General features: G+C 43.0%; 3 long non-coding RNA genes and 1 other non-coding gene across 7 annotated transcripts; all 4 read right to left on the bottom strand.

Annotated features, from left to right (window-relative positions):
* Window positions 1–45,937: 45,937 nt before the first annotated feature.
* On the bottom strand, window positions 45,938–68,686 carry LOC142063521 (uncharacterized). The gene is made up of 5 exons (XR_012662800.1): window positions 68,464–68,686; window positions 68,167–68,265; window positions 66,909–66,966; window positions 54,257–54,455; window positions 45,938–47,756 (listed from the first exon to the last, which is right to left on the bottom strand). It is a non-coding gene; the product is annotated as an uncharacterized LOC142063521 (long non-coding RNA).
* Window positions 68,687–69,356: 670 nt separating this feature from the next.
* On the bottom strand, window positions 69,357–116,707 carry LOC142063708 (uncharacterized). Of its 4 annotated transcripts, XR_012662840.1 has the most exons (10): window positions 116,582–116,707; window positions 114,202–114,365; window positions 111,499–111,663; window positions 110,114–111,403; window positions 100,742–100,929; window positions 98,450–98,618; window positions 92,142–95,448; window positions 75,839–79,923; window positions 74,801–75,031; window positions 69,357–69,598 (listed from the first exon to the last, which is right to left on the bottom strand). It is a non-coding gene; the product is annotated as an uncharacterized LOC142063708 (long non-coding RNA). The 4 variants fall into 4 exon arrangements; XR_012662839.1 differs by lacking the exons at window positions 69,357–69,598; window positions 74,801–75,031; window positions 75,839–79,923; window positions 110,114–111,403 and having other exon boundaries at window positions 87,334–95,448; XR_012662838.1 differs by lacking the exons at window positions 69,357–69,598; window positions 74,801–75,031; window positions 75,839–79,923; window positions 100,742–100,929; window positions 110,114–111,403 and having other exon boundaries at window positions 87,334–95,448.
* LOC142063915 (U5 spliceosomal RNA) lies at window positions 107,795–107,862 on the bottom strand. The gene has a single exon (XR_012662927.1). It is a non-coding gene; the product is annotated as a U5 spliceosomal RNA (small nuclear RNA).
* A 15,540-nt stretch (window positions 116,708–132,247) lies between the features above and the next one.
* LOC142063555 (uncharacterized) lies at window positions 132,248–136,656 on the bottom strand. The gene is made up of 3 exons (XR_012662808.1): window positions 136,431–136,656; window positions 136,162–136,302; window positions 132,248–135,450 (listed from the first exon to the last, which is right to left on the bottom strand). It is a non-coding gene; the product is annotated as an uncharacterized LOC142063555 (long non-coding RNA).
* Between the last annotated feature and the right edge of the window lie 7,523 nt (window positions 136,657–144,179).

Below are 144,179 nucleotides of genomic sequence, written 5' to 3'. Positions count from 1 at the left end.
TTTCATGTATCAGACGCCATGGTTGACTGCTGAACTGTGAGATCTGCTGTTTTTAGACTGTGCTAAGTTCTCCCCTTTCACCCCTGAAGATTCGAGACTAAAGGATGAATCTTGAATCACATGCTTCAAATGTTTTTCTTATCACACAGCTCAGTCAACACTTGTTCACATCCTCCGACCTTTCCCTACAGTGAGCGGCATCTTTCTTCTACCTTTCAAGGCCACTTATTAAAACGGTAGCTGGTGTAACTGGAAACAGATGAAGTGACCATCACAAACCACGTGCCTCCCCAGCGTATTAATGGAAGGGGCAGTTAAGAAGTCGCTAAGCCCTGAAAGAAAGAGTTGGGGAAAGATAAGTAGTATGGAGCTTTTAGTATTTCTGTTTTCTGATGTTCTCATTAAGACAAGACATCTGTCTTGCAAATAAGAGAAATTAAACATGGAGAGTCCAAATGCAGGAAGGAGCACGAGGCTTAAAAGAAAGCGCCAGGTCTATAACACAATGGCCTGTGTAATTGGTTCTTTTGATGTTTCTAATCACTTTTAGGAAGATCAAGTGGAAGTGACAAGTGAGGCTATCGGAACAGTGACTCCGTACAATGGTGGCACATGGGACTCGAACCGGTTTGTGTGGTAATCGTTAATTGTTTGGGGGTTTCCTTTCAGTGCAAAACATTGCCAAAGAGTTACTATTAAAAAAAAATAAAAAAATCCTCCTGGCATAAATTATGTGGTCAGTATTTCAGATCTCATACAAATCATTTGCCTGTGAAAATGTTATCAAAATATGAGCTATCCCTTTCAAATATATTTTAAACAATGTTAATGTATTTTCACATGTCATCAGTTGACAGCTCCACCATCGTCGCTCGTCAGCCACCAGGGAAATTTACATGCATTTGAATTCACCCTGCCAAGCACAGGCAGCCCAGACTGACAGCCCATTTAACTAGGTGATAAGTTAATCTGTACAACATTTGATAGATTTCTGTCTTTTACCTAAGCCATAGTTTGTGAAAATGATTCAGCGACAGGATTTGCAAACCGGTCGTGTCTCTGTGTTCAGTCTCAGTGGGAGGCGTTATATTTCTTCATGTATAATGCTGATCTCCACCCAAGCTGGCCACATCCAGCCAAACTAAATACCATCCCAAACCCACCAGGATTCATGGTTTCCACTCTTTTCCTTCCACAAATGCAACTTTTTGGCTAAAGCTCAGGTTAATTGTGGAATTGGAGGCAATTTTACAAGGGTGGGCAATGATGTCAATCTACCACCTCTTCACACCTGCCCACGCCTGCCCTCCCAGAGGGCTGCCCTGTTTTCTGGGGTCCTCATGCAGCATGGCACGTGCATCGGTTCCTTTCAGAGCCCTGGCCAAGTTCACCCTGTCGCATGGCTCAACACAACATGACGTGGTCATTGCACCTCGCAGCGTTTAAAATTCAAGCAGAAGATAATGTTTGCCAGAAGTCATCCACAGACCCCCAAATACACATGTCCCTCTGATGCTCCCAAAAACATAAATTATCACGAAGGAAACAGACATCACTAGGTTTTAAACACATCCCTTGCAGCGCCAGAATTTTTCATTAAAAAAATCCCCTACCTCCAACAACCATTTGTGTTTCCTTGCACTAACTATGATTACTGCGATATCTGTGATATTCATCTGCAAGGCCATCTAAACAGGGGTCTCAAGGCTTCTGATGGGGTTGTATATTTAACCACAACAAAACGCAGAGGGCATTTTGATGTTTGGAAATGCCCAGAAGGAGATTTCTATTTACTTTCTCTTACACAGTACATTACCAAAGCCAGGAGACTCAGCAAGCCATTATTTATTTATTCAAAACATCTTTCATTTCCTGAGATGCCGTATGTTATTTACAGGGCACATACTGTCGTTACATGAAGTAAATATCAACAGGCAGATTAAAATCAGGATACTTCACCCATAATGATAAATTCTGATAGTGACCATTTTCAAAGAGTTGTTAAAATGTAAGTAAATAACCCACTGGTTGCAGCAGCGAGTGCTCTGAAAGGGTAGTCGGGGCATCGGAGATGCTACCATAGGCAGACGGGGTTGGTGAATTAATTTTCACGTACAGAGGCTCTATGCCAAAGTTGCTGAAGACTGAGAGCTACAAAAAGAAAAAAAGCTTTGGAAACAGAAGACATTAATGTGTGCTGAGCTGCTGAGCCATTTGTTCAGATGCAATTTCAAATAAAAGTAACATATTTGCAGCATTTGGAAAGGATTGTTTTCTCGTCAAGACAGAGGCACAGGCTTAAAATATTAATTAAATAGAACTCAAGTCTATGTAAACCTTGAAAGCAGATGCTAAGAAACTAAATATATTGAACCTAAAGGTAGGCTAAAGTGGAAATACCCATGGGCAAGTTCCAGTGAGGAAATGTAGGTCAGGAGCCTACTTCTCAAAATGCACCATCCTTAACGCTCCCTACTCAATGTATGGAGTATTAGTTTAAGAGACGATGGGATTTTATGCATCTTTTATATATATAAATAAACCTCAACGTGAGCAACCAAACTTTATCCCCTCCCCAGTATTGTCACGAGCCCTTCCTGATCTTTGCCCATGACATAAAGGCTGATCTGATAAAATCCCTCTAGAAACTCTACTAATGGCTTGAAGAGTTAATAGTTTCACCAGTTCAACTCAAGACAAATGCATTATGGACATTGTACTGTCATCACACTCCTCAAAAATCACATTTTTTTCTGCTTTTGTGGTGCACACCTGTAGCTTGCTCACAGGGCAGAAAGCAGACATTGGAAGGGCACGGGAACAACCTGCAAATTCAGGTAGTACAACAGCAAAGGAGGTATTAGCACAGGTGTGGCTGTAATTGTGATAAATTTAGAACATTCTCCACGTACAGAGGCACTTCAAAATCACAGCTTTGCGAGCACCATGAGCAAAGCTGGGCAGAGGCAGGTCTCAGGTTGTAAGAACACCTTAACTGCACACTAGGAGAGACAAATGTGTTAAAGAAACCCAACTCCTCTTTACTGGATATTTACAAGCAGATAGCAGGAAAAGGAAACCTACATCACTGTTATTATTATTATTATTATTATTATTACCACTACTAGCAGTCTAGGAGCAATAAGCAGGTGCTGGGCTGTGCCCTAAGAGCAGCGTGTGGGTCTACCAGGATGTCACTGGTGCTGCTGGCCTGAAGCACTGCAGATCTGAGCCTTCCTAGACTGCAAGAGTGACACCAGGCAACCAGATTCATGTGCCTGAGCCTTAGTTTCCTCTCCTTAAAACAGAGATTGGAAGCCTTCCTTTCTCCTACTTCTGCATCTTTTAGCTCCGAAGGGTCATACGGATATGCAGGACCTAGTACAAGGGGACCCAGATGCTGCTTTAATAAAAACAATTTAACAAGGAATAAATAGCCATGATTTAGGGCTGTGAAAAGCCAAGAGAAGAGTTAATAGGAAGATAGGAGGAGGTGTGATGGGTAATGAGGTACCTACAGGGGAGGGAATAGGAGCAGGGGCCGAGGACAAAGGGTTTCTGCCCGGAGCAGGGCTCGGCACTTAGGAGGGAGGCAGAGGGTGCAGCACGGCTACGGCCGAGGGCTGGGGGCAACGGGGAGGTGCTGGCTTAATTCTGAGCTGCTTTTCAGGGGTTAGGATTCGCTGGGATGTTTCATTAACATTTCTTTGTCCTGGGAAAACCCTTGGCACTGGATGCACATACCATTAACGGCACGAATAGCAGCAGGACCAGGCGCGTTGAGCTGCTCCCCCATTCACTCCCATGTACGCTTCAGACAATAGAGTCAGCTGAGGACAAAGCAGAGCGCCTTCGGACCCGCGCTGGCAGTGTAGGCTGCCACTTGCCCTTTATTCTTCACTGCATATGACGCAGAGTGAGAAATCAAAATCACAACCCTTCAAAGAAACCCACAGGTCATTTTATTCAACATAAGATTTTATTACTGCCAACTACAAATCAAGAATGAGGATTTTTACTAGTTTTCTTATTTAACAAATTATTTCTTTAAGATAACGATCAATTTATCAGCTCTTTGGTCCCACGGTATGCACTTGCACTGGAGACTGTATGGAGATAGTCCATGTTTTCTACACCTGGTACACCACCCTGAGGCACACATTTGTCCATTCTGCAGCAACCATTGCAATATTAAACACCATAACTGTAATCTCCTGGCCACAACACCAGACTTTCCCCTTCTGTGTTGACCAGGGGTCAATACTGATGTGCAACACTTCATCCAAAGTGTTTGGCAGCAACTACCGCAGGCAAAAAAATATTCCACTCTGAAGGATTTTCAGCCAGGACAGAAAAAAAAAAAAAAAGGAGAGGAAAAAAAAAAAAAAAAGCCACTTTGCATGAAAAATATGAAGGCTGTTTTTAGAGAATTAAGATTTCTCTCAGTTCTTTGAAAGAAAGCAAAATAGTTTCTGAATCCTTTCTTATGTCTCTAACCCTATTAAAAGCAACCATAATGTAAATCTAACATGTGTAAATGCACTCACAATTGATATTGAGAATATTTCTCAAATTAATATCTTGAAATTCAGAGAAAAAGAAGGAAAGAACAAAAGAAAGAGTGAGACAATCATGGACCCTCCTCTTTCCCACCAAACAAAACTCTAAATCAAGCAGCTTTCTTCTGAAAGCTGGAGAATACGTGTAACGCGCTCATGCGTGGATACCAAGAGCTGGCTTCCCCCTGAATGGTAACTATGTGCAAGCACTCCGGGTCCCTCTCCCATATGGCACGGCAGCCCCCAGCCAGCACAGGTAGCAGAAGGGGACACGAAGAATACAGCCTGACTTTAAAGCACATGAAGCATGGAAGGGTCGAACCGTGCCTCATCTGCTCCTGTAGCAAATCGTACAAAACCAGAAGTGCTGGCATCTGCAATCCAGAACATCATTTGGCACAGTTTAAAATTTTAAAGTAATTTTCAAATTTCCCACATACCCCGCCCCCCTCCCCAGTACCACATGGTGATTTTTGTCCTTCGGAGAGCCAAAGGCAAATACAGGCATGCTCAACATACATTGTCAAAGGGAGAGGTTTCCTAGCAACAATGCCGATACGAATGGAGCCGAAGTTTCCTTTCCAATCCCTTACGTGACATTAGAGCAATTTGTAACATACAGGGAACGGGAAAAGTATCTAAGAAATCTAGCTGTGCATCGTTACCCAAAGAGGTAAGCAAATCAGTGTGTCAAGTTTTGCTAGCACCACAATTATCAAGTGCTTTTAAGTGTAAGATGCAGCCAGAAAAGAAAGAAATCCTGGACCCGATTCCCCGTCCTCTCTCGGCACCACGTGCTGCCTCACTCGCCTCCCCAAGAGCCCACGTGCCCGCGCCCAAACGCAAGGCGCAGGCGCAAGGCAGCTGTCCCCAGCGAGGAGAGCAGCCATCACCTCTGCCGCTGCGTTCCGCTTCTCAAATAACCATAAGAAACCTCTGCTTTAACCAGGTTAAACTTCAGGCAATTGCCTTTCCTCCAAGCCCGGCAAGACACTTGGTACGGCTTAGCAATAGGGCAGCGGAACGGGTGGCTCAGCGTCACCCAACTGCAAACCACGCACCTTGCTGTTTGCTATACAGCACATGCCAAATGGGAAGGTGTTGGAAACAAGAAAAACCCATTAGAGCAGAAGAGCAGCTCCACTGGGGTTTGCTTCTGTGGTCGAGTCGCTAATGCTCTGCGACCGAGGCCGGCAGAGGAAAATCAACATTAGCTCCTGTGTGCTTCCCACCAGCAGCCGCTCCAGCAGGGCCGTTTCACCTTACTCCCTTCCTGCACAAAACCATCCATGCTGCAAGGCAACGTGGCAAACTATTGGTTTCCATCTTTGATGCCATGAAACACGGCTTCTTTTTCCTTTTCCCTTTTTTTCCCTCCCAATCAGCCTCCCCAGAAAGACAAAGATGGTCTTTCCCTGTAAAGGAGCTCTAATGGAAATGCCCACAGGTGTCCCTGCTGCCCCCAATCTCTGTTTTTAATCAAGTGGTGCATGATGGGTTCCTAAATTAATCCTCTCCTGTAACAAACCAGGAGCCAAAGTGCTTAACTCAGATACCTATTTCAAATGCCTAAAGTTACAGCGTTTGAACACTGCATATTATGCCTGACAAGGGAACAATGACCCCTCTTATCTATAGTAGGCCCAAGTTTCCCATATCCCAAATCTAATTGTGTGATACCGGCTATAACTCAAGGAGGGAACACCCTGCATTAGTCATATCTAGAAACAGCTTTTGGAGTTTGCAGCTTATTGTGAGCTACCCGAGCTACAGGATGCTTATTTACAGGGCACCATGCAAGACATCTGTTCGGTCTGGCTTTTTAACTAAAAGGGGATTTATCTTTGGCAAACCAGTTTTGTGAGTCAGGAACCGGTTTCATTACAGCCCAAGTGTTCGGCCATTTAGTTTGATTTTTGTACCTTCTCCCAAGCACTCTGTGACAGAGAAGCTACGATCAATCATCCAAGGAGATGCACTGCTAGAAGCGATCAAATAAAATTAAAACAGTTATCCGAGCAGTGTTGATGCTTTTGACAGCTGAGTTTTGAAATGCTTTCTATGAATTTAGCAGGGAGTAAGAAATTATCAGAAATATTGCAGGACTGAGACCTGGCCAAACGCATCCTGCACTTGGCAGGGTGGGTTGCTGCTGAGAACACCACCCTTCGCTGTATATCACCACGACACAGCAGGGCAGGCCAGCTGGGCACAGCACAAGAGGAGACCACAATAAAAATGCTGCTAAACCAGATGGAAATCTTGAAAAAGAGTCAGAAATAAATCTGGAGGATTTGCATTTTATCTTGTCCGTGCAAGATATGGCCATATTCCTCTTTGTGCCTATTTTCTGCATACATCTGCAAAGAAAGGGGCAACAGCCTTGCTAACTGACACACCACTGGGCACCAAGTCTTCCTCGCTGTGGCACGTTACCAAACCCAGCCAGATGTGAGCCAATATCACGTGGAAGAACATGGCACCAGAATCCCAATAAAGGAAATCTTCATGCATCGAGGCGTATTTTTTAAAAAGTGAAAAATAAAAAAAAAAATTCTAAATGTATTCAAGAAATCTAAACATTTACTTTAATAAAACACTCACATTTATTACCAGACGAGATATTGCAAACAACTCTAAGTGAATTTAGCTGAACTTCTGAGCTGCGCAGGCTAATGACTATGCTGACCAGCTTCAAAACCGTATTAAGACTACTGATTATTTATTATAAAATGCCTGCACAGAGGGAGAGACCTAATTGTCTGATGAAGATCCCAACCCCTGTGGGTATCACAGCGTACTATACCTGTAAGAGTCAGGGCTCATTAGCCTAATCACAAAGAATAATACTGGGAGCAGAGCTCTGCAAAGCTACTGATTTTTTACTTCCTACGAGTTACACAGAAGCACCCTCTTTTGTTCACTTTGGTGGGGTTCTTTTTCTTGCTATTTCTATCTGGCAGCAGATAGCCTTCTCCCCCCAGTCCTCACCACAGACACCAGCAACGCCAGGCTCCGCAGGGCCACAAATGTTCAGCGCCTCCTACGGTACCTGATTAATCATAGCCACCCTCTCACCGCGCAGCCTGCTGAAGCCGGAGCAGATGAGGGTGGTCAGCAGATGTGTGGGTGGTGGGGCTAGAGAGTGATCTTTTACTTTGCATTAATCTTGCGCGTATAGGCACTGATGCAGCAGGGATTTTTCAGTCCCTGTAATATGTATCACTGATGAGAAGCTTCCCCGTTATGCTGCTTTGGAATACAGATACAAATTCATTCACTCTGCATCCCTCTGCCCCTCGCTATTGCTTTACGAGTTTCAAGTGCAGATGCAGCCAGGATAGGATTCATACCCGCATGTCTGATTTTCCTGCTACCCTTCTGTGCTGTTCCCTTTCCCCTTTTTCTCAGCCCTGTCCCCTCTCCTCCACGAGGCGATGCTGAACAAAGGTGACAGTGACCTTTCACGGGGAGAAATATTGCAAAGCTTGTCCAGTCAGGCTGGTTGTACATATCTGTGCAGAAAGCATCACAAGATTACATATTGCATCCCTTCCCTCCACCGATTCATACCTTGTACATAAGAAAATGCTTATTTGTTCATCAAAACCACTTAACCATCAGTGAAAGATCCCATCCTTTCAGTAGATTTGAACCTTGCTTCATCTGCTCTTGCTTTATAAATGGGGCAAAACTGGAGGCTTAGTTTTACATGGCGCAAATGGTAGAGTCCCTTAAGAAACTACAACTTTTAAAAGATTAGACTGTCAGGAATGACTTGCTGACAGCATACCTAGGATCCCTCTGTTCTTGATCTCCTCATATTGCTTTCAAGGACGGCCACTTCTCTAATGACTATTTTCTTTGCGACTGCACCTCTCAGGTATCGCCCAACTACTTTCACATCTCTCCTCACTGCACTCAGTACTCTCATCTCTCTTCTCAGGATTCCAGCCCCTCCCTTGCAAAATGCTTCTTTATTTGTTAGAATTTTCCTGCTTACTAAAGCACCACAAGTAAGTACATCCCAACTCCATGACCTTACGCACCTGTACACGCCTTACACCTTCTCGGTGCCGGGGGGGTTTTGGCTGCCATGCTGCACTGGAGCTGCTCTGCACTGTTTACACAAAACCCTGGACTTAATTGCTTTCCTGGCTGTTTTCTGAAGAGCTTGTAGCCGAACCTGTCCAAGCTTCAGGCTCAGCTTCTAGCCAATTTTTTAAAAACTTGCTCACTTGGACTATTTGCATTTGCCTTTCATTCCTTCTTCTTTTATATATTAAACTCATGAAATCTGCAAGAAGATTCCTAGCTACAGAGGCTAAGCAAGCCCATCAAACTGGAACAAACCTCTGCACGTTCTCTGTTTCCACTCAGAATGCAGCAAGAAGAGGTTAGGTTAGAAATGAACCACAAAAATGGGCACCTGGTCCCTGGGAGGACTCAGTTCTTCGCTCCATCTGCCGCAAGCCCAAAATTGCACACACAGCTCTGACCTGCCAGCCGACGCCGCAGCGCTAGCCAGGTCCCTCACATCAAAAGGCGGCTGCAGATTTCATCATCTGATTTTGCCAGCTTCAGAGGCTTCCTATCAAACTTTTGTCCCATCCCAAAAAACCTGAGAAACCTGAATCAGCCAAGGATCCCATAAGGCACACACATACCCACCAAGGGGTTCCTGAGCCTCTCCTCACACTCACACCACATTCAGCTCATGGGAGCAGAGGTGAAGTCTTCATTGCCCAAATGAGGCCACAGCTGGCAAAGTATTGTTCTTTAAAAATTTGTCTAAAATAGACTCCCTTAAAATGAGGTACTTGGCTTTAGCAGCAGTGAATTAATTTTACACAGAGCCCAAATGGATGTTATGAATGTCAACAAATGTCCAAAGGCTTGAAAATTAGTAAACGCGGATTGAAAAATCTTAGAAAAAACAATTGAGTATTACAAGACTAAGGAACGTATTTGGCCTGCTTTTAGGATGATGTATTTTTTCCACAGCTTCCTGGAATTCATGGTATAGGGACATGTGAAACGTTTATTCTCCTTGCCACAAAGAGGAGGTTAGAAGAGATGCAGATGGCATGAAAACTCAATCCCTGTCCTTTTAATAATATTTGAGGATTCCCATCAGCTTGGTGGGGTCCATTTGGACTGACCTCAGAGTGTGAAAAGCAGTAAACGGTCAGTATAATGACTCTAAGAGCAACCTTTTCCTCAGCTGTTTCCCAGAAATTCTTTAGGAATACAGGAGATGCAGTTACAGTAGGTGTGCCTCTCAGCGGGCGCTAACCTGCCTGGCTCAGGCAGGATACCAGACCGTTGATGCACCAGGCTTCAGAGGGGACCCAGGACCAGCCTTGGGCACAACCTGAGCAGGGAGAGCAGATCCCTGGACACGGGGTGGCTCCTCCGTGACAGCCCAGCACCACCCCATCCTCCCAGCATGGAGGAGGTCAGCCCAGAGCCCCATTTTCTGGGAGAGCTACTCTAAAACTCCTGGATTACAGGTCCTGCTATTTCTTAAATACTCCCTTCCAAGGACCGTTAGATGTCCAAAGCAAGGGGAGGAGGTGATGTGCAGTTTTTCTGGAATCTGGTGCTGTCATCTCTCTCCCAGCACACATACGTATGTCAGGACTGCAAGGGCAGGCTGTTAACCCAGCCCTCGGAGACACGGGGAGTATTTCATGCTATATCCTTTTAGCAGAAGGGGGACCGCATAAATGCCTTTTTAACTCCCAGTTAATCCACAACAACGCTGCTGGTCCAGTTAAATCCACAAAAATGAAGACGTGTAAAACTATAAAACTGAAGTTCCTTGGCTGGTGGCAGGCTTGGATGGGGTTCAGAGAGACCATGTGCTTTTTAAGTTATATGTTTTCTGACCGTGGACTCGGTGTTCCCCAGCTAACGGTGCTCCTCTGAGGGGACGGCCAGCCTGACCTCCCTGGAAGCTTTTGTGCAGACACAGTGTGCTCTTGCCCTTCCACAGAGAGCGGTTTGGCACTGAAAACCTGACACCCAGTGAGCCAAATGGATCCCTAGCTATATGCACAGCCACTATTATTTCCTTTGACTTGCTCCAAAGGTGTCCCAGGGGCCCCATACTCTTGCCAAGAACCCATGACATCACTTATATTATTAATAATTACAATATATTCACAGATGGATGGACAGATGGACTCTCATATGACAGAGTTGTGCTTAAAGTCAATACCTCTCCTTTCTCATCCCTCCTTCCCACACCCCCAGTTTTCCCATTTGTTTATCTATTCCCTCGCAGGGAGGAAAGGCCAAAGCTGGTAGTAGAACGAGTTAGGAGTATTTTTCCTCTTAAATAAACAAAAAACACATTACTCAAATGACTCTTCATTTTTCACTCCAAGCTCACATTTGCTCACTGCTTGGCCCTTACTGAGATCGCATATTTTTTAGTTCTTGAAGGAAGAAATCACAAATCTTTGCTCCTTGTCCTATTACACCACTTACGGAAGAAAGATTCTCCGATGAAAGCTTTGCAAGGGGAAATGCAGAGCAATAGCCACACAGAGTCAGCTCCAGCCACCCTCCTCGCTGGTCTGAGTTATTTCACAGTGGCCGAAAGCACGCTCAGTCTCTGCAGAGCAAACAAGCAGAAAGACCCGGCTCCCGCTGGGTCGTAAAGAGCCTGGCTCCTATTTTTACGGCATGGAAAAACACAGGGAGGGTTAGAAGAAACAGGGGGTGATGGAGACAAAGTCATACCGTGATTCAGTGTAAGGGTACATGCTCGCTTAGAAAGTTACGCTCTTTTGTTTCCCACTTCTCAGGGGCCTCCAGGAAAACACTGAATTTTGGGATAACAGTGGTGCAGCATGTGGTTTCACACCTAGCTCAGAGTTTCTTTGCTGGATGTAATGGAGGAACTAGCACACTTGAATCTGGAGACTGTCACCTTCAGATGCATAAAGGCAGTCAGTTAACAAAGAACAGGGCATCTTCTGCCCCAGAGAGGACTGAATCCATCTCGCGCTGTGGCGTGCCCCAAGCACAGGCTGGCCACAACCTGGCTCCAGCTCAGAGGGCATTGGAACCGAGCTGTGCTCCCCTGAGCGCCCAAGGCAACACAAGCTCCATTCGTAGCAGCGAAGAAGCCGTACAAATTGCCATTGTGCCCCCAGGGGTGTAGGGGTGAGCCGAAACAAGGCCCTGCCCTCAGCAAAGACTCACTCACTAAATGTGCCCTGAGAAACCTCAGGTTTAGTATGCAACGTCACTCTAAGGAATTTATGTAATTTCTAACAAAAAATATTTAACAGATACATAGCTACATACACTTTTTTTTTTTTGCACATCAGTTTTAGGCTTTCTCCTTCTCAGACAGTATTAACACACACACCCCCCTCCTTAAGGTATGGATTAACATCCATAGCCTATTTACAGAGCATCTCTCCGTGGCTTTGCCTATTAAAATTACAGTGTATGTGTCAAAGAAGAGCAGAAAATATACAGCATTAACAGAGCCTTTACACAGAACCATACCAAGACAACACTGGCTGTGCAAATATCTCCAGCAACCTCATTTCTGACCTAGACTATGCATTCACCCACTCCTTGGGTGCTTTGAAGAAAATACCTCTACACAAATACATAACAACTGTAGGTGGCTTTGGGCATACATGCACACCTTGTTGTGGCCAAATATTTGTTCCAAAGCCAGGTTCCCAGCTCCCAAAGCTGCCCAACCACCAGTCAAGTCCCGCTAGGTCTTGTACTGGCTCCTGTGCTTGCAGTGGAAAGCTCCATCTCAGGGAGATGATTAGAGAAAGCAGGCGGTGAAGTAGATTACATCTTTACTCATTAAAGCAAGGAAATTCCTGTAAACCTGCATGAGCTTATCATAAAGGAAGTATTTTCCTTCCCTTGACAGCTTTTGTTCTGAAAAGAATAATTTTTTGCATACCTCAAAAGCAAACAAACAAACATCTGAGTCACCTTGGGTTTTGGGGTGGTTGGGGTTTTTGTTTTTGTTTTTTGCCTCTTTTGTCTACTGCTAGCAGCCTTACAATTTTCTGAGAGCATGAAAATCAAAATAATATTTTTTATTAAAGAAGGAGACAACTTCAGATTTGACAAAGCTCTTTTTCTTAGTATCGACAAGCAATCATCATCTATCTTACAAATGGGTACTTGCCTCAGAGCACATTTGTGCGATCACTGGATTTCTAGTCCTTCGAGAACCAAGATAACAAACGAATCTTCACCGGCTTCAATGATTTCAAAGCTAATCAGAAGATAAAAAGGCTGGCAGGACAGCTGACAATACATTACTAACCAACAACAGATCTTTGCAGGACATTTATGTATTTAAATTCCAAGCGTAGGGAAGCTTGGACGCATGTTTATGAATACGAGTTGGCCAGGGGGAAGTAAAGCCAAGCAAGTAATAGCACAGCGTGGGCACCGCGAAGGCATCTGGGTGCTTTGCCTGGATCCCGCGCAGCTGCACAAGGCTGTACGGCCAGGACGGGACCTGGAGAGTGGTGCTGCGTGTCCCAGGGGAGGTCACAGCTGCACCCGTACGGGGTGGGGGGGGTCCCTAAAGGCAGCTCACTCCACACTGATTTCTTCAGGAAGGCAAGACAAGTAACGGAGACGGCAAATCCCAGTGGCCCCTTCCAAGAGCTCTCTGTTTGACATGGAGGCCCCAGGTTTGTCCGCGCTAAGGTCAACAGCCAATTTCCCATCAAACCAGCTCGGCAAAAGGCAACGTGCTGAATCTCAACCATTCTGCCGCTGCCTGCATTTGGGTCTCAGACCAGTTTTTAATGACAAAAAGATCAGTTTAGGTATTCCTAACAGAGTATTGTGGACTATGATCCGAGTCGTTACAACCTCTGCAGAATCTGGTGATCTTGTGCCCTGCTCAGGACCCATCACAGCAACGGGTCAACACACTGATCAAGGATGCCGATAGGAAATGTAAATGCTCCTTCAAGCTTTTACCAGGAACACTCTTAAACCTACCGATAGTTCTCTCTTCAAAAGGGTTTGCTCTCCATACCAAGTGCCCACATATGGCTGACCTGAAATATGAACGTCTCTATATAGATACCAGTAATCAGAAGTAATCACTCAAGTCTCCATCCAGTCGAGGCGCTGCAAAAGGAACAGTCTGTATTCCCCAGCGGCAGTGTCAGGGGGCTGATGATAATCCTTGAGACTTGGAAGGGGAGCCCAGTGAGAGGTGGTTAGGGCATTTGACTCTGCCTTTGATGAGGGAACAGCTAGTGAAGAGCAGCTACGATAACCTCCTGACTCTAGAAAAATGTTAAAATGTGGCTCAGCAAGAATTTCTGATTGTTTTACTTTACCTTCTGACTCTCGAGTTCAAAGCGGCGAAGCTGTTTCAAAGACAGACGAATATATTTAGATTTTGGTGACTGATCACAAGTTTCCCAAAAGCTTACATATTCATCCCAATGGGGAAGGGATCACTGAGGGCAGCTGTAATTGGTCCAGGGGCATTTTGATTATCTGCAGATTACCTGTTTCTTGATGCAAAGAAATAGCTGTCAATTTGCTCAGTGGGGCTCAGGAGGAGTTTCAGTGGGAGACCAGATATCATGATGAGGCCCTTCTGACACCGGTCCTCCCCCACCACGTCCACTTAGAGCCACTCCAAGGGGCTGTCACAGGGCTTCTCTCCCCTGACTAAATCTCAGCTACTGAAAATAAAATAAATGGCATACGAGCCAAGTATTACCCACTGCCGCAGCCCGGTGGGTCTCCTTGCAAGTGTTGGCGCTGAGGGCCAGCCAAAAAGGCATCTTGAGAAGTACCACAGCTGCAAGGGGAAAGGGGCTGACGGGCCGGGGGAAGCAGCCCGGTCCCCCACCTAACGGCACCTCCAGTCTATCACATTTTAGTCTTCGGTCAACTCTGGGAAAATGACTGAAGAGTGAGTTTCCCTTACAACATACATCATTTTATCAACCTTATTTTTTGTGATATTTTGTAAATTACAATAAATTTGCTTTCTTCTGAATATTCAGATGCTTCAAAAGGTACCCAAAGGATGCAATTAGACCCTAGGGAAATATGCTATTATGTGCACATATCATGTTTTGCATAGGCTTCCCAGCATCTACATAATTTATGTTTTTCTGCATAATTTCCCCTTTTTATGTTTCCTATGTGTTTGCGAGATAATGCAGAAGTCAGTTCTCTACTACCAAAAATACAGAAAGAACTTAAGTCTGTTTTCTTACTTCACCCAATCTGCTTTACTTCCCACAAAACCCTTGGAAAAAACCCTGGAGAAATCCTTTCATATGCACCAAACATCAATGCCTGAGGAAAAACCCAGAAGGTCGAGGCAGCTCTCTGAAAGGAACCAGAACCTTGTCCACTCCCGTATTCATCTGGGCATTCGGGGGGGTCTCTGATGGATAACGTTGAAATGGTAAAGCTTTTAAACTGTTTATAATCCTTGCTTCACGTTTGAAACGTACAAAAATAATTCTCCAAATCTTTCAAGTTGCTTTTTAGCTTTCCATGCCTGTCACTTGTATCCGAGCTGGCTTTTAATAAAAAAAAAAAAAAAAAAGGAATAATAATAAGAAGGAGAGTTTTCAATCAGGATGCAGTTAAAGTTGATGCCTACTCTTCCTTTTTAACTCTGTTGGCTGGAGTTTTTTGTTTGTGGATTTTAAATTTATTTAAAAAAAAAAAAAACCCAAACAAAAAGCAAGGAAATAGAAGTGGGGGAAAGACTTTTGCAGGTGACCCCACAGCCCCGTGGCCTCAAGTACCTGAGCGTGGATCCTCCTTTTCTCCGGGATGCAATAAATGACATATGGGCTGGAAGAAATTGCTTAATGCCTTCAGCTGGGCTTTTGCTGCCATCTCTCAGGTACCACCCAGGGACTCATCTTCCCCAGGAGTGATGGACAAGAAACAGGGACCTTTCTTGGGCCCAACCCGAGCCTCGCTGCACCCCTCAGCCACGGTGGCTGCTCTGTATCTCCCAGCTCCCAGAGTCACGGAGAGCATGAGAAAACTTCCTTCAAAGTAAATTAATAATAATAATAATATCTCCCCCTCATCTTTGCACTCATATTTTCAAGTGTTCAGAAGAGTGAGCCATTCAGGCTCAAAAACAAAAACTGTGGAACACCAAAACACAAAACTCACCCATTCTCCTCAAAAAAATCCCAGGCCAAAGCAGAACAGCCCAACACAAATGACCGCTCCCAAACACGCTCCCTGAAAGTGAAATTGGGAGGATAAAACACGCTTCTCTGTACCTTACCCAGAATATTATGGGGTAAATCCACTTATTTAAAACTTGCTCCTGAGCCCATGTAAAATCAGTCATGGACCAGCAAGGATGTTTTCTTCGCCACAAACCACGACAGCCTTCAAATTGCCAACAGAAAAATACCAAAAGTGTCTCACGTGAATAAAAGAAAATATTTATGTTGTGAAACCCACAGCGTGAAACAGCAGGAATAAAATAATCTGGTAAAATTTAAAGGAGAAGATTCTTTGTAGAATACATAAGAGAACACCTGCTGATTTCCTTATTTTTTATTTATTATAATTAATATGTTCAAACTAAGCAGTATGCAGATGTATAAAAACAAACAGAAAAAAAATAATTAATATTTTTCATTAAAACATTCATTTGAAGTCGAGAAAATGTGTGATTAATTAATCACAACAGAATCTGCTTACTTAAAAGCCTATTGACATATGTTTTAAAGTCATTTGTGTAATTCGAGATAACTAGCAGCGAGGACCACGCACACCCAGGCTCTCTCCCTGCGCCGGGATGTTCTCCTGGAGCAGCCAGCGCCTGCGAGCACGAGCGAGGACACACGACGGTCGCTTGGTGGAATACAGCTTATTTTAAGATTAAAAATACAGAAGAACAGAAAAACACCTTTATGAGATGATCTGAGCATGCTTCAGCACCTCTATCCATTAACCAAGTGCGGCGCAAGCTCACCCATCCTCTCCCTCTTCTCTGTTTATGACTAAGCACACGAGTCAGCGCGCAGGGTCTCGCACACCGCAGCAAGCGTACGTGCGTAGCCAGAGATTGATTCCACATAACCTACCTGTACTGATAACAACTTTCCCGAATGAGACGAAGGAGGACTTGGCAAAAGCTGAAGGTTTGCGTTGGGTAAAAGCCACTGAAGAGGAATGGATTTATTCTAATGAAAACTTAAATACAGTAAGTCAAGTCTGGGTTTGGCGTGGTTACATGAAAGGCGAGGAAGATAAAATAGACAAAAAGGAATTTCTTGAGGAAGAAAAGGAAGGACAGCAACAGGGGTGAAAGCAGGGTTCAGGCGTGGGTTCGCAGACCCACGCTCATGGTGTGCCCTCGGCTCCTACCTTTACACCCTCACCAAGCGTTGTCTAAGCTATGACTGGGGCAATTTTTAAAAATGCCTCTCTTCACATGATATGTAAGAAATATCTTACTTTTCAGGCGTGCCTGGTATCTCAGGAGAGCATAGAGCTGTTTATACTAAAACGGTTGGCCTCACCTTTGTACCTCTGTAAGATGCGGAGGCTGTTCATGAAAGCATTGATCCCCTCTTGTTCCTATGATATTGCTCTAATCTAGAAATACAAAGAGGCTCGTGTCATACATATATTGTATTGGGTTTCCCGGTGGAATAAGAAAATTAAAACAAAGCCATGAGAACTCGGTGGGATAAAGAGCGTCTTGCTCTCCACGGGCAGAGCAGAGGTGGCTGCTCAACACAGGGATCAGCGGCTCGGGGAGTTCCCAGGACACCCCCCAGCACCCTGAGCAGTGTGGGGTGCCCCACCTGCGCCAGGGCTTGCTGACAGTCCCAGAGAAAAGCCGAGACAATCACCAGCTGACCCTGAAGGTGCATAAAGGAACATTAATCTTTCTCAAGATGGGGAGAAAAATAGAAAGTACAAAGGAGAAGCTGGAAGGGATGCACTTTCTTCCACCCCTCCCCTTCCCAAAGCACTTCATTTCTGCTCCTCCTACCACAGCATCAGCATCCAAGCCAGACCTCAGCTGAAACATTGTCATGCAAGAAAATAAAAATCCCTTACAAATCCCTTTACACAAAGTAAAACAAATTTCAAAACAAACTCCTTCGAGCAGCAGCTGCCACGGAGCTTACTGGATGTAAAACCTCCATAGGGGGAAAAAAAACCAAAACAACCAAAAAAAACCAAAAAAAACCCCAAAATAAACAACACGGTCAACACAGACAAAACAAGATATTACAACTGAGTTCTTCAAGCTTCCTTCTATTCAATCACCAACTTCTTGGCTATTTGAAATAGCTTAATTTTCAAAATATCTCAGATCTGACACTTCCCACCGTACCCCTTTTCAGCCTCTTCCAGCACTGCCAGCATGTTAAAGCACTTTCCCTTCTGAGGCATTGGAGAAACAAAGCAGATGAGCAGAATTATCTCAAAAATCAGAGTGATATGAAGCAAGAAAGAAGAAAGGAAGGTTTCTGCTGCCACCAACCAGGAGAAGGGGAAGGCAGACACGGCTCCTGCTGGTCCTCCTGTTACCTCCATGAGCCTTTCTTTGGGAAGACAGAGCATCCCTCTCCTCCTGCCACCTCTGAGGCCAGTCCCATCCTGCTCCGTACACAGACTTATAGAATGCCCTGAACTGGAAGGGACCCACAAGGATCATCGATTCCAACTCCCACCCCTGCACAGGACAACCCCAAATTCACACCGTGTCTCTGAGGGCCTTGTCCAAGTGCCTCTGGAATATCGCCAGGCTGGTGCCGTGATGCCTCCCTGGGGGGCCTGTGCCAGGGCTCCACCACCCTCGGGGGAAGAGCCTTCTCCTAATGCCCAGCCTAACCCTCCCCTGGCACATCTCCCTGCCATTCCCTCGGGTCATGGGAAATGGGTTGAGCAGTTGGTCCTGTTGAGCAGCCACCTCTGCTCTGCCTGTGGAGAACAAGACGCTGTTTATCCCGCTCTGTTCTCATGGTTTTGTTTTAATTTTCCTATTCCATTGGGAATTTAGTTTTCCTATTCCTATTACACCAGGAAACCCAATCCAAGATATGTATGACATGAGCCTCTCTGTATTTCTAGATTAAGGCAATATTTCTATACAAAAGCAGAGCTGAAGCACCTATGAAGGCCTTGATAATACTTTGGTAGTGCTGTTTTGGTTTGGGTTTTTTTCAGCATAACTTCATTTCACCTGGTTTTGCTTTCCTCTTGTAACTACTGGTGAAGTCCCTCAGCGTCCGGGAGGCCAGTGTCACGTACACATCAGTTGCCATCGCACCTCACCACCAAGCTCGAGGGGCACGCTCCACACACTCGCACAGCTGTCCCCTCTCCCTGCCATAAAAACCTCTTTGCTAAGTTTCGCTTAGACCATTACTGAGTCCTTTCGTTTATTATGATCTAAGATGGCAGTATTACATCCCACCATCCGAACTGTGCTCTTAAATAACAGCTTGTACAATAATTAAACGTAGTAGCGAGAACATTGTTAAAATCAATGACCCAGTGCATTAGCAGTTTAAATGCATTTTAAGTTAACTTGATTATACCAACTGCAGTTTGGGAGAAGTTAAATAAGTGCAAATGGAATGGACGAGCTTCCAGAAGCTGCGTCTCTGCAGGGCTCAGAGGTCCTCCAGGAATCACAGAATCCCAGGGGGGAAGGGACCTCAGGGATCATTGAGTCCAACCTTTCTGGGAAGAGCCCAGCCTAGACAAGATGGCCCAGCACCCTGTCCAGCCGACTCCTGAAGGTGCCCAACGTGGCTAAGCCAACCCCTTCCCTGGGGGGATTATTCCAGTGGTGACTGTCCTCACTGTGAAAAATTTTCCTCTCGTGTCCAGTTGGAATCTCCCCAAGAGCAACTTGTGTCCATCCCCCTTGTCCTCTCCATGGGACTCCTCTAAAAAGGGAGTCTCCATCTTCTTTGTAGCTACTGGTACGTGATGATGAGATCCCCTCTGAGCCTCCTTTTCTCAAGGCCGAACAAACCCAGCTCTCCCAGCCTGTCCTCGTATGGCAGCTGCCCAGTCCTTGGATCATCTTGGCGGCCCTTCTCTGGACCCCTTCCAGCCTGGCCACATCGTTTTTGTACAGCGGGGGCCAGAACTGTGCACAGCACTCCAGGTGTGGCCTGACAAGCGCTGAGTAGAGCGGGATGATGACTTCTTTATCTCTGCTGGCGATGCCTTTTTTGACACAACCCAGGAAACCCTTCATCGCCTGCATTTCGGTGGGATGTGTCGGTTCTCTACCCATCTCCTGTGTGACTGCTCACAGGCTGGTATCAATACCTTGAATACACATTATCATCACCATGATGTTGTACATGTACCGAATATTGTTACCGTTAACACCAACATTTTAAAAGAAAATACAAAGGAGCAGCTCCTCTTCTCCTTCTGATGATAGCGATGCTCTGAGCATCTAAAATGAAAGACACAGGTACGCGAGGGCCCTGGAGGTAGGAAGTTAGGACAATATTTTTTCTGCAAGCTTTTTTCCCTATTCACATGGTATGACCACACTCTGTTCAGTTTTTGCCTCCTGAAATCACTGGAGCGAGAGGGGGTTTGGCACAGCGAGGCGGGACACCTCACCGGCCCGCAATTTATCATGATGCTGCATCTCAGGAGGGGACCTGAGAAAATTCTCCTGAGTGAAACAGAAAGAGGAAAACTGAGCGATGTACGGGGTAACTGGTGGGCTACGTGGCCAAATTAAAATAGCAGAGAAATACAAAATCACATATGACTTCAAATCAAAACTGTGTGGAACTTACAACAAAAGGAAACTCATTTAAAGAAAGTTAGGGATACTTTTTTCAGGTTAAAAAGTGAATAAACTCAAAAAGTTCCTAAGTCTTTCAAATAAGTATAAAGGCTGAAGAAGCAAGGACCAATTCTTCCCTACCCCTGTATCCTGTAGCACTGTTTCCTGTGCTTACTGTGAAATTAAGAAAATAACAGAGGAAGAGTCTACAAAGGGGAAAAAAAAAAATCTAATTTATTTTAATCCAGGACTCTCTTTTTTTCATTTTTGTTTAATATTGTTAATTTGTAGAAAAAGTTGGGTTTTAATCCAAAATTCTATTGAAACCAAAAAAAGGACCTTTGGACAACTTAAACTCTGGCTTTAAGGGGGAAGATTTCTCAAAATTGACCTCTTCTCATGAAAAGCCCACTTCAGTAAGCTGTAGAGGTTTGGTCCAGAAGTGTTCATCAGAAAATTCCCAGGCCAAAATACTTAACCTTAAAGCACATATAGCTATAAGTCAACATTAAGAAACAATAGCCAAGGTGTTTAATAGATAGATTTTTTTCCCCCTGAATTTTTTTGGCATCTGCTCGGCATATCGTACTCAGTAAGATTTATGATACATGGAGAAATACCTATATATGTTTTATTTAATGTACACATAAAAATGTATCTCTGCGTTTCAGGCGGGTGCTGGAGAGATCCCAAGCAGTTTTGAACTCTGCTATTTACAGAGACTTTTGCTGGCAGAGGCTGTGCTCCCAAGTACAGCAAAAAGATTATTTTCTCACTCAACTTTTTATTTATAATATTATAAAAATAAATGTGACATATTTAGGGGATGCGTCATATTCTAAAAAGCTCAAACACACATTTTGGACTTCTTATTTTTAAGGTTTGCCCTTTATAAAACAATTTCCTGAATAGTTTTCTATGTAGAAAAATCTATCACAATGCTCAGTTTTTATAGTTAATATCTTCAAAAAGCAAATACATAGATGCCCTTATGAATCTTACTGGAACTAAGAACAGTACTAAAACTCCCCTTCACAGCAAAGAGTCACGCAGCATCACTGAAACTTAAGCCAATACAAAAAGGAGCTGAATTAACAGGTATAATTTTTTTCAGCAGGTTCCTATGCACTGCCCCCATCCTAATCAGGCACCAAAAAAAAACCAAACCTGTTTTTAAGTCCAACTGAGCTGCAATTAGTTCCTATGCTTTATCAGAAAAGGTATCCCACTTAGGTCTAAGGCACAGCTTTGGCTCTGCTGGGATGCACCAGCTCTTAAAGTGCTCGACAGCTATTACATTTGTATTTCAGCAACCGCTGAAGAACTCCAACGTTGCTCTGCCAGGGCAAAGGAGCAAATAGGATATAGATTTTGGAAATTGAATTTCCAAAGATCACTGGGGTAAATTCCTCACAAGCTGACAAGAAAAGCCTTCTCTCACAAATAGGCTGGACTAGGGCTGTCCTTTTATCTCAAAGCACGCTTCCAGTAGTGCCTTTTAACTAATGGCATATAAAAGGGATGACTGTTTTTTAAATATTCATGTAAGAGGGGTCTATGATCACGCTGTACTAAACCCCATGAGTGTAAGTGTCTGCTCCACTCCCCTCCCTGCCCTTTCTGCTCTGCTCCTGCCTTTAAAAGCCACCAATGCTGACATTTTCAATTTTCTCCCTGGAAACAAGGGTGATTTAACAGCTCCTTGTGTCGATGCTGGCACAAACACATGAGGCAAATTAGGGCACACAGGAGTACTGCAGGGGTTCAGGCTAAAGCCCTCTTGATGCATCCCTACATCAGGTCTTAAAAATCATCAGTACAGACACATAGAAGAGGTGCTCAAAGTGTAATGGTAACTATCGGCCCAAGTCACGCAGGCAGCATTGGCACATCACATAGGCACAATATCTGCCATACCCAGAATTTTTGAAGAAAAAAAACCCAAAATTATTACATTCCTTCCACTTTAAAGTGCAGTTGTTTTCTAAGATGAACCTAGGAAATGTAGCATCATGGTCTTTGTTCACTGTCTTTCAGCAATTCTTGACCAAATTTGCTCAGCGTCCACCAAGACAACGTTTCCCTCTTGGCTTTTCCCACCTGTCAGCCACAAAACTTGAGCTGGTGCATCCAAGTCAGGATGGGTCCTTGCCTGGCTCATCACTGCTGGGAATGAGGATCTGCAAACATACACATTGTGTATTACCAACGTCCAGTGTTCCAAGAGAGACCGTTTTGATTGCAACAGAAAGTTGCAAAGTCTTACACATCTGCTTGTTGAGTAAATTCTCACCGACAGATGTGGGGTCATCCGTTGTTAATGACACACTGGTGGAGAGCAGCTCCATGCAGTCGGGTGTACGGGGCTCCACACTGACCGCTGCTGTGCTCAAAAGGCCTGCACAGGGCAAAGTTACCCACGCCACCTCGCCGGCATTTTCAAAAATCACTAACGAGAGCCAATTGTAATAAATGAGTGTGTACGGAGGGAAAAAACCCCAGAATATTGTAATTGATTATTTAGCGCAAAAAAAAAAAGAAAGATTATCATCACAGGTGGCGATGGCAGATGTGACAGCCCAGGATACCTGGCAAAATATGGAGTATATTTAATTACTGATATGGATGCTTCTATGGTATTGACGGTTCAACTTCTAAGCTCTTTCAATCGTAAGGAGTTACATAGAACAATGAAAGTTAGAAGGGTTTTTTTCCCCCCTCTTTTTTCTAAATACCTAAATCATGGTGATCAATAGCAGCTGCTGTGAGATATTAGCTGGCTAAGCAAGGCTATAAAATTCTTTCAGTAAAACAATGGCAGCAATTAAATGTTTAAAAACTGATCATCACTGTCAGGTCTCAAAATGGATGTGTGGCCGCACGAAAGACAGCGGCCATACATGTCATATCGTGGCACAGGGCCAAAGCTGCTATATTTCCAGGGAGTGATCCTAAGTTGTGTTATTACAGTTAATTAATAAAAATTAATTAGCATAATTTTTTTTTTCCTTTTCCCTAATATTTTAAGATTTTTGCCTGGTGGAGTTTTAGGGAGAAGCTGGTGGTCTCCTGGGTGTGAAACCCCCCAGGGAAAGAGCCTTTGCCCTGACAGTGCAACCAGCCCAGCTGTCCCAGTTTCAGATGGGTCAAGAGAGGAGATGGTCACGATGGCTTTGCTAACTCCATCCTAGGACCTGAGGAAGACCCGCTGCTGTGTCGGGTTGTGAATTGCCATCCAGTCTCGTGCAGAGGGAAGGTGCACAGTGGCATGCGCTTGCAGAGAGGTGATTTGGGACACACTGATCAGTGACGTGACTCATTACCTATTTCCAAGCCATGGGAAAAAATCACACTGTTTCATTCCCGCCTAACCCATGAAGAAAAAAACAAAACACCAAAAAAATAACACACACACCTTCAAAAAAAACCAGAGAGGTTTGTGAGCATGTGATGCAATTGATGCTTGCAAGACAAACAAGCCGTGAGAAGCCTCACAATCCCCCTGCAGCTGGGGAGCCCCAGCTGAGCAAAGCGGTCCTTTCTCCCAGCAGCTTCCACCAGGTATGGCCCTCTGCATCTAATAAAGAGAACAGTCCACACTGACCTCTGAACAAAGTGGCAAGAAGTCCTTTATGGTAGCAAAGACAGTACAGATACAGTAATTAAAATAGCACAGCTTTTTTAATTTTTGGCCAAGAAAGCCTTCCTATGTGATCTACAATTTGAAGTTGGGAAGACAGCATCCATCTACACTGATGAAATTCCTGTCCATTGTGTTGCGTGCTTGGAGAAAAAAAAAAAAAAAATCAATATAAATTAGGGCTGTTCAACCTTTCATGGAACACGTGGATAAAAAAAATTATAAGACAGAATGACAACAAATTAATTGCTTTCAGTAACAAGCCTTTTTAAGGCCAGTTTGTACAGACACTAATTTATCCCACACCTTTTATGTATCTGCAAGTAAAGAGCATGCAGTCGTGAAGGGTTTATGTTCGGAATAGGTACATCAGCTCACAACACCACTGCAATTACTATTTTTAGGAAGTTTTGCTGATCTGCAGGCAGAGGCGGGTGTCAGGAGCGCGAGACCCTCATGCAAACGGCGACGGGGACTTGAGTAAAGGCTGCATCAAGACAAGCACACAATGAGGTTTAAAAACAAGTGATTGAAAGACCCAGAAGCTGTGCTCACCAGCTTCATCTGTCTTTGCCTCTGTTAAGAGCAAACAAATTGTTCTTCATATAGCTCCAGCTTCACCCTTAACCTCCTGAAAGATCACAAAAGAAATATGCCACCGGTACCCAGGAAAACTCCCACAGCGGTTTAGCCGTACTAGGTTCAGCATTTTATTTTACCTCTCTGAAATATAGACCAAATATGAGCCGTTGCCTCATACAAATCTTCTACAAATCTCCCTTTGTTCAGAGCCTTTAGACAAAACAGAAAATTTAATACAGTAAATCTCCGGGGAGAAAGGAACGGCCCCAAAATCGACAGCAAAAGGTATTTCCAGGCCACGTTTCCACCTCATTGCCACCAAAAGTCGCCCACCTGGGCCTGGAGGAGACCACCGAGCAGGACAGGCAGACAGGGGTGGACTAACCACACTCCCACATTGGCTCGACACCAGACAACCTCCAACTCCGATCAATGCTCCTGTTGCAAAGAACGGAAATAAAATGCAATAATACTTCTACTTAAAAAATAAAATTAAAGCCCTTGAGCCATCCCTCCCCTTGCAAGCAATCAGGATGCTTTTCTCTTTTATCCTCTGTTTTTCTTTCTTGTGCCATGAATTTGCATTTTCTAGTTGGTCTAATTCTAGCTACAGGTTTTTTTTGGTTTTAATATAAAATCTCTGTGGTTGGTGAAGAAGTCGGAAGGAGAAGATATACTTCATTCTTCACGTGTTTTCAGCATCCTTGTGGTGGTATTGGCCCCTCAGAGAGTCATCTTCTGACTTGCTATAAGTTTCTCTTCACCGAGATAAATAAATAGGGAGCCAAAATGCCTCGTTTTTACAGCATCACTCATTTGACCCAAACTGTGCTTTACTTTATTTATTTGTTTACAGAAACAAGCATCCTCGCTCCAACACACCACCCACACTCAGCAGGGAAAATCCTCCTTCATTTTTACACCAACACTTCTTCAATTAAGCCGTAAAAGATGTTTTTAAACCCCATCCTTTCCAGACATTACCTTTTTCACCCAGAGATTGAATCCCTATCACACAGGGACACCTGGAGGAGCTTGTCCCCATCCTCACCCACATCCCAGCCCAGATCCCAGCAGAAAAAAAACAGTGGTTTTTTCCAAATTGAGAGCAATGAAGGTAGAGGGAAAGGTGTCTCCTGGAAATCAGTAATTACCCACTAATTCTGGGGCATCCTTTATCCTAGAAGCCATGCATCAACATAATGGATGTGAAGGGTTAGCACAAGAGAGGAAAATACACCGAAAAACCCATTACAAACAAGGGCTACAATACCACATTAGCTATTATCTTTCCCTTTATTTAAGCACATGTCTGGAAGCACTGCCCAAAAAGGCTCCCTGTGTTTAATAAGCCCCTGGTTCTCCTCTTGCTTTGTTGCGTCCGTCTAATTCCTGCCAACATCCCACTTGCAACTCCATCTCGTCCATCCACAGCCATTCACATTCAACAGAAAAACATTCTGTGGTGCAAGAACAAATTGTGATTTTTCCAAGTGTTTTCTGAGTGTTAGATAGAGTCCCTGTGCATAGGAACAGTCACCATTCACTGATAAACAACATCAAATTAACAGTAATCAAATCAGTGCTTCATTTGGTACCAAATTGTTAACTACGCACCAGTACTGCACATCGCTAAGGGATGGCTGAGACAAAGAAAAGGCAGAAAATAAGGAGAAAAAAAACCCTAAAACAAAAACAAAAAAAGGAAAAAATGTTCATTTTCTCTGAATAAAGAACTATTTTCTCCTTAGCCTCCTGCCAAGAACAAACCTCCTGTAAGAACAGCATAAGCAATATATAGCTTACATTGTCTCGTGGGCAAGTCGAACTGGTTGAATTCAACTTGCCACCGCTATCTGTTTTGGTCACCTTTCCTTTCTCCCTCAAGCACGACATTTTCAGCATACCCATAGCTCAGCACACCTAATTTAGAGGTAGCAAGAGGCACTAGATAAATCAATTTAGTAAGAGGGCAAAAGTATTGCTCTAAATTCAAACTCTTCTACCCCTTGTTATGCTTTTGATGGGGGGGGGGGAAGAAAGAAAGAAAGAAAAGGACAGAGAAACACTTTTTTTGCCTTGCAACACACACCAAGAACTTGCTGACTTTGCTGAAGCATTTGGGGAACGAAGAGATTATCATTGCCCCATAACTCCTCCCGCTGACTGCTCACCCCGAGTCTTCTTGGGACACCCTTAGCAAACCTTGGGATGGATTAGCTGACGTAACACACATCAGCCTGGACACTGGCTTTTCCTGAGACAAATTCTTGTTTGATTTGTCGCATTACTATTTCAACTGATGTTTCCCCCTTGTATTTGGGGGAGAATTGTATCTCCAGCTCATCTGATTGAAATTCCTCAGAGGTGGGTAACAGCACGCAAAGTAAAGCGAGGCCATTAACAAACCACTGCTAGGAAGCATCCATAAGGATTTTAAGTCCTTAACGGAGGGCTCAAAATAATGCAATAACACCAGATTCTGAATTGCAGCCTCCCCAGACAAGCAATAAGGATCCTGTGTTTGTTTTCCTATATCCACAACGAAGAAAACCTTTAGTCTGCGCTGCCCCGGTGCCACTGCTCTCCTTCCCCACGCAGGAGCGTGCCCGTGCCCAGCAATGCGCTGCGCGTACATCCAGCAAGCATCACCCTTCGGACAGGTTTAATTCTCCGGGCAATTGCCGGTTCATGCAGCCCCGGTGCCGCGCGGGAGTCTGCCCCCTTCCACCAAGGCCACCTGCACAGCAAGGACCAAACAGCGGTTGATATCACAGGTCTCCTTCCCAGCCTGCCCGTCCCCAAAGCTCCCTTGGCACAGACATAAGCCCTGACATCACATTTGTACCCGTTGCCGTAAGAGGACGCAAGGAAGGGCTGAAGTTGGGGCCTGTTTGCAAAAATATGAGGCAATGTTTTCCAGTACAAGCATATTTCATTATGAAGTGCCCAAAATAAAGTGTTTCACATGAGAAATTCTAAAATACTTCATTCTAATTTTTTTAAACGCAGCCTCCTAACTTTCAGTTTCAAAATGGCATTTTTATTCCTCACTTAAAAATGCCTAAATAAGAAGGAAAACAAAAAGCTTAAACAGCATAAAACCAAAATCCGTGTATATGTAAGGGTTTATAACAACATTTGGTTTTTTGGCTGTTTTTCTTTTTTATTACTGAAGTCAATACAGTTGCGTTTGCATGTACCAGCTCTGAACTGGGCTCAGGAAGATTTTACATGGGGAGTAGTTATACCTCAAAAGGTCCCCTGCTGATGGCTGCAAGCAGAACTGAGAAAAAACTGGTGAGAAAAAACTGGCAAGAAAAATATTTGCAGATATTTTAATAGTTGCCAACTTTCATAATGTTATAGCAAGTCTGACTGAGGCTGGAGATTTTCTTAAAGCCTCAGTTTTGACAAGCAGCGATTAGAAGAAACTAGGGATTAACTGAGAATCAGAACCCTCCTTCAGATAAGCAAGAAAAATCACTAGTCCCCATAGCCACAAAAATTCTTAAAAATATGTTCTAACAATACATGGATGGAGAAAGAAAATGCAAAACCTTAAAAAACCCACAACCTTATGTTTTGTTATTAACCTGAATTATTTTTTCTATAAATTATTGTTGGCAGTTCTTTCCCCTTAAATTTTTGTAAGCATTTTCACTTTTGTTTGCAGTCTGCAAGTATTCACATAAAAAAATAAAAATCAGGCCAAAGACAGCAGTTGCTTAGTAAAGAACCTTGTCCCTAAGAACCAGAAATGAGGGATTTACATCCCCTAGTTTCTTTTTCTGTACTCAAGGCTTGTACTCTACTACTTATCTGGGGGCTTTCATTGTCGGTGGGGAGAGGGCTTTCTCCAGAGGGAGATTCATGGCAGCATCAGAAGGAGAAACCTCCACCTAAAGCGGCTTCTCTCCTTCTCCCTGCTGACTGCAGAAGCAGCATCAACGAGAAGCTGGAATCACGTCTCTAATTGCTAACTTTCCGACTCCCAGCTGGAGGGACCGCACCTCAACATTACCTGGCACAAATTATGAGGATTGAATTATCCAATCTGGGGCCAAGAAGTCACTGCGCAGCTTAAGGAAGCAAAGGCACAGCCCAGACAGTGACTACGGAGCTGGAATTGAGAAACACAGCTAATCTGAAATAATCAATAGGCGGAAAAATCACGTAAATTAATTCTTCAGGCAATGTCAGTAGTAGAGCAGTACGTATAGGTGGGCTGACGACTCCAACGGCAGAATGTCTTTCCCTTTGGCTCCCCTGCCCCCAACCTCTGTCTTTACCAGCTCAGAAAGTCCAAAGATGCTATGAATTTGCAAGATCCTAGCGACTGAGCACTACAGAGTGAGCTCGGCTAGCCTGTCCCTGGTGTGGGCACTCGCTGGCAGTGGGGCGGGCTGGGAGGATGTCGGGGGAGATGCCTGGAAGTCATTGCCTTCTGGCTTACCTCCAGCCATCCACTAAAAATATCAGTCCTGGTAAGGTTCAAGCCGTGAGCACCGAGATGTGTTGTGAAGTGCAAGGCAAAAACATGGGAAATGTTACATATACAGGGAAGGGGTTTGATAAATGTTTAAGGAAATGACTGCTCCCTCGATCCGGCTCTTCCTCATCAGACTGAGACCCTGCTTAGATTTCTGTCATCAAGTTTGTTGTCTCAACGCATTTGCGGGGTCCTGGGTGATCTTCGCATGTTTACATGTCCTGCGTTGGGGCCATGTCGCCTTGTGATGTACCTTGAATCCTTTCCAGCCCTCTCTCCCTGCTCCCCCGCAGCGAACACAGAAAGCATTTTTAGCAAGCGTCTTTATTTTCAATCCAATTTACGCTGAGGCAGTCTGATGACCCCATTCAAAATGCAAATGGAAGAGTATTTTTGGAAATATGCATTTGCGTTCGTCTCATTGTTCGGCAGAGAGCAAGGCATACATAAGAAAACTTAAAAAGCACGATCTGAACCTGAGAAAGCACGTCAGATGGACCCATGCATCCCCAAGAAGCCGCACGGACCTGCTTGGAGAGCTCGCAGCAAGTCAATGCCGCCGGCCAGCACCGCGCTATCCTACAACCCGTTTGTTAATTTTTCAGCCACAGAGGGGCTTATAAGCAGCAGCATCAATCTAAAAAAACCTCTCTCAACTTGTATCTCTATTTAGAACATCAAAATAACCGTAATGGATATCCTTATATCCTTCTAGTAACGGGCACAGGCTTGCGAACGCAGCTGTGCATGGCCCTGGGCATTGGGTGTTTCCTTGTAGGGCAGAAGTTTAAACACAGCCTACATTAGAGGTAACCAAAATTTATTTACCTGCTGGTAGTCATGTGAACCGAGCTAGTAGTTCCACTCCTGTTTAAGTGAGAAGCTAGGTCATAAAAACTTCCACGAGAAACAACGTTGTTTGCACCCCTGTCCAACAGTCTCGGGAGACAGGTCAGAAATGGGGAGCTCCCATTTGATCCCTAGCATCTTCTTTTCTAAGGAGCTGTCATAGCCAAATTATTAATTCATCTTCCAATACAAGGGGATCAACTACACTAAGCTATGAAAATGAGGTAGATATATTTCTGGATTCACTAAAAATACAAAAATCTGAAAACATCCATCATTAAAGTTTGCCTAAAAGGTACAAGCGTTGCAGCCAAGAACTCAAGAACGGCCCAAATTACACGTCACTGCTGCTCCCAGAGCCAACCTCTGGAACCCACCTCTGGCCAAGACATCAAGGTCCCCGTCTGCCCTGATTTTATGGATGTGTCTTCGAGGCTTAAGGACTTCATGACATCTCCATTTAGTTAACATGGAATTCGATGTTGACTTGCATGCAAAGATAAAGCAATACCGGGAGCAAGTTCTGTTTGATAGACACGACAGAAAACCATCAACAGTAGAGGAACGTGCAACCAGAAATGAGGACTCTTTAATACTCCCAGAAAGAAAGAAAAAATATCACACACAGAAAAGTGAGATTTATCAGGCAGTTAATTGCCAGGCGTTTCGATTTAAGAGTTGGGAAACTGTAATTTTAAATTATTACTGTGCTATGCATTCATACATTTTCATGCCTATGTAATATAGGAGCCTCAGAACGACGTAACACATTTTAATTAAAACACAATTATTTATTGATGATTAGATCTGTGCAAACAGGGCCTACTTTTCAATACCTTTCGCTGTTTTCTTCAACGGTGAACGGCACATCAGAAGCAGAAATAGGAATAGCTCAGACGCGATGTGTCAACATTTTTTTATACATACTACATGCTACTTCCGTTTCTTTATAAGTTTCCTTTCTTAAAGCTGCATCTCTATACCTCTGGAATGATACAGAGAGCCACTAAATAATACACATCTCCCCTTTAGCAACTGTATAATTTGTGACCTTGTTTCCCTCTTTGCCAACCACATGAGGAAAAATCACCCCAGTCTTTCATTTGGCCACCAGACTGAGCAAAGGAGCCCTCACAGGCTTCCCGTACCTGCCATCACTCTTTTCCAAGTCAAGGTTACCATTCACAAACAGCACGTGAACCAACTGAAGCTTTTAGCAGGGGGGCAGCTTTGAGCCAAGGCAGAACCAGGTGGGTTCTGGAAAGACATTTCTCTGTAGGAGCATACGCAAACCATGCTGGTTGCCCTTTATCACCTTCCTTGGTGAATTCTTCCCTCTCTCCAGTCAGAAATCTATTATAGATTTTTCTTTATGAGCACATTAGAGTAACTTTGAAATTTAGCAGTAAAACTAACAATATTTAAACTATGCCCAAAACAATCTAACTTACTCATCTCTTAGCTGTAAACATGCAAAAAAGGAGAGGCCATGAGAATTTTAACCAGATTTTACCCACTTAATGTACTATAGAGCACTTAAAATAGCTTCAAGATGGAAAAACAAATAAAAAGAAACAAAAGACTTAGAGCAAGCAGACTTGAAATCCAACACACACGTGCAGGAGTCCCTTTTGATCCCCAAGGAAGCAAAAAGCTAACCTTAATATTGTCCCCCATATTTTGAAGCTACAAGCCAACACTTAATTTTGGTGAAAGACACATACTCTTTTCCTCTAAAATTCTATGTGTTGCCTGTGAACTAACAAAAGGAGCAAGAATAACAGTACCTACTTCCTCCTTTATCTCTTGCAGTCAGACACCTCCCTGACGACAATAGTATTTGGGTTCCACCACTTCCATGCCTGGCTGTGTTTTCTTCTAATTAAGGACTTGTCACCCCTAATTAAGGCAGATTCCAGCTCCCACTCCCAGTCAATCAGGGTAACGAGCAGGTCCTACCCCTCTGCTCAGAGAGCAGCGCATCAGTGTTAGCACAAAAACATCAGGGCTGCTGGCTCTGAAGGGTTTTTTTGCCCCAAACTGGGAATGAATGAAGTGCACGGTACAGAACCCGGTACCAAAATAAGCATCATCATCAGGTGGCACCCAAAATATCCATTTCAGAAGGGAGCACTAGCAGCACACGTTAGATCAGCAGATCCACAGAACACATCGAAAACGCTGGTACAAATAAGATAAAGGTCTAGTGGGCAAGTGAGCTTCTCATAGCAAATCCAGGATCTATCAGATATAGATAACCTCAAATATTTAGGAACTGCAGCTTGCACCCCTGCATCAGTCTCAGGGTCTGTGCAAAAACCCTGAAAATAGCAGTTGTGGAAAAACCTTACATTAATAAAACTTCCTCTAAACCCATCAAATTTTCCTAATGTTAGACTTTTTATCAATTCAAAATCTTGATTTTTCTTTCTTTGTTTCATTGGTCTTTTAGTATGGTAACATGTTAGCCTGGCATATTGGATGCATTATTAGTATTCACAAAAGATTGCCTCTGAAAACTTCTGGCCTCAGTAACAAAATTCCAAAGAAAATGTACGTGGGGTGATTTTTTTTTTTCCAAATCTATTTTTTGGAAGCTCACACTGGAATTTCATCCCATGTTTCTTTAATTTTGGGTAATGAGATTTTTATTCCTTATATCATTCTTTGTTTTACATGTATTCCTCTTTCATGTGGTTATTTGCCAGATCCTTTGGTGATCAGCCCCTGGAAAGCCACCCCAGGCAAGAGGCAGCAGCAAAGCAGCAGCCTCCGCCCTGTGCCCCACCTCCTCCCGACTTCTTTAAGAGTGGGAGTTATACGACCTTCATCATAAATTCAAGGTTCACTCTGTAGGGAGAATATTTATGAAACTATAGAGCTATTCTGGGGCAAATGATTGAATGTAACTTCCCAGTGACTCATATAATTTCAGCCAAACTTGTCCTAATTAAGAAACAGGTAATTGTATTTGCTTGTGAGATGACGGCTGTATTATAAGGCCAGAAATGCAACTTTCAGCAGTTGCTGCAAACCGTTCTCCCCTTCTCCTCCTGCTCTCCTAGAGAAAACTTGGGAAGCCACAAAGCAGTCGTACGGGTGGAACGTAGGCACGTTCCCAAGGCCCAAAAGGGGTCTTTCTCCAAGGTGATCGCACGTCCACTGTGTACCTGGCAGCCAAGCCCTGCAAAGGGAGTGCAACGCTGTGGAAGCCTCTAAAGGCACCAAGGAGAAAAGCAGCAGTTTTCCAGGGTGATTGGCAAGAGGTAGATTATCTTCAAGCTGTTGCCAAGGACTAGGACATAATTAGATGTCAGGCACAATTCAGCAACTGCCACCAGCTCCCCTTTCCACTCCAGCCCGAGCCGCGCAGTGCTGGGCTCCTGACTGGGGATCGTTAGAAGCATCGCATAGACACAGGGTGGGAAATTCTTTGCCTGTAGGCTCTAATTTTAAACTGTTCTCACCAATCCCATGTCCAGGGGGTAGGCGTGCAGAATTTAGGGCAAGGGGAAAAAAAATAAATAAATAGAACATGGGGGAGAGGGGAGAGAAGCATATAGAATATATTAATTTTTGAGATTCACAACAGGGAAGATGGGAAGATTATACCCTCGCTGCCTTTAACAGCGCAGCAATGCTTATCGATACGGTTTTGCATTCTCCGTGTGTTCGTTTGCCAAGGACTCTGTTTCCATGTGCAGAGTGCGCACCGAGAGATTACATGTTTGCAGGGATCACATTTCTTAAAGGAAGACAAAAACAATCAGCGGTTAATATATAAAAGCCTGACAGTCTATATAGGGATAAAAAAAGAAATGAAAGTTCCCGGTATGCAAATACCTGTGAGAAAGCTCTTCAGTCTTACCAGCGTGAAGAGACGGGCGTTGAATACTACTAAAATCTGGTTACATATGTTTCTTTCAAGCTCCTCTGAAAATTATGATGCAGGGCATGCTCTTTTCCTGGATTTATTTAATTTTAGTGTCCCTTCAGTCACTGATCCAGAAGTTTCCACTTGTATTCAAAGAGCTGAATGGCTTGGTTGGGATCTGCAAGATTCCCCTACGTGAGTTCCAGCTCTCAGCCCTTTTGCGGGAGAAAAGCCTTCCTATGGCAGTTGTGCAGGATATTATTGGGATATTTCCTAGTTTTCCAGCAATGAATTTAGTGCACCTGGAAAGAAATGGTCACATAAATGTCATCTGAGGATTAATGCCTGATAGAGGCGTGTGCAAACACACGATCTTTTACCCAGCTGGACGTTTGCTTTTAAGTGGCTTCATGTATGAGAGAAACGGGATTACTGAAAAAAAGTACTTTTTAATACTTGAGGAGGAAAATGGTTATGCCAGTTGAGATATTACATTGCAGTTGCCTGGAAAGGATGTGATGTCACACTTTCTCTTCATTACGTCACTCCGTACCGTGAGCAACCCATTCACTGCTCGTGCTATTTCCTAAATTACATATCTTACTCAAAAAGAACAACATGAGGCGGTAGGTTTTTCTTTATTCACACTGTGCAAATGATCACAAAATTCTTGCATTCTCTCCTTTGCAGCCCACCTTGTGACAACAAATATGATTTGACCGAAGGTTCACCCAAGGTTACATGATCTTTGCCCTTTTTTAATAGACATATGAACTTCTGCTAAAAGATATCTAGGGGAATTCTCCCGCGAGCAATCTCCAGGGATATCTGTGGAGTCTGGGGTCTCCTGCCAAACTCTTTCAGATAATATTAGACCCAACAAGAATGAGATTCTGTTTAAATTCAGGTGAAGAGATTATTAAAGACCTTGTTCTGTGGGGAAATGGAAAGAGGCATTTCAGTCCCATCAACAGATGTGTTAGCTGGGAGCACACCGGACGCCGAGCCAAGAGACGCACCGTGCATGCCAGCCTCTGCGCTGCCTGGCTCTGTGGCCTGGGAAAGAAGGGGAAAAAACCCACTTTCCACCTCCCTGCCTCATTTTTGCCGCTGGTAAGTGGATAAAATGTCTCTTCCCTTTGCGCGGGATGAATGTCAACCATGGCGTAGCGTGCAGGAGGCAGCGATGCTGCTGCTGGCTTGCGTGGCTTGGTGGTGCGGAGCAGAAGACCCCAGGCCTGCCGCAGACACCACAGAGAGAGTTTTGCCTCTGTGCCTCCCCAGCAGCAGGAATTAACCCTTCATCTCTGTTAATAATTGGGTAAAAAAAATAAAACCATACCCGAAAGCACTATTTTGGGTCTCTATCAGCATCACCTGTGCTCCCTTTCATACCCTTAGTTGTTGACCTGGCCTCCAGCTCCCTCACTTTGCAGTTTGTAGGGGAAAAAGGTTGTTGTGGCACCAGTTGTCATAAATCCTTTGAGGCGACCGTTGCAATGGGAGGGCTGAGAGCCGCCTCCGGCAGCGCCGGCCGTCGCCACGCCGACACAACGCTGGAACCTCCTGGCCGTGGGACGGGCTCCAGAACTCACAGATTTTCACCTAAACCATCTGGGTTCAATATTGAATGCAGTCATGGACAGGGCAGAGAACAGTGATGGTCATAATGTTTAAAATAAAAAATTTCAAAAGCAAGAGTTACTTGTTTCTGACTAGCTTTAATGGAAAAGAAGAAATACGTCCAACTGATCCCCCAACCAATCCCCCAACCCATTTCTCTACTGGCTGGGGAAGGGGAACATCACTTTCAGTCACTTGATGGATAACTCGGGAATGTTTTACCTGAGCAAAGGCTTTGAGAGAGGCTTGCAGCTATCCACAATTTTCAGATTTTTCGCTGTGCAACCATGGATTTGAGTGAGATCCTTCCACAGTGGTTAAAAATGGTCTCTAAGCAACAAGCACTAAAATGTTTTCAAATCTTTTTTTACTTGACCCAAGATTTGTGCTGAGTTAGACGAGTAAATACTGGCATGATGTGACATTCTTGTTATTTATGTTACATCCAAATAAGTGGAAGATAACCTAGGCAAATTTCCATTATCTAATTATAAAAACCTTCTCATATTCCCATGAAACTAATTTTAATTTGATGAAAAACAGACAACTTGGAAATGGATTTCCTATGATTTGAGCGATAAGATTCTTTCTCAGTATGTTCTCAATTTACCAAAGACTCCAAAATTGGAGATCTCTATTAATAAACATTGCTGGTTGCTCATGCAGTAACTTTACGTTATTACAAAGGAAAAAAAAAAAAGTAAAAAAGGGAAAAAGATTGCTAGATTTAGCAGCTCCTCTGCTGCATTCAGGGGAGGGAGGGAGGGACCACATTGTGCTTTATTTTTGAGAGGGAACTGAAACAGGCTGAGCCACCCCACAACGGCTCCTGCAGAAATCAGGTGAAGCTCCTGCTTTGTTTAGAAGCTACTCGCACCACGTGATGGTCGCGTATGCTTAAAATGCCAGTGGAAATTCGACAAAAAGTTGTCTTTGGAGCACTGAGAAAGAGAATTACAGAAACCACATTACAATCACGATACGCAGGCATTTAGCCACAATGGAAGCAAATTCTGCTTCGATCCTTATTTCCTATTAGAAGTCACAATCCTGCAATCCCTTATACATGAAAGCATGATAGCAGAATTTGCTGCATGAGTAAGGGTCACCATGCAGACTGCCAGAGCCTCTCCTGAAACCTCTGACATGAGACAACACGTAAAATGACCATAAATAAGGAACAGCGGGAGAAAGCTCAGCTCCATATCTGATACACAGCAGTTCAGAGCCAGGTTTGACCGCTTTTCCAGAAAACTAAGCCACACAACCCCCCGATTTCCTGCAAAACCTAAGATGAAGATCAATTTAACTAATGATGTGGGGGTTCTGTGTCCCCATGGACCTCACACATATTATTTATAGAATGCATTAATATTTCATTTTTTCCCATCCCTAAACAGTCTTTGAGGGTGAAAAAAAGAGATAGCTTGAGACAGGTAACATTTTAATTGAAATTAATGGGATTGGTTTGATTTCACCTCTGAGAATATAAAAATCATTCATTTTTTTGTCATGAAAAGAATCTTTAAGTCTCACCGGTACCCTGACAAGCACGACGAGCAATGGGTCACACTGAGAATCCACCTCCCACCTCTCACTAACCTGCACTGTCCAGATCATCGCCCTCCAGTTCATGAGTAACTAGCAGGAAAAAAATGCATAAGTCATGAAAAGGTAGAGCTAAATCTCTGCTTTTCCTTCTTTTTTTTAACACTGGTATTGGTCTGCACGGGAAAATGCCGTCCCCTGGATCAGATGGTGTGCAGGCTGCTGTCTTGCCATCTTTTCAATGCTGCCTGTCAATGACTTTAACCTCTGACCGGGAACAGTAAGTATAAGAAGTCTTTATGCCACCTCTGTGTTGAGCTAGACCTGGGCTGCTAAACGTGCCAAATTAACGTGCTGTACAGATTGCTGTTCTCTAAAGGCTTCGCTGAAGCATTGTTGGACCCTTTACAAGAGGTTTGCCAAATCGCTGCAAAACTGAAGTAGTACCAAAACGGAGAGTGCTGGCCAGCGGCAGGAATCATTTCATTACTATCCTTTTATTCATCCTCTAAATAGTTTCATGCTGCCAAAGTAGACACATGAACTTCTTTGCTTTAATTCACATTATTGGGATTTATTTTTTCTGTAAGCCGTTAGAATGGGAGAGTGTTTTCTGAAGCACCTAAGTTGCTTAGGAGCACGAACACACCAGGGTTTGTGCTCTGAACTCATTTCTGTGTTTGAAAAGCTGAGTCAATGGACCTCACGCTCCGAAGTCACTTAAGAGCTTTGGAAGTCTCACTAAATCCTTTCATAAGCTCAAAATGGAAAACAAACGGATCACCACACCCAAGCCCAGGTTACCTCGTAGCTCAGTCCCAATTTTCTTCCGAGGGCCCTCCTTCTCGCTGCCCAGTATGAAATAATTTTCCTTTTTCATTAAAATCTCTTCTGTAAAAGCTTCTTATCACACATTTTACAACTGCTCTGCACACTACAGCCCCAAAGGCCAGAAACTGCCTGGTGCCTCCGCTGCGTTGCACCGCACATGTGAGTTCAGTCCCAACGCAGAGGAAGGTCTTGAAATTATTTATCTTCTACTGTGATTTGCCAATTCTAAATGGAAAAGTGAAATCTGACTCACAGACAGAGGCAAGGGGTGAGTAATAACCCACAGAAGCTGGAAGTGAGTAGATGGACAAGGCAAATACAGCGTTTTCCCCTTAGAAAGTATAAAGAGGGCTGCAAGATTTACTTACAATTTCTTTTTATTGCTGGCAAATGATGCTGAGTATAAATAGGGATCTTATAGGATTTCCTGTTATCTTATTTAGAACTATTTTTTTTGTTTGCATAAGCCCTTGAAATGCACATAAAGAGATCTCAGAAATTCTCTGTGAATATCAGCTTTGCATTTCCTCAGTTTCTCGGAGTCGGACCAGATCCGGGACACCCGGCACAGCTGGTGAAACCCACTGCCCAGGCCCTGCTGCCCCAATAATCCAAGGTAAAATGACAGCACAAAGACCCTCAGCATAATTTTTTCAAGTTTCAAGTCACAGACCAGGTTAGACTAGTTCCTTTCAAGGAATTAATAGATAACAACTATGAGATGCCTGCTTCCTACAAGGAAAAGTGACCTATATTCCAGGTAAGGAAATATTCATCCCAATGATGCGCAGGGTTGATACTGGCATTAAAGGCTTTGCTAATAGCTATGGTTGTATTATTTTTCATCTAGGTGCCCAAAGGATCTTCCTTTCCTATTCACGCCCAGTGCAGGGCCACCCTTTGTTATAACATTAAAATCTACTTAATATTTTTTTATTATTTCACATCACAGCCACAGTAATTGTACCCTCAGGAACAAGCCTTCTTCCTGCATATGCTTTTCAATATTATTGGCATCTTCCTCATTTGGGGACCTGAAATGATCTTTTTTGCATTTTCCCTGTGAAATGACAAACACGGCTGGTTGTGGCTCAAGCACTATTTGGAGCATGACCCCCTCGGCTCCCGGTGTTATCCAAATTAGATTTTGATCTTTGTCAATTAGGCTTTGCCACTGTGGACCTGCTGTGCCATTATCAGGAGAATCACTGTCAGGGTTGGTAAGTCAGTGAACTTTGGAAGCCTTTCTCCACCTTCCAGGGACAGAGCTTTTACAATTAGCACTATTTAAAAAAAAAAACCAAACAATAAAACAAAGATTGCTGTCCACAACCTTATTTCTGGCAATATTTGCACCGTTTGTCCTTAAACCAAGAATCACTTGCAGCACGAAGAGCTCTGCCTTCCCATGGCAAAAGAAAAAAACAAGCAATCTTCATTTCTGGAAGCAATTTGGCTTTTCTTTTGCTCCTTTTAATGTTCCTGGCTTTGTATTGTACCCTGTGACAGATTTGTCGGGGGGCCAGTTTTGCTTCTGGGGGAAAAAAAAACAGCGGCCAACCAAACAAAAAAGATGAATGCCAGGAAACCTTCTCCAGTTGTCACACGTCGGGGCTGTGATGCTGCTCCAGCCCGAGTGTTTTGTTAACTGGTTGGTCTGGCGCATTTGAACTGGGCAACTAATGGGGGAATGTTCGCCCCAGCATACTTACTGGCCTCACACCTAGTCACCTCCTGCTGTACCACGTGCCTCAAGCGCCATCCCAGGTCCTTCAATATGAGCAGGTTCACTGCCAAAAAACTGAATTTTTGTTCAAAACTTCATTTCATTCTCACGTTTACACTCTGGCTCGGTGTTTCGGCCAGGAGCGCTTGCAGAGTTTCGTACCGATTTGTACTGCTTGGGCATGGGACCTGCTGCAAGGTCCCAGGGGAAGAAGGAACCTTCATTGCATGAAGAAAAAGTGTCGCACGCTTCCCAAACCAGGATTTTCCAATGGGAGATGCAATTTCATATGTTTTAAGGCCAGGAAGAGCCACAATGATCATCAGGTCTGACCCTGTGACCGCCAAAGGTCAAGGGTTTTGCTGTATTACAGCATCTCTCAAAATCTAGTTATGAGCAAAACCTTCTCAGGACGAAAAGCCCCGTATCCACCTGCTCCTGGCTCACTGCGCTAAAGACTGCAGCACATTTAAAGGCTGCTCCCGTTCCCCTGTGGGCAGCAGTTCCCCCTCCCGCACCCTGCTCACCGGTGCAGACCCAACACTTCTGCCTCGAAGGTTTGCAGCACTCGGAGGTGCGGCAAAAGCCCCTGGACTCCCAGGCTTGGCAGCTGCTCTTCCATAGATTTCCTCTGGAGAAACCGCTCTCCTGCGTGCAGCTGGAGGCTGAGAGGTGGCCTGCCCGCTTCCTGCAACAGCAGCAGCAAAAGTATAAACATAACAGATAGAAATAATATGCAAAAAGGCAAGAAGAAGCCATGGGATGAACACAGGATGCAGGTAAAATCTAAAGTCTGGGAGTGCAGAGTGCATTAAGGAAAAATAAATTAGGGAAAATATATCTAATAGTTTAAAAAAATAATATCCTGGAAGGTGGGAAAAGGCACCACTAACACAGAAGCTAGAAGTGTTACAGCATGCAGAATACAGCTCAAACAAGAGGAAAATCAGTAATTTTCAAACTCCAGAAAGATATATGATTTTCCAAACTTATCAAACCTACTATGAAACACTGGGAAAAATAGAAAATAGATATAGAAATGTACATAAAACATCGCACTATCACAAACACATAAAACAAATAAAAATAAATATGTCATATTACTATATTTACTTCCCTGTCCTTCTTACACTGGCTGGCTGAGTTATAAATTGAATATGGATGAAGGAGAAGGTAACATATCCTCAGATTTCAAACATAAATATGTAGCTGTTGAACAAGAACAACCCACAAGCACATATGCCATCCACCTGTCTTCGAGAAGTGAATATGTCCGAGAAATGTATGTAGTTTTAGCACAACACATGAAACATTTATAGCTTGCAAGGGGAAATGGCCCAAGCCTTCCTTCTGGGGGCCGGGGCTGGCTTTGCAAGGGCAGGACCCACGCATGCATCCGTGTGAGCAATGGGATTGTCACCCACAGGGCTCCGGAGCTGTTCTCTTTCAGCCACAAAGGGCATGCTTTGGAGATGGAGAAGTCATTCCCTAACCCCGCTCCCATGAGCGCGCCCAGGGTAACAACCCTCCAGGACATCTCTCTCCAACATCCAGGTGACGCAGCTTTTGGCATTTTTCCACCTGCAGTAGTGATTTGGGGGTTAAATGTAACATCAGCATTTTCTTTCACTGCAACCGGTTACTTTTTCCAAGCCAGATCTGACCTTTTTCCCCATGTTTCGTTTTCCAGCACATGAACTAAGAGCAAGGCGGCCGGAGCGAAGGAGCCACGTGCAGCCCCAGGAGCTCAGCTTCTTCCGCAGCGACTTTCTTGGGGATGCTGGTGTAATCTAGCGATAGCAAAATGAGCCCGCACGACTGCCTTGGGTTTGGTCCCTTGCTGCCCCATTAGCAGACAACGCTGGGGGACTAAAAGGAGGAGGTCGGGCTCTCATCTCGCAGCTCCTCTGACCGGCACACACAAAATTTGTGAGAGCAATGAGAACAGGAGAGTTTCTGATACCTGTCAGCCGGGAATTAAAAGTGGGAAGAGCCCCCGGGGCCGACCTTCCAGAGAGCGCTTACGCACAGAGAGGCTCTGGATAAACAAGCAGATGAAAAGGCTGCTTGGGAAAATGGTTGCCACAAGCTGCCTTGGATGGAAAGAATCGATTTTAGCAAGACTATTTATAGGGGAGGTTGCAGGAACGGTTTGTGATGGTTTGGGGTATTATCACCTCCTTGTTAGTCACTTAAGCCTAAATCTTTCCATATTTTGCCTTCAGTTTTAACCAGAACAAAACCTGTTAATCTTTCTGCAGGCACAGAGAGCAAGAAAATAATTTTTCCAAGTTATTTTTGATAATAAGAACAACTTACCATTTCTGAAAGACCTGTGCTCTGGAAGGTAAAAATTTGACATTACAACAAACCTCATGCAAAGCGTAAAACAAGGCCAGATTTTTGAAGAAACCCAGTTTCCAATGGATCAGCTTATTGGGGTTTGTTCCAATGCACCTTGACATTGAAAAGTTTTAGTCCAAGCCCTTAAAATACACGCTGCTGATAGTTTTCTGTTTCTCAGCCTATTCAGCGTATTTAAGAACATCCACTAAGCTGGCTTGCCTACAAATTAGCTCAGCAGAGAAAGCCAGCACCAGATTTTTAGGATATTTTACTGTACAGCCTAAGAAGCGAGGCACAGATTACGAAGTTCATATATCATTTTTTTCGGGATTTATTTATTCTTGCTTGCCAACACAGCTCCAAAGCCCAGAGGTCAAACCCTACAGATCTTGAAATCCATGCTTTTGCCACTGACTTCACTGATGGCATAATTTCAGGCATGAAGGTGTTGCTTGAGGTTTATTTTCTTGTTTTAGCTGTGCTTTTAAAACCCTTCCAAAAAAATCTCTATAAAAACCTATAATGAGTATTCATATAAATGGCATTCCCAACTCAAAAACCAACCAACTATCAAAAAAAATTTATCAAAGAAAATTAATGGAAACATATACTCAGTCCTGACTTTGTCATCTCATGCTCAAACTTTATAGCATGGTTTTTCGAATCACCTAGTGAACTATCGCAATGCATCGCTGTACTTTGCATTCTTCAGTGGTTTTTAGCTGCTGTTGACAAAGTGTGATATGAATAGTCATGCTGTAAGGTTATACTACTGCAAATTAAAGTATGTCTTGTCTTCCTAGCTAGCTCCAGCCAACACAAGCAATTGCACAGGATGCCAGCACAAGACTTTTGTTCTGCTTAAATCCTACTTCTACCCCACATTATGCTCCAAAGTGGCCAGCAGACCTTTTGCTGGCCCCATGCGTAGGACCACTGTCACCTGGAGTAACTCCCACCCAGCGTCCCAGCCACAATAGCATTTATGGGATGAATGTCTTTCCAGATATGGACGTGGACAGATGAGAATAATAAATGCAGCCTACGACTCATTAAATGTAAAGCGTATTTTCTCACACACCTGCAAATACTTGCATGGATAAGTTCTGGAGAACAAAGCCAACTTAAGGGCAACTTCCAAATATCCAAGTGGAACTCATTAATGTGGAGGCCAAGACTTTGCTGATGGTATGTAAATTGAAAGAAAAGCACCTCATTTAATGGAAATAATATTTTAGTTTCATTTCACATGTGGTTAAGACATGTAGAGCTAAAAAGAAATTGCACATTGCAACAGAAACGCTATTAACTAATGTTACAAAATTAAGATTGGATGTCATTGGCTACCGTGGTCTGCGCCGAGCCTCCTTCTGACTTGCTTTAATAAATTATGTAGGAAGCTCTTTTAATGAGGTTCCATTTTAGATATTGAAATACACACCATTTTAATCCCCACAGCACTCTGCACGTATATCCATACCCTCCTGTAGCGGAGAGTGGTGATGGCAAGGTGCGAGGACAAAGAGGCCTGTCCACATACACACGTCCGTAACTCTGGGGCGGGAGGCGTGTGCTGTTATTATTTAAGTCTACCATAACTTCTGTGCAATCTCACATTTGCTACAACAACTGAAGCTTTACAGCTGAATTCTACAAGAAAGGCAATTTCTGACTGAATATAAAACACAGCCAGTTGTAGCAGAGTACTTTGAAGCACCAGCACTGAATAGTGATTGATGAGCGCAGAAGCATTTGAAATCCTCGTTTCACCACTGCTGGTTCCACGGGCAATTTCCTGTCTCTAAATCCGGCAACAAGCCATTGTCATCAGCCTCTTTTGTCAATTGCCTCAGTTTTCCCATCTGTAAAATGGAGAATATAAGACTTACCTTTCTGAACACGTATTCGAAGAATGCTTTGGATGCTAACCTATTAACAAGCATGAAATCACCACTTTAGAAATGGCAAGGTATTGCACATTTACTTAAATCCCAGGTATTAGTAATAAAATTAATCTTTACAGGGTGCTAATACACACACATAGACATATTTGTGTGTGTTTGTACACATTATATATATATATTTATGTGTGTGTGTGCACCTGTAAAAGCATATCCAGACCTTTGTTAATCTAGGACCACACTAAAACACAGGGTTAAGCTCTAGTTCTAATTATTTTCTGCATTTTTTTAATAAACAGGGCTGATCCACTTGTATCTGCTTGACCTCAGTGGCAGGTCAGCAGCAGAACCAACTGTAGAACTGCAACATCACAGGCTCCAACAAATATAAAATTACCTAATCCTGTTCCAAACAACTTCAAAAGTTGGATATTTATGGCAACATCCTGACCCACGCTGGGTCAACAGGGATTTTGCCACTGACTGCAATGAAACTAAGATTTTGGAATGAGGACCTGATCCTGCAATTGATTTGTGAGTTCTACAGGAACAAATACCTCCTGAGAAGATAATGAAAGTTAGCGGACCTGGCTACAAGTCAAATTCTGCCTAGGCTGATCTGACAGCATAATCAAAGCTATGTTAGAAAGCATGTAATATTATACAAATATATATATATATATTTCTCAAATGACTCTACAAACCCACAGGAAATTTTTTTTTAACTTAAATGGGAAGGAGAAAATCTATATCTTGGAGAGTGAAAAACAAATTAAAGGTTCTTGAAGGGTGTTTCTTAACATTTACCAGTGTTTTTCCCCATGGAAAAGATGAAAAATTAGCTTGAACCCTAGAGCTTTTGGTCTTTTGTAATCTTTTTCTTTTTTTTTCCCCCCACAATGAATATAGATTTTTTTTTTTAATCTTTTATACAGAGATTTCACATATTTAGATTTGAAAGCTTTCTTACTGTTATGTGAGATTATTTTAAATTAAAAATGCATACGGGACTTACCTGTACAACCAAAAAATGTACTAGCATCCAGGCATAAGCAAACACCATATGAATCTGAGTAATTTTTGGAGCGTGTTTTTGGAGTCTATAACAAAATAATCCTGGCATCAAGAGAAATACTGTGCTGTCAGGCTTCCCGTGATAAGATAAGAATCTTTGCTGTCTGCTTCTATTAGGCTATGCACAGAAAAACATCAGCGGTCATTAAGGAGAGCTTTGCCATCTCCCATCTGGGTCTCATCACTGCCTCACGCACCGCACAGGACCCTGGAAAGTGCAAGAGGAAATAATGCTCCGTGCCTCAGCGCAGCGGCATCGCTCTGGGAGCGGGGAGAGACATATTCGTGTTTTATTGCTCTGTGCTACTCTTCTGAGCTTGAGTTTCCTCACCTTGGACTCATCCACTTACTGTCTCGGTTATGATTTTTCAGGCATTTAGGTTTCCCTTCGCATCTCCGGTTTATGGGTGTTGAGCACCCTGCTCGCCGCACATAAACTCCTTCCTGCACTTTCTCGAGGGCTACAACACCCAGAAAGCTGGCATTAGTGCTGTTCGGCACAGGGAATGAGTGCTACCTGTCATGGAAAAACCCAGCAAATTCTAGAGAAAATATTGTATTTCTCCGTAACATGTTTTAAGGATGCTCTCAGCCAAATGGCTTCCGAAGTGTGATCTCAAGGTCGACACAATGGAAAGGGATTCAAAAATCTGGGTTACATTTTTTTGGCATAAATTAATCTTTCAAACACACAATTCTCTGCCAGTAAAATGGGGATGGTGTCCTCTCTTCCCTCTCTCACCCTTTCCCTACACTGCCTGCTCAAACGTAAAAGTCAGGAGGAAGAACCTTCTCAGTCTCTGTTTGTGGGACCTCACATGTGGCCAAATACTCGTTTGAAGCCCAGAAACAGAAGAAATATAATATTAGCAAGGTAGATTTATGATACACCTGATTTAAAAAAAAAAGCATTGACTGGTTAAAACCATTCAAATTATCAAACTGGAACAGCTAAGTCAGCTAAAACTAACACATTTCTTACTTAGATATTCACAATTTACTTTTTCACACATTCTTGAACACCTGTTTCAAATCCCTGCTTTGATTCCTGTTAGAGGTTTGCTAGCAGGAGCGTTTGTGGAAAATGAAGACCATAAAGGTTAAAAATTAATTCATTTAGACAGACCTATGAATATTTGTGAAAAATACTTTACTTAACGTATTTTAGATACAGGTCATTAACAGAAAAGCGAGTATTCTATAAATAGTTAATGCAAGGCTTGTTTGCTTAGGAAAAAACTGAGAATTGTGTTTGCAATCCTAATGCACCTAATTCACTCAGATATGTGCGTCTTCCTGGGTTTTGATATTTTTGTAACTGGGCTTCTGAGGCGTTCCTATTGACAGTAAATGACTGGTTTTGTGACTTTTGCCCAACAGGTCAAATATTTGAAGAGAGACACCCCATATTCTTCCACTCACCCTCAGAAACAGCCTCCTGGCCAGACCCGCGTCCCACGGACGCGTGCGCTTGCAGCCACCTCGATGCTGCTGTGAAGCGCAGCAAGGACCGACCCATTCGTGCCAGGATTCAGCACTGCCCACCTCGGTCACCGGGAGCGTGTCGCCCCCGTTGGAATGATGGAGGGGACAGAAAGTACTTTGGGACCATTCGGCAGTGCTGGAAGTGATGTAAGATGAGACCTGGATGAAAATGAAGCAGAATTTTTCTGGGTTTTCATGCATTATTAAGACTGAGATTTTAAAAATTAAAACTTTATTTTTCTTTTAAAAAATGCAACAGATGTGTGCAAAGACAAAGCCGGTGCCTGCACTACCTCGTGGAAGCCGTTTTATAGTTATGTTAAGCAGTTACCGGAGGAGAGCACAGTGGAATGACTGCATGTATCTGTCATATGTTAATTAGGGGAATCTGTATAGAGCCAAGTTTTATAACCTTGTTCAATTTTAAGAGGTTTTTACAGTTACTGAATGCATTAAAAACCAGAAAATGTTATGGGGATTGTCCATTGAATTCTACACACTGGAAAGCTCACTTGTTGGGCCTACGGGGAGAGCTGATTTAGTTTTGCTATATAGCCATATGAATACAAGCAAAACAACAGTATAAAAATGTGCAAATCAGAGTCGGCGTAAACCACAAGACACTCGGCAATAAACCTTAATTTGACTGCAAAAAGCAATTTATAAAAGAGAGCTCTTGAACATCTCTGGTTCCTCTAATCATATCTAATTATGGATAGATATGTTCTGTATGTAGAGCATCAGGAGAGACATTGCATGTTCTTGAGCCGCAGTGGTGAACGCTGGAGCCCTACTCAGGCTTTAAAGCCAGTCTGTGCTTTGCCTCAGGACCACAGGTCAGACCCCCAAGAAAAAGGGATTTTGGTGAAATGCCTTAGATAAGCAGAGGGATTGCCCCACAAGCAACAGCAGCAGGAAATTAAATGCTGTACTTTTTGGCGGGTGGTTTGGTGTCTACAGCAGAACTGATCACATCCACTTTATTTTACTCATAGGAGCCATCCAATTAGCTTCAATGGAGCTACTGCCCCTGCACGCCTGTGGAGGGTGCAGGTACCCTCTCACTTCTGCCCGAGCCCTTTCCTGCACAAGTTGGCCCTGCCAAGGGCAGAGAGGACCCCACCTCCACCACTGCCACCACCAGAAAGGGTGGTAGGTCCCCCCAAGCACTGCTGGGTACCTCCCCAAATCACAGCCAAGGTGTCCGGCAGCAGCTGGTGTGGTTTCTTCTCTGCTCTTTCACCAGCAGGCATCCAAAACAATCATTTAATTCCCACCTGGAAACCGGGGCTTTGCAAGGAAGCTGGAGGTCAGGGCAGAGGCAGGACCTTCTCCCCAGGATTGACTGCAGATGCTCTGAAGAGCTGCTCTGCAGGACAGCAGGCAGGGACCCTAATGGGTCTCCATGGCCAACGAGGCTGGAGGAGGCAAGAAGCAGGAGAAAGGACATCAAATATTGGGACTGACCACCCGCCTCCAAGGGGGACCCAGCAGCATGAGGTCGGTGGCAGGATGCACCACCAGCGAGGAAGGAAGTGGCCACGGTGTGAATTATCACCATGTAATTCCCAGATAAACTAAGTTAATAGAGCTGTGGCCTAATTAAACCCCATCCTTTGTTCTCTCCCTTCTTCTCAAGGCAGTGTGAACCCGTGCAGTGTTTTCACTTCTGGGCAGGGAATCCTGGAGCCTTTTCCCAGAACAAAAAAAAAAAAAATCCCATTGAAGTGTTTCTGCATATCTGCAAGCAGGGCCCTGCAAGATCTTCAGGTGAAATGAAGCAGAGAAGACAACAGGAAGCAAAATCAACACAGGACTGAAATTTTTTTGTCATATAGTTACTTAGTAATTAAATCAGAAATGGGCCGGGTTGTCCAATTAACTTCGCCAAAACTGTTCAGACCAAAGTGACAAACAAGATTTGAATGAACATAAATTTTAAAACAAACGGAGTTGAATACACAAATCAGGATGGTTATATGCTATGGAAATTTCATGTATCTGAAATATATTCACACAATAAATACAATGAAGGCTTGGCACACCACTCTTATTTCAGGAGATTTAAAACGTAACAGCAACAAATAACGTTTTCCACATGAAAATTGTGAATCAGCAGCTTGATCTGTTCCCAGTTTTCACAAGCAGAGTCCCGTCTATTATAATCTTGTTTTTCTCAGCCATAAACACAGTGTGAAAAAAAAAAAAAAGAGAGAAATTTATGTTGAATATGGTTATAGTTATTATTTCCCTTCTGGGGATTTATTAAGCATGTGTTAGGAGTTTAGGAATAAAATGAAATTGTTTTTTCGCTACATGGATGTCTTCTGTGACTATCTGTAAAATTTCATTAAGGTGTTAGACTTGATATTGCAGATCAAAGTAATCCCCAGAGATTAGGGAGACCCTGCTAATTGACTAAGGTCATGTACTGCACTTCCCACTGGCACTTTGGCCTACATTGACAACAGAGGAGCAGTCCCATCTCAAAGGACCGTTCTATAAAAATACCATTTTCTTTATCCGTAGTCCAGTTTTCACACCGCTACGATAACAAGGGATTTCATAAATCCAGGCGGACTGATTAGAGTTTTGAGTATGTAACTTTCTGAGTAAAAAATATACATGATACTTTTGAACAATTTTGACATTTTATCTTACCCTTTAAAACTCACGGGAACATATTGCACGTTAGGTGTTTAAGAATAAAAAGTGTCAGCATCTATAGCAAGTTCCATCATTCAAACTTGGCACTAAAGAGGATATTGAAAGTGTTGCTGCAGACCATTAAAACCAGCTAATTTACAACCAAAGACATTGTTGCATGAAGTACCAACTTGGTCAATAATTAGGGCTTGGAATATATATCCAGCTTTGACAAGAGAAAGTTCCTAAAAACCTTTCCCTGTTGATCAAAACATACGATATATTACTCTCAATTGGACAGTCACTGTTAATTCTATGTTGTGATATTATTGAAAATTATGGACTATTGGGGGGGGCGTGGTGAGGAATTATTCCTGCTGTCAGCAAGATTTGTGAACCCATTGCCGAGATATATGCTCCCTCTTGGATCCTACGCTTTGAAATGTGAATGCTGGAAAAGTTGGAGGGAATTCAGAAAAGAACTACAGAAATGAACGATGATTTGGAAAATATGGCTCTTTTCTGTCTTCATCATGGGACAAGTAAGGAACTCATAGCCAATTGTCCAGAAGTTTAAGGGCAAGATTTACAGTTGCATGGAAATAAACAGCGGAGCTCAGATCATACAGCTCATTAATTTAGCAGACTATAAATAAGGACGACCGACAACAGCAAGCTGAGTGAGAAAGGTGCAAATTAGAAATCAGCTTCCAATTTTTAATGCTGTAAGTTATATACCAAGTGATTTTGCCAGAGTTCTTTCACTAAAAGTCTTAAAACAATTTATTTTTTTCCTAAGAAGTGCTCCATTTCAAGAAATTTTTTTAGGTTCGATTCACTGATTGTTTTTCCTCAAGTTTATTCAAGTTCTTCTTGAAGGGAAGATTCACACTTGAGGCAATGTCATAAGCAATGGGTTTACTGGGTACATTTTAATGACATTAATGGATGTAACAACCACCCTTCCATTCACCGGATGAAATCCCCATCTATGCAGAAGGATAGTAGAAGGCTTATGACATACATAAAATGTGTGTCGTTTGCATGGAGATGAATTTCAGACTTTAGAAGCCAACAGAATCACATTTTCCATTATGTTCACCCAGCAGAACGGATTTCATTAATCAGCCTATCATCAAGGTCTCAGTCCTAACACATTACTCACACTAAGCAATACCTAAGATGCAAATAGGTCCACTAAAGCAAAGGACGCATCTGGAGAAGTTGTGTCGTTCTATAAGTGAAGGTGCTTTAATGGACTTTGAGAAATCCCTAGTTTCACAAATGAAATTCTCATACCCTTTCAGCTCTTCAGAAAGGTCTTGAATAAATAAGCTATTCAACAGAAGTATTTAATCACTTATAGCACCGGGGAACTATGAAAAAAGTTAAACTGTTGAATGATGCACCCCAAGAAAACTGGTAAAATTTACCATATACCTCTTCTTCAGCTTAAACAGATAGCTTGAAATTCCTTTTCATTCAGCACTTGACGTTGAACTCTTTAAGCCACCATTTTGAGTAAGATACAGGAGGCTTTAAGTCCCAGTAATATGGAAAGACTTGGTGTAGATGAGGCTTTCTTTACTCTTAATTCTCTGGAATTCCACATGCTGCCAGTATTTTTAATGCCCCACATACCCATTTAAGCATCCTGTTACTTGGGGTGGCTAGGTTTATCCATGATACCTGTCTTTATACTGAATAAAACGTTCGTTTTCTGTCTCATTAAAATTTTCCTGAAGTCGGCTGGACGCTATATTTTCCTTGTTTTATGTCCTAAAGAGTACTATGAAGTTTGAATGACAAAAGTGACTAAAGAATGAAGCAGGAGAAATCCCAACTTCTATATTCACATTGATTTACCCTTCGGTAAATCCCATGAAGCTTTTGGACCTTCCTTTTCTCCAAATGCAAAAGAAGAGTAAAAAATTTTATTCTTCCCGCTGAATCGAGCACTCGTGTATTATTGTTTGCAAAATGCCTAGGAGATGTTAGGTGGGTTTTGTACCTTTTCATGTAGTTAATTTTTTAGTTGTTTCCTACTGCGATCGGTGGTATGTGAATCGTTTGAAAGACTCTTTGGGATAAAATGTGGAAAAAGAATGATGTATTTGTTAATTGTTGTTGCCGTTCTTGCTATGATCTTTGGCAACACCTGCTGGTGGTAGTATGCAGTGCTGTAGCCACTCTACATATATGCCTTCAACATATAGACCTTCAACTGGGAGCGCAACCGCTATCCAACCGCAGAGAACACGGACTCAGTGAGCGGGCTTAAAAATATCAGGCCAAGTTCATGAAAGCATTCGCATAGGCTTTAAAGGCTCAGGCACGCTTTCGCATTAAAATGTGCCTGATTCTGTTTCCCAGCGCATCCACTGTGATTTGTAAAAGTTGCAATTTTACGGTAACATAATCCAAAGAGAATTTTGTACAGAACATCTTCTGTACACTTTCTAGTAACAAGGTATTTTGAGCAGCAAGACAAATAACATTTAGGCATCTAATAAAATCTGTCTGGGTTTTTTTTCAGTCTCAAATCCTCTTTTTTACATAGTACAGCAGCAAAGCCTCGTATTGTAGGTGAAAGTCTGTAAATCTGCAGTAACTGAAAAATAACAGAAGGCGCAGCAGCATTCTTTATGTTAGTCTATATTGATCGGCTCTAATGAGCACCAGTGGAGCTGTAGCTAATGGTGGTATGTCTGGTGTTAAGGGCAAATGTGGGAGAAGATTATCAACCCAAGGGGTTTAACAGTTGCTGGACTACCCTCAGCCCTCAGGGCAATGATGCACTTGAGAGGTCACTGTATCAAATGAGGGAAAAGATTCAGCTTGTGCTGCTGGAAGAAATGCAGCAGGAGCTGTATTTTAGCCGAGACTACAGGCATCAACAAAACAGCTACTATCTGCCGCTCGTTTCTTCCCCTCTCCTTTCCCCCGACCGCTGGCTACCTAGCATTGCATTTCTAATTAAGAACCATAACGTCAGTGATCTGGTAAGGGGTAACACAGAGCTGCTCCGAATTACTCAGGCTTGAATATGCACATGGACAAAGTAGGCAGCTCGGCACAATCAGTGCAAGGGACTCGCGCAGACGCCGAGGAGAATGGCAGGTTACAGCGCAGAACGCTTTTACACCTGATGCCTGTTTATTACCTGGGGGGCTCACACTGCCATTTGATGTGAATTTGCTTGATATTTCATTCACTGTGTTGCTTGCCACCCCCTTCCGAGATCTGAGAGGGGCGAGATGAGTGACCACCAGAGCAGAGAAGGCCACTGGGCTTCAAGGGAAAGTTAACTGGCAGATACGAGAGAATGCTCGCAGTAAAAATGTTAGTGCAGAAAGGAAGCTACAGGTATTCACAAAGATAAAAATGAACTGAGAAATGCCTTGAGGTGTATGGCATGTCGCACATTCTATGCTTTAATAGCATAATGGAATAATTTTAACTGTGTGAGGCTCCAAAACACACCAAGAAGTTTGGTTGAGAACCCAGCAGTGAGATTTCAAATATTTATCACAATAAATGCATATATATATATATATAAAAGAAACAGAATATTTTACTTAATGTTGTAAATAAGCAAATTAAATATTACCTTAGCTCCTTTATGGCATGCTACCCTGTGGTTATGGCAAATTATTTATTAGGTCTTTAAAAATTCTAAGACATGGATTCCTCTTGATCCTTAGAGACCGATGATAGGTCAGATTATTAGAAAAAAATCTTCACAGTTCTAATTTTTTTGCAGTGTTAATATGCAGTTAGGCTGAATCTAGCATTCTTTGTTCCAGTCAGGGATTTCAACCAGAGTTTTGCCCAAACAAGGATGAAACAAGTCAGGATTTGGTCAAAGATGAAGAATATTTCCTACCGCTGTCAGCAAAAAATAAGGCTTTAGACCGTTATCAGGATGTTGACATGAAAATACCTGAAATCAGTGGAGCAGGCACTAAAGCTGGCATGCACACTCACTGGGAGCAATGAGGCTGGTGACGATAAGAAATATTTTCTGCAAAGAAGCAGGAGCTGACACATCTGACGCTCACTGCCTGATGGGCTCCAGCTCAGGGGTTTTATGTCTGCCGGCTCCCACCACTGTCCATTAGACAGGCGCCCGCACCAGGGATGCTGTAGCCACAAGTGACACTAATGTGCTCAACTGTTGACACTGGGGAACCCACAGAAAAATGTGTTCATACCTGTGGTTGCACGCACGGTTAAAAAGTGACCTGCTCTGGCAAAAGAGAATGAGGGAGTTTGCATCGCCGCCGCTTCATCCATTCATCCGTCCGAGTCCTCATGCTTTGGTAATACTGAAATCTCCAAATATGCTAGCAAAAAAAATAACTCACACTGTTTTTAACGTACATCCTGAGATGTATTTATGCATTTCCTGCTGTAGTTTGAATTCATACTTGGTTCAGGCGACACCACGGTCTTTCCTTACAATATGAACCTATGAGCAGACTATGTGGCAAATTCACGACATTAACTTTCCACAGACTTGAGTTCAAAAGCAGCTTGAGTGGGCTTTCTAATCTATACAGCTATTGGAATTTCTTCCAATGGGAAACGCTCTGTTGTACGAGCTGTGCAAGACGAGCGGAAGGTGACCGTGGCCACCGAGCCTGCAGAAATGCTGCTGCAATACTGACTTACTGACAAGGCCGAGGCTGGGTTTAGGAGCCTCAGAGCAAAAACAAGAATCCTGGCTCAAGATGAAGCAAAGAGCTAGATAGCGTGTTTCAAGTGAGTGCTCATCCCCTTCGAATGTTTTTTATGTCAAAATACGTGTTTAAGTATGTGTTTTTCTCCTGCTCGTATTTCAGCCTTGGGAGCTCTGTTTCCCGTGTAGAACTGGGCACCCGGAGACACAAAGGGCTGTTCAGGCTTGAGAGGTGGGACCTTGTTTTCATCATGGACTCTTCTAATACTCTAAACCATTTCTACACTATTTGTTATTAAATTTTAGTTTTGGACCTATTTCATCTTAAGAAGGTCATAGATAAACTTTCAGATGCCATTTTTCTTCTAATGACAGAAGTGACAATTAAATTCCTGTCTATATAGCAGCAAATTCCATAACACACACGGACCAGTTTTACACTCTATTTAGAAAAGGAAGATCTCTCTGCACCGAAGTGAAACATTTCTCTGAAAGGATAATGTGAATAATAGAACAAAAACAGTTTTGTGATGACTTTTTTCCTAAGGAGACTTTACAGTTTTGCAATGCATTATTTAATTTATTTCATACCTTTTTGTTCAACACGCTGTACCTTTGGACAGATGAACATCTGCAGTTTGGAATCAGCTTTTACTGGTTTAGCTGAGCTGGCAAGTAACGGCCAGGTAAGAAACAAGCGCTGCAGAATGATTTGACATTTCTCTTTCCACAGCTGTATCTCTTTGGTTCGGGGTAAGTGCCATGTGCGCATCAGAGGGTTCATCAAAGCCTGCAGAAGAATGAAGTGGAAATGCGCATCGCAGCACTGGCAGGACCCTGGGTCTATACGGGGCTTACTTGGGACCCTGCTATATTTACCTCTATCATGGATGTTAACTCCAAAATCTAATTAGTCCAAAATACCTCTTCCAAAGCAAATAGGAAAATGTAAACGAGCACAAACATTAATGTTACCAAAAAGCTAAAACAAATAACTCGGTGATCATAATGACATTTAGATAGCAGTCTTCGAAGTGATTGGTTTACTCAGATCTTTTGCTGTGACAGGTGTATAAGGGTAGGTAGGCTTGCTTCTCAACGTCTGCAACAAAACCCCCTCAGAGTTTAATGATGTGGGAGTCCAGCTGAGGGACCTATCTTTTTTTTTTTTTATAAGAGTTAGTATTGACTAGTCATTTTGAAATGTTTGCTTTGAAAAGGACATGCTATTTATTTTTTCTTTCCATTTAAATATCAAAAATAAAAGATCTTGCTCTAGCTCAAAGTAATAATCCATATGATGAATAACCACCCAGCGGCATAACACGTTTCCCCACTCAAATGAAGAATAATTTTCAGCTTTGAAGATTAAGTAGCCACCAAGTTTACCCCTTAACCCATCAGTATCAAAAAATCTTACCAAGTCATTATAACCTAGGCAGCAAATAAAATTTTTCTGGTATATTTTTCCACATACATTTCAACCACATAAACGAAATGCAGCTATTTCAGGGATTTCTAAGAAATGCACCTTATTTTCTTTGCACTGGAGGTTTTCACTTTACAGTATCCTAGCCTTCACCCCTCAAACACCACTAAATCCCATAAGTGATCCCAGGATGATGCTGTTTAGCACAGTACTATTATTTTCAATGAAGCAGCAAGTACAGCTGCATGAGCACTTGAAAATGCATGAGTCTTGCCAGGTTGTGAGTGGAACCCAAAACCTGAACCTTGTGTAGTTTAGAGGAAAAAAAAAAGAAAAGGAAAAAACCCTCCAAAACAAAAAATTATGTTCATTTAAAGCCACTTTAGAAATTAATCTATATTAACATAAAATCTGTTTCATATCCGCAGATCACATGGAAATCTCCTCTTAAGGAAACAGCCCCTTTCCTACTTACTGATGTCTTTTCGGAGAGCATTGGCTCTGCTCTCTGAATCCCAACATCTTCCTAACACCTCCTGGGGAATTTGGCCACAAGGATCTTCCCTTCCATACACGTCCCTTATGGAAACACAACCATAATCCCCGTCAACCATGATGGGGTGAGAAACTTTCCTGGTCCTCACTTTCCTGCCTGGAGCATCTTAGTGATGATTTAAAAATTATTTAAAATAGGTAAAGTGCGAATTAAACCATTCAAACTCAAACCAGCACAACTGTCCAGAGCTTCTCAGCAAAGCGGTTCTGTCGTTTAGTGCAAGAGGAGCTCGGCTGAACTTTCAGCACATTTCCCCTATGACAAGACCGTCTGTGAGATCTTTGGGTGGCGGAAAGATTTGGACCTTAAAAAGTTTTCACAGGTCATTTGAAGAGTATTTAATAACACATTCTTTGCTTGGTATTAGAGTGAAATAGCCAAAAAATACCAAATTGTCTCAGTGAAACACAATCCGACCAACACTTTCCCCTCTCTGGCTTCATGGCGTTTACAGGACTCTCTCCTCTTTCTTTTTAATTCTGTGTATCTTTCTGTCTCTGCAGTTCAAGCCTGACTCAGCACAAAAAACCAAATCTTCATATTCTGGTATTTCCTAGGTACCCAAATATTATATTTATAGGAATTCAGCAAGGTCTTTCCTGCCTGAGGTCTCCTCACTGGCTGATGGAGCCAGGCCAGGTCTGCAGTGGGTCTCAACCAGTGCAGCTTTGCTGACTTCAACAGAGCTTCACTAAATTACTTGAGACAAATCTTTGGCTTCTTATTTAAAAAATGCTCCTAAATTGCTTGAGGACGATATAAGCACAGAATGGAAAAGATGCATCTGCCTAACTATTAATTTACTTTCTTTAAAATCAAAATATTAAATGCCTTCTCAGCTCTGAGGCTTCCAGGACTTGAGCCTTCAATGGATTGCATTATGTGACCAAAGTCAGAGGATGAACTACTCCTGTTTTCAGGAACATTTTCCATTTTGACGTCTCATAGCCAAAAGGACAAGGTTCGGTGTATCAATTAAAGCTCATTGCAGATGAACTCTGTTAATAGATCTGTTACATGATCCCTGTGCTATCTTTGGCCAACAGATTTCTTGTCTTTAAGTTTATTCCTAAATTTTTCCATCCAAACTCGTTCTTTTTTTGGGGGAGTGCTTTTATCTCCATCTCCATCGACTCCATTTGTGTGTTTGTCCCGTCATCATCATCTCAGTGAATAACCCTCCCATGACTATTTACCTGCATTCCTTGCAGGTTTCTTAACATCCAGGCTCCATATTTATGCCCACTGCCTCTCGGTTCGGTCACTGGGTTACTGAGTTCAATCACCCCTTAATTTATCTTTATTTTTCCAGAGAAAGAGTAAATTTAAAAATGTTTCTCTCAAAAAGCAATCTCACAACATTCAAGCATGTGCTTGATGCCTTCCCAGAATACATACCTGGTTCTCCAGTACAGAAAGGCTGCTATGCCTAAAATTGAAGGGTAATGGTTTCATATTTAAAGAATTACTGACAGCAGTGTCACTAATGGTGCCTTAACACAGAAGACAGCAAAACCTAATTCAATATGGAGAAAACTTTGTTGATTGAAAAACAAAGAAATATATCATTTCATTACCTGCTCGTATAAAATCATTAGCAGTAAAAGGACAGCAATGAGAGAAAAATCAAGTGCTGAATCATGAACACAGTCAGCAGATCAAGGTCTTCTAAAAAATCTTTAGCAGGGAAAAGAAGAAACAGTGGATATTATTTCCAATTATTTCTCAAATTGGAACAGAGAAAGGAAAATAAAAAATACACACACACACAAAAAAAAAAAAAATCCCTGACTTGGTGCTACTGGAGTTTGTAGCTGGAAGGAAAGTCCTTGCTTATATTGAAGTAAAGTTCTGAAAATAAGCAAAGAACAGATTTATTGATTTTTGGTGAAGTCTGGGTGTAAAAAAGAGAAAGAATAAAGAAGTGCTCTTTGCCCGCTATGTCCAAATGACATCCCCAGTGGCCTTCTTAATGGTGGGGGAGGGGAGGGGGCAGGTGCCTACCCCGGCACATGGACACAACTGCCCTTAGGCTAGGGCTAATGGTATTGGCTGAGCCTGCTGTAAGCCTCTCTTTTCTAATAGCCAACTTTCTCTGTGCGAGAAGACAGACAGATATTGATTGGTCCAAATGCCCTTGAGTTGACAACATCTGAAATGAAAATCCACAAGGCTAGCACAAACTTTCTGCAAGTTCAATTTCTGGAATCTGATTATGAGGCTGGACTGGGAAACTGTTCAGACATGTAAAAGGTCTCCTTTTGTCGCTGGCTTTATACGTGTAATTATCGGGAGGTAAGCGGCTTCGTCAGATTTGCTAGACAAATGGCAATTTTAAGAGGCAATTTAAGGGTAATAGCGTTTTGATTAAAGGAAGAAAGCAAGCCATCTCTGTCGTGAAGTTTAACGGCAAAGGATCTAATTCGCAAAGGCACAGGTCGCATTTCCTAGCTGTAAGCAATAATTAGGTATAAATAAATAAAATATGCATTTTCTTTTCATTTGCTGCTACAAGGGATGCTTTCAAAAGTTGCTGAACAGTGTTAGAGAAAGCTATACAATTTAAAGGGTTCACCTTTCGAGGAACTTACTTCATCCATGCAAAGGCTAAGGTTCAAACTAACACTGACTACCAGCAAGTCTGGTTTTTTTTTCTATTGACTTTGTTTTCCAGAATTAAAATGTTGAAGTTACAGTTTGCAAATGTTAAGGTTGGGGAATGGAGAAAGGTGGAGGAGTTTATCTGTACCTTATTAAGCATTCTTTTTTTATTCTACAAATTCCTCCTAAATCAATACATTGACTACTGTATATACCTTAAATAAAGCATTATTAAAGTGGAAGCAGTGTTCCTGTCTTAGCGGGTTATTTAGAAGCATAAAAGATACACTCTTAAGAATCAGTCTCATGCCAGGTAAAGTACAGCTGGAATACACATTAAATTTATTCAGTCATTGATTTGTAATGTTGATCCTCCATGGCTTCATGTTTCATTTCTCATTAATCTTAGTTAACCCTCTCAAAACAATGCCAACGTTGTCGTTTGATGTATTGAAGATCCAGCGTGCAGAGGAAGCTGCTTTCTAGACTGTGATTCCTGCCATCAGTAAGGCTAAAGTCACAGAACCAACGAATCTTGTTTGCTTGGTTGTGGTTTGTTGTTTTTTTTTTTTTTTGTTAAAAAGAGAGTTTTCTCTCGAAGGGAGAAACAAAGAAAGAAAGAAGGTGCTGTCCTAAGACAGGGCATCTGACTGATTTGGCTGCAGAGTATTAATAGATCTGCAGGAGGTCTCCTATGGGGCAAGGAGCAAACTGCTGTGGTGTTTCCACTAATAAAGAACCAGCTCCAGAGGAAAGCCACTACAGAGTAAGGCAGAAAGCCGCAAAGAACAATCCTAATTCAAAAATCAAGATCTCTGCCTGTAAAGTGCCATTAACTATTTTAATCTGTGGTTCTTATTAAAGTATTTCCATCTTCCACCTGCAACGCCTTCCTGTCCACCCGATATCGGTGCTTTTTCAGAGAAGCTGGTTGAAGAGGAGGAGGAGAGGTCATTTTTGGAGGAACCAACAGCAAATATGTACAAGTGTGCAGACACGCGGAAGCCTCGGGCACGTAGCACCCTGCAGGAGGTGGCACTCGTCATTAAAACTCTGTCCTTTCCCGGGTAGCATGAATTGGGTTGAACCCATCATTCCTGTGGGCTCCACACTGGGCATGCAGAAACTGAGCTGCAGCGATCACTAACCACTTCTGAAAATCTTGCCTGATCTCTTTTTGGCAAGTACGGGTAAGAATATATTCATCATCGTATGTCATGATGCACGTGACAAATATCAGCTGTTTAGACTAAATGGCCTCCTCCTCACTGCAGAAAAGTATCTCTCACTGCAAAACCATAACCAGGGTCATAGTCCTTCTTGAGGATGCAAGTGCTTTTATTATGGATCAGCTCTATGGGCTTTGATTTTAGCATCCAGCTTACTTTAAAATCCATCTGTCTTATAATTATCATGTCCAAACTTCCCCATTTGACTTTATAATGAGCTTTGAATCCCAGCAATATAGTATCAATAGAGGACAAAAATGGAAAAAAAAAAATATCCCAAGCTTCCATTTTGCCTATAATTATTTACAGACCGTAAGAGATCAAGACACAGATGAAGAATGGCATCCCCTTTCACATCCATAGAAGTTACATTCAGCATCAAGGGGGAAATGTTTTAGCTGAAGATAGACTATGAAGTAAACATTAGCAGCAAATGTGAGTCTCGTTTTCCATAAATCCATCCCTTGAAACCGTTTCTTCTTTCAGTACCAAATAGTCTTTCTAATCTTTTGCCTTTTCAAATAGCTGTGATAATATTAAAACCATGCTTCACAGTAAACAGCATTTCTGGGATTTTCCTAAGAGATGTGGCTTTGGATAAGAAAGTGCAATTGAGTTAAAGCAGTAGGAGAGCCTGGAGTCAGTGGGGTTTGTTGTGATCAGTTGACCACTTCCCAGTAGGCATCTCTGCAGTTGCTGAGAATTACTAAACACCATTTCAAGGAATATAGGTAATTCAGTCAACCAAAAAACCAAACAAAATAACCCCAGCATAAAATACATTTTAAAAAACCCTACTGGCATCTGAAACGGAGAAATCTGTCGAGCCTGCTTTGAATCATTCCTGGTGTACGTAGCTAAGTAAAACTCGGATGGGCAAAACTTCTTAATGTGCACATGGATTAGTAAAGAAATATTTCTGCAACCACTGGAAGATTTTTGAGATAGAGAAGTGACAAAGCTGGGTTTTTTTCCCCAATACTTAGAACGTATCACGCCTTTCACACAAGTATGGCACAACACGTTGCGGAGTAAATAAGAATGCGCTATTTGATACAACAGTTCAGAGAAGACATTACAGCTGACGGATTTCCTTGCTGTCAGATAAATGCGTGTCAGGTTTGTCCCGTGCCAAGCATGGCTGTCTGTGGCCTGGCCATGATTTTTGCTGGAGTGCCTAGAAAAAACCTTGTAATCCCTGCCACATTTCCTCACAGTTTTTCATGGTGAATTGAAGCTGGCTGATACCAGCCAGGACGAACAGCTGAGGACCATTCAGGTACAGCTCAGGCAGTTCTCAGGCTGTTCTCTTTTCACTTAGAGTTCCTGATCTGTCATCAAAAAAATTCCATAAAAAATTCTCAGCAGGACTTTCATGGCCACTATTGACAAGTAAATACATGCATGTAACGTCCATACAGATGTCACACACTTTGCTGAAACGCCAGCACATGCAAAATTGAATGAACAATATCTGTTGGTATTTTATCATTATTGCACTTCTAAGACAATACTCTGCTACCTCTATAAAGAATGATAGGACAGGCAGGCTGAAGTAGCTGCAGGGGATCCTATGCCTGTTGACTGCCAAAGCTGCTTACTGCTTAACAACTGATCAACTGGCCCCCAAGGCAACAGCTTAACAAGCCCCAGTAGAAGTGGACTCAAGATTTCTTCCTCAGCAAAGAAAATGAAACCATTTACCAGGTATGACCAATATCTAGAAATCAAGGGTAACAGCACCAACAGCACTTCAGCTCCCAGCTCTTTAGAAATAGCACAGTATTTTTAGTCTGAATTCCTAAAGTCTAGCACAGCTTACTGATATTGCAAGAGGAGAGAGGAACTTGGTCCAGGGCTGCTTTGCAGAGACAGAGCTTGGCTTGCTGCACCTTGCACACTTACTTGCCTCCAACACCTCCGGTGAGAAGGGATGCTTGCGGGCGCTCTGGGGCAATACCATGTCATACGTGTGTGTGAGGGAGAGAGAAAGCGAGGGAGAAAGAGAGAGCTTCGGTACTGAAATGCAGCAATTCCTCTGGGGTAAGATGTGGCAGCTGTTTACCAGCACAAAGCAATTCTGTACAGCAGTTTCAGGGAGGAAATGAAGAATACTGTACTCGGCTGAAACTACAGGGGGGATTTTAGGAAGGCAGAATTTAATTACCCAAGCTGGAATTTGGCCAGGACACCAGGGCTCACACCTCTGCTCTTGTGAAAAGTGCCAAGGGGTCTTTAATAGTAACAAACGGTGAAGATTTTGGGTTAGTGTTTCACCTGAACGACGCCTTCAATAACGTTTTGCTTCTTAACAGCATGCTAACAAAACTTTATCCAAAAGTCCCTGGTTTTGCAGTGGAGTTTCTGTGAAGAATAGCTTTTCTTATGAAGTTTCTGTTTATCTCGGGATCATCTAGAAAAAGCTGCACTGTAACACGTCTTCAGGTCCACTGCAGGAAATGAAAGGAATATTTGCCATTTTCAGGCGGGGTAGACCACAGAGACTGCCACCTAATATATCCAGATTAGCTGAATCAGCTCCATAACCTACCAATAGCCTGACACGTCTCCTAAAGCATCCATACTCTAGTTCTTCCATCCCTCGAGTCAGCAGTGTTCTTCTTAGGAGATTATTATATATTTTTTTTTAGCAATGTTTCTAAAGGAAGCGTGAAGCTAGAGGGAGGGTTGGCGTTTTCCAATTTGTTTCCATGACTCACGTTTTTATAGTTTCAGTCCTGCAGCCATCAGGAGAGGTGTGAAGAAAACCTGCAAGGACAAACCTTATTTGAAAATTGGAATGACCTGTTAACAACTCACCTTCCTGCACACAGATTTATTAGCATATGTTACTGGCTGTATTCAGTGGGGCTGTTACTTGTGAGGCTGGGTGAGCATTCTCCACTTCAGGTTTCTCCTCTGTTTTCACTTCTGCCATTTCTTCCTTAGCCATATTCTCCTAATTAAACTTGCAGATTTTTGAATGTTGTTTGATTCATGCCTCCAACTCTTCATTTCTAGATCATTATTCACCTTCTCCCTTTATGAATATACTAAAGAACTTGACAATAATGAGGCTGCAGATTGCTGAAACTACCCTGCATTACGTTAACTGGTAAGTGTCACATCATTTCTTTGTATTTTTTACTTGTAATAGACTCTTTGTGCTTACACTGGAACAAGAACTGTTTTCTGCTCCGTGCCCCTGCATTGCCCTCTGTAGGGCATTACATTTTTGTAATGACCAAGTTACCACTATTACTGAACACGATATCAACTCTGGAAACCTGTTAAGTGTCCAGACACTGTGCCATCTGCAAAAGCTTCTTGGGAAAAGAGAAGGTTCAAAAACCCTGGCTAACTCTAGAGTGTTTGTGACAACTTCTAATAAGGTCAGAGTCCTCAAGAAGAGGGATCCGTATAACCCTGAGACCCTAAGTTTTTGGAAGAGCTGTGTCAGACCTTCAGAGGCAGCTTTCGGGTTTACCAGCAAGCTCCAGCTTTTCTCAGCCATGCTTAAGCATATTCACTGTAAAAAAGTTTGCAGATGCTAATCTGTCCCATATTACAGCACTCACAATCTGTAGAGAGAAGCAAGGATGATCTTTAGGACCAATAGGGTCCTAAATAGGACCTTGAGGATCAATAGGGTCCAATAAGCAGAAATTGAACATCAAAGCAAGAAACTAGTATAATGTCATAGCCAGTATCACATCCAACACACGAGAAAATGGATGCCATGTCACGCACACGTGACACGATCTCAGTGAAATAACCTAAGTACAAAAGAAAGGAACAAAACAGTGTAGATTTACTCAACAAATATATAAACAAAATCTTTAACTCGAAATTGTAGGCATGACCGCTCTAGCAATGCTGCAACGGCATGTGAAATGCGAGCTCCATGTCTGCCAGCACCAGGAGGATTTCAATATCACAAGCCCTAATGATTTCTATTGCCTCATTGTAGCATCCTCTGAAAGGAAACACAGGACTGGATCAATGTAGTCATTGACTGAACTCACTGTATGGATAACTGATGTACATTAATACAGTCTACATTCAACTGGAGTGGTCCTCAGAATTACAACTAAAGGTATAACAATGCAATCTTCGCTTTAACCTGAGCAACAGCGGAATTGACTTTTCCAGCTCTGTTTTCAAGTAGACACTGCTAGCTCCGTTGCAGGGCAGTGTTGCAGGCCCCCAAGCATCCTCTCCGTAAAAAGTGGAGTATCGTTAGGTGAGGTAACCCCCAAACACAACTCATCATAGCATACATCTGCACCATTTAAAAGTACTTTGTACTTCTAAAGCATCTCTGCAGAGTAGACTGATCTATAGGTGCTTTATATATACCTTTAAAAACCTCACAGGAGGTTGTGAGAGATAAGAATCAATATTCTCATTTTATGGATGAGCAACCAGATTAAACAACATACCAAAGGCTACACAAATTTTGTACCACATGTTCATAAACAGGATTCCTATTCCGTTGCTGGGATGCATATAGGATTTTCTCCTACTCTATGAAACTCATCTTTCTCTCAACCACAATGAACTTGCCTGTAGCGTAAAACTACTCCGCAACTTTACGGCTTCCTCTTCTTTTCATCTGGTTGTTTGTTCTGCTGACCCAGCATCACCTCTGTAACACTGAAACCCTGACAAACCATCAAGTCCTGCTTTCTGACATAGCAGAGCAGGGGATTAGAGAATAACTGTTCAGCCTGTAAAATTAAATTAAATATACTGTGCACACCATACCCCATTTTACGTGCCGCAGAAGAGATCTTGTCAGAGCAGCTGAGGCCTGAACTGGGTCCTAGGTGTTACACTGTTTATTTCAATGGAAAAGTGACCAGAAGGAGGAAATCCCTATGACCAATAAAATTAACACCGCAGTTCACTAGTACCCAGAGGCCAATGGCAAGTCATGGGATTGGGGGGATGACTACCTAGCAACCAATAACTCATCCAGCCAAGACAACTGTCCAGAGTAAACAGAGTCCCAAATATACGTTTTAAAGGAATCAAACTCTACACCTCGTCTTTCCGAGTGTTCATCTCAAACTTTGATTAGTTCAGTGTTTGGTTGATGTTTTATTTTTCACAGAAAAACAAGCAAAAACTAATTCTGTGCCAGGGGACTGTTTTTAAAGAGAAATAAGAGGAAATTCACAGAGAGAGTTTAACCTTTCAAGATCCAGAATTTCAGAAAGCAGGATTACGAATTCTGCTTCAGTGTGATTTAAGTTGCATTTTTGGATGTTAGTTGGATATATTTCAACATGAAATCTTCCTGCCTAATGAACTGAGAGAGAAAATTAGCAGGGTAGTGTGAAACGTGATTATCCATAGGACAACTACTAAAAAAATTACTGTTGCAGAATTTATTTGGTATATATCTTCTACATTGATTGATGATGACGTTTGGAAAATAATAGGCAAATGCTTCAAAATAGTGTTAAACTTTGAATATTTGAAAAATAATTTAGAATACTCTGAAAAAACTCTTTTTTTTTACTTCTTGTTGGTTTTCCTTGAAGGAAACTGGTAATTCTAATTTCACCATTAGAAAACAGATCAATCATGGGAGTCATTTATACCACTTAGTTTATTCAGCATGGGCTAGTTCTAAATTTAAAGCAGAGAGACCATCACTTTTTTTGATGCCACAGGAAGTCTACCAAGTTTAAGCAGGAATATAAGACATAACTGTGAATTCTTAGAAATAAAAAACCACGTTCCCTACGTTAACTTATTTAGCATACAGTCATCACAACTCTTTGGGGAATCACGTTTTCATGTAGGTACCATTAGCCAGAGATGTATCAAGTAACAGTATACACACGGTACAAATTTCAGCTCCATTATTCTTTCTAAGGAATGCTGAGAAAAAAATTTATTATGATCTCAGTTATAAAAGCTTTTATTTCTTACAAAAGCCTTCTCACACCCTTTAATTTTCTACTTGATGTAGTTTCCAAAGTTTTCGGTAACCATCTCCCAGTTATTAGCAACTCACAAATGAGACAAAGTGCTATCACACGTCTATAATTGTAGTATCGACAAGGTTAAAACACAGCTCAAAATCATACATTTAAATTCAATATCTAACTATTGATAGATACGCTTGCATGTTTGCTTCTGCATCTTCCGTCACAATGAAAAAATTACAAAATACCTGCTGCTCAGTACTCTAGACAGATGTTAGATGTGCTGAAAACTTTTTGAAGATTGTACTTCTAGCCACTAAAAGAAAGTTCATGAATATTTTCACGTCGAGGACTACCAACAATTTTTCTTTTCCAGTGAAAGAATTTCGCTTAACATCATGGGTCAATCAAGTGTTTTAGTCTCAGGAGAAAGTGGAAGAAATCACTTGAAAATGGCTGGAAAAAAATCTTAGTTCCAGAAGGAGTTTTGAAAAGGTGGACTCAAGGTCAGTAAAGTGCTAAATGCTGTTCCTGACTCTCGCCAATCCCTTGGTGCTCCAGTTCATACAGCAAGTTGATTAGAACAAGCAGAGCTGACTGCCTTAAAGATGCCTTGTAATAGGCCACAATGCATCTGTTAGACTTGTAAAAATCAGGTATATTTTATGGAAAGCCAAGGCGTACTTGTTTGTACATCTTAGAAGAGGAAGAACAGATGCTCGGTGCCTTAAAAATATAAATACATACGCTGTGATTTAAGTCATAAAGATGCATAAACGCATACTTTTTAAAATCATTCTCAATTTCCCTTAAAGATCTGAAGAGCTGTGCAAATTTTATGCCTAATCGAAGCAGATAGTAGCCTTTATATGATAAAACTATTTTTCAGAACGGAACTTAACCGTAGAGCAGAAGCATTTCCGAGTGGGGTTAGCCCGGTTTTGTTAAGCCTTACGCATAAAGCATGATGATCAAATTAATGAATGTCATAGTGTTTTGGAGGTGACTCTTCTATCTAGAGAACAAATACTACTATTGACCTGAATCCCAATACAGTGACATTACTATGTGCCAACCGGTCATTTTTATATTAAGAATAAGCTAGTACATGTAGAATTGATTATAAAAGCTAAATGCTCTTGGGATCCCCTACACTGAAATTAAGCTCAACAAGCTCCTAGGAAAGCTAAACAAACTGTCCAAGCTTGTGAAGCTTTGTTTAGGTTGGGGATACTGGGAAAAAAAAAAAAAAAAAGGAAGAGAGGGTTTTAAGATTGTAAGATTTTGAAGTAGGTCTTCCAAAAAGATCATCTCACTTGTTAAAGCACCTGTTGGATTCCTTAGCTAGAAGGAGGTTTATTTTTATATTTATGTTGTCTTAATTTATTAATTTAATATATTCAGAACCAGTTCAGAGTATTTGAGACTGCAGTAGTTGACCTAGCAATTAGCTGACTGTACTAAGTCTCTGACTTTAACACCAACTTACCTTCAAGAGCACTGGTGTTTTACATCCGTAGGGCAAAGGTGAAGTCGTGTACACAAGACTGTTGAAGAGAAAAGGCGAAATTTTTAAACTATAGTAACATAATGTATAATAACATAACTACATTCAGGGAGAAATCAGTATTTTTTTACATGCATTCATATATATGTTTCCTACACACGATATGTGTGTAGCTTTCAACAATAACTTCAGAATTTTTTTTTTTGAAGTTTCAAAACATATTAAGAGACTCAAACACACTACAATTAAGCTTTTACCAAAATTGCGCCTGTACAAAACGATTTATGGTTTAACCAATTGGAGTGACCAGGATTTTCCACATGAAAAATAGGGTGTTTTATCAAAAGGATAAATTAACACTACAGCATTTTATAGCTACTAATTAGGATTTAACAGTAATTCAGTAAAATTATTCATCTGACTTTGTAACTGAAATGTCTGACAAACAGCAAAGTCAAACCTCTGTTTCAAGTCAAAGGTGTTCTGCGATTGACATACTGTAAAAATAACACAACAGAGCTATCATCGTGTTGGCTGAACAAGCAAAACAGAATGTGGGCTGGAAACCAAGCTCATTTTTATTAATTTGTCAGAATTGCACAAAAAGCCATAGTTTGATTCTAACAGGGAAGACAATTTGAAGCTTTCCCTTTTAGCAGAATTAAAAACAGGACTGCAAAAGTTTGGGGAATGCCTCCAGAACAGTTGTACCTGTGCAAACCTTATCTTTCCATGTTCACCTTCTGTATTTCTACAGGTTTTCTATGTAATAAGATTACAAAGTCACTGTAAGCTTTTCAATTTGTATGGATTTCTCCTAAAAATAGCGGTTGAATGCATGAATTAAATGGTGGAATTCCATGACCACTTATGCAGAAGGCCAGTCTGGATGACCGTAATAGTCCCTGTCGGTCTTAAAATCCATAAGTCAATTAATATATGAATATGATATAATTTAGAGGCTTGTTTTCATGGATCCACTTGAGATTAAATATAAACAGCTAAGCTTTAGTTATTTTAGCATCTGATATTTGTCAAGCAAATTGCTTCAAAATCAAACCATGACTTTCCATCCTGGTGAAAACATTTAATTACACTAACTACTAGTAAAATTAGTCCAATATGGTCTCAAATGCTTTTGGTTAGTGTTAAATACTGACACAGCTATTTGTCATCCCTCCGGGTTCTAACGCGCGGTAACATTTCCCAGGTCCATCCAGGAAAATGTTCACGCACTCACCTGCAACAGAGGCAACAAAGGCTACCTGTGCCTTGAGATCTAGTAAGCGTTTCCAAAGAGCTGAAGAGTGACAAGTGCCATTATCATGAATCCGAAAAACTTTCAAAAGAGCAAAAACCATGGATTTTTGTATAAGCTTGAGAACTTTTTGCAAAAGCCCTCAAAACAGTAACTCTAGGTCAATAAAGCATTTGTCAGCGACAAGATACCTGCAGAGCCAGCTATTTTGTACCAGTAAAAGGCAGCAATGCTTGGGCACACAACCGACTGAAGGTATTCCGATTATTGATCGATTACCTTTCTGCTGAGGACCTGACAAATTTTCGATGTCACGATTCACATGGCGAAGACGTTAGAACTGCGAGAAGTATATTTTCATGCATTCTTCGATCTGTTTTCCTTGTCGCATCTGCAAATTTCTTCAGTAAAATTCTTTCTCGTTGCAAAGATATTTTTGGAAGTGGACCGACAGTGAGCTAAGCCAAGAAGTAGAGGGAGTCAATCACCTGCTTAGAAGCAGAGTGCTGTTTCAAAGTGAAAAGTTTACCAGCGTCAGTGTTAAGTTTCACTTACGGTTATTAATACGAGCATGACCACAATAAGCTGAGGTAGCAATGTTGTTTTCATTTGTTCACACAGTGCATTTTTTTCATGAGAGTAAAAAATGTTCCTCTAGAATCGCTCTAGCACTGCAATAGCTGGGAGTAGTGAGGTGAAATATGGCAGAAAAATAACATTCAGCCAAACAACGTGTTCCTGAACACTGTGACAAAACTGGGTTTAACTCAAACAAGGTCACATCCTTAAAAAAATCACAAATCCTGAATGCATAACTCACTCTGACACTCTGACTTTCACTGATGTGGGAAGACGGCCTGCTAAAACCTGTTTTGAATGCACAAACTGATAAAAATTAACGTCGTTGTTTTAACACGATGAATTCTACAAACCCTGCTCAAAGCCCAACACCACTTGAGCAGCTGACGCAAAATCTGGACAAACATTCATGTGTTGCTGAAGAGTCTGCTGTAACCTAGCTAACAGCCTACGGTGAGCAAGACACATTGTAAGGCAATTAAACTAATTTATACCGAAGTAGAACTGAAGAAAATGAAACATGAGCATTTTAATATTGCAGAAAAACATATATTGTGTTTGTCTGAAACCAGTATGAGATAATTTATGATTTTATGGATCTATTAAAATGTCTAAATGTAGAACTAAGGTTGCACACGTAACCTTACTTTGCGGACTTCTCCCTGCGGAGATCTGAGCAGAATTTGCCCCTAACAGCTGACGTTTCCCTGCGTTGATTTTTTTCTAAGACAGTACACACGCACTGGTAGAAAGGTGTAGTCAAATGCAAAATGCACTGCAGGGTGGTAGTTCTGATCTCCTTTAATCTTCCTCTCTTGATTAACAGTAAGGGCTTCTGTGAAGGACAATTGATGTGGTGCAATAGGTCATTTTCCAGTCTCAACCTTGACAGTGTAATCAGATACATGGCATGGTTAATAGAGGTCAGTTAATGCAAAGATTAAAATTAACTGGAAGTCAATAAGGGAATAATAAAGGGAAATGATCACCCTGTTGCTCCTACTTTGTAAGAGTAAACCTTACATCGCAGGCCAGTAGTAAAAAAAAAATATCTTAGTCGCAAGCGATCCAATAGGCCTTCATAAGCCCTCCAGCAAACAATTTAATGATTTCAGGTACCCTTTAAACTAAGTGGCCAATCACTGTTAAATCCTTTGGTATTCATTGTAATAACATTGATCATGATGAACTCTTTTGGTATTAATGTGGATGTAATATATACCTTTTTAATTATAGAACAAGAAAATCCAATTACCCCTTTGCCTCATCAAAGTTCTTTGCTAGCTGTGACTATTTAAACATACATTATGAAACATTCAAACTGAAAGAGATTTTTGTGCGAAGCAAGGGCCAAATCCTGCCAGATGCTGGCCACTCTTAGCTCACAGGAATTTGGGGAGAAAATGAGCGTGCCGAGCACCCCTGAGGAGATGCGAGGCTCTTTGCAGGATCAGGCCTCAGCATGTGGGAAGGCAGAGGCCGTAGCAAGCAGCTTCAGGAAGACCCCGATTAAAAAGGCAGAAAGCATTTATTTATGTAACGGAGTGGAAGCCGTTATGAACAGTTAACATGAGTAGTAGTTGGGACACAATCTACTTGCAGAAAGGGGAAGAAAATTGATGATCTGAGCAAACTGATTCCGGTTTATTCCATGAGCTGCCAGCTGAACTCTCCACGTTTTTTAAGCCTGGCTCCAAGAAACAAGTTGTAGTCCAGCCCAAGACAACTGGAAGCAGAAGCTCGTGCCCTCTGATGCCACTAGGCTACTTTGCAGCCAAGCAGCCCTGATGAACAGGTATAACTTACTGGCCTGCCTTATGTGGGTAGAGATCCGCTCCCCACTCCCTACGCTATGTGGACAGGGACTGTTTACACGAGTAAGACCACCAGGATTTTCCCCTGCATCAATAACCAGAAAGAATTATCTGGAGAAAAAAAAAATAGCCTTCCCAAGAGATCAAACCCTGCTTTCTTATTCAGTTCCTACTGTGGGAAAACACTGAAAAGCTGAATACAGAGTTCAAAATTTAACTGTTGGGAGATAAAAGCAAAAAATGATACAGTTCTAGAATTAAGTAGTCCTTTTTGAGCTGCTCCTCAGCTGTAAATAATGCCAGCTTCAGAAATATATGATTACCCAGGGTATTGGTGAGGTTCCCGTGTGCAGTGGGAGTCAACCTTTTTGAAGGATGAGATCAGCCCATGCCCAACGATGACGTTTCATTAGTTAATCAAAATCGGGGGCGGTTGCTCAAATACATTTATTGTCGTCCTTTCCTAGCAACTGGCCAAGAAAACCCCAACTCCGAGATGTTTTATTTTTCAGCCAACCCACCAGTTCAGGCCCAAAAAAGCAATATTTTCCAGAGCACTTCCAGCAGGACTTCTGGCTTCGTAACATTACCAAGAACACAAAATATTGCCGAAATCTGCTATTGAGGGGAACCTACTAGGTATTTTCTCTTATTCCAGTTCAAAACTACCACAAAAATCACACACAAAAGAAAATTTTAATGACACCTCCAGTAGATTAATCCAGGTAGAGTTGTCCCAAATGGCAAGCTATAACGGAGGTAGCAAAGCACGCTGCTTGTAGGTAGGTACAGCGTCTGACGAGGGATCAGGGGAGTTATGTACCACTATGATATATAAATATACTTAAACAATACATGCTTTTACAGCAAAATGGCACCGTAATCATGTCAGACTGTAATTTGTAAGATATCACTGAACATTTACGAGATAATTGCCTGATTTCTATAGCTCCATTTCAACTAGAACCTGTTAATCTCGAAAGCAGCATTCAGAAAGAACAATACCAAAGTTTCACAATGCTTTAATGCTACATGAGGCAATATAGGATTAATAAAGATATTTTAAATGTGTTAAATATTGCTCTTTCTTTAAAAATTACATTATAAAAATCTTCCTTAAACATTATTTGAATAAAGCCTCATTACTCACAGTCCAAAGAAGTTCATTAGGAGAAGATCACTTTGGAAAGCATTCAACTAACTAGCCTTTCTTCTCAGCAGTGAATTACATTAGCTACTTCCTAGTTATTTAAATCTTGAAATAAAAGATGTAAACGCTACAGTGACATCTTAAGATCATTGGGAAGGCAGGTCTTGCATGCACAAAAATGCCCAGCTGGTCTGGAGATAAAACAGATTGATAATTAGTTGCAAAATGTAACATTTCATCAGGAATATTTTGAATAATCCAATTTATCTTTGTCAGATATGCGGCACATATTTTTCTTTGGAAACTCTTTGTTCTTTAACATAATATTATAATTTCAGCCTCCTAATTAAAGCGCCAGTCGGTCGGACCTGCCTTGATGTCACGCCGCAGATCGGAGGCTGACTGCACCGCGCGGAGATAAGGTGCCTGCCCTAAGCCACACGCCACCACTAACTACCGCGGCGCCTGCTGCCTCCCACCATCCTACTGAGGCTGTAACTGGTTTGATACGGGGGAGATCAAAGCCAGACCGTTTGAAGGGAGGAGGGCCTGGCTCTGCTGGCTGGCCTGCGCGAGCGGGGCCAGCGTACAGCAGCTGGGACCGCTATTTCTGTGCGCTCTCAAAGCGGAAAGCAGCCCTACTGCGTGGGCTCCTACCGGCTCGGCTTTCAAATTAACTGATAAAAATGCCGTGCCTGCGCTCGCTGCCCCGGCCGGCTCCGGGGCTGGAGGGGTCCCACGGCCGTCCCGCAGCCCTGTCGATGCTCCCCGCTTTTCCTCGCCCGGCGGTGCCGTGTTCGCCCCCAAAGCAGTGGTCGGATGGGTGAGGGCTGCCCCGGCTTTAGCGGGAGAGAAAGGTGAAGCCTCGCTGGGAGGGAGGCATCGAGGAGGGTGAGAGAGGGCCGAGTGGTGCAGCAAGGGATGCAAACGCAGCCGGCGGCGCTGCCGATGCCATCTCCACCAGTCCCGCGGCGGCACGAGGCAGTCCCAGGCTCATGCGTGCCTATCACCTGTCCTGTTTAACCTCACGCTTTGCCTGTTGGCAAAGGGGGGTTTGGTGTTTGCACAGCTTGGAGGAGCTCCTTAACGTTTGTGATGGGAACAGCGACGCCTTTCCCAGGCACACAGCATTTTTGAAAATGAGCCGTAGCTGGACCAGCTGGTAGCAAGTACCACTGCAGAGAGGAGGGAAAACCAACCATTCGGGTACCGGCTACTGCCTTTTCCAGTGGTCCTTCTGCCTGAGAGAGGGCTGCCATGTCAGCAACACACCAGTGCAGAGATATCCTGGCTCCACCGCAATCACAGTTAAACACCCGCTGTCTTTCACAGCTCCAAACTCTCACCCCAATGCAGCTAACAGTAGTTATTAAGCAAACACTGCTTTTAAATCATAGAATTGTTAAGGTTGGAAAAGACCTCTAGGATCATCAAGTCCAACCACCAACCCAACACTACCATGTCTCCTAAACCATGTCCTGGAGTATCACGTCTACACGTCTTTTAAATACCCCCAGGGACGGTGGCTCCCCCACCTCTCTGGGCAGCCTGTGCCAGGGCCTGACCGCTCTGGCAGGGAAGGTATTTTCCCTAATATCCAACCTAAACCTCCCCTGACGCAGCCTGAGTCTGTTTCCTCTCCGTCTATCACTAGTAGTGCACCCAGCGTGGAGGCCAGGTTTACTTCAGAGGTATCAAAGCCAAAAAGAGCTCTTTTTGCAAAGCCATCGAGTGCCTTTGGGACAGTCCTGCCCAGTCTAGTGCCTCACATGCTGCCGTGTCAGAGAACAGCTGACAAACACGAGGAAGAGTTTCCAGCCAAATTTTAGCAAAGCTATTTTCTCAGAAGCAATGCAATAACCGAATATCTCACCTGGCAGAGACAAGGCTGAAAGGTTCTCCATTAGCCCTTGCAATATAACAGTCCCACTTCTCCTCCACCTTGCAGTTCGAGTACTCATTTACGCTAGTGAGAGGTAGGTGCAAAGTGCCCCTCCGCCAGCGTGGCTGTGCCTTATGCTGTCAAGGGCTGAACAAGCATTGGCGATCTGCACCAACAATAACTCATGCCCGCCCCATGCACTTTGAAATGTTCATCACGCTGTCGGCTATAACTTGCGCAATTCATTAAATAAACGCTTCTTCACATACAATGCTTTGACTTTTTAAATTTCAGCTGATGTTTATGAAAAAAAAAGATTAATTTGGGGACCTAGATTAAAGTTTCGTGCTAGTTCTTTGCCAAACTATCTTCAATGAGAGATGGAAGTCATGTAGTCTTATCAAACTGCACCTCTGATATGATAATGATATCTGTACCGCCCAGAAAGTAGGTCACAGTAATTCTTCATAGCAGATTTTGTAACCTACTCAGGGACTACAAGGCCAGCTATTTTAAAGATAATTCTGAATTTCTTTAATAAGATTTTATTGGATTCAGATAATTGATCCGATTATTGAAACCTGGGGAAAGTGCTATTGACCTGAATATACACATCAGGAATTATCTTTTTTACATGAATTTAGGTCATTACAAACTATTGTCTCCACTTAATGTTGGGGAAGGTGCTCCTACAGGCCTGACAAACAGACGCAGGTCCCATACTTGCCCACAGCCCCGTCCTGTGTCTGCACGCACTTCCCAGACTACGTGGGCAGTGTCTCCCACTCGGGCAGGGGACCGGAAGCCGGAATTAAGCACATTGAGACTGGTTTCTTAAGACAATGAGAATAATGTATTTTGCTTTCTTTGACTCTTTTTTTTCTTTCTTCTTTTCTTGGTAGGCAGCATCAGCAGATGTCCAAACGTCTGCAGCTGCCTGTCATCTTGTTTCTGGTGCTCCAACTATTTCCGACCATTCAATGCTACACAACTCCAAGTTATTTTCCGCCTTACTCTTTGCTTAATTTCCATACCATCATCTCTAAGACTTTTTTCCAAAACCTTTGAAATATTTGTTTCAGCAGAACCTAGCCCAAGCGGCCCTCCCACGCTTCTCCTCTCAGAGAAGGAGAGCCGCAGCGTGGAAGTCACTTCTAATTACATCTCCTCATAGTCTCTCTTGTTCGTTACCTGCCTCGCTGCCCAGTCTGCCACAGTGTGGGTGAGAGGAGACATTAACCCCACCGCACGGGTCCTTTGCAGAGCCAGCAGACTCCCTCCGAGGTGATGGGGGTGGTCCAGAGCGGATGGTCCATGGCAACCCTTCTCCCCTGCCTCCTGCCCTGGGTGGGTGGAAGAGCTCTGGCTGTCCTGTGGGTCCCCACCCGCTCGATGCTTGATGCACACGGGTAAAGGCTTTACCTGGGAAGGAAAAAAAAAAAAGACATTTTGCCACTTCTTGCAGTTTGTCAAGTCTCAGTTCAGGGCGGCTGGGCTGTTCTGACGGTCTGGGTATGCCCCACTGGCTGGGCTATTGCTCACCCTATTTCCTTGCTTTAATGCAACGCACTTGATTAGATCTCATACACCAGGTGAGGCGGTGATGGGCATGATAGAAATACGCACAGAGACAGAAAGCTGGAACAACCTCATTCCCACCAGTCATATATAATGTTACTGAAATTATTTGCACAGCCGTGTCGTGGACATACCTCTATCATCCCGGATCAGTTCCTGATGACTGACCTTCCGCAGAAGCGGTGTCTTACATTCAGGAAGAGTTAGAAAAAGCGTCACAATTATTCTTTTTTATTTATGCTGCTCAGCTCAACAAAACTTTTCCTTGACCTTAATAACCTTACTTTTAATTTGACTGTGCAGAGGCTTTTTTACTTGGATTTTGCTTTTTATAAGTATTTTTTTTCTTCCTTTTGTACAGACTCCCAACACCACTCTTGCTTCTTTAAGCATTTTTTCTTTAGATAGTTTCTGTCCTGGAGCAAAAGACTTTCTCCAAATACTACAATTCTAGCCTGTTAGCAGCTCCAACTTGGTGCCAGTATTGACCTTCCTGCTTCAACCAACCTCTTCCAAGTATTTGAAACTCTAAAACAATAAAAAGGCCTTGTCTACATGGGTATGAACACAAGGCTGTAAAGTATTAAATAATTATAAAGTTCAAATTAAAGGCTTACAAAAGCTTTTAGAACCAAGAGTTATATTGCAAACCGTTGGATGGCGTTCTCTAAAGCACGGCCCTCAGCGATCTCCCAGCCTGGTCAGAAGCTTCTCCCTCAGCTGCATGTGGTGGTGGGGAGGGAAATCTCTGCACAGGATTCGGGTACCTGAGCAGGAGATGACAAGTCCCACCCGTGCCGGAGGCCAGCTGGTGACCGCCAGCTGCTGAGCCGAACCGTCCTGAGCTTGCAGCCTTGAAGGTCCACCAGAGCCTTATTCCAGACCTCGATAACCAACCTATTGGGTTGTGCTTTTCTGCCAGGATTTTTTCTCCTTTGTTGCTGCTTTTTATTTCTCTGTGTGTTGTTGTGGAATTACATAATTACGTAAACAAACAGCCAGAAACCAACCCAAACTGCAGGGATCCTGCGGGGCTTCCCTTCCCTGCAGACACTCTGTCCATTTTCAGGTTCCTGCTACCTTTGCTTTTCTCCTTTTTTTCCTTCTTGTGCTGCCTAGAGGGGAGAATTTCTCACTAAATGAGAGAAAGTGTCTCAAACTTCTAAGAAAATCATAAACAGGCTGCAGTCCCTTATGAAAGTGAAGAAAACAAAGGTGTGAAAGGCAAAATCAACTACCTTTAATTTATTTATCATTGAAAAGCTAATTGCATTCCTTCTCAGAAGCATCAAAAACGCCTCAAAGTGTTGCAGAACACATGAGCGTTTAGGCCATCCCCTGGGATTATTCCTGCTACTGTCTGTCTGATGCCGAAGGAGAAGGCTCATGCCTACAGGTTTCAACCCAAAAACGTCCCTGACTGGGGTGCAGCTCCCCATCTCCTCTAGGTCCAGCTGTGGCAGAGGCTGTGTTCTTCACTATGTTTCCATAAAATATAATTATTTTTTAAATTTTTTCCCCCCAGGACACTGTTACGTTATGTGTGAAAAGAGCCTTCAACATCATGAGGGAGTTTGAGATTTTTCCAAATCTCTTGAGGAAATAAATTTGCCCTTGGAGGAGTCCTGTAGCATTCAACAGGTGCAGCTCCTGAAAATACCTAAGCAAAACTAGAGTGAATTCCTAGAGATGTTACTTAAAAGAAGAACTGAGAAGAAATTATAATGTTACCTGGGACTTTTATTAAAAAAAAAAATTGAGTAGTAAGACAAAACCCTCGATTAAATTTCAGTCTGGTATAAAAAGCACTGTATAAAGGTGGTTATTTTCTATTAACAATAAGGTTTTTCTTTAGGACTCTCAGATACCTCAGCAGCCTCTTTCTCAGGCCTGATTTAACACAGCCGGAGCTGAGGCCGAGCCGGCGAGGCAAATTTCCCTGAGCGTTGAGTGAAATGTTGGGTCAGAAGAAGAGCGCTGGCATAGCAAAGACGACACCTTTCCCTTTCCCGTCCCAAGACGCACAGCAGACGGACACGCGAAAGCTGGACCTGCCGGTGGCAGCTGCCGAAGGAACAAGCTGCACGTCCAACGTGAGAGCTTCCAGATTTCAGCCCTGGAGCAACCCGAAAAAATGTAATAAAACGTACTTGGTATCTTCTACAAATACCGTCACCCAGCTATGAAGATTTTGGGGATTACTGTGAGTTCACAGAACTTGAGTTGTGCTTTGCACACTTTGGTAGTGGAAAAATGTTAAATATATGCTGGACCAAAAGAATATCTGCTAAAATTAGCACAGAATTTTTATTTTTCCTGTTCCATCTACATGTTATTTTGCTGTAGACTGACAAGAAAAACATCTATAATCCTCTAACTCTGAAACTTGAGTTCTTACTTTCTTTTTGTTGATCCGTTCCAGTGAAATAATTGCAAGAGTAGTTAGTTTGTGTATAATCAATATCCTCCTGCTCGGTTAATGGGACATGTGATAACATAAAGACGGTCCCTCTCCAAAACAAATTACTGACACTTACTATTAATCATTTCTAAAGGTTTTCTTTTTTTTTTTTCTCCAAACCAAAAATAAGCAAGAAGTATGTTCTTTTTGTGCACATTTCATACAGCGATCATTTGAGAGAGCTATAGATTACCTGCGTATAGCGCAACCTTTCATCGGAGGTTGATGTTGGATGGGCTGCAACGCGTTATATAAACTGTAAATGGAATATAACTCAGCTGCATGCTGAGCTGTATTGTTGAGTTTGCAGATTAACAAAGTAAACGTAGGAGTAGAGGAAAATACCCCCTTTTTCACCAGATAGAAGCCATCATCTTTTTGTAGGCTGAATAAATATGCCATTTCCATTCTGAAAACCACCATTTCTGTAAATTCTCAGAACACAAATAACAAGATGGCTCTAAAACTATAATATCTGTAACATTGGGATGTCTCAGCAGTTCTCTTTCAAAAATCCTCCTTTTTTTTTAATCTTTCCTTCTTTTTGTTACAAAAAGAAGTTTCATCTACTTCAATAAAACCCTAATTTAATTCATCCATTTAAGCAACAGGAAAACAAATATTATTTATGCCGAACGGAGCCGAGATACACGCTGCGATACACACTGAACTTGCAAGCTGGAATTAATCGTAAAGAAAAAGCAGGTTAAAGTCAGTGTGAAAAGGAAAAAGTAAGAAAGAAAACAACACCTAAATTAAAGAACTCTTTCTCGCCAGCAGTTTGGTCAGCAGCTCTGACTGTCATCAGGGGATAAATCAATTTGCAGCAGCTGCGGACAGCTATTTAAGTGTGAGCCCTGAATAGCTTAATTGGGGAAGTGTGTTAAAAGTTGAAGGCGCAGAGTCACGCTAAGTTCAGGGTATACGTGCAGGCATGTGTGCATGCGTGCGCACACGTGCGCTTGCATGTGGGCCTTAAAAAAAGGCTCTTGCCCTGAATTCCTGGAGTCTGCAGTCACGATACCCTTGTCTCCGTTCATCAGCGATGCTCCCAAATCTTGCTGTTACCTGATTTGCAGAATTTGCTCAATAAGAGGGGAAAAATGTTGAGGCAGAGGGGATTATGGAGCTGATTTAAGAGTTAAATTTTAACTCTTAAACAGAGCCGGGGCTGCTTTCTCCTTCCAGGAAGGTGGTGCAGGAGCAAGAGGGCTGGTGGCAGGGAGCATGTCCAGCTCTGGCAACAGCTTCCAGAAGCCTTGGAAAATATTCAAAAGACACCGCAAAGGGACGATGCAGCTCCTGGGAAAGAGGAGTCCCAGCAGCTAAGGGAGAATAAGATTACACGTCCCTTAGCTTTGCCTCATCTAATGCAAATACTGCTATCCGAATCTCTAATTGCTCGGTTTTTTAAACCTGTGACGGCCCAGACTTCTTGAACTCTTGTTCAAGAGTCCTACAACCCATCTGCAAAATGTCCGCCTCTTGTCATCAGCCTGAGATGCGGTCCCTGCCACGTCCTTCGGCTGTTCCTGTATTCTTGCATCAGCAGAAAGGGGAGGAAAAAGGTATCCTCAACAATTTCCTGAGTGCTATTCATTATTTGATACCTCTTTACCATTTTCATTCTTGTTAGCCACAAAATTCATCTTCCAATCTTGACAGGCTCTCGTCACGCACAAACCTAGCCCTCTGTCTAATCATTTCCATCAACTGTCTGTGAACTTTTTATATTTCAGCTGTACCTTTTTTGAAATGGAAATGAATCCAGCGTTCAAGGCAAAGGCACATCACCCCTTTATGTAAAAGTATTCAAATATTTCAGTACTATTTTCTCTCCTGTATTTGCATACATCCTGGGCTGTGGTTTGCTTTTTATCGCAGAGAAAATGGTTTTGACGAAGGGTGCGCAACGTGATGCCGATAAGTTGAACCTGGCAGAGGGAAGTCATCTGGTTATCGCTGTTGTCACCAACAGCCTTCCTCTGGGACCTAGGGTGGGTCATCCATTTTCTCCAGGCTGCAATTATGCCCCCAAAGGTGACATGAAGATTAAATCTCGTTAGTAATGTACGCTGAACCCTGCTCCTATTGGGCACCGTAGGATACACTTATCACTCGCCCGTAAGGCCCTCTACGCAACATCAGCGCTTACCTCGATGTCCTTGCAGGACTTGACCGGGAAAGGGTCGCAAGCGAAGGCTGCGTTATTTCTTCGGGCAAGCACTCGGATCTTCTACTCACACGACTCCGAAGGAACATGCTGTATTGGGCACTGCAAGAAACCATTTAGCTTGCTCAAAAATGTTAACTATATAGCATAAATAATGCTTACGCTGCTTGTTGGGAGGCCTCGCTTGCTCTGCCTAAGTCCATTTGCTTTCGAATGTTTAATAAAGGGACTTCAAAAGCTGTTTCTTAACTCATGAATGGAACTGACAAAACGGTATTATTTTTCCAAATATTCGAACCTCAATAATATATCACACTAATCTCCTAGCCACAAAGGTATTTTATAACTAAAGCAGGGTGTTTTTTATGGGTCAGATGTTGTTGTCCTACCGTACCACAGCTTGTATCCTCCTGATACCACACATGTTTGTTCTCTACTTAATTTTTAATGTATGAATTTGTTTTTATATTAAAATTCAATAAAATTTTAATTATAAAACATCATATATCACACTGAACTATATATATCTGCAGAGACACACATCTGCGGTTTTACAACAGATGCGTGTAGCTCTGCAAATATTTAAGATGCAGATTTTACCACTAAAACGAATGCATATCCTGCTTGATTACAGCTGAAAATTTCAGGTAGGCCCAGGTTGAATGCACCTAAATGGCTCCCTGATCTCGGGGGAAGCAGAAAGCTGATAACTCGATACTGAATATCACGAGGGAGCCGGAGGAAAAGGCAGAATTAGAGTCACAAGGAGCCAAAAGAAAAGGAGAATATCTAACATGCTGAACTAGTTTTTCCACAAATATGTTTTTATAGATCTGAAGAGTTTCTAATTTGTTTGGGTTTTGCTATTTTTCACTAAGAGCATCTTTCATGCCGCCTTTTCTGAACCATATATCTACTTCGCGTTCACCGGCAAAGGAAATATTTTCCTTTGCCATCTCATGTAAAGTATGCGCAGGGTATTTTGTGCAAGTGGCTTTTTGGCAGGGCTCTGAATACGCAGAAATGGTCTATTTCCTTTTGATTTGCAAACCAGAATTTATTCTGCTGCTATTGACATGAATGGGTGTACGTGTCTGCCATGTCTGTTGTACTCTGTGCGTTATTTCCTATCAGCATTTCACAGAGGCAAAAGCAGGGTGTAACACACGATTCAGAAGAAACTCGGGATGAGAGGGAGGGAATGATAATAATAATGAACGATCAAAAATGAAAGCTTGTTTCAACGCTTATTTAAAGTAGCCCAAAGTTCTGTGCGATGGTCATGTAGATATAAATCAAAAGTAGCCCCGGTGAAAAAATAAATGTGATGGGAGGAGAAGGGGACCCTATGGAGAGCAGTAATGCAGAATTTATCAGAGAAAAACTATATCGAGATGGTTTTTTTCAGCTTAAACCCCAGCGTTCCCAGTTTTGCTGGTGCAATTTTGGAGCGGCTCATCTGGTGTTGATGGAGCGCTCTGGATTTGCACTGGCATAAGCAAGTGCTACACCTGGCTCCTGACATCCAGGGCGGCAGTGCTGGGACGCAACGTGAGCCCACACCGTCGCCCCAGCCTCCAGAGCGGCCGTGACCAGCCCCTCCACAGCCAAATCACACCTAGATTTGAGGTCGACAAAAAGCCACCATGGATATGGGGGTGGCCAGGAAGGAGGGGCCATTGCAAGTTCCTTTCTCAGCTCCTTCATCTCTCTTATCTTGAACTCAGAGAAACTTTCAGTTTCTCAGCTGACACTTTCACATGAGAATGTGGAATATTTAAATCCTCGTCTGAATAATAAATAAAAACAAATCCCCATAAGTTATCCGGAGCAGCTTACAACAGCAGGCTACACAGCTTGCTGTGCTGTACCTTGCGCACATACAAACGTTTAAATTGGCATCTTATATACTTTGTTACACTAAGCGTTACCAGCATTTTCTCTAAAAACATATAAAATTCAGTTACTGAAATGTATTTTCCTATTCATTGCCCACATCATAAGGTTGACCCACATAATTTTAAGCAAGAAGCTGAAATCTTAACCAAACTCCAGAGAGATTGCGTGCGATATTGTTTTAACTGTTTGCTGAACTCTTTCTATTATTATTTGTCCTTAATTTTGGTGAAATAAAGTGAATAAATAATCACGTTTCACCTGGGAATATTACATTCTAACAATGAGTTTTTAGCAATGAAACTATTTTTTCGGGAGGGATGAGGGAGAAATCTGAGTCTGAGAGCAAGGTCTGCAGGTTGTCTACATGTTTAAAATATTAATCAGTTGGCAACCTTTCTCCCCTGGAACAAAAAAAAAACCGAAGAAGAAAAAAAAAGACACGTTTCATAGAGCCAATAACACTCACAACTTGAGAAACCGTAAGATGATCCTTTCCTCAGAAAAATCCATCACCAGTTTAACTCCTAAAACAGAGTTAGTTCTCAGGATTGGTTTTTTTTTAAACAAATGAAAAAGCTGCTCGTTTCTTAAAAGTAAGAACCGGCTGAGGCTAATGATGAGTTTCTGTCATAACCGCAGCAAGCTGTCATCAACAAGGAATTGCAGCTACGACCTCGCGTTGGCAGAACTCTTGGGAAGTACAGCAAGAGAGTAAAACCTTCCACGTCAAGCTTCTGCAGATGGTGCAGATTTATGCTATTAGGCTCCAATATAACGCACTTTCACCTATTTTTATATTAAAAAAAGCTATTATTAATAGTCTCCTTGGCATTTACCACTGCGATTTGCCTTCTGAAACGATGACTCTGACTGAAGTTTTTAACACCCTGAATAAACTAAAACCTTTATGCTTCAAGAACATCAAAGCTGTTTGTAAGGAGCTTGCCCTTCCTTCTTGCCTTTCCTTCTTGCAGAGAAAGCCTGAATGCACCATCATCTTCTACCTTCAAATACGACACACAGATCTATTTTTAAGCCTCTATTTTCAGATGCAGAAATAAACATTTTCCTTATTGGTGCCCTTTTTCTTTTTCTTTTTTTTTTTTTTTTTTACTATTATGGGAAAAAACGCCTGATATTACGTTCCCTTCATTCTCAGCACTCCCAGCCGACGTGTTGTTGTTCCTACTGGAGACACTGGGAACTCTGAACGTGCGATGAGAGAACATCAAGCCCCAAGTTCAGTCTCCCTCCGCCTTCCCGAGATAACAAATTGGGTTTTGGCACAACACTTAGTCCTTCAACAGTCGCTGTGTTACAGCTGCCGCTGTTTTGTAAACCATCAATTTTGTATTTCTTTCGCTTATAAGAATGAAAACTGGACCCTCAAAACCCTTTGTAATTCAGTCTAACAGCCACGAAAATACAAATATTTCCATAATCTGAGTGTGAATTAGAAGTCAAATTACTTTATGGATTTATTTATATTTGTACACAAGGGACTTCATCAAAACAGGCCTCAAGAGCTGAAAAACAATTTTTTTCTTAAGCACAGCTTTTCTCTTTCAGTGTTAGGTTAACAGGTTCAACTTTGTGATACCGTAAAGCCAAAAGGGGAAAAGGAACTGTACTCTGTCAATTTAATGAATTCACTACTTGTGGTACAAGGCATCGAAATGCATGTGGAAGAAGCGTGAACACGTTACAACACCGTTTCAGTGAAAATGCTCTTCTCGGAGCCGTCGGGGCAAGCGTGTTGGTGAGATCTGCACGTGGCTGCACCGCACATCCATTCATTACAACCCGGTGGTGACGCACCCAACAGCGCTTGGTCCCGCCGCCGCAGGGACTGAGCAGTCCGGGTATTTTCCCCTTCTCTACTGCACAACGGCGATACGATTTTAATCATGGCTTTATGGGGAGTTTGCTTCTTTTTTTTTGTCGATAGCTGGCCTTTCACGTTTGGAGGAATCTAGTCATTTTACTGATTAAAATTTGGGATTCCAAAAAAAAATAGTGACCTTTTGATGCAGTCTACAAAGTACTCCCACTAAACAGGCAATAAGTGAATCTAATAGACACCCCAACCCACGCCAAGTCCCATAAAATCAGGGTGTGAAGCATAAGGGAGAGAGGGATTCATATTAATAATTCATTCGAAGCAACCCCCTGGAGCAGTTTTACTATGATATGCTATGCAGAATGCTTCAACACACTAATTAATATTTTCAAAGTGTTCCACGAGCCCCTTTTAAAAGCACTTTTGCCATTCATTGAGCATTCTGCATTTTATAAGGGAAAGATCAGTTCTGCCCCCCAAACCAGCTGAAGAACTGCCCTCTTCAACCGAGACTTGCGGAGCAGAGGAAAGCTTTGCAAACACCAACACATGCAGCAAACATTTCACATCCGCCAGATTAATAGCCTGTGGATTTTTGCTCCTCAAATCCAAAATTAACTGGAATAAATTATGCTCCCTTTGCAATACGCGCGACCAAGAGCGCAGGTGACCTCAAGAGTTATCTGGCAATTGCAGTGACGAGTCCCTGCCGCATTCCCCTTTCTAGCTAACGTGGAAAGGAAAGCACTGTAAATAACTTGGTATTGAGACAACGCTAACTCCTTATGCACGTCTACTGCTTCTTGCACTAAGTTAGAGCATATCTACTACGTATTTACAAACCAGCACGATTTCTTACTCCAATTAACAGGAAAATATAGTAAGGTTGTATTCAGTGATGAAAAAAGTGGAGTTTTTATGAGTAATGGACTTAACCTAGTATTCGCACATCAGTAGACAAAATACCTGTAGCAGTACCTCACCATAGGTGTCTCCATCATAATTCTATTAAATGAACTGTACCACTTAAAAAAAAGGAGCCAGGGATGACGCATGACCTGCTCATGCCCCAAAATCATAACAAGAGGATTTCTTTAGTAAAAATGAGGCAGAAGACGCCATGTGAGTGAACTCTGCCCAAATGATTGTTTCCTGGTTTGTACAAATAATCTCTTGCCTAATTAAGTGCTAAGGAATTCAACAAGCCAATTATTTTTAACCTCTGGTGTGCTGTGGAATGAGTTGTAAAGGGGGGGGGGGGGGGGATGTTCTAAAAAAATGACCCAGGACTAAGTTTCAGCAAAAATCGACTGGTTTTAGATGGAAAAGATAAAGGATTAAGCTGCCTGCGATACCCAGGAGTGTGGTCCAAACATACACAAGTCTCCCACACCCATCTAAAATACAGGTCCTCCTTGTCCTCTGAAGATCCAGTTTTTGCAGGCTATCTGCACGGGGCTCACTGTATCTCGTTCTGGGGCGGTTGTCAGGATTTGACCCAAAAAAGGTGCTGTCAGCCAGCTGCTAATACAGATTGCACGTTAAACTATCCTGACATTTATGGAAAAGCAAAAAAAATAAGATCATCCCCCATGTAGATGGATTAGCTGCTGCTCAACGGGCTCCGCAGACATGCGGCAATAAGCAGTGGAGGGACTGTGTTTCTCCACACAAATCTACAGTACTTCTGCCAATGCAAATATTAATAATCAAGATAATCGTGTTGATTTTGGACACTCCCTTGAGAATGCCCTCTAACCCCAGCTTGGCAATTTTCGAAAGACGTAATCTAGCACGGCTCTGAAACCTCCGCCTCCCCAACCACTCTCAAAAGGGCTGCCGTGGGTGCTCGGCGACGGTGAGAACAGGACCCCGCAGCCCACAAACACCTGGGAAGCGGCAGAAAGAGTCAACAAGCAGCCAAGGGCAGGCAGGGGCTGGGAACCGTTGCTCCCGGCTCCTGCCCTGCCCCAGGCCACCTTGCACCCAAATCCCCAGCTCGGCTGCCCCCGCCGCCCCGCTATTCACCAATACACCAGACACCCCAGCAACAGGGGAGGATGCCTTCTGCCTGCAGAGACCCCAGTCCAGTACCAGCCCCTACCCTAATGCGCCAGCACCTTTAGGAGGTGCGTTACACTGGCACCTTTAGGGTGTGCGTTACACCCGCACCTTTAGGGTGTGCGTTACGCCGGCACCTGAGCAGCATCCCCGCAAGGGGCTCGTTTGGTGTGCAGGGTGCCAGAAATTTGTCCTTTTTGCAACACGCGCTTCGGCCGCCCTTGATTTTGCGGCGCAGTGACCCCTCGCTACTCAGTTTTTAATAAGGGGTCGTGCAGAGTTTTGCAAGATTAAATCCGACCCCGGCAGCATGGGCTGGTTGATGTGAGGATGGCTGACGCGGGGGTGGGGGGGGGGCTGTGCCCAACGTCCTCAGAGCTTCGCTCCTGGTTCAGCTGGGGCCCTGCCTGGTGATGATATGGCCTTTTTTTATTTGCATCCGTGAAAAGGTGATGTGAAACTCTTCTCCCTTGAAAAATGGGCTGGCATACGCCGCCCTAGCAGGAGCGGTGGCATTAAGTGCTGGTGGTCAAGACCTGATGGAGAAGTTTGAAGCTCTGTATCCAATAGGTAGATGATACCTTCAGGTGAAGAAGGGAACAAAGGAGCAAGGTCTTGTTTTTTCCCTGCTAGGAAAACATATCAGGTCAGCGACCTGTACACAAATCCAGGGCAAGATGCTGCTTGTGCAACCACCATGTACCACGGGGCCGCAGACCCAGAAAATCCTTCCAGACCCCTGACCGCAGTACCCAAACCCACCTGGCAGGCAGGGAGAAAGGAGCAGAAATTACTTCCACGGCTGCGCTGGTGTGCAGTGATTTGCTGACTTTTCCAACAGGCACACACATACCTCCCAGACAGGGCGATGCAGCCGTCGGAATAACTGCACTGAGCAGGACAGGATCTGCCCCCACCCCCCCAACCCTCTTCCCCTCCTACACGCACTTTAATATGGAGTAAATTTAGCGCTCCTAGAAGTTGCCAGATTGATAGCAATGAACCCTTGTTTTTAAAAAACACTTAATAGCTAAAACTCTTCAAGAAAACAACCCGCACTCCTGACTTTTGTACAGCTGAGGCTGCGCAGAATAAGCAACAAAACAATAAATATGACCTTTTTCCCCCATAAATGTCCAAACACAAGCCTGCTCTTGGGCTGCAGTGTTTGCGGCCTTCTTGCCATGCAGAAGGGCTTTTTTTTTTAACAGTTTTTTTTGGTGCATCTAAAATAGTATTTCCAGCTGCTCTCCATTGCCCTTCAGCCGCCCAAGGGACTGAGCGCTCTCCCTTCCTGCAAAACGGGGAGCACAGCGGGTGCCCCAAGTGCTGGCGGCTCTTGGGGTGCAGCCCACAAGGTCACGGGCGTGGGGTGGGCTGGGGACAACCCGGGCCATTCAGATTTCAAGGGGGACGCCAAGTTGTGTGTGCTGTGTGTGTCCTCCCTCCCCAACTCCTCCTTTACTTTTGGCAGGGAAAAAATAAATAGGTTTCACATTAAATGCCGAGAGTTAGACGAAATTGTTCGAAAGCTTAAGAGTGCCATCGTGTGGATAAGGGACTCGGTGTCCCCGCTCCGTGGGCCCGGGATGGGAGCGGGGTTTGGTGGTGCCCCCGCAGCCCCACGCCCCGGCCGGCCAGACCCCCCGGCTCAGCGCGGTCCTCGGCCGGGGCCGGCACACAGGCTCCCCAAAAAAGCCACAGGTGAGGGATTCAAACCCCGGCCGCCCCAACGCGGGGGTATTTCACTTGCAAAAAAATACCACTCCTCGGTTTTCTCAGTATCCCTACACGGAGCATCTCAGGGGCGGTGGGATTTGGTAGGAGGCAAAAATCTGACCAGGCGCCAGACAACGGCAGCCAGAGCACGGGATAAACCTTCCGAAATGCCCAAGTGACTCGTGAGCACCAATCCCGGCAGCTTCCAAGGGAGCCTGGCAGCCCAGAAAAGGCAGAAATGGTTTGGAAGCCTCTTCTTCCCCCACCAAAAATAGTTATCTTTAATTTCCTAATGCCTCTATTTTGGGACCTCACTGACTCACCCGCTCCGGACTTGCAATACTCTTCCCCTTCTTTATTTTTTTTATAATTTTTTTAAAAATCATCGTTATTTTTTATTATCATTGCACTTTATTACTGGTTTAACCTTTTCCCTTTTTTGTTTATAGAACACACTTTGTCCTGGCACAAATCACATGAAGCTAAATAAACCATGTTACAGGGAAGCAAGAAGAAAATAAATGTCTTCATTCTGAAGCCATTTCCTTTGTGCTTTTGGACTCCACGGCTATTTGTATCTTGGAGTTTCACATTTTACTTGCTTTTAATCACCAAATTAAAAAAAAATAAAAAGATTAACTGCTATTTGTGCCTGTGGTTTAGTAGTATGCAAAAGATTATATTTCTAATATTAAAAAACTCTAAGGTTTTAAATTTCATATATCTTTCAGTAAAAAATGGAAACAACTAATTTCCTAAAGCCGGCTACAGTTTCACAAAAAAACAACAGGTAAGGATATTTTTTTTTCTTCAGATTCGAATGGAATGGGCAGGCAAAGACATTTCCCTTTTTGTTAAAGCGACCGATGTTAATTACTGAACTACTGCCACCAAGCTATTTAAAGGCATGGGACTGATCCTTCTCTGAACTTGATGGCCTAATTCCTTCTCAGCGCAGTAGGTCTGGGCTAAATATCTGGGGGGGGGGTTTGTCAGATGTTTTTAAGCCAGGTCCATTGAAGTCAATGGAGTGACTCACGCTGCCTTGACGAGGGTGGCATCAAGCCCCCAGAGAACATCATCTCCTTACATATCCATTATTAAACAATTCAGACCCCAAATTTGACCTGCCTGCCTTGAAACCGTTATGCTCTGCTAAAGAGCAGCCTCCGGATCCCAAGGATTTGCTTCTTTTTTAAAGAACTTCTGAATTCAGACACCGCAGGGTTGGGGGTGGGGGGAGGAGGGCGGGATTGATACTCTTACCATAAAAAACCCCAAAGCCACACTCAGGAAAAAAAAATAAAAAAGCAGCATTTTACCCAAAATGCTTTCTAGGAGCTGGCGGGGGCTTATGCTCCCGAGTGTGAGACAGCAGCTCCACGGCTCCCCGCCGCTCGCCTTCGTTGCCAGGGCAGGTTAGGCGAGTGGACCTGGCTATTGCAATAAGATGAAGCAAAACAGAAAGTGAGAATATCAGGGTAGAAAACTGCATCTAATTTGTTTTAAATTCACAGAAGTCTTAATCTTTTGGGACGTATTTTTACTTTACATATTTGTTAATGCGAAATGTTCTCGTTGCCAAATATGCTTAATATGCAAGCGGAAACCGATTCTGCTTTCACCTCCTTACTCTTCTTAAACCAAAAATAAATCTGCTTTTGCATTGCACAGATTTCCCTCAAACACCCATCCTTTAAAATGCCAGCTGAGAAAGTATAAGCACAAATGCCACCGGGAGGGTGGGATTTTCCTTTGTTGTAAAATATGTTGTGTCAGAAAATTCCTGCTTTTCTAACCAGATATTGTTGTGGGTTTGGGAGAAACAGTACAAAGCTTTTAACGCAGGGCACATTTATTTCGAGTGTTAAATCTCAGCAACTGAAAGTGGCTCTTATAAACTTCATTTTAAAAGCAGACTAGATGCGGGCTATTACAGCCCTGAAATTGAATAATTCATATTATTTGCGATCATTTAGGAAAGCTGCTGAATGCGAACGAATAAATATTTTGAAAAGTACTGAAATCTGTCCTTCAACAACAGGGGAAAAGAGACGTGCCAGCAGCGAGGAAGAAAAGCATCTCTCCGTCAAACAAACGCGTTCTGCCGCGCAGGATTACGTAGGAGTAAAGGACCGGTTTAAAGATCATCTGCCCGGTTCTGCCAAGGAAAAAGTCTGGTAGAAAAATCCTCTCCGGATGGTCATAAATGAGTCTCCCCCGCCCTCGGAGGGCCTAAATCAAACAGGGAAAAGCCCAAACGGGGGAAAAGGCTTCCCCCAGGAAAAGCAGCACCCTGACGAAAACGTCCCAGCGACCCCCCCGAGTACAGCTTTAGCTGCACAGACCAGTCCAAAGCTCAAAGCTATTTAGGGTCTGGAACAAGCCCTCTCTAATAGGCATTACTTCTATTACTGCCTTTGTCATCAGTCATATGATGGTAATAAAATTTGTAACTGTTTCACTTACACTAGCGCTGCGATTTACCTAGTCTAATAGACAATGCAAATGCTAAAAGGCACATATACATCTTCATTATATAAGCTGGTGCCTGAGTCATTTTCCTCCAGAGACAGTTTTATTCATTTTTATACAATTTGCCTACTGTACAGTGCAGATGGTTTCTATTAAGTAAAATATCTGTTTGCTTCCAAATTTTTAGTTTTCATGATTAAATTACTTTAAAATGATGGTACATTGTATTATCCTCTTTCATGACTTAATTTAGTTGCAATAGCACAAGTATAAACTCTAAAACCCTGTTTCATCCACTCAGAAAATGGGTATTTTGACCACATGCTGAGGATTTCTTGGGTCTGTTTTAAGCGTGCTGCAGTATTTTCCCGTAAGCCTCAACTATGAGAATTATTTACTCAATATATATCTTAACAAAGGATTGAAACAAAAGCATTGGACAATACGACGGAAAAAGGAATTAAAAAATTGCGGAATTATTTTTGGGCTGCGGGAAACCCGCCGCTCATTAGCTGGCGAGCATGTGGTGCGAGGCAAGGCCACGGCAGAGGCAGGGCGGCGCGGCGCCACGTCCATAGCTGTGCTGCCATCGGGTGGATGGCTGGGAAAGCTGCACGCTCCCACCGCCCTGCGCAAGCCGGGTTTTGCAGGGACCACCAGCTCCCAGGCCGGCCCTGCGGCCACCCCATGGCCCTGCGGCCACCCCATGGCCCTGCGGACACCCCATGGCCCTGCGGCCACCCCATGGCCCTGCGAGCGGGGACGCCTCCTCCTGCAGCAAGAATAGGCATCTTCCTCAGCTCATCCATTCGCTCACGCGAATAACAACGTCCTGGGGTCGCGTCTTGCTGTCAAGGCGTTCCCAGGACAAGGTCCTGCGTGAGTCTTTACTGAGTAGGTGACAATCGCTCGCAGCCAGGTACCACTGTGCCTCAGCAGACGTCGCTGCCCACCACCGGGGTTTCTGCCAGGTCTCCCGAGCCCCTCCGCTCCCCCGCTAACACAAGACCAGGTTCCTGTGCCCGTACAGCGGCCCGGGGCTTTGCACAGGGCCACCCCACGTGTGCACGTTTACCACGACCTTTTCCATGGTGAAATCCTGCTGGGGCACGCAGAAAGTGAAGCACCAGCTCCTGTCACACGGTGCTACATAAAAAGCAACTCTGGGGTGTAACTCTGCCATGTTTCGCTGCTTTTGAAATTCATAGAGGTGGAAAGAGGTGTAAGAGCCTGACTGTGGGGTGGGGAGGGGGAAACGCCATGCCCTGCCAAGGGTCGGCTCCCTTGGCAAGTACCCCTGCGCTGACTTTGGGGGCAGCAGAAAACCCCCTGGCATGAAAGGCTGGCACAAAGAAACAAATAAAGACAAACTACAGGTGTCTCTTAGCCAGTCCTTGATGCCAAATGTGAGCTAAAAAGGAGCTGACAAAGCTTTTAGACTTTTGTGGAGCTTTACTAGATGCCGGCAACACAAGCAAGGCAAACTGGTCAGGGAGGGAGTGAGCCAGTGCCACGATCTGCCGTGGCAATAGAAGTTCCCTCCCAGCGACTGGAGGAGAGGAGCAAATCCTAAACAAGTGGCAAGCCCCAGGAAAGCTGATACAGTTCTGGTGGCTCGCGCAAACAGTAGCATAATCCCTTTCTGTTCTCTTCCCAAACCAAAAAGAGAGCTTGTTGTGTCTGCCAGAACATACAAATCTTCTGGAGGAAGATAAGAGAAAGAAACATACATCTGTAGCAAGTCTCCACAACGTCAAGTAAAAATCCATTATCAGTCCAGATAATCTACTGGCAATGGCAACTCATACCCATAAATCAGACAAAGCAAAATATTGCTTTCATATCCATTTGAGATGTTCAGGGAAATAAGGATCTCGTCCCTTCAGCTGACACAAAAATTATCTTGTATATCAGAAAAGGCGGATTTTGAATGTCAGCAAAAATAAGAGCATCTGTTATGTTCAGCTTCTCCGCTGCCTTTGTCCTCAACAGCTGCCATCAGAGGGACATACAGCAAGCGTCTCACCACAAAACTTCTCCGAACGCCCGCTCTGCATCCCCAAACGCCACATGGAAGGAGATAGGAGCACCCTGGCTCCAGCAGCAGACCACTGGCTCAAAACACCAAGCGGCCAAAAATAGAACGTGCCGCAAAAGAGAAAAACTGGAAGTCAAACCCTTCACCTCTGCCTCCAAATTTGCAGGAAAGGTGGCTGGTAAGAATGCGCAGATGAGTCTGGGAAACGTGGTTGAACGCATACAGGAGAACGGAAAGCAACCACCACCGCAGATCATGACACAGGTTGTAATCTTACCGCTCTCTCACCTCTAAATTCAGAGATTTGTTGAAGACGGGAAGCAGGACATCAACATGTACAACATGCAGGGTATCACTGAAACGTACAACTCCTGGTTTTCCATCTGCCATCTCTCGACACGGTAAAGAAATTCCTCCTGCAACATATGAATGCTCTTCTATTTCACAGTTTTTTAATGGAAATCAAATAAAAACCCTCAAACTTCGAACTTATCAAAACCATCTTGAATAGTCTTTCAAAAGCCACTGTTTCTGATGGTTGCGCCAGCTGCACCTAATCATGCCAAATAATTCATTCGCAGTTATCCAGTGAGCTTCAGGAAGTAAGCAGAGCGACTGCAGTTCAAATCCATAGGATGATTATATGTGGTTGATAACATGGGGAAATGTGATTTCCAGCTGAAACAATACTGTGAACAAATTGCAGGTAACCAATTTAAGTAAAGCCAACATTTTTTTTTCAGAATTAAGTCCCACCATATGATAACCACAGAATGAAATCATTTCCTGACTCCTAACGCACAACCCCGTTCTCTGGCTACGTGGGATTTGTGCAAGTACAATACCCGAAATATGCAATTGTGAAGTTCCCAGAAGATGGATGATGTCACGGCTTCAACCAGTGCTCTGTGTGAACCACGTCACTGAAGAAGAGTGGACTGTGCTGGGCTGACACGCAGTTAGCCAGAAAAAGCGCTGACCTCAAATTATTCTGAAGACACCACTCCAAGATTTTCATTTTTGAGCTCCTGTGCTCTTTAGATTTCCATTAGCAATTTAATGCACTCCCAGGACAGGACAGAATTGCAATGCTTGTGAAGGTTTCTGGTCCCTAGAGTCAGCAGCAGTTTGAATTTTAAGTTCACCAGGAAGTTCTGAATGTACTGAAAAAATGGATTCTGCAGAATAAATGAAATATACTGAGGTGCCACAGCAAAAGTACTAAAGGAAATTAAGTGTTGAAACAGTGCTACAAAGCATAAACAAAATCAAAATCTTAATGCACAGATCTCTTGGAGAAATATCCAATAATTTCTTAGGGCAAGTGAAAGGGGAAGAAAGCAACACAGTAGTTGTAAAAGGCACGCTGATTTTCAGATAACAAGTAAAATTAAGATGAACAAAGGAATCAGGACTACAAAAAAAAAAATGTAGAGGGTGGAAGATGGTCATCCACCGGGTCTCAGCTCTTCCAGTAGCCCAACAGCACCAGTGTCCCTGGGTAAGGAACACCACAGAAACAAGACCTGTGAGTACAAACACTGACAGGCGGTTCATCTCGAAAATAAATGTCATACCTGCTCTGGAATCGATTTCTCTCTTAAATATAAGAGGACAGGACACAACCTGATGGCAAAAGGGAACACAGCTACCAAACAATCCGACCATGGGAAAGGGGTAACGCAAACACCCCTGTCATGGTCCTTCCCGCACATCGAGGGGACAGAGTCGCTCACAGAAAACCAAAACTGGAAAACTGGGATGGAAACAAGCTCTTACCCTGAAAGTGCGGTGGGCTTCTGAGCAGCTCTGAGTCCAAAAAGAACATAAGACAGAAAGACAGGATCCAGTCGAGCTTTCAATGAATGAAAACAAGACCAAAGCAGAAACGCTCCCTCCTGCTCTGTTCAAGGGACAGAGAACAGAATAATCGGCCAAGTGTTAGTGATGTAAAACGCAGTCGCACCAATAAAAGCTCTTACCAACAGAAACACTCTAAGCAAAGCTGCCTTCACGGTTGCTGTCGTTGCATTTGAAGTGGTTTTAATGCACAACAATTACTTGTACTTCAATGGCACAGGGAAGCGAAGGAGTGTTGGGATTCAATGCTCTTCATTTTCGATCACATCCGAGTGAAGGTCCTTCTTCTAATGAAGAAGGAGCACTTGTCCCAGAACACATTTCATTGCACAGACTCCCCGTGGCACTGTATTATCGTGATGATTTGGAGTAACAATGCTTAAATTAGAGTGTAAATGCAACATTTCTATTGCATAGCAGAAAAACTGAAGAACAGATGAAAAAGGAAAACTATTCTCTGTGTGGAAGAAAAAAGAAACACTTAAAAAATATTAGCAGCGTACACATTTTTACCCATACGAGTGCATTAATGTCCAACAACTAGCACTACTGCAAATGGCAAGGTAGCGAATTAATACTCAATTCAGAAAAATCCTTAGCCCATAATCTCAGCAGGACTATTCATGTGGCTTTGGGATCAAGTTCTTAAAGGGAAATCAAGTCTTTAACTTAAAGTACTGGAGTAGGAGTCAAGAAACATACTTTTCAGGCTCTGCTTCAACACAGCCCGTCGCTTACGCAGCCTGTGCATCGATTAAAACCTTGTAAAACAGTGCATCACTTCTGTGTTTGGAGATAAAACCTTAGAAGCACTGAGATGGTCCGAGATGGCTTTTAAAGCACCTGATATATGCAATTTTGATTGAAAGTACAACACAAATAGAAGCCGTTCGTAGATATTCACAGATCAAGGTCAGTAGACCACTAGACCTGTTCTGCCATCGCATCCAGAAAAGTAAATACACACCTTTGTTCTCTGAAGTTCATCCAGATTTGTACCTCCTGTAATCAAAACCGTGACTTTAGCTTCAGCCAGGTGGCCAGTCCAGCCTGCCTATTTTCTGTACCTTGTAGGGTAGCAGTCATTAACCTCATGATGGACTCACAGTTCCAACGGTAAAGAACTTGCCCCATCTGCTGAATATCTCGGGTTCTGGTAAAACAAGTGGATCCGTCCTGGCTGCCGACCAGCCAAGAAGTAGAAAGATTTATGAAAATTCTCAAGAAAACATTCCAAATGGCTGTAATAGAAAGGAAATCCATGCAACATCTGAATCGCAGAATTATTACCCAGCCACTCCTTACAGTATTACCAGGGTCCCTCCAGCAACTACATTATTTAATAGACCATTTAATAGACTACTATGAACCCAGTTGTCTTCATTACAGCAAACAGGCAAATGCAGGGATAATGGAGCTACTCTGCGAGTGGAACAACTGCTTGGAACAAAAGGTGAACCAACACACTGATAAATGGAGAAGCCTCGCAACTGGCAGAAGTGAGAATGCATTATACAGGCTGAAAACCAGAAAATTTCAGGTACTAAACAGCTTAATTCTTACAGTATCTTAGCAAGTGAAAATAAATAAATCAACAAATATGAATGGGAGGGGGAGGCATGTGGTGCTAATTACCCTATATATATATCACATTTTAAAATACTCACACAGAGGTTGAACATTTTTAGAGGGATGAGTCAAGATGCTGACTGTTTCTTAAGGACAACCCCAGCACCTACAAACAATCAAGATGGAGACAAGGTCTGGAATTTCACATCGTTCTTACAGAATACAGTGATTTAATGTTTGTAGGGTCTCGATTCAATTCCAAAACACAGAGCCACAGGGCGTCTGACCCAAGGAGGCACCGAACACAGGAAAGAACAGACACAAGCACGTTCAGCAGCACGCAGGAGTGCTCAGCACGTTACAGCACCAGTTCCTATATCAGCTCTACCCACGACGCTGCTGAGGCACTGCTGGCAGTGCTGGATTCAGCGGCTGGATGAAAACTCACGAGTGCAGCGCTGAACCGAAATACCACAATAAGGCAGGCAACCAGGGTAGGCGTAAAGCTGTTCTCCACGATGCAAAAACTTCAGGATTAAATAAAAAGGGGAGTCTCTTCAAACACTAAACATGTAGCACTTTTCACAGTGAGAATTTTGAAGAGCTGCTAGTTGAGAAAATACATACCAAAATACAAATTTACAAAGAATAACTTCCTCCTTCACAGTTTCCTGCACAGCTCAGCTTAAATAATGACTTAGCAAACAGCCCCAAGTTAGGAGCAGCTGCCCCTGAGCCTGAGTCTCAGAGTGGGAAGGCATTCCCTGCCTCCTCCTTGTGATAATACAGGAAAGCAGATTTGTCCCCTGCTTTGGGGCAATAGCACAATCCTCCGTGGCATCTATCAAGGTTGGAGAGCAGTGGGGAAGAGTGCCAGGGCTCCCGCAAGAGACCCCAGGAGGAGATATGAGGTATTATTTCTCTTCCCATTTACCCCCTTGGGCAGACAGGTCAGAGCTGTGACAGCCGTTCCTTGTGGCCTTCATGTTAACGCCGTTTTGCGTCCCGTACTCGAAAATCACATCCTGGGTATCTGTCACCGAAGGCGCCTGCAACGTTTCTGACACAGGTTTTTAACTAACCATTAACCAACCATTATAGTAGTTTTCCTGTTGTTTTTTTTTTCAGTGGTAGTACTTCGTAAGGCAAATTCAAGAGTACCTTAGTATTTTCTACACGTTAATGAAGCAAAATTAGTATTTTCTACACGTTAATGAAGCAAAATTCAGGGAACCTATAAAACTTACTTATTCCTACAACAAATCATGTAAGTTCTTTTTCCAGATCTAAAATATTCACATGCTTCAACTCCCAAGCTTTTCCAAGTCTGGGCGTGACTGCTGGGTCTAACTAGGATCTCTCCTTCAGGGTTTTGCTTTGAGGTTCAGTGTGGGTGCAGACCCGTGCCCAGATGTTCCCAGACTGCAGCCAGTGGGGACCCCACACTTGGGGCCAGAATCAGGTTTTGGTGGTGGTGGTGGTTTTAGAAATAGCATTTCAAAAGAATTCCAAGAAGTTAGGTTTTGCAAGAATAAAATTAGCCACTAATCTTCCTTCTCCACTCTCCGTGGTGTAAATTAAAGCTGCTCCTAGACTGTTTCCTTCAGAAAGTCTGGTAGTAACAGGCCATTTACAGCCTCGAACCTGAAAGAAACAGTTTGGACGTTTTGATTCTCCACACCCTTCAGCTTGAAAGGAAAGGCAAATAAGCACATGGACTTGCAGCTCTGCCCATGTGCAAACAATTTTAAAGACAATTAACCTTTCAGTTTTAAGACTAAAACCCAGCACCGTGTCAGAGCACAGGTACACGCCACGCTGAGGACGTGCCACATCCAGTAGCTCTCACTTCTGGAGAGAACTCAGAGGAAAAGCTACTCCACTTTTCCAGAGCTCTGGTGGTGGTTTGAAACAAACAGGAATCTACTATTATTCACATTAAATATGCTAATATAATCTGAACAGAAAACGGGATCACTAGGAAAAATACATTCATATATGAAAATTTTACCAGAGCCGTCATTAACACAGATCAGGATGTCTAATGTAAAGCGTGTGCTCCAGTGGCCTTAAATACAAGAAAAAGTATGTCTTGGTAAATTAGTTCTCTGGAGGCCAAAGTTGAGAATGGAATAAGAGCATATCTTCATTTTCAGCAAACATCAATTCTTTTTCATGGTAATATCATTAAACAACCCTGCCACTGCAAAATTTCTCTGGGATTGTTCCAGGACAAAAGTACTTTTTCCTCCGGGATTTTTATCATGCCAAGTAATCAATATTTTAGCAATGTTTCACCCATTTAAGCGCGAGCCTTGCCGCAGCAGGAAGATGATAACAGTCATCCGTGGCAGGGCTCGAGGCGTTTCCAGGGTGGGTTATCGTCACCTGGTGGATCACTGCGATGGGGGCACGGGGTTTAGCTTTTACTTTGTCACCAGAAGTTAGCACAGGGTAGGGTGCCAAAACTGGAGATATATATAAAATGCACAGGGATTTTTCTTTAGGTTATGGAAAATTTCATCTCCATTAGCTTCCCTGGAAGGACTGGGCTTGGAGGCCAGTTCCTGCTGAGGACTGGCAGGTACGGCGTGACCGCATCCACCGGAAAGATGGGAAACCAGGGCTCGGAGCCAGACCTCGCCATCAAACCAGAAAGGTGTGTTCCCATCTGGGTATTAAATAAGGAAGCAGACCTCTGTTTTGAATGAAACCGACCTCCAGATTTTACTGCACCGACCAGATTAACTAAATTTTGCTTTTTCTCATTTCACAGAATATCAAAACAGACAAGAAACGTTCTAAATTACCAACACAAAATTGTAACCTTCCCTAGAGCTGGTGACAAAGCCCTACAATTTCCCAGGAAAAACACGTCTTTCACCAAAACTGAAAACCCAGCAAGAGCAGAATTTGCACCAGCCTTTGTACCGATGTCCCAGGAGCAGAAGCTGCCTTGTGGAGGGAAAGCAATGAGAGGAGAAGAGATAGGAGGAGAAAATGGAAGGTTTTCTTACTCTGCAGCTGGGATTCAACCTTCACCGGTTGAAAATTATTTCATTATTATTTTAAGAGAAAATAATTTCAAGAGATTTTTTTTTATTTTAAAAAGAAAAATTAAGCTACAAAGCATCACCACCTCCACGTAACTAAATGAACTTGCTTACCTCGTGGTGCCCAATAAAAGCTAAACCTTTGGCTTTTATTTGTCCCAGTTGTAATCCACAAAGTGCTACCACGTTTCTTCAACATCTGGGACTCATCTTATCTCTCCTAATGACTCACTGGTCTGCAGAAAAGGCATGCTGAGGCGCAGATGTGCGGTGTCACACAGACCTAACGGCATGCAAAGGGAACAAATAAAAAGGTATGTGTTAACGATTAGGAGGGTAAGTGCAGGCAGTTCAGAAGGTGGAGGATTTACATTGGGAGCGCGGAGGCAGCCAGCAAAGAGGCGCAATCAAGAGCAAACAGGCCTGACTTTCTCACTTAGGCATGGTTATTAGGCTGGGTGCTGCTGCAGGGTAATGGGCTTCATTAGGGAGAGGAGCAGCTCAAGTTCTCAGAGTCTTCTCCCTTCCCCGCCCCGCCAGCGCTGCACGTAGGGTAAGGCTGCGGATGAGGCGGGTATTTATAAAGACATTTATTGTTACGGCACGCAAGGACACATCAGTCAAATCCTCCTTCTGCTTAAAGAAAAGGCAGATTCTTCCTGAAGTGGTTCGCTAATAGAAATTTGACTTTGTCGAAGACATGCATCTTTAAACCACGCCGCCGGAGAAAAGCTATTTCAACAAGTACATCTTTTATAATAAATACAAGGAGATTCACAACCAGAAAGGAAATTGTATTTAGGAATAAATTTGTGTTAGGATTTTATTACTAATTCATTACATTCTTAATCTGAAAAATCCTGAAGCAGCACAACTACTTTAGAATTATCATTAATAATTACATTGATACTGAATTCTTTTATGCAAAATAGTACAGTAGACTTAGAGATAGGACTCTTTGTAAACCTCCTGAGTGTTTGCAGGAAGTTTAATTCATTTCATATCTCCTTTAGTTTGCAAATGAGGTGTGAAACCATTGTCTGTTTCTAGAAGGTGTCAGCATTCAAGTGCTACACACACTATGTACGCAGCTCTCTTAATTTAACAGATTGGCGTACACTGTCATCCAACACATCCAATGTCACGCGGTCATCAAGTGAGGTCATCCAGATACTATCAATCACTACAACTTATTGAGTGCTGACAGCGTGCTTGGCACCGTGTGGAAGGCCCGCGTCACTCTGCAGCGCGCCCGGGTCTGTAGCTCCCCATCGGCTCTGCCGGGGGAGAAGGCGACATGCAGGACCACCCGGCGGGACGCGGGGCCGCGGCCGAGCACGACGACACCGTGACCCGCCCTGACAAAACAGGGAACATCTCCGGCCCATCATTAGGAGCTCCTCCGCCTTCCCCAAGGAGGGAAGAGCTCCTGAGCACGTAAACATCTGGGTGGCTGCTTAACGAGATGCCGCAACCTCCCAGATACTTTTTGTTTTTAAAGGAAGGCATGCTGTTGCCAAATATCTCTGTGAAGGAAACAAAACAATTTTGCTGAAGAGATTTCATTTGAATATGTTGTGTCTGAGCCTCATCCTGGAGTATCTCAGCTTTCGTATCAGTCTCTGCTAATGAGTTTAGCTCCCTGGGTAGCATGTGTCTGGTAAATTTTTCAAGAACTGATCATTAGCAATGTTTTGTATATTTTATTTTCTTGTTTTCACCGTATATAGAGTTGTCATTTTTAATTCATTGCCCACTGGAATTTTATGAGGGAAAACTTACATTCTCTTAAAAATAATATGAGCACGTTGGCACAGATTTTAATAGATGCACGCTATGCTGCAGGTGAAATTTTCCAATTCTAACACAAGCGCATGAGAAACAAGGCGACATGGACCGCGCTGAGAAAGCGCAACGGTTATAGAGATAAGGAACATGCTCTTCCCATGGCAGGAGGAATAGTGCCCTGATAGTTTAGAAAAAAAAAAGTCCTAATTCTTCCACGTACATAATACGGCCATACGGCCATTGCCGTTTCTGAAGTGCATCACTACTTCTGGCCTCTGGCTTATGATTAGAGAATTTGAGCTCAGCAAATTGGGGATTTTGTTGGCACAAAAACCTGAAAATGCAAGTTTAATCCTGATTTATGGGGAAGGGGGTAACATAATCTTCTTACTTCAGGGCATTTAAAAGCGCATAGCAGAATCGAGTGGTTTAGCCTAATTTAGCTGGTTTTCTATTAGATTTCTAAAACAACACTAAATAAAATTAGCGTGCCCCCGCACAGAGCTTCTTTTCATAATGGCTCGAGAACAATTCTGGCAAAGAAACTGGCACCCTGCAACCCAGCGTTACAGTGGAAGGCAGCGCTCAGCGTTAACGCATGCTTATTTTTCAGCTTACTCTGCCACTACGACATCTCAACGCTGATGTTTTCTTTCCATACGATGTTGTACAGAAGTTGGTTTGCCCTTTGCTGCAGTGTCTCCCAAGTTGCAGCTGAGTCCCTGAAGCGGGCTCACCGGTGCTAAAGGAGATCAGGCTTTTAGTAGGGCCGTGGTGGACTCCTCGTCCAGCGTGGGCTGCGCACCCTGGAAATGCAACCACAGGGCTCCGTTATCCCCTCCATAAAATCAACCCTATGTTTTCTAGCCATTTTTCCATGAACGAGGGGGAGGGACTTCTCCTCCTGCCGATCTGCCCCTTTAAATCAGGGCTAAAACAAGACACAATTTTCCAAAGCCTGTAGTAACGGGAAGCTTTGCCCTCTCCTCTGCTTTCCTCACCCATCTGGCCTGCAGAGAAACACTGAGCTCTGTGGAAGCATGAAGAACTCCAACCCCAACTGCGTTCCACGGCGCGGAAGACCAGAGGGAAGTCCTGTTAAGGAATCCCATGCCTATAAAGCTCAGAAACTGGTGGGACTCGGTAATACCTTCCTCCCCCTGAACTAAACCTCCTAACCACGAAGCTCAGAGTCTCCTCCCAGGGCGAACAGCTCTGTTCGTGGAGAGCGAAGATTCCTACCGGCTCTGTAAAAACAACCTCAGAAACATACCGACACGAGGGAGTCACTTAGTGGCCATCACTGAATTTGAAAATCAATTTGGAAACCATTTTCTCTTTCTCCACCCAGCAAGGGAGAACGCAGCCTGGCCTGGGGACGTCGGTACCCAAAGCATTCCTGTAGTGCAATGCCAATCCGCTCTTACCACATCCCATCCACAACATCTTCCCAGCCTAACGCATCCAGTTTTCACACCTCTCCAACTGTCACAAATTAAAAGAAAAGCGACCACCACCTCATGCAGAGCATTTCCTGACTTTCTACTTGAAATCACAACTGCGTTTGCCACGATGCTTATTGATCACGAGGCCAAGCATTTAAAATATTGCAACAAAACACACTGACAACTCCAGTGTCTCTCAAGGAACATAGAGAGCAGAACGATACGGACATTTTGCTGAAAACCGTGCATATTAAATGACAGCATATTTATCTGCTTTTGTTCGTCCTTTGAAAACACATTTTATTGTGACTAAAGAAGATGGATAGGCAGAATAAGTTATTGGGTAACTAAGCCCAAATATCAGAGGACGAGGAAATATTTGACACCTTAGTGGTAATTTTTAATCAGAAAACCTGCACGAAGAAGAAACAAATACATAATAAAATCATTCCATAGGAAAAAAATGTATGACTTCAGCCTTACTCATAACATTATAAATGGGTTTTGTCAGCTTGCAGTCTTACAAGGCTCGTTGATAGTAAATTAAATTTGGTCAGTTTATAGAGGTATTGCTTTCATGTTTTTCTCACAAGATCTTACATTCCTCCGAGGTTTGGAATCACCTTGCTTCTCCTAGCTTGTCTTCTGTCTTCTATTCTTCATTAGACAACAGATGACCTATCAGATATTCTTCTTCTACTCCAACAGATTTCCCGTTGCCAACCTTCAACGAGAATAAAGCCTGCAACCCTTTTTATCTTCATTCTGCTGCTGTTTCCATCGGGTTTGTGTTTTGTTTTTTTTTTTTTTCTTCCTAAAGATCGTTTGCCAGCGTTGCTTTCTCAGTTTTACCCAGTGGAACAAGCAATGTCTTCTGAACTGACAATTCTGACTTTTTGCCGCTTGTGATTTTTTTAAAGCATGACAACTACTTGCATGAAGACATGGTAAACCTTTTCAGATAAGGAACTCAGAAACAGAACGGCCTTTCAAAAAACAGTAGTAGTTACTGCAGAACGAAACAAGTCTCCTACGTATTAATTTAGTTCAGGTGTACCTTTTCCTTGGCAAGAACAATTAGAATCATGACTTTTTAACACATTATATTAATTTTCTTTTTAAGAAAAGTGACAAAAGAATTTTTTTTCCCTAGCATCATATAAAATTCTTACTGATTTTTGATATATTTTATCCTGTCTGAGAAATATAAACAGAAACAAATAGGAAATGGATCACTGCCACTCTGTTACAAGTAAAGGCAAGACGGGCAACATTTTAAAATAAAATTGTCCACTGCCCATACCTCGTCTTCCACTTTGCAAATGAATTACTGGTTGCTGGGTAGTCACAGGAGGGTACAGATGGGTGTAATGTTTGTTACTGGCCGTAGTGGGTTTTGATAATGGAGCATAAAAGACCCAGCAGGACGTTCGAGCTCCCCGCCAGACGCAGGAACGGGGGACGCTGCAGAAGTGCAGCGCACCCACCCCCGCGCGCTGCCTTTTCTCTTGCGGAATACGCCGACTCCTGACCTCCCCACAGGGCTGAAACGGAGGGGGCAACCAATGCTTCTGCATGTAGCACGGCAGAACACATTTGGGCTTCGCACTCATTTAGCAAAACCTCCGAGATTTTCCCCCCACCTCCTCCCTCCTGCTTTTAAATACCTCTACCCCATCGGGGCTTGCAGGTATGGCAGCAGGGCGCGGTGTCTATCCTTCGAAAGACTGTCCCAAACTAAGAATTAAAAGAAAATCACTGGTTTCTGAATAAAAGAAAAGGGTTCTTGAGCACACGGCTTAGGAATTGCTTCTTTAAAGATCCTGGTGTGACTAATCTGAGTAACGAGGCCAGGAAGGGAGCAGGGACACGGAGAAAGGGTGCTGGAGCTGATGCCATGGAGATGCCTACGGCAACAGCTGTGAGTTGGGCCTGAGACAAGACAGGCTTACAGTCACACATGAATTAAATGAGCGCGTCTCAAGTCCACAGGTGTGCCTGGATGGTCCGATCAAGCACCTGCTGTGCAGACAGCGAGCCGCACCGGAGCCCGGGCGCGGGCGATGTGGCTGAAGGCCAGCCTAGAGGGGACGCGAGCGACGCTGAGGGAGCGAGGGATGCTGCCAGGAGAGCACTTACCCAGGTTTGCAGCTTGAGGATTGTAAAAGCATGATTAATGATGATGGCAGGGGTGGAGTTTTGCACAGCCCTTAATACAGCCAACAGAAGTTCAAGGGGAAAAGCTGGATTCCTTTTTAGAGCGAAAGGCATTACCCGAACCTTTATCTCTGCTCTTCAGAGGGAGCTTTCATCGATACTCCACCTAGGTGAAACGCTATTAAGACATACAGCACTGAGGACGGCAACCACTATAAATGCGGCTGAGGAGAATAAGTCAATAGATCCTTACATACAGAAACAAAACTATTTATCCCTCTTCCATAATGGATTGGGAGAACAGCTATCAGGTTATATTATCTTATTGTAAATGTGAATAGAGGCTAATAGCCTTCTCCAGTGCTAAATTAAAAGGAGGATTGAATCAATATATGCAAGAAGATGAATCAAGTGTCCATTTCCTTGAACTGATAGCAAAAATAATGTGATAATGCATGAGAAGCCCTGCTCTAACATTGCTAGCATGTAACGGTAGAGTTTTCACTCAGCGCCAGCGAGAGAATGAGGCTCTTCTGACTTGGGAAGTCAAAAATGAGCCTTGATGTAAAATGCATTGCAAAAAGAAACGAGCACTGTGAGTTCAACTACTTACCAATAACCTTTGCTCCACAGCAAATCTGTCAACTCATTTGTTTTTCTCTCCTGCTAGATTGGAAGCAGTGCAGAACAGATTCTTTAAAATCATTTATTGCCGTACCTACTATTGTTTGTTCGTGCTGGCAACAGCTCCACCGTAAGCGATGGTCCTGCAACACTTCCAAACTGGCCTTAGGAGTTATTTTGCACAACTGAAACCCAGCAATCAGAAAAACATCACCTGCTCTCCGCTGACTTTCCTAGGTCCAGGCAAGGCAGTTTAAAGGTGAGAGAGCACGCAATATGACTCAATCGCGCCTTGCCTTCTCACGGAGCAATTTCTTAATGCCATCAGCATCACTCATCACCTGAAATTTTAGAGAACTAATCATTGCAAAATAGTGTTATTGTGACTGCTGTTTCGTTTTCAGCAGTACTGGTTAATCTCAAGTGTTTTAACCAAGTGGTGAGTTCCTCACCGAGGCAATGTGCAAGGGAGAAAGAGGTAAGCGAGATGGTCATTGATATTCTTAATGTATTGATTGGAGTGAAGAGCCTGGATTCCGTTTCCAGCTCTGTCACAGACTTTCAGCGTGACCTTGAGCTTCTCTCTTTCTTCATCCCATTTTCATACCTGTACAATTAGGGCAATAATAATTCCTCACCCCTCACCTTTGCGCTGTGATGGGCAACACAGACCATCTTTTGACAGTACGTTAAATCAACTTTCCTGAACCCTTTTTGGTATGATATAATACAGATATAACCTTTTCCTGCACTGAAAGATAGTTTTCCTTAAAAAATAACAAAAGTAAAACAAACAAAAAAAAATATCTGAGTATGGCTCAGAAGCTGCCGAGTATTTCAAATAGCCTTACCTTATATTATTGGTATCTGTAAGAGTCATACAATAACTGAGGTTGGAAGGGAACAACAGTTTGAAGCTTTTCTTCTCAGACAAGAAAACCGCACAATATATTTGCCTGTTAATCTGGAATACGGCCCGGAATAGCTCAGGACAGGACAATCCTGCCGTACGCCAGTGAGAAAATCTCTTTTCTCAGGGAAGTTAAGGCCAGTTCTCTAATTCTGTCAACAATTTCCATCTTTGTTTCAATCCTCTTTGAGCAGCCTATACTCATCTTTGGGCTAAATCCCAGGACTCATGAGCCTTTCTGGAAATTTCTGCTTCTCTTACCCTTCCCCTTCAGTTATCGCTTTCCTCCTTTGCCCTCCTCATCTTCTGCAGAACATCCTACAACAGAACTCCTGCTGCTCCTGACAACGAGGTTGATGGCTCAGCAGCTTATCCATATAGACAGCTTAATGTCCATTTTTATACAAATAACTCTCAGATCTACCTCTCCAGTCACAATTTGTCTCCTTCTATTCAGCCTTGCCTCTCACTCCCTCTTTTGATGCCTATTCCTGAATGTCTCCATGCAAATTCTAATTTAAAGTCACCAAAATTAGACTCCTGATCTTTCCTCTTAAGAGACCCTCCTTCCCAAATTCACTGTCAGCCCTGTCAATACTCTCATCTTTCCTGTCACTCACAAATGTAAATGAAGAGGTCATCGGTGGTGACATCTTACCGTTAATATTTTAGCCAATTAATGGTGACTAGATTGACAGAGATATGAAGATAATGAGTACCCGTGCTGTTATTTGTAAATGCATCCATGAACATTGATTTCTATCAGAAAAAAAGTGTTACGTTAATACAGACGCAGAGCCTTATACCTAGATGTGCTAAATCTAAAATCTGGAAATAAAACCTAGAAACTGTTAATGATTTTCTGCAAATTCTCTGGAAAAAAATGTCAAGTAGTAGAAAGGAAGGTGTAAAAAAAGTCCCTCATTAGGAGAAGATGCTACGGGTTGGTTTATATGATGAAACAGAAAAGTTTGTGTGTTAGATTTGGACTCTAAGAAAGGCACTGCGTCGCAATACGCAGGTGTACATCTAACGCTTTCCCAGCCCATAAGGTGTTACAGGGGAAATAATTTCCACACTGTGTTATGGGTGAGAATGAAACTCCTGTACGTTTACACACCCTACAGCGGGAGGGACCCAATGGCTACGTTAAATGGACACAAGCGCCGTTAAGCAGGACCCGCCTGGTTACACTGGTTTGCGGGGCGCAGCAGGGGCGCCGCTCGGGCAGACCTCGCCGGACAGCTCAGCGCCGCATCGGTCACGGAGCGCCTCTCCACGCGCCGCAGGACCGCGGCGGCCAGCGTGCTCTTCCCTGGCCCACGCCCGTGTGGGGGCGTCAGACAGAGAGGGGGAAAAGAAAAGCTAATAAAGCAGAGAAGTGCGGGAGAGGGAGTCGGACGAGGCACAAATGTAGCTCTTTCCACAGGAGGAAATCGGTGGAAGGGCTCGCAGGAGGGATGCTAGCCTCTGAAGTCCTGCCGTAATCCTCCCACATGCAACAGCCGCCTGTTCCTGGTTATTAGTGCAGAGTAAAGAGCAGAAATTCTTGTGAAAAACTCTCATTTAAATATATAAAATATATTTCTAAAAAATCACAGATACTCTAATACCTCTAAGGTTTTATGCTTCCCTTCCTACTTGCTACAACAGTTTTTTAAACATAATAATTACTGACTTAGACTGCCAGACTCTGTCATGTGGAGAAGCTACAAGCCTCTGCTCCTGCTGCAAGACTGTCATCCTGCTGCACCTCGCACATGCCTTCTGGCTGTAGATGCTTTCAAGATCCCCCAAAGGCTTCTCCACTCTGTCAGGAAATAAGTGAGCATCTTGTTTCTGTGTAAGATGTTGTTTTCTAACTTTTTTTTTTTTTTTTTTTCTCTCCCAAGTTCTGGACCAAACTAAGGCATTGTCTTGAAATGGAAAAAGCACACCCTGCTGTCTGCCAGGGCTTGCGTCTCTTTGAGGAGCATCAGCTAAAGCTGTCCTGGCTGAGTCGTACTTTGGTTCAGAGACCAGTGTTCAAAGTTCACAACAACCGTGAAACCACCAACGGCAGCTTTGCAGAGGTCGTTTCAGTCCTACAAAGATACTTAACATGGATCGGAGAAATTAAAGTCTTATATAACCTGAGCTGGCTCATTTAACAAAATGCAGAATCACAGAATGGGCTGGGTTGGGAGGCACCTTTACAGGTCATCTAGTCCAACCCCCTGCCCTGAGCAGGGACATCTTCAACCAGATCAGGTCGCTCAGAGCCCCGTCCAGCCTGACCTGGGATGTTTCCAGGGATGGGGCATCGGCCACCTCTCTGGGCAACCTGGGCCAGGGTTTCACCACCTTCATCATAAAATTTTTTTTGCTAATATCCAGCCTAAATCTCCCCCCCTTTAGTTTAAAACCATCACCCCTCGTCCTGTCACAACAGGCCTTGCCAGAGAGGTCACCCCCATCGTTCCTACAGCCCCCCTTTAAGCACTGGAAGGCCACAGTAGGGTCTCCCCGCAGCCTTCTCTTCCCCAGGCTGAAAAATAAAGAGTTCCTCTCCATGGAAATCTTTAGTAAAAGGCGAAAGGTTTATACAATCTGAAGAGAAACCAGAGTATGTAAACGCATCTTGAAACTCTGGATGATTTTGCGTGGTTGGAGAAAAAGAAAGGTCTTCCTAGATAACACAAAGGAAAATTGAGAGTAGAGCTGAACAATTTTTTCCAATCAAAGACTGCTTTGGGATTCCAGCAATGTTGCCAGTGCAAATGAAGGCAAGGTTTGTCATATTTTTTACAAAAAAGAGAGCGTACCCAGCACTGCCTGGTGCTACATGATTGGGACGTTCATTTGGTGGCAGGGGCTTGAATCTCTCCCCGTGATGTGCCGGGTTCAGGTGCAGAAGCATACAGGTGAAACTTCCTACGTCCAAGGTGAATTATCTCGCCACTTTGCTATTTTTGCACTCTCGTACCCCGAGCATGAATTTCATCCTGAAACTGAGACGCATCTTGGCATAGAAGTTTTATCAAAATTGGAAGTTTGGACTTTTCTTGCAGGGCGAAAGGGAAAAGGCAGCAAAACGACTCCAGGCAGGCCAGTTCAGAGGTGTAAATAATAAAACAAAGCAACCTTAATACATAACATCCTCCAGCTATTGACTGTAATAGTCTGTTAGACTTCTCTAAACAGGTGTTGTTTTTAGCATTGCACACATATGTCTTTTCCATAGTCCTGGTAAGATCACCTCATCATCACCGCACCTTAGCGTCAAGTGTTTCCGTAAAAGGGACAATTAGTTCATATTAAGAATAATAATGCAGAAATAACAAGAGTCCAGGTCACAGCCAGCGCAGCAGCTCTGTCAGCCTGCAGCAGAGGCTGTGCCGGGCTGTCAGAGGCAAGAAGTGGCCCTCATGGGTTCAGCCCCTCCACACTTGGGTCTGCTGGAGCTGGACTGAAGCAACGGCCATCGTCAAGGCAGCTGAACGCCTGTTTGTCGTCTTTCCATAAATCAAAAAATGTATAGAGAAAAGCTGTGGCATCACTCATAAAACGTGTAAGAAGCAGCTAAGTAAACAGCTTTAGGAACAGTATTAGGTCATCTGTCTTGCAGCCTTTTAGCAGCAACTTACTTTACACCTATTTTTGGTGAAATCTGTGTTAAAAGCGATGGCTTCACACCTTGACTCAGCCTCACCTGCAGCAGCCCCAGATCTTGCCCTCCCATCCCCCTGGCTCCTCTCCCCGCGAGCACGGGCAGCCCAAACCCGCCGAGGGCGGGTCGATGCCACCACTGCCTGGGGCGTAGGACAAGCAGCCGTCACCCTCCCTCCGTGGCCTCGGCTTCCCCCCGAAGGCTCGTCCCCTCTGTCCTGGCAGAGGAGCGCGTCGGTCCCGGGACCACAGCTCCCAGGGCGGGGGGCTTGCTTTGCCTGACTTCGTTGGGATGCAGCAGTGCTGCCGGCCTCTTAATAGCTGAAGCTTAAAATCAGACATCTACTTTGTGTGCTGAAGAAACCCGCATATTTGGTTGCATCAGGGCTGCTGCTTGCTGGTATGCCCTGGAGTGGGTGTCATACTCTACAAGAGCAGCTGAGAGCAGCATATAAATACACGCTTGCAGTTTATTCCATATCGAAGCACTTTGATTTACTTAGGAAATAAAGTATCTTCTCTTGCTCCATTCAAATGTTATATACAGATTTAATCACAAGCCCCATGATACTCAGCGTTACTCACAAAGCTGCGCTTTGTACATCTCAGATTCCTTTCCTTTTTTTTTTTTTTTTTTTCTTTAAGTACCCATAAGGTTAAAAAACCCAGAAGCCAAATACAGGGACGCCAATGACATTTTTCTTTTTACAGTCTTATTCTTAAGCCAAATGACATGTTCTGAGGGACTCACCTCAACTCCTGAATGCTTGGGATTGCTCGTGCATTATGAGACACGCTCCATCATTGGCATATAGGATAATGTAAAGAATTGAATACCACAAGTGACTTGACAATGCGCTAACAAAAAGGTACACAGCCTGCTGGGGGGGCGGGGGGGGGAAAGGGTAAAACAAGCAAGAAGGGAGCAGAAGCAAGGTCCTGGATTCAATTTAGGAGAAGAAAGGGGTCCTCTGAAAGCAATAAAAGATTAGGAAAAGGAGTAAAGCGAAAAAGGGGAAAAAAGAGAAGGTTGAAACAAAGATTTGAAAGGGTCACACCTTTATAAAAGATACTTATCTGAACCACCAAAGCTTTGTCAGGATTGAACTTGTGAACTTTCTGAGGTACCAAATGAATCGTTCACTCCCCTGGACTCCAATCACGTCTCCAACGCTCCCTCCTTCCTCCTCCCCAACCCTTCCTCACCGATTGCTCCCCAAAACATGTTCATCGGTCCCCAGGTAACAGAGCTGTGCTTCAGCCTCCCTGCTGCCGGTGGGTCTCCAGGAGTCAGCTTGGGAGACCTTTGGAGCGGGTCTGAGGTTGGGAGGCAGAGCCGTGCAGGAGCCGGGGGCTGGAAGGCAGCACCGAGCGCGAGGGGGCAGCAGAAGGAAAAGCAGGTGCAGCAGCCGAGCTAAAATCTGTTCAGCTCTCTCTGCTTCAGTAGGTGCAGTATATTTAAGAGAGATTGCGCTTACTGCCTCTGTCACTCCTAAAAACATACTATTTTTTATATATACACACACATTCTAAAAGCATGTGGGATAAATGATGCAAAAGGCACGGTATCAGAAAAAGTTCTCACGTGCATTTAGTACGATGCCGGCAAAGTTCCATCCGTCCCACTTCTTAACGGCACGTACCCCTTTCTGAGACATGCTGCTGTTGACTATTGGGCAGACAAAGATATAAAGGCAATAGCAAAACTTGGCTTTTCTTTTCAGAAACACCTTTGGGTGTGTTTCTCTTTGCTGGGGATTGTCTCTAATCACCTTACCAAGCTTCCCTGATGGCTTGGGATCACTCTTAGACAATCCAATGTCAACACCTTCTGGTTTCCCTAAAAAAGGGTCTTCTTCAGTGGTATCAAAAGTTCTTGATCCTTGGAAAGCGTACTGACCACATCCCATCTTAGCACATCCTCTGACTTTGGATAATTACTATTTTCTTCACAAATATTGTAAGTGAATTCTCACCTAAACCAGACTATAACTCTGAGCTCGCGTTTTCAGTTTCATTCAGCCACTGGGATTACAGTTTCCGAAAGCATCCTTGGTAGTCATTTGCAACAAGGAGCCTGAAAACTCCTCCCTGCCCCTCTTTCACATGTTGTTTGCATTTCTTAAATTGTATTTTTGGTGCCTCATACACTCTGCATTTCAGAAGCGCTTCAGAAGCACTTTTTTACGGGTACAGTGTCAGCTTTGCTGCTGTGCTAACAGCCACAGGCACCCAGCAAAGCATCCGCAGCTCCCCGCACGCGTTGGTTGGGGAGCCGTGTTGGGGGGAATCTTTTGATTCTCTTTTCCGAGGGGTTTGCCAGCACTGACTGTACCACAGACAGCCTAATTGCAATCTGGCAGCCTCCCACGTCAGCAGAGGGAAGTTTGAGAGCAGGTGTAGGAGCAAGCGGCTCCTCTTCGCGCCCTCTCCTTGGCTGCGCCGGAGGCTGGTGAGCAGTAGCGAGGCGGAGAGCAAGGCAATACCGACGGCAGGCTATGACGGAAAGGTGAAATAACCACTAAGCAACTCAAAGACTGAAATGCAGAAGTAGCCTTTAAATTTAACTGCAAGTAACATGCAGAACGTACCTGTTGTTTTACACAGTTTTGGCTTTCTTGAATGCCTGGTGGTAGCCAGATTTTGCAGTCAAATTCAGCGCTGCGTTGACAAGCGTTTCGTTTATGTATATGTTCGTTTCTCCATATGCCATTCTTGCTGCCAAATATCTATTCCTTACCCAGTAATCGTAACATCTGGGGGTGGGGGGGAAATAATCAAGATTTATGATTTGTACCTTGAGGCTGTGATTTTTCCCAATACAGTTTTGTAACCAGACGCACGTTCCCTTTGCGCGGCTACGGCAAGCATCGCCCTCGCACTTTTGGGGAAGAGCGCACCTCGATTGCTGAATTTGCAGGTCAAATCAATGTCTGTTAGGGAGAAATGGACGCTCTTATTTCCACCCAAATCAAAGCCAGCAGCAGTTAGGAACTGCTGGAGCCAGGGAGAGACTGACCCAGTGCCAAAGGGTGTCTTTGGGAATTACCACGCTGCTGTCCAAGCTTTGCCCATCGAGCCGTTAGTGCCCAAGTGTGCATCACCCTCAACTGTCTTGCAGTGAGCAGTGGCTGAGCTTTGATGCAAGAACATAGCCATCTTGTGAAAAAATGAGCGATAAATTATTACAGCGCCCTTCGGCAAAGGCATTATAGGAACAAAACACCGGATCATCAGCAAATATGTCAAAAAACGCCGAGCAGACACCAACCTTGGGCTGCCTCTTCTCTGTCTCTCCTGGAACCACGGACAGACCCCACCAGAAGAACCCCTGATGCGGGGCACGAGGAGATCCTGCGCACTTGCAGAGGTGCCTGGTTAGAACATGGCCACGCGACAGAGCCAGGTTCAAGGTATGAAAAAAAGCCAAGGATTTCAAACTTTGCTCATATATATTCTTCAAGTGGTGTTTAATACTGCTTCTTTTGTTTGTTTTGACAATGGATCTTATCTTCTGGTAAGGGCTGTGTTCAGGACTATTATTACCCTCTATAAAAGCCTCATAGTCTTTCTTTCCACTTGTTCAGCACACCAGAGTGGCATAGCAAATTTAATCGAAGAACGCAGCTCCAGGGAGAGCCTTTGGAGACTCTCCCCTTTTTCATAATGCTGTTATCTCCCCTTCCTTGTGTTGGGGATGCATAAAAATCACAAAAAAGTCATTCTGAGTATATTCTTCCTGATAATTATTGTCAGACTCTGAGATAAGTACCCTACGTGATGTAATGTGTGTTAGACCTGGCTCTCTGAATGCAAATCCTGCAACACTTATAGGCCCAAACAATGGTCGCCCTAAACACTAGGGCCTGGTATTTTGCCACAGACAAGAGAGAGCTTTGATTTTTTGTGTTTCGATAAGGCGCAATCTGGGTGCCTTTATCTCAGCTGTTATATTTAAAGATGACATTCTAGCCTTGCAGCCTTGCCTATTGTTTTGACCCTGATTATCTCCAAATGTTGTTGTTTAGTCAAACTCACCAGTTTAATGAAAGGCCTGCTCCCAATTTAAGGAAAATTATTTAAATGCAGAGTATCCTATACACTGCGGTTTCGAGAAGAACTAGGCGGTTAATCAAAAGTTAATTGTATAATTCTCATGCAGATTAGGGCCTCTTGCAAATGAATCCCAGGTTGTGATTATTAAAAAAAGGGAAAGTGCTGGAGTAATGCACAAGGGTCTCCAGTCTGGTAAACAATCAGCTAAGGTTTAATTTGTGGTAAACAAAGTGCTGATACACCAGGGGTCTCCAAAGGAGACAAAAAGGTGAAAATAAATTAAAAAACAACATACAGATATGATCTTTTTGTTTTTAGGCATCTTTCAAAAACACAGGCTAAATGAATAAAAAGCAATCCATTAATATTTACTGGCAGCATCCTCGCAATATGCAAATGATAGCGGTCCTATAATTACGCTCCAGCCCTTGGACAGGGATCCTGATCACGCAATGTCGCCATCACCTCCGATAAATACCTATGTGGTGCTCCCGCGTAAAATAAACGGCTATAATGAACAGTTTGATTAATCACAAACTGTTTCTCTATATGCCAGTAAAGAACCTTGGCAGAAAAGGGCACGAGCGGTACGTTTATAGCCTATACGTATGCTTTGGAGCTATCTGTTTGAGCAAAGGAATTATCTAGTAGCGATGTTTTCCACGCCAAAAAAAATCATTGCCAAGTTAGAAAAAAAAAGTCAATCTTTAAAGCCTTTTATATCGAAGTGGTGAAAATTATACTGACTGAGCTGTTTTCACTAGTTACGGCTACTGACGATGAAAAGTAGAAGTGACGTGAACGCAGTTAGGGGAAAGTCGTGTGTGACTGCAAAGCCCACTGCTGTCATGTGGGATACTAAGAACCAGAAATACTTGCCTGCCTGCCCAGAATTAGCCTATTATTATCTTATTTTTTTTCCTGATGACAGTGCGCTTGGTTCCATGAAAGACAGACAAAAGCAGCGCGCCTAGACCAAGACACGAGCTGCCGTTGAAGCCCTCACCCGGCGTGGGCAGACGGGCTGACCACCGCCCCCCGTGCAGCCACCCGGATTGGGGGGCGCTTCTGGAAGGGTCTGCATTTCAACGGGAGCGGGGTCTCACGGGCAGTCGCACCGCTGGCCCCCGGCCCTTCCGCGCTCGGCGGCGGGGAGGGGGGGCCAGCCCCGCTCCGCCGCTGCCCCACGGAGCCGGCCGCGGCAGCTCCGTCCCGGGACGTGGGCGCTCGGTACTTACCTTCTCGCTCTTCACTTCGCAGAGGGAAGCTGAGCCGTAATTTTGCTGTGCAATGAAGAGACTTGTCCTTTAGCTTTAAATTAAGAACAGGATCCTCAGCAAGATAGGGGTGACTTAAGCAAAAACTTCGCAGCTGGCCACGCTCAGGCAGACCGAGCAGTATCCTAGGAGGGAAAAGAGGCTCATTTATGTTTGAAAAGTTATATTTATATGCACACAGGCACACAAATATGAATACATATGCATCTATCCATGTATATATCTATATATGTATGTACTAAATCATAATAATAATCTACACAAAGCAGATTTTCAGGGAGAAACGGCACTGCTATGACAGCGGTCACCGTCAGACCCACAACAAAAGCATTAGCAAAACACTCTGGAGTGGTATCGGAATTTGGCTCAGCTTCTGAATGTGTGAAAGTAACTGTGGAAGCAGGGACGTAAACAGGGATTAACTGCAAGGAGCTGTCACTGTACCTTCAGTAATGAAACGCTGTCACCAGCTACAGTTTCAAGAAGAAATGGATGCAGCACACTTCTAAATACTCAGAAATCTTAAAAAAATATAGTAATCTGCAACATATCAGGGTTTAACAGTAACCATCGTAATATTTTAAAAAGATTATTTTATATAAAAGATTACTACCAAAGGTAGCAAGCCTCCTGCAGCTTGTGTTGCAGCTTCATCTGGAGGTGACGGCACTGCTATTAAAGGCAAACGTGTTTATTCCTAAGAATCAACAAATCTGTCTCTAAAGGGAGTTTTATTTCTTTTTTACAGTATTATTCTTACTTACATCATTTTATTTCAAAGGAAAAGGAGGAAACATGTTGCCTTACAAATAAAAGCCTGGGATATCTTAATTGCCCATCACTAACTTCAAAAAAAAAGTTCAGTGCAATATATGTATATCATTCGGATCATAATAATTTTCCAGGGAGCTGAAGTCTGTCCGAAAACATTTCAGAACTCCACTGCAGTATTAATATATGCATCTATGGGGGCTCTTGCAGTGCACTGCAATTAAATAACTCCGTAGCAGAAATCTGCTGTGCCGGGTGCTTTTCACGGGGTTCGTCTCGCAGTGACCCCTGCAACCACATCTGCAAGTCACCTGCGACTATCTGCCCCCTTCGTATTATTTGCAGGGTTTTGCTCTACGTTCGTCACAGCAGAAGCAAAGGAGATCCCCTGCAAAAAGCCAAAAACCTGGAGCCTCGATACTGGCTCCCAGGGCTGCAGCAACAGGCAGGAGCCCCAGGGTTGTGCCAGGGGGTAGTTTTAAAACAACCAAGGAATATATAGATACCATTCATAAACGGTGCATTGCTTCAGACACACAACACCTACTGCACACAGTTTGGGAGTATTGTTTCTTTTAACAGAGGAACCCCAGAACAGTGGAGACCTTTAAATAGCTCTGCCCGGGGTGCAGGCAAGGGTAACGTTGACTTTTCACATATTTCAATCAGACCATCGCAGATACCTAATAAATCTTACATCAGAGAAAGACTTTTGAAACTAAATTGTTCAGTAATATGCATTTTCGATCAAAACACGAGGGAGACTTTAAAAATTTACCGTGCATAAATAAAATATTTGATCTTTCCAATTCTTATTTTCCAAACCCTTACAGACACTTCATACTAATATTGACATTAAACTTCAATATTGGTGTAGGAATGATAAAACAGAACTGCACGCTATAAATATTTTAATAGGATACAGTGGGAGGTTTCCACAAAAATAAGTGTTTTCCAAGAGGTTCTTGGGATCAGTTCTCTACTGGCACGATCTGCGAGCGCATGGGGGCTGCTCCACGCCCGGCGGGGCGCCCGCAGCCCTGGGCAGAGCTGTGGCAGCTCGCACGGGCCCGCAGGCAGCTGGGGAAGCCCCCGGCCATACCAGGGACCAGCGCTGCGGAGCAGCGGCCGCCTGCGGGCAGCGGCCCGGCTGCAGGCCGGGGTCAGGGCAGCAGCCGCAAGCGCTGGTCCGGGCTGCGTGGTGATGGACGGCCATATGGATGGCCTCAAGCTGCGTCAGGGGAGGTTTAGGTTGGATATTAGGGAAAATGCCTTCGCTGCAAGAGCGGTCAGGCCCTGGCACAGGCTGCCCAGAGAGGTGGGGGAGTCACCGTCCCTGGGCGGGTTCAAAACCATGTAGACGTGGCCCTTGGGGATGTGGTTTAGGAGGCCTGGGGGTGTTGGGTTGGGGGTTGGACTTGATCATCCTGGACGTCTTTTCCAGCCTTAATGATTCTGTGATTCTATGACCTTAGATGAGCCTGATGCAACAAAAAGGCACATCTAGAGGTCAACATCAGGTTTTGGGGCAATGTTTGCTAAAGCCTTCAAGAACCGAGGTAGCTCCTACCTCGCCCAAAGTGTTCGTGGTCCTCTGCTGCTGTCTGGCTCCGGGTGAGTCTGGAGAGGCTCCAAGGGGTCCCTGGCCACCGGTTTGGGGCTGCAGCCTTCTCCTCAGTGGCAGCACACACAGCAGAGCGTGGGAGCACAGAAACAAAAAATGCCCTGTGGATGCGTGTCTCTGATGGGGTCCTGTCCCACGCAGCCAGGGCCACTGCGTCCTTACTCGCCAGGTGAGCTGAGACATCTACACAAAGCCACAAGTCTTGCTAAAGCACACATTAGACGCCTGCTTAGCGCAACAAGTGAAAACGCAGTCTCCGTGGCACGTCTTACCGTTTCTACAAGAATGTTACGTATTTTGTTGGCTTTTTCCTCTTTTTTTTTAAGAACATTCAGTTATTTACATTTAGGCCTCCTCTTTTTTCATTGTGGGGATAAAAGCACACGATCAGAGCCAACATCAAAAAATAGCATCTAATCTACAGGAAAAACAAATTTCAAATAATTAGAGCCAGGTTGCACGGGAATCGTTACAAAAATCAATATCGAGCACGACTACAGTATCTACAAAGTACCAGATGGTCACTAGTAAAATAAAGAACGTGAGAATTAAAACACTATCTTTCAGGGGGGAAAAAAAAAAAAAAAAAAAAAAAAGAAGATTGTGAGTTTTCCTTGGGGGAAGACAAAACTAATCAAAATTAAATTCTTCAATTTTGTTATGAGCTTGTTTTGCTAATCAATATGTGAGCATAAAGGCCGGGCTGCAGGGTGAGCAGCGTGTCCCAGCTGGCACGCATCCGTGCGGGGAGCTGGCCGGGGCTCTGCTCCGCTGGCTGGCCTGCACACACGCACCAAGAGCTCCTCCTGCCTTCACATGATCGGAGACACCTAGTTTTGAGCTACACAGCCAGTGGATTCAAAGCAAGATTTTCTCAAAATAGATGTTTGAATAGGACATAGCATAAGGAGTAAATTAAGAACTGAAGGAAGTAATCGCAGGCCGTCTTCTGGTGTATCTCCTGGGCCAGGACCAAGCCACCAGCGTCCCCTGGCCACATGCCACCTCTGTACTCCTGGAGCCCAGACGTCTGCTCTTCCCCAGCCAGAGCAGGGCTAATCGAGCCACCTCGGTAGCCTGTCCTCCCCATACTCCCCATTTCCACCGCTCTTCAGCACATGGCTCAGGTTATGGGGTCTTCCTTCTTAGAGCAGGAAGGCTGGGAGGTCTTTGCAAAGGCATGCAGACATTTCTCTGGTTGTTTCATGTGGTCACATCTAAAACATCCACTTTGAGCAATGCATAAAGAGTGCAGGCTTTTGGACTCAACCCAGTGACAGGAAACTCTGTACAAAAACACATTTTAAAAAAATGAATTCAGGGTCTTATTTAGAGCTTAAATTTGTAAAGAACTCCCGAGTCTTATGCAGTTATTTCTAGTGAAGCTCAAGTAGTTTGTTCCCCAACTAACCTTGGATAACAAAATAAATTGAAGAGAACGCTTCTCTCATCCTACTGAGAACTCATTTTTCACACCATGCATGTAGGTACCCTACGGCATCTACCAAGGGTTTTCTTTTACCAGATCTTCCTTCATGAAGCTGAAAAAAATGGGGGTTTGTCATCTTTGACAGCCTTTCTGGAAGTGTGTCCATGTGGTGAGTGCTTCTACCTTGGAGCCTAATTAAAGTCCCCATTAAATAAGCGATTGCAGCCACCACCAATCAATGAGTAAGTGTCTATCACCATAAATATTTAGAGATACATATCGCACTGCTACTACTATTGCATGCTTTTTAGAGTGAACTTTTAAGGTACAATAGGAAAGTCAATGAGCAGAAGGTGGAAGATCAGTCATCAGCGGACGTATTCAGAGCACGTGGCGGTAAAAGCATCTTGGCCTGCCGAGGCTTTTCTGTTTGGTTTTGCTTGGCCTGTTTTGAAGTGATTAATATTTGCAGCTACGCAGGCAAACAAATGTCAGACCAGAACTAAGCAAGCCTACAGAGGCAGAATTTAATTGCTAGTGGCAAAGAGGAAGGCCCCAGACGGGGACAACTGAGCAAACAGCCGCGGCCGCCTGAAGGCCATGGACAAACCTACCAAGATCATCGGCTCTGCAGAGCACAGCGGCACAGACGGGGAGTCTGGGAGACCCTGGCCTGGACTGCAGGTGGACTCGGACCACCTGCAGACCAGTGTCGTAACTAGAGACTTAGTAACTCCAGCCTGGAGTTTAACTGGTGGACTTCCCTTCTGCTTGACCTGAACGGAGGCCCAAGATCAATGACGTTCTTACCTGTGGTAAGAACGTGCCTGGTGGATGGTGGCTATCGATAGAAAAAGCCATTCACAGCAAAATCTGATTCTGGGGAGACGGTAGTGAAGCATGCCCCAGAGCTAGGGCTGTGGAAGGTGGCCAAAAGAAAGCTAAGCAGCACATAGTAAAACCAGAAATCATAATTCTTGCCTTATCAGTTACCATTGGGTCCTTTTTAATTCTTTGAAGCCTATGTGTGGCTTAGGGTTGAAGCCTTCTGCAATCTGCGACCTCATTTACAGGGGATCACACGTCAATATGATCAGTTTGGATTTTCAGCTGGTTTTGTTTGTGCCTCGATACCCCTCCGAGCTGCCTGAACCAGCCAATATTACTGTTATTTCACCTAAGGAATAACTTCACTACCTGGTAATTAAGAGGGGGACAAATGGAGGAATGCTAAGCACGCTCCCAATACAAATTGGACATATTTATAATGGAGTGAGATCATTTTCATTATGTTATATTTATGTCAGGTTTTAAGGCGCTGAGGTCACCTATGCAAATACCCTTACTATTAGCTTAAGTGCAGAAAACATGCAGAGGCATTAATTTGGTAATTTATACTCTTCCATGAATCAGTCATACAAAGAGTCAATGGTTGTATTTGTCAACGTCAAGACCGTAGAAAAACAGGTCAGACAGCAAATATAAATTAAAATTATAAAGCATGCAGTGATAAATATCTTGAAGACGACCCTGTTTTGAGTTGTACTTTCTTTCTCCCATCTCTTAGATACCAGCTCAGTATTTCTGCTTTCGCCACAAAACTTGAAATGCTTATAAGCTCATACAAAATGAATTCGGCTGTGTAGCTTCATGGACGCTATACTTTGTGTAGCTACCTGCAGAGGAGTCATATTTCATCTTTAATTCATTTCAAATAAAGTGACTGCATGACATCACTCTGACATTTCCTAAGATAGTAACAGCTAGCTGATGTCACACACTTTCTAAGTAAATATGTCAAAATATATTAGCTAATATTTTTATCTGGACAGCTATCAAATTAAGTCAACAGAAAACAAACTAGGTTGAAAGCAAACATTTCCATTTTTACAGTCAGTCTCGAAAGGGAAAGAACAAATTATTTATAACACTGCAATTTTTACATGCAGGCAAGACCTTTCTCTTTAGACTTTAGGAAAAAGAAAACAAGGAAAGTATTACAAGCAAGCTTATTTTCAAGTCTGCACAAATTCCAATTTCATAGGTGTACAAGCCAGCATTCCCAGAAGGCCGTGATTCATAATTCTGTCTAGAAATGGGCTAAGTATCACTTGTTGTTTTAATGTGAACATTGTGAGAGCCTGGGAAAAATACCAGATTGCTTTTTTCGTTGTTGTTTTCACAGAGACAGGCGCTGTTTCTGCCTCTCTCATCCCGGTCCCACTGTGAATCACACTGGCACCTCTCAAATCTGCATTTCACCCAAGCCTAAAAGGCAAATGGCAGTGACTTTGCAAGCCTAGAGAGACTCATTCAGAAGAGTTTGAACCTCTGTCACCCAGCTTGCTGCAGCTTTAAATAATAAATAACATGTTTTCCACATTATTGACACATTTGTCATACAAACCGAAGGTGGCAGAGAGCAATGCCCACCTCTGTCCCCACGAGCCTCCAGGTCCCCATCCCCGCCTGTTGCGCAGCGGTGAGATCCAGCCCCAAACCTGACACCGGGTGGAAAGCAGCTACTGCAGTTTCATCTGCATATTATTGTTGGCTTCGTGCCCGGTTTTGTTTCCAAAAATAAAGCATACTAGAGTCCTTTACGCTTTAGGAGGAATATCCGATGCCATGGATAGATGGCAGCAACAGCGACAGCAAAGGGGGCAGCTCGAGCCGAACCACAGCGGTGATTATAGTCCTCATAACCCAGTTGCTCTTAATGTTCTCAAATTCCTGTGGGGCTGAAATGTTCCATGTTTGATCTCCGCCCAGAGGCAAACAGTCAGCTCTTGGAAGAGTCAACAGAACCTGTTTTGCTCTCTGCAAATGTTTACCAAAAAATTTGCTTTAGTCCCACAATCAAGAAACGTTCACATGCAGTTCAGCAGCAGAGTATTTTTGCCTGTTTCCTAGGTATTAATGGCTCTGAGGAACAAATGAAGTTTGAAGGAAATGATCCTTCTAGATTGGGAACTCCAATTCTAACAAGTTTTTTCAGAAAAATAATTCACAGAATCACAGAATCACAGAATCCCAGGGGGGAAGGGACCTCAGGGATCATTGAGTCCAACCTTTCTAGGAAGAGCCCAGCCTAGACAAGGTGGCCCAGCACCCTGTCCAGCCGAGTCTTGAAGGTGCCCAACGTGGCCGAGTCAACCCCTTCCCTGGGGGGATTATTCCAACGGTGACTGTCCTCACTGTGAAAAATTTCCCTCTGGTGTCCAATTGGAATCTCCCCAAGAGCAACTTGTGTCCATCCCCCTTGTCCTCTCCATGGGACTCCTCTAAAAAGGGAGTCTCCATCTTCTTTGTAGCTACTGGTACATGATGATGAGATCCCCTCTGAGCCTCCTTTTCTCAGGGCCGAACAAACCCAGCTCTCCCAGCCTGTCCTCGTATGGCAGCTGCCCAGTCCTTGGATCACCTTGGCGGCCCTTCTCTGGACCCCTTCCAGCCTGGCCACATCGTTTTTGTACAGCGGGGGCCAGAACTGTGCACAGCACTCCAGGTGTGGCATTTGCAGTATTGGATTTTCAGCTAGGATTTTGATTTAGGTCACAGCTGTGAGCACTGGTTATTCAGTATTTCACTTAAATTGTTACTTATGCTAAAACATACAAATATTTAGGCCTTTCAAACAACAGCCGAGGGAAGAAGTGGGAAGTACTACCACCGTTTCTCTGCAGTCTTTTGCAGGGCGAGATCACTCTTTATCTCCAATGAGACTAACCAGATTTACCTGCAGGGAACTCAGCGCGTTTTACCGAGACCACCACACAGACCAAAGCCTCTCCTGCTCCGAAGGCACGGGGAAGCACACGGTGTGTTTTGCAGAAGGGATCTGTAGAACTGCCCTCGTGTTAAGCACATCGGCGGGCTGCTGCTCTCCGCTCCCAGAAACGGTTGTGCCCAAAGAGTTTCCTTTGCAATGGATAAGTAAAAAGGAAAGAAAAAGACCGTTAAAATGCAAAATGATATTGTGCTAAACTTTGCTACAATTTTATTGCAGTAAACTCTGCTGAACTGAATTTTATACTGAGGAGATATCCCCTAGGAAACAGATGAAGCTTGAATGACACTGAAAGAGACGCCTGTTAGTCAATCGGACCAGCACAACCACAAATTTTACTTAATGGAAGTGTGTTTAGCTATTGCCAGGCATTGAACCAGGTATTAAATACGGAGAAGTTATCCAACCTTTGAATGCACATTGACAAATAAAGATTAAGAGATTTCCTGGGTATTCAAGCGAGGTTGGTCACAGGGAACCAAAGTTTCAGAAACACCAAAACCAACAGCTCTAGAAGCTTCAGTGTTAATTTTCAGTTCTCTCTAATTAGAAACAAAAGCAAAATACTATGCAAAGCTTTTAACTGTATTTATGGATTTAAAAACTAGCCAGTCAGTCTGTGGTCAGGAATTGCAGGGGTAAGGTTCTTCTAGAACTGTCCCAGCTCTCCCTTCTTTGTATTTTTTTTTAATTGCCTCTGCCAGATAGTCTCTCTTGATATCACAAATCCTTTGTTAAATAACACGAACATAATGATTCATCATCACGTACACAGAAAACAACTTCATAAATCGTACTGCCTAGCCACACTTGTGTAAAATTCCTTATTTTCACTGGGGTAGCCTAAAAAGTGCAAACAGTAGGTGGAACGGTTCTGAATTTACCTCAGAAATGTCTGTTTATGGTATCACAATTTTGCTACATTTGAACTAAGTGGGGAATTACGACAGAAAAAACAAAATACTTGCTTGTAGCGAGTCCTTTGATGAGAAGTAAGTCCTGCCACAGGTTAACAGCCACACATGACGCCAGCATAGCCTTCTGTATTTCTGGCAGTTGTTTTTCTCAACCACTTTTGATGTTGAGCGCCCGCGGTAACGGCTTTCTGCACGTCGTGCCTGACTCTCCCACGCCACGGAAGCGGGGCCGTGCCAGCGATGCCAAAGGTTGCGCTTGCCTTGGTAGCATTTCAGTTATCCCCGGCCATTCAGTGTGTTTTAGTTGGCCATAACCAACGAGTGCCGGTGGGCTCCTGACACAGAAACCAGGTGTTTAGAACAATAAAGCTGAAGCAGGACAAACACAGTTTTGGTGCTGGCTTGTAGGCGATGCTCTAACACGTTGCTGTTCTGTATTTTGTCTAATTTATGAGGATATATTACGAGGATCTCATCTTATACAAGGGCATGAAGATGCTACATATGGAACCAACTCCAGAGCATAATTTGATGACTGTAATTGTCCAGACCTCACAGCCCTGCAGAGGATCAGTGATGACAGCATCACTGTAGCTATTTATTATATTAGAAGCCAGGTCCCACTTTTATTCCATGAATTCCTTTAGAGTCCCAAAGCTGCTCTGTTTTTGCTATTTTCTGCATAGTTCTATCACTGACTGTGCCATATTTTGAGATCACAAAATTTGTCTGTAGGTCCTATTCCTGCATTTAGGCCTGTAAGATTGTTCAAGGCTCCTTTTACTTGGGAGAATCCAAAACAAGAGCTAAGTTTCATATGCTAAACTCGGACCAAGCCACCAGGCCATGCAGGCACCAGTCCTCGCACAGCTGCCTCGTCTGTGCGCGGCAATGAATTTGATCAAATTTGATTGTCACCTGGCATAATGGAATAAGTCAACAATATTTGCCAAATTTTCTGGGCACTCATGTTTGTACAGAGGTTTAGAGAAGCCTTTGGCCTCTATTGATAACCAAGGTTTTATTTAGCACAACAAAGCTCACACGTCAGACCGAGACTTTCTGGAGGAGTCTTTACAAGCAGCCTTACTAACAAATAAACAAGGTGATTTTTTTCTTCGGGCAAAGGTTTTCCTTCAGTGGAAGATTCATGGGTGGCAGAAAATCACGTGATCTATAATAGTATAAGTTCAACAAAACAAACATTGCTCTGAATGCTGTAAGAATTCTACTGAATTGTGTACATACAACATACACACACGAAGTTATGAGCTTGACTGCACATAAATACATCTTTAGAAAGCTGCTACAAACACTAGTCTGTGTTACAGGCTCCCCACGAAACAAATGTCCTTATTCAGCCTTTTTGCTATGGAATGCACTGGGATTTTATGGGTCTGGTACAAAGCCTGCTGGAAGTCAACCCGTTGACTTCATATTGCTTTGAATTAAACACATCTTGACCTAAAGCACCGACTCTTACTGTGGATTGGCCCCTGGAAATGCATGTTATTTTATCCGCTAACCACAAAGAAATTAATTCCTAGTTATGTATAAAATTCCATCTCCCTCTCCCGATTTTTCCATTTGCTGGTACTTATCTGCCATTGTGTTAGAGACAATGCACGGCACCGCGCAGAGGGCAACTGCTGCATAAAGACGGGAACCTCCACAAAAGCAAATGGAAGTCCAGACCTCAGGCTTTTTTGGCTCTGAAATGCTGAGCCTTTTGTAAGCGATCTACTGGCCCCAGGGTATGTTTTGGAGCTGAGGTGCATGGAGACTTCACTTGGGAAGAGGCGATCATACCCTAGGTTATCCCTAGATGATGCCTGAACAGTGTCATTGTAATGAAGACACTAGAACAGGGGTTCATAACAGTGAGTATTTTACAGGAAACTGGACACATTTTTTCAGCTTTAATATAAACCAATACACCAATTTTCACTGTTTCTTTGAGCATAATCCTGAAGTGACACTTTCCACTACTCACAAGCACAAGATCATAAACTGTTCTGATGATAGTAAAAAGTTTCATCAAGATTCAAAGTTTCAAAAGATTCATCAAGATCTGCTACTATTTTTTAATGGGGTTGCTCAGGCTTAATGGAAAATAGCTGGTGAAGTTGAACTATGGAGTATTGTCTTGACACGTCAATAAACTATATAACCCTCAGGCCACAGTTAATCTGGTAAGGTAATCCAGCCACACATTTCACGGACTCAGGTTCAGACTTCATCGATCTAAACAATCATAGACCCATCACTGCAAGTGGGACGACACAATCCCGTTGACCCAGACCACACGCCAACGTAGTTCCACAACACCACTAAAACAAATGTTTGTGTGGCAACATGTTAGTGCACAATACTATAAATTTTCTCCTCTGTTCCTCTCAAAAATTTAGTTCTTGATACTGTAACAACCTTACCAAGCATGCCGTGTTAGTCAGGAGTTCCCACGCACGTGCATTTGCAGAAAAATGAATTCTATGTAAAATGAACTTATTCGCTGACAAATAAGTCAACATTATTTTTGTAGTTCAGGCTGCCTAAATTGTTCTTTACGACATCAGACCAAGATCTTAGCAGATTCACATATATAGCAGCTTAGAGAGATCTGTTTAGACAGATCGAGCTACTTCCCTCCATTTATCTTTTCGCGCTGTAGAACCTTTTTCCTCCAGACTAGGCTTTATTTCCTGCCATCTCCAAACACTGGAGTGCCATATAACACTGTTTTGTAGGTTAGAGCTTGCTAGATATAGCACCAAGATTCAAGACCCGAGGCGCAAAGCATCACAAAACGAGCACAAAGCATTAAATATCAATGCCAAAGCGCAGGAGGGCAGGAAGGACAGTGAGCTGCCGAAACACAAGGAGGGGAGAAATATTCCAGAGGGAGATGTTCTAGTTATGCTGAGGAGAGCACGGCCGGTGGCGAGTCTGTCCTGTGAATGATCTCAGCCTTCACCCAGCTTTTCTCTCCCATTTCTTTCCGGGCAGCACTTTGGGCATCATTCTCGAAGCCACACAGTCTTTACCAACTTCTTCATAAGTCACCTCTACTCAATCTGCTTAGATGCAATACACAGGACAGAAGAGTCTCCATAATAGCACCTAGTTATGGTCGTAAAACCTTTGATTGATTCCTGACTGACCAATCATTTTGTATAGCTGCAAAAACTGTCAAGTCATCTGGTCTGATTCTCATTTGGGTGAACGTGGAAACAGTATTTTTTTCCTGAAGCTCTCTTCGGAGCCCAAAAACAATTAAAACAGATTCTTTAAAAGATACGTGTTTTACTGACACTCATGGATGACCAATATTTTTGAATGTTTAAAGAAACGTAGCTTGTAGATAAAATAAAGTGATTGAAAATTAAGTTCTGGCCACAGAAGGTACCACACTGCATTTTTGCTACTGCTTTTGAACAAGCGCCAAAGTGCAGCTCTCTGGAGATGCGCCCTCAATACGTGCTCAGAATCAGTTTTTAGTACATTGCAGCAATGGACCGGACTGGAGCAGCTACAGCCTATTGTGCCAGCCTGTATTTTGGGCAGGCTTTAATCTGAAGAGCCGCTCAAGTGTTGTGTAACTATGTACATTAAACTCATTATATTTTTGATAATATATGGTAACTCCCTATTCACAGCAGCCACTTTTCAAAACTGTGACTTGACTATTTAATTATTTTGAATAGCAAAGGATGCAGAGTCTGCATCACAGACTGACAATATTTGAGATCATTGTACAGAATAAAGTCACGTTAAATGACAACTGTCCTCTGAAAGCCTCTGTAGCCTGAAAATACTGTATATGTCACCGTTACTTCATTTATCCCTTGCGTATCTACTTAAAAAAATAAATACCATGGGGAAAGTGGGGTAGTTTTTATATTTCACTAAACCAATTCATTATGCATTTGTACTTTAAAAGGTCAAACGTTTGTAAGTATTGAAAAACAGGGAGAAATGGAGAGAGAAGGATTGACTTGTGTTGAAAGAGAGAAACAGAAGGGCATTGGTGACCTGACCCCATCTTCACATTGGCTTTTCAAGGCAGCAACTACTGTCTACTTACTCTTTGGCTCCCAAATGTACGACGGCTTTTTCCTGTGATTCCACCCTCTCCACAAGTCCTCAAGGAAGAGCAACGGAGTTATGAAACCTCTGCAAGCAAAAAGAAGGATGTGGTTATTTGCCAAGCCTGACAAAAACACCTCTTCCTTCCCGCTTCCCCGGAGTCTTCATGCTGTTCACAGAATTTACTTCCCTTCTACGTGATCCTTTGCCCCAGGAATACAAAGAGATCAGGCTCTCTAAGCATGCCCACTGTGACTGCAGCTGACAGTCTTCAATCTTTATTGACTGCTAAAAGCAAGGCTGGGGAGGGGCCACTGCAGCCATGGTTCAATCCCCTGTTACTGAAATAAAAACCTTCTAGTAGAAATTCCATTTAACAGGGATAAAAGAGAGATAGGAGGAACTGTATTAGCAACTCCATTCAACCGCACGTCTGGGTCTTCTCTTTCTCTGAACTCTAACCTAGGCTGAACTGTAGACAAGGTACCTGGTACCTCCCCAGAGAAACACAACAACTCTCCCCTGAAGAACTTAGAGCCAGCTTTGAGCCGGAGGAACCAGACTTGGAACTGGGCTCTGAGGGTGCCTATCCTTGCAATGAAGCTCTCAGCTTTCTCCCAAAACTAGTCCTGAATGAAAAACCTGCTAGGAATAAGCAACCTGATGTATTCATCTGAGCAAATTATGTACCCCTCGAATAAAGCACATACCTGAACATCACCAATATCACCCAGAAAAGCTAGACGCATGCAAAAATAACTTAAGAAAAGCTTTAGTCCACTTGAGTCAAAGCTGGGGAAAGACCATATGTGACCAAAATGTCATCAAGGAGATAAAAACGATCATAAAGGAGGTAATTTCAAGGACACAGATAGGCCTAGGAGAGAAAAGAAAACATTACTAGCTGCTGATTTTCAATGTTTTCTCCTTTGCTGGGCATCTCAGAGGAAGCAGGGCATGAGGCAGCCTCTTCACAATATAACTGTCAAATATAAAAAGGACTAAGACGTCAGCATCAGACGTAATCATCAGCGATGATTACGAAAATTACACAGCAATAATGCTTGCAGCGTGCAAAAATCTGAAGTGTAAACACGTATGAGCGTTGAACCTCTGGGTGGCAAAGATGATTTACCGATAGACAGAAGTGTATATGATAAATAGCAATATAATAAATGCAATATAAAGAGAATGGGTACAGCCAGACCACACTCAGAAAAAGACAAAATGGTTATTGAGATTTTAAACAGCTACAAATTACTGATACCCCTTCAGAAAGTGGATAAGCTGAGCCACATGATGAATTTCTTCACCACTTAAGTAAAGCTAAGGAAGGGAGCCCTACCATATGGATATCCTATGCTTTGGCTGACTGCTCTCTCTCTCTCTCTCTCCCCTGAATGGTCCCTGGCAAAGATTCAAGCTGAGCATCTAGAAGTAGGGTTCAGGGTATAACATCTGTCTGTAGTGCTGTCATGGGAGTTTGGAAAAGAATGAAAGGATGATGAGTCGATTGTCCAAGAAATTTGTCACTTTTAGAATCAGTACTGCTCGTCCCGAGCTGGGTTATCAAAATGATGTGGCCCGAGACCTGCGTGAGCCTCCCAGTGGTCCTGGAGATTATAAGAACTGGAAAGAAGACATAAAACAATGCCAGGGCCTAAGACAGGGTAAAAGCATTTGGCAGCAAGCCTGGACTTGCCTTCTCCCTGGAGAAGATCTGTTGGCACTTGTACTGGGAAGTGATGAACAAAAGTTTCTGCTTGTGCAGCATTTCCAGGGCAGAGGCACTGAGAAACCATGCTACAGGAAGGACTTGCTATAGAGCGTGTTTCGGAGCTCCACAAAGGATGGCATTTGAGATTTGATGTAAAATTGACTCTAAAGTCCAAAGACAAATCACATTCTAGCACCGAAGCGACAACCTCGTTCCTTCGGTTTCTGCTCATTGCTGTAGTATGGGAGTGAAAGCCCCTACAGCCTGCAATCCCAGGGACCTACAGGGAGATCGTGTCAGGGGAATGCTGCTGGCCCCTGGGAGAACTTAGAGCGAGCTTTCTGTTGCAAGAAGACAGCAATTAACAAACTTGAAGTTCCCAACTTCCAATTAAGATATCTGTTACGACAGTTGTAGCTGGCAGAAAACATATATTATTTCAAGGACATCATATTAAAAAGGATAGGATGTCAGGTGGAAACGCAGATGGCCTTCCCAGAGGTAACTGCATAAATTCCTGCTCCCGATGGAGCTGTAGATGATGTATTTTGACCACTCTCTAATCCAGGAGCTGAGGTGCACTGGTCAACGCTGCTCTTGGATGTCTGCCTCCCCTCTCGGCTAGAACTGTGCAAGAGCAGGGAAGCTTCACCAGTCTGGCCTGTCAGCCTGTTCAAAGGCACGTGGATCGTGTCAGGATGAGAATCATTGCAAGGTGTTTTCCGCAACTTAATTTATCACAGAGACACACATACTTGCGTCCACACCTTGTGCGAGGCAGCTGGAAATTGGCTTTCCAGAAGTCTCTGCATTGCTCCAACTGTTCCCCTATGTGCTCATGATGCTTCAAAACATGCTCTGCTCCTCAAAAGTCAAAAGATTCTCAAAAGAAACTAGATTAAGTAAATCTGAAGACTTGAAAATTAGTCTGGCCAAACCCCATCTCTCCAACTTCTTTGGAAATTGATGGGTTACTACCAATCAGTTTGGTACCAGTACCCTGGTAAAGCTGATACCTAGCAAAAAACCTGCTTTTCACTTTCTTGGCTCTGGTACGGCGACATTCAGTCCAGAACCTCTGCTAATGTGGACGTGGTGGTAGGCACTACTAGTATCCCCCGCTCTTGGAGGTACACACGATATGGGCGCTCCCAGAGCCAAGGCTGCGCTTTGAAGACTTAGGTAAATATTTTAGACTCGTCAGTGCTGGGGATGTTTCCTGCTATTGGAATGAGGTAATTGATTAAGCAACAGAAGAATCTTAAAACCGAAAGATGGCACAGGCAGGAATTTGTGTTGTAGAAATCTAAACTCCTGTGCCTGCAGCATCAAAAAAAAAAAAAAAAAAAAAAAGAATGAGGGGAGCATGTGTAGACAAGTATATGAAGAAGAAATAACCAGGTTCAGGCATCCCTGCTGTTTTCTTTCATTTTCTTCTGAGCAGAGGGAAATCTTGTCAACTCTTCCCACACTACAGGAGAAGAAGAAAAAGAAAGATATTCAACCTCCTTCCCAATCCAGGTACTTTATGCTGAACAGAATCACTGAAGATAACCCTGAGACAGGATGGCCTTGGAGACACATGATCTTTCCAAACAGTTGGTGGGCGGTCATAGAACCATCAGAAGAGGTCAGTGATGAAAGAGCTGAGTGGAAAGTCCAGTGCCTGCTCACCTGGAGAAGACAGACAAGGGCTGCCGATGTGTCTTACCTGTTACTTACTGAGCTACTGATGGTAGCCAGCCCAGCCCAGCCTTGCACTGGGGTGATAAGAGCCCTGGGGAACAGCTGTCCTCTTTGGTAGCTCTGAAAGTCCTACTGGCTCTTGGCTTTCACAGACCCATGAAACAAGATTCCTGGCCTCAGCTGAAAGAAACTACTGGTCTGGGCTCAACTGAACCTCTGGGAAAGAAATAACTTAGGATTCCAAAAAACCCCAAACGTTTGATCCAAACCAGAGAGAATATATAAGAAGATTCAATAGGTGATGGTAGTATTAAGGAAAAGGGGGAAAAGCAACCCTTTATTGAAGGTAAACTGAGAATTTGTGGGGAGAGGAGTCACAAGAAGCCAAAACAGTCAATATTTAGAGTTGAGCTCTGTCCTGGCTCACCATTTAGGAACTTTCTGAACTTTCACTTACTTTCCTGAAAGAAAAAAAAAAAAATCCAAATAATAAAGCCTGGGTTTTGATGATGAAGAGTATGTCTATCTAGACCTTAATATTAAAAAGGGAACATGCTTTGTTTGAACATTACAGACGTTGGCATCTGCTCAGCGGCTTATTCATTTTTAACCATAGCGCTCTCTATCGCCAGCTCGGCGCACTTTCGTTGGACTGATGCCGACGGTGTTACCCCAGGGCGAGCTTGCCCCACCGCGCTGCGCTGCCTGGTGGCCGTCGGTGGCCAGATCGGCTTCTTTCCATTTCCAACAAGATGTGAAAAAGCCCTTTATAGCTTAGGAGGGAAAAAGCCCTGCCAAACAGTAAAATTTGTCCATCTTTATTGCAGAGAGTGCTTTTGTTCAGGAAACCATGGTTTGCTGTCAGCTAACATGGATTTCCAAAATTAGGTATGTTTCTGTTTTGAAATCTGTGAAACTACAAAGATCTCCCATCTTTAATTCTGGTTTTACACAGAGGGGTTATTTTTAGGCATGTTCACCGCAAAACCTGACTTAGATTTCTATCACTTCCACTTCTATCAAAATTGAAGCCAATACACTGCATAAATTGATGCAACTTTGGAACTGAAACGCTTTACCTAATATGTTCTAAATGGAACGGATAAGGCTTAAAGTATCATTCTGTGCCTATTTGAAATATTCAACCAAAAGGTCAGAAATCCTATCTCCAGATGCAGCAACCTCATGGGTAGATTTCTGAAGACGGGGAATGTATTTTGGGTTTGTTTGAGAAAGGACATTGGAGACCAGTGTAGGGTAAAGTTACATGTGAGGAAACCACTAGAGTTGTGCTGGCACTAATGGACTTGACCAGGGCAGCTGGCAGTCCTCATCCCACCACGCTGAAAGAAACAGACTAAGAACAAAAATATCTGCTATAAAACAGGATTTTACCAGAAAGAAATGACAGGGCAGGGGGGAAAAAAAAGTACATATTGTTTGCAGGCAGATGCCAGTGAGACAAGGACTTCAGAAGAACAGAAAGCAGCTGTAAGTGCTTGACTGTTCTTAATGCATAAATGCCTGTAACAGCTAAGGGCTTCTTGGCCAAAAGAGAAAGGTGAGAGAGTCTACGAAGAATCATATCCTACAATCTTCCAATAAGATTAGAAATACTATAACAAATACCCCATTCACATTTAAACTGCTTCATCTTTTCTAAAGCCAAATCCGTCGTTAATGCACTCAACACTAGCAAAATTGTATCAACATGGTTCATACCGAGTCCTTCAAAGGCGGCTTTCCTCCTATTACAGTCTTTTTTTAAAATATAAGTACCTGTGGGCAGAGGAGATTTTTTTTCTTACCTGACAAGAGTAAACGCTTCTAGCTGAGGCGGCTGTAGGCACAATTAATTGCAGGAAGTCTGTTTCACCTGATACCTGTATAAATCACAGATTCAAGTACATGTATTTTTAATAAGTGTACCTTAAAAGCACAGATAAAACAAGATCACCTCAATATTTCAAATGTAAGATTATTAAAGGTTTGATTCTATTTCTGCCTAGACTGAGCTTTGCTGAGTGATGGGTGTCTCTTGGCACCAAATACACATGAAGCTAAAGGGAAAAAATGTCAGGAGAACAATAATATCATCTGAAGAGATGGTTCCAGAGAAATGTCTGTGCAAGTTTCCTGTTGCCACTCCATCAATGCCCCAAGCAAACCAAAAAGCTCGTTTGAGTTTTGGTGTTCATTTTTAAGTCTTCGGTTTTATTACTTATTTTGTTTTTGTTTGTTGTTTTTTTTTTTTAATTAGTTGATTTTCCTACTAATTTACAGCAGGACAGTTTTCATGTATATCTATTGTATACCCAAAAGCAGTTAAACTGCCCATAGTCAAGTATTTACAAAATCACGTGCAGATAATAGATAGCAACTGCTGACACCAGAAAATAACCTGAAGCAGGAGAAAGATGAGTCCTGGTGAATGAAGGTTACTGAAGAGATTAATCTAAGAGCGGTAGTTTAAGTCATCTAATGCCATATTTTCTTTTTGAGACCTCTCACTAGGACAAGAATGAGACCTATTTCTTTCACTTCTCATTCACATTTTCAGCCTTCTTCAAAAGATATTTACTTACCTATCTCAATACGATGTCATTCTGGAAAGGCATTCACATAAACCATTCAAGGGAAGTCATTCCTCTGTATAAAAAGAAAAGACATGCTTCAATTCTGGGCAACCAGTTAATCTGCAAACCAGAACTGCAGCTCTGCAAGATGCTGGGCCCTCAGCTCTCACCGACTTCAGTGGGCAACGACGGTGTCCCGCACCTTGCTGTTGCAACCACAAACCCTTTCCCTGCACAGTAAAGCACCTACGAATTACGTACACGACAGGTACTTCCTCCTACATTAGGGCCAAATGAAAAAAGTTTCTTCTGGTAATGTGCAATACCCCTTGCTTACCCACTCTTTTTCACCTCACGATACAGTAGCGCCTTTGATGAACAGCAGAGCATTGTTATTTAGTCATGAGCAATGATTTAGTTGCCTCGCTGCCAGAGTATATTATACACCCAAATACACATACTTTGAGTAGGCAGTAGAAGAAAAAAAAAACACCTTCCCTTTTGCCTTCTTCAGTTTTTCATGCTAATTGTCACGCTCGTACAGCCGAGAGATTACATCAGGCGGCGCAGTGCTGGAACAGCTCTTCCACGCTGTTTTGCCAGTACACTTCAGCCCTGCCCTTCTGCATCCCTGTTATTCCAGCCTTTGCCCTCTCTTGAGCAGACGCTGCCAATTGTGCTAAATTGGGTAGTGGTTTTGGAAGTGAACAAATTGGGACTAGAAAAAGACCCCAAGCTCATTTTCAATTTTGTTCTGAGCGCCTATTTGAACTCAAGTAGTTAGGAAAGCAATAAATAGGCCAGGGCCATAGGGGAACAGCACTTGATGTACATTTGGGTCAGGGGCTACCACTAGGGTTTCTTTAGAAATCCAGATGATATTATGTTAAAAAAAAAAAAAAATCAAACCACGAAAAAGTTTTGTATGGAATGTTTTGGCTAGTCACGCACGCAAGACTTACTTATATACTACAATAACAGCGCAGTCAGCACCGCAAAATAGATAAAAATTGTATTTAGAACAAAGTTTATTTCACCCAGGCACTTACACACAGTGAACTTGCCTCCCCAAACGTCTCAGCTTCCATTTTCAAATGGGTATTCTACACTTTTACAAATAATTACTACGGAAAGACAGTAACCGATGGAGGCCTTACACCTTTAGCAAAATCATATTTTAGACTGCAATAAGTCAATAATGTTTTAATACCAAATTTCAGTCTTTATCATTATGATACAGATCCTTAAACTACAGTCCCCATTATATTATCCAACGTTATTATAGTTCCATAATTAAGCAAAATAACAAATCCGTCTGTCCCTTTTTTGTTCTGCTGCCTTGTCCTTTAGGTGACTAACGAGGAACACAATGCTGGAAATTATGTTATTTTTTAAACACAGACTTTAATTATCATTCGGAGTTTGGTGAGCTATTTAGCTCAAGTTCGGTTTTAACTGTCTCGTATCCAGGCCATAAAGAGTTTGTGTTAGGATGGGCAAGGCTGGAGAAATGATTCTTGTCTTAGACCGAGGGCGATCAGGCGTAGGTGCCGACACACTCCCTGGCAGCAGGGCTCGCCGGCTTCAGCCCACGGGGTGGACATGTAGTGGATTTGCTTCCACAGAAACTTCCTCACTAAATTTTCATGAAAAAATATTAGTAATATAACCTTAACGTCTTCATCCGAAATTCTTGGAGCATCAAGAACAAGGCTCAGGACAATAAAATGTCGCTATCACAGATATATCCGGGTTATCACATGGGACAACGTATTACATGAGCTGAAGGTACACGTTCTAGACGTGGGGTGAGGATACAAGTTTTCCTTGTATCTTTGCAGAAATATTAAAATCTCTTTATTTTAGAGGGTTTCACTTGCCTCTTTCTGAAAGGACCTTTTCATGACAATGCACAATTACCAGCACGTGAAGCAGCTTTATGTTCACTAGTGTCACGTCTTTTGAAAGAACAAAGGGGATACTTCGGTATTCATACAAATATTTGATTAATGTAAACAACAAGCGACTGTTATTTATCCTGACTCCTTTCATGCCTTCACAGTAGGACACTGTTTATTATTGCTCACTTTGGAGCAAAATAAAATTATAAAATAGCTCTTCTAATGGAATGAACCATCCAAAGAAATGACAGACGAATACAAAAAGCCAAGAAACGTCCACCTTTGGCATTATGGAAACAACATCCTCCTCCCTTTACCCTTCAGGGACATCCTGATGTTCTTCATTAAACCTAAATTTTCTTCCAGGAAGAAAATAAATCTCAAACTGTTAACAAAATTTGTAAAAGTAGTAAAATCAGTGGCATGAAAACTAATCAGAGGTGCTTATTCTCATCTTCTTCCAGGTCCTGTTTGTATCACGTCAGCGGTCTGCTTGCAGCCTTTCATGACAGAAAACACGCACGTTGGATTAGAAAGAAATTAGACAGGTAGTTCAGGAAACAAGGATGACAAAGCTTAGAGCTACATTACTAAACAAGGCCAGAAAGGTTGGTTTAAAAAAAAAAAAAAAAAAAGAATTTTTACCAGCAGTGCAATACATGGCAGTAGGAGGGCTCCGTGATGGGTTGCCAGTTCGGTGCGCAGGGAGGAAACTGCGGAACGGTAGTAACAAGGGTACATAAGCAAATTGCTCCATAGCCAGTGCACACACTAAACTTCCATATCAGAGTGAATCTCATAAGCCTTGGAATAAATCTAAGAAGTCATCTGCCAAGGAACTGCCTAAGTCCTTCTTTAAAAATGGGACATAAAGTTAGAAGAGTCTGTCGGTATCTGCATCAACGTTATTGGTTGGCATTCAAAAAGTCAAAGGGGACCCTGAAAAAAATGGAGACCTTTTGTCCCAACGTACAATCCCAACCCCGGAGGCAGGTTGCCATGCTGGTTTTAGACCTACGTGCAACCCTTTTATCTAAATAGAAATAGTTTTCGTTACATTAAATGTAGACAAGCACCAGGTTCTAAAGCCCAAAATGTCTGTTAACTGATGGGTTTCATTCATGCTTATTACAGTGAAATAAAACATCATAAAGTTGTGACTTTTTTATTAATACTTTTTTTTTTTCCTTTTTTTAAATTTTTCTTCAAGAAAAGCATCTAGTCAGAAATATTTCCCCGGGTTCTACGTAAGTAGTAGAAAACCGTGAACGGCTTTCTCTCCAGCGCTCGCCCCCATGGGGAGACCTCCAATGACTTTGTCAACACAACTGAGCGAATATGGAAAGCTGCTTCTACATGTTTACCTTGGTAGCATTACCGTAGTCTCTGAGGATAACGTACGCTGAAGAGAAAGCTGAGCTCACCTTGTCAGACCCTTGCAACCTGCAGTCAGAAGTGGCAGGAGCTCTACTTGTGGCACGGTGCGTGCGGGGGGCGCAACTTCTGGCGCCTCCCAGCTAGCAGGGCCTGCCGAAAACCACCTCCTCTGCTTGATAATACGGGCTCTGCGGTATGCAGAAAGCAAACAAAAGGTCACAGAGCAAATACAAGAAGTTTTGGCCTAGACTGACAGCCAGCACGTTCCCCGCCGTGTACGACGCAGGGGTAGCAGAGAAACGGCATAAAAACTTACCGAGGTTGATAACTTCTTCCTAGCGATGATCAGCGAGTGCCGTGGCAGTGGAGAAACACCTGTAACGAGACCTGCCGTGCCCTTCATTCGTAATGAGCGTAATAACAGAGTTACAGCAAGGTAAAACTAAAATATCATTATTGCATGAAATACAGTTTGTGGTTAAGCAGAAATACTTTGGAAAATCACACCTTTGAACAATCAAGAGCACACAGGATGCACTGGTAAATATTAAACATTTTAAGTGGTACTACCCAGTTCTAATAACACAAAGACACAAAATTTGGAGGAAAAAAGGAGAAATGAAGACTTTGTTACCTGTTCCTACAGGTATTTTCTGTTTCTCTGCATATGAGCAGAACGCTTCATTTTCACTCTCTCATCTTTTTGTGTTTTAATTTAAATTTCAGTGTCGGCCAATTAAAAAAAAAAAAGGATAAAATCTAATAACTTCTAATCTTTTCTGAACGTGGACACTTATTCATTCAAAACTAACTTACCTGAAATCAGGTTATGTGACAGAAAACACTAAAACTCACTAGCACTCGTCTGCAAGTGTCCTGTTCTCAATGCAGCAGTTGCGTGACTGAGGCCACGTCAGGATCCAAATGAATTAAATTATTTCAGTTTAACAAATCATTGCACGGACCACCTCCACGTAAATATTGCATGACTGGTTACCCACGGCATCTCTCAGTGACTCGGACAGAATTAACCCTCATTATTTCTGAAACACGCTGTTTAAAATGATTTCTAGTAAGGGCTATTATGTGGTCCTGAGCCAGCGTAATATACGTGTATTTTGCACACTGGAAAAGACTCGTCCGTCTCATTCCCGAAGGCAAATGTATTTCCTCTTTCCTTCCTGCTTTTCACAAGGGAACTGGTCTTTTCAAAACATTAGAGAAAAAAAAACTAACACAAAAAACCCAAAAACTGGACCTGGAAAAAGAACATCACTTTCAGAGAGATATTGGAAAGTTCTTAACTTGTGTACTCTAATGACTTCTCTTAATTACTAGATCACGGCTCATCTTTTTGTTCCGTGTCTATGTACAGGTATAAGAACGTGAAAAAGCCAATAAAACCCAACCAACCCCTATCTTTTCGGTTTGGAATTTGACACGGACTCCAGGACTGGAGGCACGGGAGGGATGTACGCCGTGAAGGTAAACAAAGCAGTCTGAGCCATTCCTTTCTCGTGCAGCAGCAACGTTTAACCTGGCATTTTAAAAGATGATGCTCGCAAATACGGTTAAGTCATGTATTCAATTCTGCTCAACTACTGGTGTGAAATTTTAATCAAAAAACTAGAGAGCTCATTCAAAAAAGAAATTAGTGAAAAAACTTTGGTCGTCTCTCATCAGTGAAAACTGATTTAGTTATGCAAATTACTGCTATGAATATTAAACCACTGATGAAAGGTTTTTAATGAAGGGATCTTTTGTTTTGGAAATGCAAGGGTATATGCTTTAATTTCTTGCTAATTTACTGTTCTTTGATAATGTTCGCATTTTCCCCAAAGTGACTTCACTGATGGGTTTAATACTGTGAATAGAACTACAGGCCAACAATACTGGTTTTGACAAGCCTTCCCCTGTGTAACTATAGATCATGATTTGCAGCCCCTTATGCACAATTCTATTAGGGTGAATTTTGTCTACAGGGCTTTCCATGAAATGAATTCTCATTTTAATGTTAGCCTCCTGCAGTTTTTAATTTTTAATCTGTAATATGAAATTGCAAATTTTACAAACATCATTTGAAAAAGCCACTAGGACAGAACCGAATGCCAAAGTTTACATATTGCCTAATTAGACTGTTATGAGAAGCAGCTTATCAATGTCAAGCCAAAGATCATCAAAAAATCCAATTACTAATTTGAAAAACACATATATTTATAGGTTCATTTTGTTTAATTTGCATCCGATTAGCTTAATAATTGTTTAAAAATTGTATTAAGGTTAATAATTTTGGTTCAGTTAGCAACGCACCTGGGCTGCCAAAGCGGTTTAGCAAATTAGTTGCCTACTTTACCTGAAATAAAACTCAATTGTCATCTTTTCCACCGTAAAGCACAGAGAACTCGTTACACAAATGACGAGGCAATTTTAAATATGAAAAGGTATTAAGTCCGCTTCCTCTCTTTACAGCTGTATTACGGGTCAAACACTAAGGAGGAAGGAGCCAGTCTGCGCGGGCTCTCCCGAACCTTTCCAGAGGACACACCTCATTTTATAACGCGGTAGGTAGTACCTTGTAAGAGACAGCCAAGATCTGCTTTGCTGTCCTTACACAGCGCAGGAGGGTTTGGCCTTTTAAAAACTGGCATTAAGCGGGGAACAGCAGCGTGCAGTGCAAGGGGTTTCGTACTTCGCAGTCAATTTAAGCGCAACTTCCAAAGTTTAGGGTCTTAATTATAGCAAGGAATAGGTCTGTGAAATAAGTCTTACAGTTGGACTCAATGACCTAAAGGTCTTTTTCCAACCTAAATGATTCTATGATTCAATGAAATTAGGTGCCCCATCCAACATCACTTAACAACTTTAACTCACGTGAAAGGCTCACCACTCTCCCGTTCCTCCCTGACCTGGCGTTGGTGAGGTCAGTATGTCCTCAGAAAACACAGCAGCTTGCCAAGAGGGAACTGCTGAGGCTATGGACAACAGCGATCCTACAGCCCAGCACGATACCCCTACGGACTGAAACAAGCTGGGAGAGGTGGAGCGGGAAGGTGGTGTCCATGTTTCACTGGGTGACGTGAACGGGCCTCTTCTCACTGTGGCAGACGAGCAGCCTTCGCCCTGAAACTCCAAAGTCAAACTCAGTCTGTGACTTCCCTTTATTAAAATGGGAGCGTGGTTGAGAAGGGCCAGCTTTTGCCTGGGGATGCTAGTCTTTCCCTTTAGTTAATGGAAAGAAGCAGGCTTCTCTAGAGGGCGAATGAGAGCAGAAACCCAGGCTTAAGTGCCCTGGAGGAACTGCCGTGTCTCTGCTGACTACACAGGGATCTTGGGAGGCAAGTCTCCGGATGATCAAATTAGTCTTTGTGCCTGCCTCAGTCCCTAATTGGCATTAGGTATACCAACTAATGAACAACGCATAGCATAACAAAGGAAGCACACACTGGAAAAGAGGAAAAAAATCAGCTGGTGCTAATTGGTGGTCTTGGCTTTGCAGATGGTAATCACACACATTTTAAGAGGAGGGCTACAAAGTAATGCACACACTCAAAACACGCTACAGTGTATGTATACAAATATATATATATATAAAATTATTAGACAATTCTATCTTAGTAAATTGACAGGCTTGAACTTCAACAGATGAAAGTTGATGGTTTCTCACCTAGTCCAGCTACCAGATTAGACTTCTGGAAGTCTCAGCTTTAGTTTTCAACTTACTTGCAGGCTTTGACTGAAAACATGCTCTCCGTGGGTTCAATTAAAATGGATTTGGCCCTTAACTTGTCTTATGTACAATTTCTGACAAAATGATCTGGCTGACCCTCCTAGAGGGTTTTCTCATTTTCCATTATTTAGAAATAGGTCATTCAGAGCTTTCGGAACACATGCAAAATATTAATTACAAAGTTTGTGCAACACAGTTTTGGTTAGCTTGTGGAGTATCTTCTCTCTCAAAGAAAAGCAAGGGTTTACAAGTGTGCTTTGCTTCAGAGATCTACACGGTAAATGCTCTTAGGCAGTTAAGCAAAGCACAGTCTCTAAATATAACTTACAGCTCTAATCAGTTGATTTTTAGGAAAATTTTTTTTACTTTCTCAAGGACAATGAAATTTGCATCTTCCCCTGGTATTCATAAACACTGCATTTTAAAATACTTCTAGAGTGTATTAAAGATGTAGATGCAGCTCCCTCTGAAGCCAGCAGAAAAGATCACGAGCTCATGCCTCACAGTAGCCATTTAGATTTCCTTATATGCTTTCGGTATTTATACAGCAGCCTGCAAAAGGCTCTTGATTGCACAACACCCCAATTTCCATCCCATCACGCAAGCACTTCTAAAACTATATCTCTACCTAGAAAATGTGATCATCTCACTGAAGGAAATAACACTAAGAAAATGAAACGTAAAAGCTAAACATTAAATTGTTTTATCAGAAAGAAACATATATTTAGAAATTCTTTTCAGATGGCTGCAGATCTGTGCAGTCCTTTTATCTCCTACCATCAATGGCAAAAAAAATGCTCCTTTTCTGGAAATCACAAGCTTCTTTGTTCTATGAAAGTTTCTTTATCGCACCTTTATTGTTAAGAAGTTTCTCTTGCAGTGGAAAAACTTATGGGTGTCCATTAAAACAACAAAAAAAATCCAACAAAATATCGTGTCTGTTCAAGCATTCAGACTTGATTAGCCTTCTCTTTCAAAGCATTGCAGGTCAGCGAGCCCAGATCTCTCCTAATGCTTGGCCATTTGTGTTGAAGGATTTGTAGCAGCCGCCTGTTTTAAACTGCTGTTCTGAAGTCAAAATGTGGGGGTTTTTTTAGTCCTAAATGAACACTTAAGAGTGAGACTTCCCCCACAGTTTTTGTTTTAAATATCCACACATCTTAAGGCAGTAAAACAAGCCACAAGGTGTTTCTGCCAAGGTTTTTGTTTTGATTCTTTGATCTTAGTATTGTATGATAAGCTTTAAAATGAAGTAATTCTATTCATGTGATTCTAATAATAGCATTAAAAGTAGTGTTAAAAAAGCTGATTTGTTGCCTGTGTTCCTTCCTTAATATACATAAACACAGGAATATTTGTCTCAAAGTGCTTAGATTTCTTCTGGCTTTGGCTAAAATATTTCCATACAATCTAGAGTGACCTGGACAAGGTGATCTGAATTATGACGCTCAAAATCAGATGCAATTGGATATTGAAGTACTTTTTTCCCCTCCTGGTGTTTATACGGTTGTGCCTACACTCTTAATTCTGAACTCTGGCTGTAGGTCTCTGAGTTCATAAGACATCCAGCAGGGAATATAATTTTCAATTTACTTTCCACACTCTTAAATATTACAATTTCTTTTTTTGCTAAGTATGAAATACAGAGTGTATGACTTCTGAAACGACACAGGCCGGCCTTTGTTTAGGTATCGCGTAACATAGATCACAGGGTTTCAACGAGGATACGGCCACCGTTTCCCAAGCGGCCACGCACGAGAACGACAACCATCCCAGCCCAAACGCGGCAAGCTTCCCACAGGATCATCCCGGTTTTTACTGGGTTCTTTCCCCAGCTGATAAAATGTGTGCCAGGGCTAATGAGGTGGGCCTAACCCACATGCTTACGCCTGGAAGCGTACTTGCTTATGACTGCGTTTGCAACAGGTTTAAAATTCTTCTACTAAAACTGGTTGGATATAGAAACACTGCATCCATTTCTTGTTAAAACTGGTACTTCACAGTGAAAGATCGCAGCAGGTTTTCCTCATCACTACTTCTGCCATCTGTCCTGTAGAAGCTGGGGACACCAAACATCAGTTTGGGACTAAAAGGGTGTGTTTTAGCCACACGCTATCTTGCATTCCACTGGAATTAAAAAATTTCTCTTGAACTAAAGCTGTACTACGTTACTATGGAGAACTGGCTTAAACTCATTGGAAGAAAAAGGTGAAATTTATAATACTGAAGATCAGATCACTAATTTTTCTTGAGTTTTCCAATACACTGATGTTTCTCCAATTTTTGGTGTTAATATCTACTGCTATTTTCTTTACCATGCTTTATCATCTTTATCACAGATGACTTAGGAAAAATAATGATGACTGTGCTAGTCACAGATTGACAGGTACTAAAATACCTGCTAGGCACAGATACTCATGTGAACCACAAAAATGTAATAGTATCCGTAGTGAGCACTAAAAAAGCTAGCAGACGATCCAATGCACCTGAGAGTTAAAATCCTAGTTGGGCTTTCATTACCTTTTTTAGTACTATAAAAGGGGAAGTTACTTCACAAGACGTTCCTCAAGTTTACTGCCTCCACAAATCCAAGCCTTTGAAGTGCCTGCGCCTCTAGTCACAAGCCTGACTATGACTTTTGGAGTTGCGTGTAACCTCACACGCAATTTTTGAAAAGGGTGTGAGTCTCACCCGTCTCCGCTTTTTCTTGCGACCTCCTCTGAGTACGGGCCATAAATTATATTCTAAAGAAACAGGAAAAGAAGCTGAAGCGGGAATCTATGGAGACAACATCCTCAAAGGTCATCAATTACCTGATATCTTTTAATCGTTGAGAATTGCCTCCATCAGATCTCAGCCTTTGGGAAATTATCAAACCTGATAGTGTTTACAGCTCGGCATCAAGGTTAACAACTACCCAAATAGCATTGCACCTTAGTGTCAAGTCAGGAGAGGAATGCCGCGGAAAGATGCAAATTAAAAGGTGGAAAATTCAAACCAATGCAAGTTTTCTTTCCACACCTCATGTAATTAAGCAGCTGATCTTGCTGTCAAGAAACTCTTTCAAGCCAAGAACTTAGAGTACTCTGAAAGGATATTGGATATGAAAGAGAATGTCAAGAACAGACAGAATCGTGGCATTGATTAAAATGCAGGTTTGAAATATTAAAATCCAGTTTTGTTGTCAGGAATTTTAAGCCCTGCGTGACAATCAAATTGCTTTTTCAACCTTATTTATGTAATGGAAGGAGAAAGTCTATATATTTTTAATAAGCGTGGAGATTCAATTTAGAGTATACACACAGGTTCCTACAGTGAACTAATGTAGTGCAGTGACAAGCAACAGCCCAGTAGTGAAAATGCCAGCAAAAGGCTGTTCATACTAATACTCCTAGAGAAAAATAGGGCAGGATAGGATATCATCTCCTAGGATAACCTCTGCTTAAATAATAAATACCCTGGAGGTATTTAAAAGACATGTACTGTGGCATTCAGGGGCATGGATTAGTGGTAGACTTGGCACTTTAAGTTTACAGCTGGACTCAATCTTAAAGGTCTTTTCCAACCTAAATGATTCTATGGTTCTGTGAGTCTAAATATCAACAGTCAGCTCTCCCTATGGAAAACAAGGTTTAAAATCTATCTTTCTTTCTTTCTTTAGTACTGGTTCAAGATCACTAAACAAAACCGAATAGCAGGTTGACTAAAAGCCCAGCCTTAAAAGGTAATAGTTTTGTGACCACATTTAATAAGGCGTGACCGCGCTCTTAAACACAAAAACAGACAAGAAATATTCTGTCTGTATATTCACTGTCTTATGATATCGACATAACATTTTATTTAAAAGTACTACAAAGTAACAGCCTTTTAAAGGGTATATATTATACCATTCCTAAAAAATGTGCTGATCTTATATTAACGTACTTGCTGGTATTTCTGGAATATTATTGTTTCTTTTGGACAGGAAAAAAAATACATTTGCCTTTGTCTGTCATAAGGTAATATTCAAATAGATCATACTGGAAAAAAAACCCTCCTGTGCACTATTCGGCACCTCTCAATTTCTTACACTCTTCTTCCCCCCCCTACTCTTTGGTCTAAAGTGAAAAAGCTGCTGAGGAAAAGGCTGGTGGTTATCGCTTTGGGGTTAGTTTATGTTACCTGACCAGGGATGTTCAGCACCACCCTTCACCGCCATTACTTACTATTTGTTCTCTATTGTCTTTTTGCATGTATAATCATATTTTAAATAGATTTGTAGATATAAAAATATAGATATATATAGACACACACATAGAAACATGTAAATGCAAACATAGCCACAGATAAATCTAAGCA

The sequence above is a fragment of the Phalacrocorax aristotelis genome, chromosome 12, assembly GCF_949628215.1.
Source record: "Phalacrocorax aristotelis chromosome 12, bGulAri2.1, whole genome shotgun sequence".
In the NCBI taxonomy this organism is placed as follows: domain Eukaryota; kingdom Metazoa; phylum Chordata; class Aves; order Suliformes; family Phalacrocoracidae; genus Phalacrocorax; species Phalacrocorax aristotelis.
Note: the sequence above shows the minus strand (reverse complement) of the source record. Positions and strands in the feature narration are given on the sequence as shown.